Source organism: Oncorhynchus gorbuscha, linkage group LG06, assembly GCF_021184085.1.
Source record: "Oncorhynchus gorbuscha isolate QuinsamMale2020 ecotype Even-year linkage group LG06, OgorEven_v1.0, whole genome shotgun sequence".
In the NCBI taxonomy this organism is placed as follows: domain Eukaryota; kingdom Metazoa; phylum Chordata; class Actinopteri; order Salmoniformes; family Salmonidae; genus Oncorhynchus; species Oncorhynchus gorbuscha.
This window is the reverse complement of record NC_060178.1, coordinates 35,479,819-35,623,997: the sequence shown is the minus strand read 5'-3', so window position 1 is coordinate 35,623,997 and position 144,179 is coordinate 35,479,819. Positions and strand designations below refer to the sequence as shown.

The 144,179-nt window shown below is 42.2% G+C and overlaps 2 protein-coding genes across 6 annotated transcripts; both read right to left on the bottom strand.

The window, feature by feature from the left end:
* Window positions 1-81,815: 81,815 nt before the first annotated feature.
* LOC124037115 (volume-regulated anion channel subunit LRRC8D-like) lies at window positions 81,816-91,788 on the bottom strand. The gene is made up of 2 exons (XM_046351767.1): window positions 91,596-91,788; window positions 81,816-84,862 (listed from the first exon to the last, which is right to left on the bottom strand). Exon 2 carries the CDS (start codon window positions 84,858-84,860, stop codon window positions 82,329-82,331), a length of 2,532 nt encoding a protein of 843 aa, XP_046207723.1. The 5' UTR covers window positions 84,861-84,862; window positions 91,596-91,788; the 3' UTR covers window positions 81,816-82,328.
* Window positions 91,789-103,994: 12,206 nt separating this feature from the next.
* Window positions 103,995-135,969, bottom strand: LOC124037891 (volume-regulated anion channel subunit LRRC8C-like). Of its 5 annotated transcripts, none has more exons than XM_046353091.1 (8): window positions 135,917-135,969; window positions 127,506-127,640; window positions 123,061-123,206; window positions 108,315-108,704; window positions 107,572-108,176; window positions 107,100-107,421; window positions 106,327-106,689; window positions 103,995-106,107 (listed from the first exon to the last, which is right to left on the bottom strand). In XM_046353091.1, the coding sequence occupies exons 3-8, from the start codon at window positions 123,196-123,198 to the stop codon at window positions 105,541-105,543; spliced, it is 2,385 nt and encodes a 794-aa protein (XP_046209047.1). In that variant the 5' UTR covers window positions 123,199-123,206; window positions 127,506-127,640; window positions 135,917-135,969; the 3' UTR covers window positions 103,995-105,540. The 5 variants fall into 5 exon arrangements, with proteins under 5 accessions (XP_046209047.1, XP_046209049.1, XP_046209048.1 ...); XM_046353093.1 differs by having other exon boundaries at window positions 123,061-123,203; XM_046353092.1 differs by having other exon boundaries at window positions 135,922-135,969.
* Between the last annotated feature and the right edge of the window lie 8,210 nt (window positions 135,970-144,179).

Below are 144,179 nucleotides of genomic sequence, written 5' to 3'. Positions count from 1 at the left end.
ACTGCTCATACAGTGGAACTGAGACAAATGGCTTAAAAGTGTTTTAATTGTCCAGCCAAATGAATTGTTGGTAGATCATTGGAGATGTAATGATCTGTTGCCTTACTATGAGTACATTTTTATTCATGTTGACCCTGACCTCTGACTTGACCTTTGACCCTTAAACAGCAGTTACTGCCTTCTTCCTGACACTTTTGAATGAATGAATAAATAAAGAACAGCTTTAAGAATACATTTTAAACATATTTATATGTTCATATTCATAAGAAGACCCAAATGACATTTAGCTACAATTAATAAAATGCTGAATAGTTACATTTCATTTTTAAGTAACATTTCATTTTTAAGTAAAACTTCTTCAGTGTTCTTCCATATCACTCCTCATCCTCAGTAATGCTGTTCACAGCCAAGTCATTCCAGAACTGCCTTCGACTTGCAGGCATCAGAGGACACATCTTGGTGATTATGTCCATCTTCTTAGACTCTTCTATCTCTCTATCCTGGATACGTAGTTTCGAGGGTGTCTCTAGAGTGACTTTCTTCATGATGAAGTCAAGCTCTGTGAAGTCCTTTTCTTCATGGGAAACATTGTACAAGAGGCTCCTGGATCCACTCCTCAACTGGATCTCAGCCATCTCTTCCAGCTTTGGTGCTGCTGCCTTCTTCAGCTTGACGATGGAATGGCCAGCTTTCCATGCCAGGATGTTTTCCTTTTTCATTTCGACCACCTCTTTCTTGCCTGCATTGGAAGTGGCGACCACACGGAGTAAGTCCCCGAGGTTGTACACCACACCTCCAGGTCGAGCTTTCATTTCCTGTTCCACGCCATGGTGGCAACTGTCTGCACTCATGAAGGTGTGTCCTGGCTTGAAGAACTTGAGGGTGATGTCCTCCATCAAAGTTGAGTCAGCAATGACAACACTCACCAGTTAGGTTAGGAGGCACCAGTTTTTGTTTTGAGAAGTGCAGTTATCCACCCACTGCATGCTTGACATCTCTCTCCCTCTCCAGTGCTGTTACGTAAAGATGAAGTAATGTCCTCTGCCTTCCGACCAACTGTTCCTTCATGCCATACCACTGAGATAGTTTTCTTCTTCTTTTGAGACTTCTTTCCAATGGTGGCGAATGTCTCGTGACAGGCCACGATTCTTCTTGTGAACAATGCTGTTTTCACACCTGGCATGCGAGGGAGCATGATGACTTTTTGCATATCAACGCTCCTCACAGACCAGTCCTCAGGCCAATCTTTCTGCGCATCAGCCTGGTAATAACTTCTGCTCTGCCCTGCAGACTTATTATGTTCCTCATATTTCCTACATTGCATGCGGTCAGGGTTGGTGATGGTGAATTCAGGTGCTACATGGCTTGTTGTCTTGGCAGGCTTGGGTTTCCATGGCCTCATTCTCCCTGTGCGCCATCTTCAGATGATGACCCTGCACCAAACAGAGCTCGCACTCCTCCTCTCCAAGCTTCACAAAGCTGATGTTCTTTCCCTCTACCGCCTTGCGATAGGTTTTCGTAACCGCAGCTGGCATCTTTGTTCTTCTCCCTGTAGTCATTATGCATGAACCGAATATTGACGTCACTGGGGAGGTAGAGGCGATGTGGGGCATGCTCTCATCTGTAGTGGCTGATTTGGGGATGGAAGGACTCAATGTGTTGCAGGATTGGATTCATGTTCAAGTTGCTCGCTGAAACTTTCTTTCCCCTCTGATCCTTTGGTGGAATCAGTTTGGTGGTGATTGACTTGCCCATCATCGTGACAATCAACCTGTCATTTTTGGGGGTGGTAGCTCAATCTTGTCAGAAAAAAAACACTTTGCACACCTGTTGTGCAGAAACGCTCTGGTTTGGAAGACGCTACAGAAATGACCTGCTGCGTCGACTGTCAGCGCCAACAGTGATCTTTTTCTTAGATTGCTGTGCCCCCATGTGGAAAATCCATGTCTTCCTCTCCCTTATACTTCATCTCCCAATACTTTTCCCATATTTCCTTGTGCCTACCCTCTGAAATATTCTGAGTACACTGCCCCTTGCATTTGGGACCTCATGGCTTGCCCATTGGGGGATCTTGGATTTCTTGTTTGATAGGTTGTCTGGAGTTGTTTCCACGGGCTCAGCTGCCACTTGTGCTGGAACATCTAACACTGAAGGTGGATGATAATCTTCATCATCGTCGTCATCATGACGGGCAATTGATTTCTCATCTGATAGACTGATGTCTAAGTAGTTAGACACCACCCACTAGTTCTCTATTTCTTCAAATAGTGTTGACACTGTGACTTAAGTTAAAGGGGGTAGATCAGGAATCTTGGTTGGAATGTGGCCCACAAACTTAACTGAAATAAATAGAGCAACTAATCAGGGACATGCATCCTAATGATTCTATTCTGTCATGGATGATAATAATTAATACTGACATTTTGTGGTGTGCAAACAAATGATCATAATCCTTTTCAGTGTCATCACTCAGTTCATCTATTAATTTCATACCTGCTCCCAAAAAGGCTCTTAAATTTGTACCTTTATTTACAAATATAACAACAATTGCATGGATGGACATTGACAGGAATTAAACCTAGTATTGATGTGGGTGTACAGTCCTAATACAGCCTCACATGGCAACTTTGATCCGCATAGATACGGATCATCTAGACCACAGGGATTGGTGGAAGTCATGCAAAACTCTTTTGTTACGCATTCATGTAATGATGGCACTGAAGCAGACACATTGAGCCCACATTTGGCATGTCAAAGCGTGTTGTACTAATTACACATGCCACCAACAAAGGTGATGGATACAATTTGGGTTTTTAACTTTCCTGACCGGGACAGTCACGCAATACTGGAATTTAAAAGAAAACCAGAAACCCTGAACATGTGAGTAGATATATTATGCTGTGTGTGTGTGCTCATCCGGAAAACGAGTGTGCGTGGCTTTTGACAATTCAGTATGGGGTGCACGTCCAACTGACCGTCAGTTAGCTAGAGATCGTGTGTGTGGTGTAACGTTACAGATTCAGATAACCCATGGAATGTCAGAATACAACTATAGGGATTATGTTCATTCTAGGTATAGTAGATTGACTCTAGTATAAACTACTGATCGTCTCTTATGGGAGCATGTAGCACAAATCTATTACTTCATGCTAATGCTATTTAGGTAGGTTTTGACGTTTTGGTAGGGGCACGTCAGTTTTAGCTAGGTGGCTGTCACTGGCTAGAATAATATAATAATAATAATAATAATATATATAATATAATAATAATAATAATAATAATAATATATAATAATATATGCCATTTATCAGACGCTTTTATCCAAAGCGACTTACAGTCATGTGTGCATACATTCTACGTATGGGTGGTCCCGGGGATCGAACCCACTACCCTGGCGCTACAAGAGCCATGCTCTACCAACTGAGCTACAGAAGGACCAATCGTGTGTACGGTGTACTGATTCAAAGAAACCGTCAGATGAAATTTCAGAATATAATTCATTGTATGGCTAATAGATTGAAGTTAGAATCAATTGCAGATCTCCTCCTATGAGAGTAGGTAGCATTGTTAGTCTATGAAAAATGACATTAACTCATTTTCGATCAAATGAGCAGTTACTGCCTTTTTGCTTGGGAGGACAGTGTTGATTTGAGGGTTTTAAGTCGTTGAAATTTGGAGCAGTTGGAAATGTATTGTCATTTACCAATGGTCCCTAAATAGCCCCATAGGGGTATCCAAAGTCAACCCAAAGTGACCACGGTTATCACTATATTACTATATGCAAGTGCACTCCGAATTGATGATTACTTGTGTGCTACCAACTGTGTATATGTGGGCAGGATTGAAACAAACCCAACCTTCATTTACATAGTGGTGCAGTCCACAAGTTTCAAAAACTCTGTTTTGGGTGAGACTGACTTTATTACAAAAATGATCCTATTTACACTTTGTAATCCATTTTGACAGCAGAATAAATGTCTCTGACTCATATCGATGCCACATGTTTTCTAAATGAGAGGTTTTTGGGGAAGTTGCTCTGTAACATGTTAAATGTTTGATAGTGAACAGTATGAATTCTATAAACTCAGATGTGGAGTATTTGATTTGATATCCATGCTGGATTCAGAATAATGGAACCATACTGTATGTGAAGTGATAGATAGTGATTTACATAGAGGTATACAGGTGATATTGGCGCGAGGAAAATTGTTATTAAACACACACACAAACACATGCATGCACGCATGTGTGCGCACACACACACACACACACACACACACACACACACACACACACACACACACACACACACACACACACACACACACACACACACACACACACACACACACACACACACACACACACACACACACACACACACACACACACACACACACACACACACACACACACACATACATACATACACACCATCCCATCTCCCTCCCCAAAAGAGCGCAGAGGGGTGTCCTACGAATCAGGTTTGAAGAGTTGGCAAGGTAAATTTAGTCAACTCCAAGTTCAACAAGAGATAACCAGTCATACAAATGTAGATCACCTTTTTGTCAGGTACATTTCTAGGGCAACGAATCCTTCAGAACTAAACTGTTCTCGGTCAGGCTAACTCAGGAATAACTCCATTTAACCAGAATGAAGTGTCTGAACCGCAAATTGAGGACCAATTCAATCAGATTCCCTCCCTCTCGCAAATATAATTTGAGAAGGAAGAATTATGAAATATTTTATTAATCTAATGTGTGGTAGTTGCCTGGCACCTATTGCCACGCCCCGTTCAAAGGCACTTAAATATTTTGTCTTGCCCATTCACTCTCTGAATGACACACATCTGTGTCTCAATTGTCTCAAGGCTCAAGGTCTCCTCCCTTCATCTACATTGATTGGAGTGGATTTATTAACAGGTAACATCAATAAGGGATCATAGCTTTCACCTGGGATTACCTGGTCAGTCTATGTCATGGAAGAGCAGGTGTTCTTAATGTTTTGTATACTCAGTGTATATTTTGGTAGAGGAATATGACTGTACAAGTCTCTGTGTGTGTTGATACTGTAGAGGAATATGGCAGTACAATAATCTGTGTTTTGGCTGACTTACAAATAGATCATCATGTATTATACATGTGTAGTCTTTCAGCTATGCATAAAAGCCAGATGCTCGTTTTATCAGTGGGGTCCTGTGTGGTAAACATGCTGGAACGAGATGCTGGGGAAAAAACTAACAACAAATGCTTTTTGTTGTTTTGTTATCAATATGAGCCATTTTGGAACAAACAACAAAAGAATTGATTGAGTTTCTTAACAACATGAGCCCCAAAACTGGTGCTTCCTGGTTGTACTGTATTACTTGGCTCCAAAACAAACACACAAAAGACTGCTGTTGTGAGGTCTGTCTCTCTGTCTCGGTCTATCTCTCTTTGTCTCTGTCTGTTTGTCTCTGTATGTCTGTGTGTCTTTCTGTGTGTCTTTCTGTGTGTCTTTCTGTGTGTCTTTCTGTGTGTCTGTCTGTCTGTCTGTCTGTCTGTCTGTCTGTCTGTCTGTCTGTCTGTCTGTCTGTCTGTCTGTCTGTCTGTCTGTCTGTCTGTCTGTCTGTCTGTCTCTCTCTCTCTCTCTCTCTCTCTCTCTCTCTCTCTCTTACTAACTCCCTCACCCCCATTCTTATTCTTTTTGTGTTTATGTGAATGTGCTTTCCAAGTGTCTTTAGTAACAGAGATCTTTCAAACAAAGAGCTATGACATATGGATTGGAGGTACCACCATGTCTCAGCCCATCTCACCATGTGTCACCCGGTCTCATCCCTACATAGTGGTGAGAGAGAGAAAATGTGCAGCCATGTAGACCAACCCCTGGCTTCCAGCACACACGACTCTGCTGTGCTCGGCTGCCACTCGAGAGTTAGAGAGAAACCTGATAAATAAATCAACTGAGAGGCCGGCCAGGCATAGAGTGAGAGAAGAATCTTTCACGCCTCTAAGCCCCAGTTAACATCAAGGACCCAAAGACACCACAACATTAAATATATTCACTTATCTGAGAGAGCTCAATATCCTCATCATTTTCTTTAGCTGTCCAAGATAAGAGTCCCAGGACTTTTCCCCCCATTGGCCTTCAATCTGCACCTATTTGAACCCTCATACTCATTGATTGGAGGGTCTTTTTTTGAACTGGCCCTTTTTATGTGGAGATGGACATCTGAAAACATCAGGGAGCTTAAAATTAGCCCCTCTTTACAGACAGCCAGACAGTTATTAGGGCTTAATTGAACACGACTGACTTTCCTCCAACAGTCTTTTTTAATCCACTCTGAAAAGTTATTTGCATATTTTCTCAAATTTTGTCTGTTTTTCCTTTTTCCATATAGCAACTTTCAAATAGAGGCTTTTGACAACAGGAAATTTAGCAACAAGCAAAGTACTGTACAGTGAAGTGCTGTTGTGTGTTGGGATTTAGAGACAGAGTTGAGGGGATGTAGCTGTGTGTTTACTGTGTGTTTACTTTAGAAAAACATTTCATCCCATTTTCCTATCACTTCTTCCTCATTCCGTTTGTTGATCTCAGCATCTGGCTGTTAAGTTTGCAGCAGTTTGGCAAGACCGTGTTCCAGGTTGCGTCCCATAATGGCACCCTTTACCCTACATGATGCACTACTTTTGACAATAGTAGTGTACTGCATAGGGAATAGGGTGACAATTGGGGTCTCAAACCAGTCTAGTACATAACCTGGGTGGGAGTTGATGTGTCTTTAGGCACATTTTCCCTCCCTGACAGGGGCTGGTATACGGAGGTGACAGCATCTGCTGGGAACTCTTTCTTCCTTTGTGGTTTAGATAAGTAAGTGTTGAGAAACACCCTTGTGATTAGAATTTCCTTCAGATATTTCTATCAAGATTTCATAACAGAGCAGCAGGCAGACAGACAAGACAGGAAAATTCATCTCACCTGACTGAGAGATGAGATCCCTACTGTCCAAAGGAATAGAGAAGCAGGTTATTTAAAATATTTAAACCAAGCTGTTTGGCATTGTTTGTCATAGTGGTGTATTGTTTGGTGATTACATTTGCTGGCATAGTTTGCATCATTATACATTTGCAGGAGAAGGATTCTGCCAAACACTCAGCCACACATGTGTTTCTGTGTGTGTGTGTGTGTGTGTGTGTGTGTGTGTGTGTGTGTGTGTGTGTGTGTGTGTGTGTGTGTGTGTGTGTGTGTGTGTGTGTGTGTGTGTGTGTGTGTGTGTGTGTGTGTGTGTGTGTGTGTGTGTGTGTGTGTGTGTGTGTGTGTGTGTGTGTGTGTGTGTGTGTGTGTGTGTGTGTGCGACACTTCTGGTGTGAAACCGCGGATGTCACTCTGAGGGAACGGAAGGAAGTGACACAGAAGGAACACCCCTGCTACGCTGTCATCGCCATCCATACCAGTGTATAATTTCACTGTGTCTGCATTACACTTCACAGGTAGACGACACACACAACTACAACAATAACCTGCATCGGCCTGTCATCTCCTAAGCATCTGTTAATGTTGTTTCTACCAAACAATTATCTATTCTGAAGATGGAAAGAAGAGCACGATTCTCCTTCCCCCCCAATCCTCTAGCTATTTCATATTTTCACCCATCTGCAACAAAATAATAATTTACATTTCCTTTGGCGGGGGGCGGCTCTCTCCCTCCTTCCCCCTCCCTCTCTCTCTCCCTCCACCCCCATCTCTCTCTACCAGATGCTTATTTAACCCAAGGTTAGCTGACACCAGTGTGGTGGTTGGCTGGCCCTGTTCCAAAGCCCCATTATCACAGAGGTCAGCCACCTAATCTTGAGAAGCTACTCTTCTCTGCTCTTCATTAATGCTTTATTAACAGGCTACAGTGTACTGCAGGGAGATGGCTCTACACTGAGGATAATTGGGATTAATAAAAAGGGCCAGAGAGCCCTGTAGGAGGAGATGAGGAGAGAAAGGGCAGGGATTGGGAGGTAGGGGGGCAGGGGGCACCCCTCATCAACCCCTACATGGTGAACTAGTCTCCTCTTTAACAATTCGTTTATTTGCATATATGGAATGTTAAATGGGATAATTGAGGGACATGCTCAAGTCCCCAGACTAGATTTTAATTGATGTGGACTTTTCTTAGATTATTGGAGGTGAAGAGAGTTGCTGTATTTTAAAGATAATGTGAAAGTAATTTTATAACATATCATACTTTTTCTGTACTTAATACAAATATTGTCTGAAAGTCCAGAAAATACATAATATTAGTATTATTCGTTCAACGATTCGGTCAAGCAGGAAGCAAATTCTCATGGACCTTTACTTTTGGTAATCATCTCTTTTCCAATTTACATTTTCATTCTCAGTAATTCCCATACAAGGTTGTTCCTATTTCCTCACATGACCTCTACTTAAGTATAGTGTCTGGTACATCCTCCCTCATGTACATATGCTCTCTCTCACGCACTCTCTCTCTCTCTTTCTCACTCTCGTTCACGTTTACTCTTTCTCACTCTCATGTTTACTCTCTCTCCCTCACACTCTCTCTATCCCCCCATTCTCTCTCTACTCTTTACACTCCTTCTCTTCTCTCTAATTGACTTCATGCCTGGTCATGTTGAGGAACTGCCTGCCTCTCTCTCTCTCTCTCTCTCTCTCTCTCTCTCTCTCTCTCTCTCTCTCTCTCTCTCTCTCTCTCTCTCTCTCTCTCTCTCTCTCTCTCTCTCTCTCTCTCTCTCTCTCTCTCTCTCTCGCTCTCTCTCTCTCTCTCTCTAACACTGTATTCTCCTGTGTCCTCACTCTATTAACACAGAGTATATCCACATTCTGCTGTCTGTTACTAGACCAGCTCGGGGATGATGCTAGCCTGTTCCACCTCCAGGCAGGAAGAGATGATTCCACCCTCCTCTTTCCCGACCCAACGTTACAATTAAGAACAACATTATGAAAATCTTAGATCAACATCAAAGTTAGGTATAGGCTGTAACCTGTTTACCTACTTACAAAGTCAGCAAGCAAAACAAAGAAAGACTCAATAAAGACTATATTAATTTGTGAATACACCAAAAAGCCCAATTGCATCGTTCCACTTTGTGTTACTTCTGTAGGCCTACATACAAACATCGACGGGTGGGTCCCATGTTGTACAGAGTGTTGTGTTGGAACGTTGGAGTGTTATGGTGGAACAGAAAATATTGGCAGCAGAAAAAACACTCCTTCCTGCTCCACATGAAGCCTCCAATGGTGTAAGTACAGAGGATTTAAATCGTTACTTATTAATAAAGAAATTCTCAATTCTTTGATTCCATCTTTTCAAGTAGGTATCCCAATTATGCGGAATAATTCAGAGCCCTTTAAGCAATTAGTTCAACTGACCTAGATAACTGTGGCTGGAATTCAGCTTTTTTCAAACAACTGCTTTCTTTCTTTTTTTTTAATCCACTTCAGAAAATGGAACAACCCCAATTTCCAGACATTTTTTACCTGGCTTCAGGATAATCCACCGTATTATGCTATTCCCTAATGTGCTCTTCATTATACATTCAATGTTTTGTTGTGGGGGAGCATTTCATACAAAAAAAAGTCGTATATAGTTTGTCCATTTCTCTGCTCATGATAATAACCGTCACTGAAGTGTAGTGGTGTCACATTGAGGGTAAAAACAACAGGATGTTTACACTCAGAAAGAACATGACTGGACTTTGATTTCACCACAACCCAACGTTGTATGTGTCCTAAATGGCAACTGATTATTATACAGTGCACTGCTTTTGACCAGGGCCCATAGGGATCTGGTCAAAACAATGGCACTATATGGAATAGGGTGCCATTTGGGATGCACTTTGGAGTGTAGCCTATGTGATGTAGAATAGCCTCAGTAGATAGCAGCCGTGGCAAAATCTACTCCAAGATCTTTCAAGGTATCACTCTGTTCCCTTTAAACCAGAGTTAAACATGTCATTTACCGAGCCCTCCTTGTGGAGCTTGTCTGTAGCTGTTGCTGTGAGCTTCCCTGAAGCAGATACACAGATCCTTAGCACAGGCACTTTAGCACTGTGGTTAATGGTGCACCCGTACCAGGATCACTCTCCTGCCCAAGCTCCCTGTGTAAGTAAGTGTACAGCTATTGAATAGTGTTACAGGACCATTTGTGTGCCTAAGTGCTCTGGCTGCAGTTACCCACAGCTTTGGTGTGTTACCCTCAGACATAACGATGATCTTAATGATGCCACTGTCAATTAATAATTAACCATGATGTAGCCACTGAAGTAACTTTTATCCAGAGCTATCTGAGGTTACAGAGGGCTGCAGAGTTTACCACTGAGCAAGCTGGAATGTGTTCTCATTCTAAACTATATTTCGATGTTGCCCATTTACTTGATTTTCAGCACTACCAGTAATATTCCAATGCACCAATTCTATATGGAGCATCACACACACATAAATACACACACACACGCACGCACGCACGCACGCACGCACGCACGCACGCAAACGCAAACACACACACACACACACACACACACACACACACACACACACACACACACACACACACACACACACACACACACACACACACACACACACACACACACACACACACACACACACACACACACACACACACACACACACACACACACACACACGTTTAATTTGTATTGATGGTCTCAGATGTTTCTTGGTTTGCTCATTTTCACCTCATTCTCACCTCATTCACACCTAGTGATGTATCTGCCTGCGATTAACACTAGGTCATAACCGTGCTCCATGGTTGACAACCGCAAGCACCTAGAAACACAGTACTGTACTGTATATCGAGCGGACAAACAGCCATACGACCTTACTGTCACCTTAAACAATGAATTTAGTCACTGTTCATTGTTAGGCTGGTGATTTCTGTATTCCTTTTCAAGGCTTAGCAATTAGATCATGATAATCATCATCAAGCATTCATGCATGCTTACAGAATAATCATGTTTACATGACTGCCCTCAGAACATACATTATTTTTGTAATTACAAATAGACTTCTTCAAATACGTATTTTTATGTCAGGAACCTTTGGGTAAGACATGATACTTACTACACACGGGTGTAGTCGGCAGGATGAGCTTTTCTTCTCTTTGACATTCAATCCCCCACATTACTCAAAAATCAATCAGTCTGATTTTTTTGGCCCTAATCTGTGACCTAAACATGTCACCTTCCATGTTTTCTCACGTGTCACCATATTGTGCCCACATATCTTGCCAATGACAGGCCTGCTTTAGAATTCACCAGGAAGTGATGTATTGTATCCCTCTGTTTACAATGGCACTCTTTAAATAAAGCACACATTTAACATTGGGCTCAGCTCAGTGCTTGTAATACTCAGAACGTCAGTTTGGCAGCAGCGACTGCCTGAATTCGTTGAATGCTTTTAGTTGACTGGGTTAAGCAGCTGAGAGCAGCTCTTTCTCCTCCACCCATATTCTACAGTATTCCCCACAGGCCAAACTAACGTCTCCTGGTACTGTTAGCCCTCTTTATCCTCAGACTCCTCTGACAGAACAGACTTCAGCCTACTCAGCTACATTGCTACTTCTCTATGGTCTGCATCCCAAATGGCACCTTATTCCTAAATAGTTCACTACCTTTGACCGGAGCCCATGGGGTTCTGGTAGTGCACTAGGTTGCCATTTGGGGCACACATTATGGCATCACCATTGAGTCAGCGGCGACATAAACACACATGAAAGATGAGGGAGATCTGCACGTTCATCCATTATTTATGAATGTGTTTAGCAGCAAGGATATAAATGCTTCTTCCTTACTTGGCCTTTTGTACCCCATCCTCAGACTGTGGGATCTGTTCAGAGATAGAGATGGAGATGATTGTGGGTATTTCTACTTGTGGTTATTCTTTATGTATCCAGTATGACATGGTTTTTGTATGGGCCTGGGGAACTGGTCCAATATGAAGTCAAAGATTGCAATTATTTATGATTCAAATGATAATTTACATAATATGTATGCAACTATGATTGTATATGCATGCCATGTGTTAAGAAAACATGCACAGCACAACAATTGACTTATAAAGGTTAACTGTCTTGAGGAACTGGTTCAACAGGGGTTAAGCTGTATGTATGTGTATACCATACCACCAATGTATACAGTACATGCAGTCTTTACAGACCATACAGTAACAACAAATTGCCTTGCTTAACATGTAGCTCATGATCATGCCAGAGCCAGATGTGTTTCCAGTGACCACGGTGAAGAACAACCTGAACAGCAGAACAAGAAGTGCAGTCCTCCAGCCTCTTGGGAAGAACCAAATCCATCTCCACACAAACTCCCCCTTAATAAGTTGGCCTGTGTGTTGTAATCAGAGAAGAGAACCGCAGGTTTGGGTGTGAGTGGAGTTTGTGTGTATTTGTGTGTGTGTGTGAGTGCATGTGTGTGTGTGTGTGTGTGTGTGTGTGTGTGTGTGTGTGTGTGTGTGTGTGTGTGTGTGTGTGTGTGTGTGTGTGTGTGTGTGTGTGTGTGTGTGTGTGTGTGTGTGTGTGTGTGTGTGTGTGTGTGTGTGTGTGTGTGTGTGTGTGTGTGTGTGTGTGTGTGTGTGTGTTTGGAAGTTTGAGTGACAAGGTCTCGCTCTTGCCTTTTGTTTGAATTAAGAGAGGATAGACCGCAGAAGGTTTGGTATATTGAAACCTCCATTTGCATATTTGCCGGCGTTATTAAAGGGATCAGTTTTAGCCATGCAAGCCACAACAAACAGAGTGGGAGTACAGAGGAGCAGCATGGTTTAATATTACAGATGACACCCAGGGAACGACCTCACCCACCCCCTGCCCCAGCTCAGAGACTGATTAGAAGCTACTTAATTAGGAAAGCTTCCCATCTCTCACACTTCCCAACTTTCACACATCCCTCCCGCCCTCCTCTCTCTCTCTCTCTCTCTCTCTCTCTCTCTCTCTCTCTCTCTCTCTCTCTCTCTCTCTCTCTCTCTCTCTCTCTCTCTCTCTCTCTCTCTCTCTCTCTCCATCCCAGCATCTCTCCACTAACTTCTCCCCTCTTCTCTCTATGTACGCCTGGAATTTAGTCATAGATTCAATATTTACCCAGCTCTCATCCTGTACTTTTACCAGGGGTTTCTACAAAGAGGATCTGGTGTGTGTGTGTGTGGGGGGGGGTATTAATCATAAAATCTGCTTGTTGCTTGAATGCAGGTGCAAACCAATAACCAACTGGCATTTAGAGGACTTTCATTAATATTTTGTCACAGATAAAATTGGATGTCTGTTGTGTTTAAACACCTGGACCATGATGAGGGTTTTACATCTCCCTCTGTTGACAGCTCATAATCTTTGTATTCAGTGAAAAAGAGGCACTATTGTGTACTTTCCAAAAACGAAATGCCTGTTATAGTTTTCCATTGCAAAACGTTTTGAATAGTTTCACTACTATGTGCCCTAATGTACCTGACCCGCTAGGGTAGGACTTGACTTGAGGGCCTTTTTGTACCTGCTGTTAGTGTTAAAGGTCAGGGGTCAACTGTCAGGGTCTATCCTCTAGAGCAGTGGTTCCCAAACTTTTTATTGCCTCGTTGTAAGGGTTTTCCTGTGGTGAAGGAGAAGCGGACCAAAATGCAGCGTGGTGGTTATTCATGTTCTTTAATAAAGGAACTAGACATGAAATAACTAACAAAACAATAAATGTGCGAAAACCTAAACAGTCCTATCTGGTGCAAACACAGAGACAGGAACAATCACCCACAAACACACAGTGAAACCCAGGCTACCTAAGTATGATTCTCAATCAGAGACAACTAATAACACCTGCCTCTGATTGAGAACCATACTAGGCCAAAACATAGAAATACCCAAAACCTAGAAAAACAAACATAGACTGCCCACCCAACTCACGCCCTGACCATACTAAATAAATACAAAACAAAGGAAATAAAGGTCAGAACGTGACACCCATACCCCTTCAAACATTCAACCCACAGCTGCATACCCCCTCTAGCACCAGGGTCAGCTCACTCTCAAATGTTGTTTTTTGCCATCATTGTAAGCCTGGCACACACACACTATACGATACATTTATTAAACATGATAATTAGTGTGAGTTTTTGTCACAACCTGGCTCATGGGAAATGACAAAGAGCTCTTAGAGGACCAGGGCACAAATAATAATCAATAATTTTGCTCTTTATTTAACGATCTTATATATAAAACCTTATATGTTAATCGAAAATGTTTGAATAACTCACCACAGGTTAATGAGAAGGGTGTGCTTGAAAGGATGCTCATAACTCTGCAATGTTGAGTTGGAGAGAGTCCCAATCTTAAATCATTTTCCACACACAATCTGTGCCTGTATTTAGTTTTCATGCTAGTGAGGTCCGAGAATCCATTCTCACATAGGCACGTGGTTGCAAAAGGCATCAGTGTCTTAACAGCGTAATTTGCCAAGGCAGGATACTCTGAGCACAGCCCAATCCAGAAATCTGGCGGTGGATTCTGATTCAATTACATTTTCACAGAACCGCTTGTTGCAATTTTGATGAGGCTCTCTTGTTCAGATATCAGTAAGTGGACTGGAGGCAGGGCATGAAAGGGATAATGAATCCATTGAATATAGTTGCGGAGAGTCCCTGTAATCCTAGATTCAGATCATTCAGGCGAGAAAAAACATCTCCCAGATAGGCCAGTCGTGTGAGAAACTTGTCATCATGCAAGCGGTCACACAAGTGAAAATGATGGTCAGTAAAGAAAACTTTTAGCTCGTCTCTCTCTCTTTTTTAAAAACGTGTCAATACTTTGCCCCTTGATAACCAGTGAATTTCTGTGTGTTGTAAAAGCGTTACATGGTTGCTGCCCATATCATTGCATAGTGCAGAAAATACACAAGAGTTCAGGGGCCTTGCTTTAACAAAGTTAACCATTTTCACGGTAGTGTCCAAAACATCTTTCAAGTTATCAGGCATTCACTTGGCAGCAAGAGCCTCTTGGTGTATGCTGCAATGTACCCAAGTGGCTTCGGGAGCAACTGCTTGCACGTTACCACTCCATGTCTCCCTGTCATGGCTTTTTTGCCATCAATACAGATACCAACACATCTTGACCACCAAAGTCCATTTGATGTCACAAAGCTGTGCAGTACTTTAAAAAGATCCTATTATCTTGTTCTTGTTTCCAGTGGTTTGCAGAAGAGGATGTCTTCCTTAATTGACCCCCCATAGTTGTAACAAACATATACCAGGAGCTGTGCCAGGCCCACCATGTCTGTTGACTCCAGCTGTAACGCATGGAATTCACTGGCTTGAATGCAAAGCAGTAACTATTTCAAAAAACCTCCTGCCATGTCACTAATGCGTCGTGAAACAGTGCTGTTTGATGGAGCGGTGTCTGTATAGTTTTTCTGGCCTTTTCCCCCAGCATTATCTAAGCCATGCCTGCGGCAGCAGGAAGAATTAAGTCCTCCACAATAGTATGGGGCTTGCCTGTCCTAACCACTCGGTAGCTCACCATATAAGACACTTCTAACCCCTTCTTATTAATGGTCTCTGTTGCTTTTATACATGTCTTACTACTCAAAATTCTTCTTAATTCTCGCTTAAAAGCTCCTGTGGCTTATTTTTCAAATTGGCATGTCTGTTGTTGTTTCCCGGGTAAGGGGGCAGTAGCACTTCGGCGGCATCAGATTCACAACTGTCATTGTCCATGCTAGCTGGGCTAACAACAAATGTAGAATTACTGATGCTAGTATTGGATGTGCTCGTGGAAGCAGAACAACTTGTGTCGTTGACAGGTGCAGGTGTAGTACTGCTGGTAGTAGCAGTACTACCAGTAGAGCTGGTATGTGTCTCTATGGACATGGGCCTTACTAAATGGACTGTTTGAAAATTTGAATATTTTTTTACATTTATTAAAAAATATATATATATATAACTTTATATATATATATATATTCTTCATGTGAATCACATTTATATTTGGTGTACCCCCGGGGGTACACGTACCCAAGTTTGGGAATACATGATCTAGAGTGATGATTCTAGAGACCGCTCTCCTCAGACACCAAGGCCAGGGTTTAGCAGGGTTCTACTGGGTTTCACAGGTCAGACCCCCCAGCTGCCCCTGGGCTAGAACGCAATTACCTGTTTATAGGACACTGTTGTACCTACTGTAGCCGCATATGCTAATGCATTCCCCCTCTAGACTCCTTCTGGTCCTCTCAGTGCAGATGTTTATCAAGGAAGCTGGATAGTCTTAAAGTATATGTTTCACCTCTAAGACCTGAAACCTTATGTTACCTTCCAGAATTAATGCTTATACTAAAAGGGGAAGTTTACCTAAAATCCCAAATTTCCCAAGTGATTCCATACATTGAAACTAGTTACCTGTTCCGGTTCCGGTTGGAGCGAGTGGTCGCATCTGCACGTCGCTCCAACGGGTAGTATAACTTTTTCATTATATTTCATTATATCACAACGGTTTGATTTGTCTTATCTTAGCAATTTCTTCTCAGCTAGCTACATAGCTCTTTGTATCAAAGATAATTGCGTAATTATCGTATTTCGTCCTAACGTAGTCTTCACTAGCCAGCTCTAACGTCCACTGATTAGCTGCACTGGAGAAACTGTTACACTCAACTGAACGACTTGATTAGTTTAGTGTTAGCTAGCTACATAGCTGTCTTTGCTGTCTTCGTATCATCGTATCATCGTATCCAAGATAATTGTGTTGTTTAGGTTTAGAGTGTGTAGTCTTAGAGTGATTATCTTAATTTACCGAGGTTAGCTAGCCAGCTATTTGTCGTCCTTTAGGTGACTCTGCTAGCTAGCCAACAGCTAGCCAACGCTAGCCAACGTCTTCTGTATAGAACTCAACTACCCGGTCGCATTCACAGGTTGTATCACATTTTCACTTCATTTTCATTACAGTACAACGGTTTGATTTGTTTGATCGTAGCTAGCTACTTAGCTAGCTACATAGCCGTCTTTGTATCAAAGATAATTGTGTAGTCTAGAGCGATTTTCTAGGTTCAGCCATCTATTGTCGTTTTTTATGGGCTAGCTAGCCTGCTAGCCCCCGAATAGCAACACTGCAGAAACTATTACACTCAACGGAACGACTTGATTAGTGTAGTGTCAACAACAGCCACTGCCAGCTAGCCTACTTCAGCAGTACTGTATCATTTTAATCATTTTAGTCAATAAGATTCTTGCTACGTAGCTTAACTTTCTGAACATTCGAGACGTGTAGTCCACTTGTCATTCCAATCTCCTTTGCATTAGCGTAGCCTCTTCTGTAGCCTGTCAACTATGTGTCGGTTTATCCCTGTTCTCTCCTCTCTGCACAGACCATACAAACGGGAAGACCCTACTTTGGTGGTCCCAGCGCGCACATTTGACGTGGAGTTCCAGGTCTCCGGTAGCCTCTGGAACTGCCAATCTGCGGTCAACAAGGCAGAGTTCATCTCAGCCTATGCCTCCCTCCAGTCCCTCGACTTCGTGGCCCTGACGGAAACATGGATCACCACAGACAACACTGCTACTCCTACTGCTCTCTCTTCGTCCGCCCACGTGTTCTGCACACCCCAGAGCGTCTGGTCAGCGGGGTGGTGGCACCGGGATCCTCATCTCTCCCAAGTGGTCATTCTCTCTTTCTCCCCTTACCCATCTGTCTATCGCCTCCTTTGAATTCCATGCTGTCACAGTTACTAGCCCTTTCAAGCTTAACATCCTTATCATTTATCGCCCTCCAGGTTCCCTCGGAGAGTTCATCAATGAGCTTGATGCCTTGATAAGCTCCTTTCCTGAGGACGGCTCACCTCTCACAGTTCTGGGCGACTTTAACCTCCCCACGTCTACCTTTGACTCTTTCCTCTCTGCCTCCTTCTTTCCACTCCTCTCCTCTTTTGACCTCACCCTCTCACCTTCCCCCTACTCACAAGGCAGGCAATACGCTCGACCTCATCTTTACTAGATGCTGTTCTTCCACTAACCTCATTGCAACTCCCTCCAAGTCTCCGACCACTGCCTTGTATCCTTTTCCCTCTCGCTCTCATCCAACACCTCCCACACTGCCCCTACTCGGATGGTATCGCGCCGTCCCAACCTTCGCTCTCTCTCCCCCGCTACTCTCTCCTCTTCCATCCTATCATCTCTTCCCTCCGCTCAAACCTTCTCCCACCTATCTCCTGATTCTGCCTCCTCAACCCTCCTCTCCTCCCTCTCTGCATCCCTTGACTCTCTATGTCCCCTATCCTCCAGGCCGGCTCGGTCCTCCCCTCCCGCCGTGGCTCGATGACTCATTGCGAGCTCACAGAACAGGGCTCCGGGCAGCCGAGCGGAAATGGAGGAAAACAAAGCCTCCCTGCGGACCTGGCATCCTTTCACTCCCTCCTCTCTACATTTTCCTCCTCTGTCTCTGCTGCTAAAGCCACTTTCTACCACGCTAAATTCCAAGCTGCTGCCTCTAACCCTAGGAAGCTCTTTGCCACCTTCTCCTCTCTCCTGAATCCTCCGCCCCCTCCCCCCTCCTCCCTCTCTGCAGATGACTTAACAACCATTTTGAAAAGAAGGTCGACGACATCCGATCCTCGTTTGCTAAGTCAAACGACACTGCTGGTTCTGCTCACACTGCCCTACCCTGTGCTCTGACCTCTTTCTCCCCTCTCTCTCCAGATGAAATCTTGCGTCTTGTGACGGCCGGCCGCCCAACAACCTGCCCGCTTGACCCTATCCCCTCCTCTCTTCTCCAGACCATTTCCGGAGACCTTCTCCCTTACCTCACCTCGCTCATCAACTCATCCCTGACTGTTGGCTACGTCCCTTCCGTCTTCAAGAGAGCGAGAGTTGCACCCCTTCTGAAAAACCTACACTCGATCCCTCCGATGTCAACAATTACAGACCAGTATCCCTTCTTTCTTTTCTCTCCAAAACTCTTGAACGTGCTGTCCTTGGCCAGCTCTTCCGCTATCTCTCTCTGAATGACCTTCTTGATCCAAATCAGTCAGGTTTCAAGACTAGTCATTCAACTGAGACTGCTCTCCTCTGTATCACGGAGGCGCTCCGCACTGCTAAAGCTAACTCTCTCTCCTCTGCTCTCATCCTTCTAGATCTATCGGCTGCCTTCGATACTGTGAACCATCAGATCCTCCTCTCCACCCTCTCCGAAACATCTCCGGCGCGGCCCACGCTTGATTGCGTCCCTACCTGACAGGTCGCTCCTACCAGGTGGCGTGGCGAGAATCTGTCTCCTCACCACGCGCTCTCACCACTGGTGTCCCCAGGGCTCTGTTCTTGGCCCTCTCCTATTCTCGCTATACACCAAGTCACTTGGCTCTGTCATAACCTCACATGGTCTCTCTTATCATTGCTATGCAGAACAACAATTAATCTTCTCCTTTCCCCCTTCTGATGACCAGGTGGCGAATCGCATCTCTGCATGTCTGGCAGACATATCAGTGTGGATGACATCACCACCTCAAGCTGAACCTCGGCAAGACGGAGCTGCTCTTCCTCCCGGGGAAGGACTGCCCGTTCCATGATCTCGCCATCACGGTTGACAACTCCATTGTGTCCTCCTCCCAGAGCGCCAAGAACCTTGGCGTGATCCTGGACAACACCCTGTCGTTCTCAACTAACATCAAGGCGGTGGCCCGTTCCTGTAGGTTCATGCTCTACAACATCCGCAGAGTACGACCCTGCCTCACACAGGAAGCGGCGCAGGTCCTAATCCAGGCACTTGTCATCTCCCGTCTGGATTACTGCAACTCGCTGTTGGCTGGGCTCCCTGCCTGTGCCATTAAACCCCTTCAACTCATCCAGAACGCCGCAGCCCGTCTGGTGTTCAACCTTCCCAAGTTCTCTCACGTCACCCCGCTCCTCCGTTCTCTCCACTGGCTTCCAGTTGAAGCTCGCATCCGCTACAAGACCATGGTGCTTGCCTACGGAGCTGTGAGGGGAACGTCAGTACCTCCAGGCTCTGATCAGGCCCTACACCCAAACAAGGGCACTGCGTTCATCCACCTCTGGCCTGCTCCCACTGAGGAAGTACAAACCCGCTCAGCCCAGTCAAAACTGTTCGCTGCCCTGGCCCCCAATGGTGGAACAAACTCCCTCACGACGCCAGGACAGCGGAGTCAATCACCACCTTCCGGAGACACCTGAAACCCCACCTCTTTAAGGAATACCTAGGATAGGTTAAGTAATCCCTCTCACCCCACCCCCCTAAGTTTTAGATGCACTATTGTTAAGTGACTGTCCCACTGGATGTCATAAGGTGAATGCACCAATTTGTAAGTCGCTCTGGATAAGAGCGTCTGCTAAATGACTTAAATGTAATGTAATGTAAATGTAAATGTAGGTGGAGTTTGCCTTCTCCCCTCTCTGTCCCTGCAGTCTAGACCTGGAAAGCTGCAAAAATAGGTCACGTGACTCAGGACTCAGTCAAAGAGAGATTGAGAAATCTGCAAATTCTGGACACTTTCTTTGTTTTATTGAAAGCCTATGGCCAAATGAACCATTTTGTAATCAAAAGTATTATCGCTTTTGAGTCAGGAACTGTGTAGCTTTCCAATTAAAACAATTGCGATTATTGTATATCATTATTTTATGTGTGCGCTCTCACGGGGCAAACTCTGTGACATATTTGGAGCTTGAAGTCACAGATGTGAGTTTTATGGGGGGGGAAGAAGGAGCTGGTGTAAAAGGTGAAAGACATCACAGGTAGCCTAAAGTTAGTTCTGAAAAGTGGAAATCTGAAGCGATGGCGGCAGGTGCAAGCTGGTGTTCGGTCCTAAGCTGCACTTTGTATAAGAAATCTAGGGAAGAAGGTATAACATTTGACTGTATTCCGTTGAAAGATACAGATAGATGCAGAGTCTAGTAACGATTTAAAGAAAAATGGAAATACAATGTAAACACTCCTGCATCCAATCTTGCAAATCCACCCGTGTGTCGTAAGCCCTTCATCGATGATGTCTACGATAAAGTAATAATAGGAACAAAACACAGAAGAAAACTCAGACACAGCTGTTCTTTCTGTATTCCCATCGACTGGACATGGTGCCATGCCAAAATACAGAGGCCTTTTTTGAGAAGTGTCAAAGTGAGGGTACGGAGGAACTATGTAGTCTAAATCATTGCAGTTAGAGTCGATGTTATTGCGTTGTAAGCATTGCACCATGTCATGAACAGTAGACATAGCCTATTCAAAGTTCAGGAATAACAATGTCACATAATAAGTTGAATGGACTCACTCTGTGTGTAAGAATAGTGTTTAACATAATTTTTTTAATTACTACCTCATCTCTGTAACCCACACATAGAAAGATCTGCCAGGTCCCTAAATTGAGCATTGAATTTCAAACACAGGTTCAACCAAAAAGACCAGCAAGGTTTTCCAATGCTTTTTTTATTAAAGCAGACATTGAATATCCCGTTGAGCATGGGGAAGTATTTAATTACACTTTGGATGATGTATAAATACACCCAGTCACTACAAAGATACAGGCATCCTTCCTAACTCAGTTGCCGGAGAGGAAGGAAACCACTCGAGGATTTCACCATGAGGCCTATGGTGACTTTAAAACAGTAACAGAGTGCTTTGATTGCAGAAAACTGAGGATGGATCAACAATATTGCAGTTATTTCATAATACTAACATAAATGATATTGTGAAAAGAAGGAAGCCTGTACAGAATAAAAATATTCAAAAACATGCATCCTGTTTGCAATATGGCACTAAAGTAAAACTACAAAAAAATGTGGCAAAGAAATTTACTTTTTGTCCTGAATACAAAGTGTTATGTTTGGGGCAAATCCAACACAACACATTACTGAGTACCACTCTTCACATTTTCAAGTATGGTGGTGGTGTCACGATCGACGTGGTAATCATACTCGGACTAAGGCGCAGTGTGCGTAGAGTTCCACATGTTTAATTAATGAAACTCACCAAAACAATACAGAACAAACGAAACGTGAAGTCAATGCAGTGCTCACAGGCACTACACAAAAACAAGATCCCACAACAAACAGGTGGGAAAAGGCTGCCTAAATATGATCCCCAATCAGAGACAATGATAGACAGCTCTGATTGGGAACCATACCAGGCCAACATAGAAATAACAAAACTAGAATGTCAACCGTAGTCACACTAGTTCCTGAGTGGTCTAGTTACTGAGTGGTCTAGTTACTGTTACTTTGACTATTCACAATCCTCGCAGTCCTCCACTTCCTGAAAACCAGTGTAGACCCCATAAGCCAATGGATATTTTGCACGGATGGCATTTACCACGTAGCATGGTAGAGGAATCCGGACTCCTGGGTCCAGTGTCTTATCACGGAAGTCCACCTCCAAACTGAACTTTCTGTAATGACAAATATAGATCAAAATGAAAAGTGGATTTGAGAATCTGGAGCAGCAGTCATCTACTTTTGAAAACCGTTTCTTATTTTCTGTTCTTAGATTTTGCTGTTCAATGTGTAGGCCTATATTTCCTATATCCTACTCAAATAAAAGATGCCAAAAACATTGTTATAATGTGAAAACATATCTGGACAGTGTTTAGGCTCATATGAAAACATCAACCCACTAACTATCCAGCTCATAGAGGTTTATGAGTTTTGCTACTAACTTGTTGGATAACGGTCCATTTGGTCCAGCTGGAATTGGGGTTGTGTCTCCAATTTCTTTTTGGGATACAGATTTTTTTCCAGGACACCCGAGTTGATGTGGACAGCAAAATCCCTGTGGTAGTGAAAGCAAACTAACTGCTCCTCATCATCGATAAGTTCCTCCATATGTAATCAAATTGTCTGCAGCATAAGCAGTCTTCATGAGTCGGCATTGGAGCACAGTTACCACAACTGAACCACTAATCTGCGTTGATCCTGGGGTTGGGCGGGTGCTGTGGGCCTGCTATTGCTGCAGCCTCGGTGGCTAGAGTGGTCATGGTCATCTGAAGCTCAATTGACCTAAATTTTTCGTCAGAATAGGTTCAAATAAATACGGTTTGAAGACACCATCCAGTAGTTTTCTTCATCACTCGTGAGAATTTTGTCATCAGATTTGATAGATATATTGTGTTATATTCTCCTACATTCCTTTCACATTTCCATAAACTTCAAAGTGTTTCCTTTCAAATGATACCAAGAATATGCAAATCCTTGCTTCAGGACCTGAGCTAAAGGTAGTTAGATTTGGGTATTTCGTTTTTGGAAAAAATGTTAAATAAAATGTATTTGAGATGCAGAGTAAACCCTGGTTCAAAACCCTGTAAGTCCCATGTGCATAGACTTTGAACACTGTGGCTAAAGGACAGTGACCTATACTGTCTATGAACCAAGTGCACTGACTCTTTATAGAACATATTTGAATAGCCATAATACACTGCTCAAAAAATAAAGGGAACACTAAAATAACACATCCTAGATCTGAATGAATGAAATATTCTTATTAAATACTTTTTTCTTTACATAGTTGAATATGCTGACAACAAAATCACACAAAAATGATCAATGGAAATCAAATTTATCAACCCATGGAGGTCTGGATTTGGAGTCACACTCAAAATTAAAGTGGAAAACCACACTACAGGCTGATCCAACTTTGATGTAATGTCCTTAAAAGAAGTCACAATTAGGCTCTGTAGTGTGTGTGGCCTCCACGTGCCTGTATGACCCCCCTACAACGCCTAGGCATGCTCCTGATGAGGTGGCGGATGGTCTCCTGAGGGATCTCCTCCCAGACCTGGACTAAAGCATCTGCCAACTCCTGGACAGTCTGTGGTGCAACGTGGCGTTGATGGATGGAGCGAGACATGATGTCCCAGATGTGCTCAATTGGATTCAGCAGGAACTGCTGAGGGCACTCCAGCCACATGAGGTCTAGCATTGTCTTGCATTAGGAGGAACCCAGGGCCAACCGCACCAGCATATGGTCTCACAAGGGGTCTGAGGATCTCATCTCGGTACCTAATGGCAGTCAGGCTACCTCTGGCGAGCACATGGAGGGCTGTGCGGCCCCCCAAAGAAATGCCACCCCACACCATGACTGACGCACCGCCAAACCAGTCATTTTGGAGGATGTTGCAGGCAGCAGAACGTTCTCCACGGCGTCTTCAGACTCTGTCACGTCTGTCAGATGTGCTCAGTGTGAACCTGCTTTCATCTGTGAAGAGCACAGGGCGCCGGTGGCGAATTTGCCAATCTTGATGTTCGCTGGCAAATGCCAAACGTCCAGCACGGTGTTGGGCTCTAAGCACAACCCCCACCTGTGAACGTCTGGCCCTCATACCACCCTCATGGAGTCTGTTTCTGACCGTTTGAGCAGACACATGCACATTTGTGGCCTGCTAGAGGTCATTTTGCAGGGCTCTGGCAGTGCTCCTCCTGCTCCTCCTTGCACAAAGGCGGAGGTAGCGGTCCTGCTGCTGGGTTGTTGCCCTCCTACGGCCTCCTCCACGTCTCCTGATGTACTGGCCTGTCTCCTGGTAGCGCCTCCATGCTCTGGACACTACGCTGACAGACACAGCAAACCTTCTTGCCACAGCTCGCATCGATGTCCCATCCTGGATGAGCTGCACTACCTGAGCCACTTGTGTGGGTTGTAGACTCTGTCTTGTGCTACCACTAGAGTGAAAGCACCGCCAGCATTCAAAAGTGACCAAAACATCAGCCAGGAAGCGTAGGAACTGAGAAGTGTTCTGTGGTCACCGCCTGCAGAACCACTCCTTTATTGGGGGTGTCTTGCTAATTGCCTATAATTTCCACCTGTTGTCTATTCCATTTGCAAAACAGCATGTGACATTTATTGTCATTCAGTGTTGCTTCCTAAGTGGACAGTTTTATTTCACAGAAGTGTGATTGACTTGGAGTTACATTGTGTTGTTTAAGTGTTTTTGTTTTTTTGAGCAGTGTATATAGATATGTTGATAAAGGACATCCTTGTCTTAAACCCCTAGATAATGTAATATTCTGTCAACAACACAACTATGCATCCAGCGACATATTAATTTAGTTGCATTTAGATTAGACTGCTCTCAGGCTATGTTTGTAAAGCATACATTAAAGGGATACTGGGAGATTTAGATTAACTCATAGATATGTTTGTGTCTCTGTGTGAAGTTTGAAGAAAATCAATGTTAGCTTATTGCATTTGCTGGAAGTCTCCGGGTACAATAGCCAGCTCCTCTCAAAAGCAGGGAAATAGACCTAATTACTCCAAAGTTAGGTGGTTGGTAATTTACAAAGCTGTACATAGTAATCAATATTTTATAAATTCACACAGCATACACACAAATCATATTGGACAAGTCGTAGACAGCTAGTACTATCTAGCTCAAACCTGAAGCGCTGTCACATTGTCAGAGCTGGCCAGCAGTGTTGACATGAGACGTCGAGCACAATCTATCCTTGCGCCTATGGTAAATTAGGCGCAATTACCCCTTGACTTCTTCAACATTTTCTTTTGTTACGGTTTTATTCTAAAATAGATTTTCTCATCAATCTACACACAATACCACATAATGACAGAGCAAAAACAGGTTTTCAAAGATTTTGGCAAATGTATTAAAAATATAAAAACTGAAATGTCACATCGTATTCAGACCCATTACTCAGTACTTTGTTGAAGCACCTTTGGCAGCAATTACAGCCTTAAGTCTTCTTGGGAATGACTCTACTCACATTCTTCTCTGCAGATCCTCAAGCTATGTCAGGTTGAATGGGGAGCATCACTATTTCAGGTCTCTCCAGAGATGTTAGATCGGGTTCAAGTCCGGGCTCTGGCTGGGTCACTGAAGGACATGCAGAGACTTGCCCTGAAGCCATTTACATTTACATTTACATTTAAGTCATTTAGCAGACGCTCTTATCCAGAGCGACTTACAAATTGGTGCATTCACCTTATGACATCCAGTGGAACAGCCACTTTACAATAGTGCATCTAAATATTTTAAGGGGGGAGGGGGGGTGAGAAGGATTACTTTATCCTATCCTAGGTATTCCTTAAAGAGGTGGGGTTTCAGGTGTCTCCGGAAGGTGGTGATTGACTCCGCTGTCCTGGCGTCGTGAGGGAGTTTGTTCCACCATTGGGGAGCCAGAGCAGCGAACAGTTTTGACTGGGCTGAGCGGGAACTGTACTTCCTCAGTGGTAGGGAGGCTGGATGAACGCAGTACCCTTATTTGGGTGTAGGGCCTGATCAGAGCCTGGAGGTACTGAGGTGCCGTTCCCCTCACAGCTCCGTAGGCAAGCACCATGGTCTTGTAGCGGATGCGTTCAACTGGAAGCCAGTGGAGAGAGCGGAGGAGCGGTGACGTGAGAGAACTTGGGAAGGTTGAACACTAGACGGGCTGCGGCGTTCTGGATGAGTTGTAGGGGTTTAATGGCACAGGCAGGGAGCCCGGCCAACAGCGAGTTGCAGTAATCCAGACGGGAGATGACAAGTGGTCATTTAGGGTCGTTGTCATGTTGGAAGGTGAAGCACTAACTCAGTCTGAGGTCCTGAGTGCTCTGGAGCAGGATTTGATCAAGGATCTTTTTGTACTTTGCTATGTTCATCTTTCCCTGCCGCTGAAAAACATCCCCACAGGATGATGCTGCCACCACCATGCTTCACTGTAGGGATGATGCCAGGTTTTCTCCAGATGTGACACTTGGCATTCAGGCCAAATCTTGGTTTCAGCAGAGCAGAGAATCTTGTTTGGCCAACTCCAAGCTGGCTGTCATGTGCCTATTACTGAGGAGTGGCTTCCATCTGGCTACTCTAGCATAAAGACCTGATTGGTGGAGTGCTGCAGAGATTGTTGTCCTTCTGGAAAGCTCTCCCATCTCTACAGAGAAACTCTGGAGCTCTGTCAGAGTGACCATTGAGTTATTGGTCAACTCCCTGACTAAGGCCCTTCTCCTCCTATTGCTCAGTTTGGCCGGACAGCCAGCTGAAGGGAGAGTATTGGTGGTTGAAAACTTTTTACATTTAAGAATGATGGAGGCCACTGTGTTCTTGGGGACCTTCAATGCTGCATACATTTTTTCATATCCTTCCCCAGACCTGTGCCCGTCTCGAAACTGTACGGACAATTCCTTCGACCTAATGGCTTGTTTTTGCTCTGACATGCACTGTCAACTATGGGACCTTTATATAGATAGGTTTGTGCCTTTCCAAATTATCAGGTATCAAGTTAAGACCCAAGTGCAGACTGTGTGAAGTAACAATGTTTAATGTAACAGGGGCAGGCAAACAGGTCAAGGCAGGCAGGGGTCGATAATCCAGAGTAGGAGCAAAGGTATAGGACAGCAGGCAGGCTCAGGGTCAGGCAGGTGGGCTCAGAGTTAGGACAGGCAAGGGTCAAAACCAGGGGGGGCGACAAAAGAGAAACTGGAAAAGGCAGGAGCTGAGACAAAACGCTGGTTGGCTTGAACAAACAAGACAAACTGGCACAGACAGACAGAAAACACAGGTATAAATACCCAGAGGATAAGTGGGGAAGATGGGCAACACCTGGAGGGGGTGGAGACAAGCACAAAGACAGGTGAAACAGATCAGGGCGTGACAGAAATCATGTTACGTAAGGTTCTTGGTGGAGGGAATGCAACACCCTGCTACAACTCAACTCCCAGTGGAGTGAAAAAGGTATGTGTTTTTGTAGGTGCAGGGGAAGGAAGAGAGGCTGAGAAAACGGTAAACTGGGGAAAGGGGGGTGGACGGAACCAAAGCAAAGGAATTCAAAGTTAAAGAGATCCCTCTCCTACCTTACCTACCTACACACTACTTACCTAATCTTAGCACAACTTGGCGCGCTAAACAAAATACAGGGGGTGGTCCGCCCAGGTCTTACCTAGTGTGCATAGACAGAGTAAATACTACTGGTTATGTATGCCCACAGGCCTCTTGCCTAAACACTCTCAAGGTGCCTTCCCCCCTTGGGAACAAATGAAACAGAATAATTCACCAAACTTAGAGAACAATTTAAATAAACCAAAAAACACTCAATCCTATGGCATACACATGCCTCTGCAGGAGATACTACAAAATACTTTACAACAACACTTTCTAACCAACACAGCACACACAAAGAAGCTCCCTCCTAACAAAGGAACACTGGATTTTCAAGCTACGGAAGGAGTCAGTAATTGACAAGCCAGCTGTTTCCCCTGACGAGAGGGCGGGGTCAGAGCTACAATCTGCAAAGGGACCGACCAATCGGCTGCTTGGAATCCAAGACGTCTTCCGGAAATACACATACAAACCCACAACAACACATAAACTGGGGAAGGTAACACATGTCCAATCAATTCAATTTACCACAGGTGGACTCCAATCAAGTTGTAGAAACATCTCAAGGATTATCAAAGGAAACAGGATGCATTTGAGCTCAATTTCAAGCCTCATGGTAAAGGGTCTGAATATATGGGGTTTGAATACATGTAAATAAGGTATTTCTGTTTTTATTTTACAAATTTGCAAACATTTCTAAAAAACATTTTTTGCTATGTCATTATGGGGTATTGTGTTTAGATTGGTGAGGAATAAAATGTATTTAAAACATTTTAAAATGAGGATGTAATGTAACAAAATGTGGAAAAACTCAGAATACTTTCCAAATGTACTGTATGCTTAGAATACAATAAATAGAGTACAAGGTCCTAACCACCAAAGTTTATTTCCCTGCTTTTGAGAGGAGACTTACAGCTATTGAGCTAAGCTAAGAATAAGCTTATGTCAATTATTTTCAAACTGCATGCAAAGACATAAAAATTATATCTGTTAGTTAATTTGACTCTGGGTAAGTAACAAAAAGGCCTAATCCCAAAATCTTGCAGCATCCCTTTAAGGACTGATTGGGAAGCCACTCAGAACTAAATTGTGTTTGCTCAATCCACATACAGTCCAAAAAAAAAAACGAATAGCAAAGATAAATGTGTATGGGTTGTAAGAGAGTATAATTATGTGTGTCTCCGGCAAATTATTGGTAATGAGTCAAGAGACTGCACTCGTTCACATACATTAAATCAGCTATCATTAAATACATTAAAAACCATCATTACCAAATTAGGGCTTTGATTAATCCCGTTAATGACACGGTGGAGCTCGTGGGAAAAGACACGGCCTCAGATGTCTGTTCGCCTCGCTGTGATGAAACATTGCCTGCATAAGATCTCTTTTTTTCTCTCTCTCTCCTTGCTCTCTTCTGCGCTCTCTCCCATCTCTGTTTCTCCCCCTGTATTTCCTCTCTGTACCTTTCTCTCTCTCTCTCCTCTGTTTATCTCTCTTTCTCTCTACCTCTTTCACCTCGGTCTCTCTTTCACTCTCCCCACTCTCTCTCTCTCTTCCTCTCTCTCTCTCCCTCCCTCTTTCCCCTTATGGTAAAACAGGGTTGCTCTTGCACAGCACTGCCACTTGAAATGCAAACGAGGAGAATGCAAGCAGCCGACTGCTAATGAGAACAGATCCCCATGATAAGGAGAGGGAGAGAGAGAAGGGAAGTGGGTGAGAGAGAGAGAGAGAGAGAGAGAGAGAGAGAGAGAAGGGAAGTGGGTGAGAGAGAGAGAGAGAGAGAGAGAGAGAGAGAGAGAGAGAGAGAGAGAGAGAGAGAAGGGAAGTGGGTGAGAGAGAGAGAGAGAGAGAGAGAGAGAGAGAGAGAGAGAGAGAGAGAGGAGAGAGAGAGAGAGAGAGAGAGGGAAGAGAGAGAGAGAAGGGAAGTGGGTGAGAGAGAGAGAGAGAGAGAGAGAGAGAGAGAGAGAGAGAGAGAGAGAGAGAGAGAGAGAGAGAGAGAGAGAGAGAGAAGAGGAGGGAGAGAGAGAGAGGGGGCGGACGGAGAGAAAGAGACAGATCGGAAAAAGCAAGAGAGTGAGCAATAGAGAGAAAGCGAGGGATCGGGCGAGAAAAGGAAAGCGAAAGAGGGAGAGACGGTTAATAAATGGGTGAATACATTAAAAAGGTGAGGGAGAGAGGAGATCTGAACGGAGGATAAGAAGCGGCAGAAGGAACTGTGATGTCCCCAATTAGGAGTGGTGTCACCCCCTGTCTGGGCCTCAGTAATAAAGCCCTCACTCTGTATTCTCCCTCACATGGGTCCCTCCCTTACACTCTGTTAACATTTTAATGTCCTGGCCGTGAAGCCCCACATTAATTACCTGGCCGTTTCAATGAACCCCTCAATCTCCTTCATGTTTGCCTTAAAATGGAAGTCTGAGCTCTGGATTAAGACCGTTACATTAAAAACATAATACGTACTATTTACCCAACTAGCAAGCATCTGTAGCCTATTAATACCGTGCGATGCAGCTGGTGCTGTCTTTCCTTCTTTCCTTGTTGACTGTTTGGATATAGCCCCAAAAAATGTTACTATGATGTGATCCCTGTGATATTTCATGTTCTTGTTGGCCCTCTAATAGACAGCCTACTGTTTGAGAGAGGTCGTGCTATGTTTCACTTCTATTTACAGGTGTTTTAAATGTACGCACATCCCCTCCAATGAATTCTTAACAGGCAGATCCAGTGATTTTAAGGCAATGTCCCAAAACAATTTCTGCTAACATGGTCACTTAGATTAAGAATAATAACCGTATCGAAAGGCATGTCTGTGTATGAAAAGTCTATATTTCTTGGCTTTTACTTCTGTCTCTCTACTTGTCTCTTTCTGGCATTTCTCTGTGGAGAACAATTGTCTTGTTCTGTGGTCTCTTACGTATCATAGTAGATAGGAAATTGCAGCGGAATGGACATTCTTCAGATACACTGACTCCAAATTGACAACTTTCATCTGGTCGAAACCACGGTTGCTGTATTGTTTTCAGAATGTAGTGAACCCAAAAAGAAAGGGTAACCCATTTTGGTGTGTGCATGTGTGTGTGTGTGTATGTGGCTCTGTGTGTGTTCATTCGTTCGTGCACGAGCGTGTGTCACCAGAGACGTGTTCTTTGGGTGGTAATATACAAGAGAGGACCCTAGATAAAGGAGAAAGATTACATTTGTCCCCCTGTGCAGCGGTGCAGAGCTGCCTGTGAGAGGAGGCTGAGAGAGGAGAGAGTCAGAGAGAATGTAATGGTTGTATTACTGCATTCCACCATGCATTATTAATGTTAACGTGATCAGGACAGGTGGACAAACCCAGGAGAGATATCACTGCTTAATGAAAAGAGCTCGTTCTTTTCTCTCTCTCTTTCTTTCTTTCTTTCTTTCTTTCTTTCTTTCTTTCTTTCTTTCTCTCTCGGTCTCTTTTTCTTTCGCTCCCCTGCTCTCTCTCTCTCTTTCTCTCTGTATATCTCTTGTCATATCTCTCACTTTATATCTCCCTCTCTCTCTCTTGCTCCCCCCTCTCTCCCTCTGGAACAGGCCGTAGCAGCTGTTATTGTTGCATCGAGAGGTGTTAGCTCCTGTGCCACAGTGGGTAAGGTAGCCCCTCTATTTAATTTACAAATAACATAGCCTCTCCTAATTGACTCTGTTCATAGACCAGCGCTGTGGTTGCGCCTGTCTACATTTTAAATGAGGAGGTAAATAGGTTTTAGTGCTACATGGATAATTTGTGTTTCCAGTCAGTCGGAGCATATCAAAATTGTCAGTCGATAAATTACCCCGATAACTGTTTTTTTGATATATAAAAATGTACATATCCTTTCCAGGAATTGAAATGATGAAATGAAAATTATTGGACTTTGCATGGTGAGTCTTCGACATCTTTCTGGGCAATAAGATGAATACCCATTAGTTAAAGGATACCGGCATAGACATAAATTAAAACATCATGTTGACACACAAGCCCCTGCCACACACACACACGCACACACGCACACGCACACACACAAGCCCCCCCCCCCACACACACACACAAAAGTACAATACAGCCACTTAAAATGGAATGATTTGGTTGAATGCCAGAGGGGGGCAGTTGGGAAAATGTGTCTCTTTCGGAAAAGCGTAGGAACTAGCAAAACAGTATTTAACACATGGCCAGCAGAATGCTCTCCGACTATTAGAGCTGTATTTTATAATGCAGTGTATAACGTTATGCATTTTGTATAGAGTGTGCACTAAGAAGTTATCGCTGCTCACATTCCGGTAGACTGCGACCTGAGTTTTCCTCCATCTCGGCAAGAACTGGCTAGATGAGGAAACTTTGAGCTGCTCTTTCATAAATATAACATCTAATCAGAGATGATTTGTTTTAGTTGCACTATTATCACCAATATAATGTACCAAATGTACACTATTCAGAACATACACAATTCAGACACATCAAACTATGTCCAAATGTACACTATTCATACACATCGAACTCAATCCAAATGACTTAAACTATAAAAAAGAAAACATCCTTTTCACCCACGCAAAGGCCCTATCTATGCTCTTTTTGAACCGATTCTATGTTGAGCTGAGGTAGCATACAGTCTTTTCAGTCTAACACACTCTACACTCTACAGTGCATCTGTTATATTTTCTGGTGTTTTAGAGGAGATCCAAATATACAAGGTAACACACTAAAAACCTACTTGACTTCTTTATGAATCAGTGTAAACAATGATTTTACTTAGGAGAACATTGAGTCAGTCTGGTGTCCTTCTTCATGTCTAGAACGGTTCTGAGGCCTTCCAAGTCCACTATAATATGCTATAATACGTTTTAAGTCCTTTACTGCCCCCTGCTGTGTTGCGGTGGTATTACAGGGATACATCAGAGCAGCTGACAGTGGTTGTATGGCAGGCAGGTGGCTCCTGTGGGAAATGCACACCTCAGTGAATACAGATCCATTGTAGCTCTAAGAGCACTGATCTAAAGAAGGAATGAAATATATGCTTGTCGGTAATCAAAAAGCAATTTTACTGGCTTAGAGATGGACACAGATGGGTTTTGTCAGTTTCCATTATTTCATTGGAAGCATAAAGCATAGGTATGATTGTGCTACACAACAGTTCTTCTGTCCCTGCATGCACACCCATGTGAATTATTTGAGGGAGTAGGCCTTTACACAAATGTGTTAGTTTAGGTACCAGTAAAATATTTGACAAAATAATTGAGAACACTAACATGCACACTAACATGCGCATGTACGCACACACGTACGTACACAGACAGACAGACAGACAGACAGACAGACAGACAGACAGACAGACAGACAGACAGACAGACAGACAGACAGACAGACAGACAGACAGACAGACAGACAGACAGACAGACAGACAGACAGACAGACAGACAGACAGACAGACAGACAGACAGACAGACAGACAGACAGACAGACAGACAGACAGACAGACAGACAGACAGATATATATATATATATACAGTTGAAGCCGGAAGTTTACATACACCTTAGCTAAGTACATTTAAACTCAGTTTTTCACAATTCCTGACATTTGATCCTAGTAAAAATTCCGTCTTAGGTCAGATAGGATCCCCACTTTAGTTTAAGAATTTGAAATGTCAGAATAATAGTAGAGATAATTATTTATTTCAGTTTTTTTTTATTTCATCACATTCCCAGTGGGTCAGAAGTTTACATACAGTTCATTAGTATTTGGTAGCATTGCCTTTAAATTGTTTACCTTGGGTGAACAGTTTCGGGTAGCCTTCCATAAGCTTCCCACAATAAGTTGGGTGAATTTTGGCCCTTTGTTCCTGACAGAGCTGGTGTAACTGAGTCAGGTTTGTAGGCCTCCTTGCTCGCACACGCTTTTTCAGTTCTGCCCACACAAATGTTCTATAGGATTGAGGTCAGGGCTTTGTGATGGCCACTCCAATACCTTGACTTTGTTGTCCTTAAGCCATTTTGTCACAACTTTGGAAGTGTGCTTGGGGTCATTGTCCATTTGGAAGACCCATTTGCGACCAAGCTTTAACTTCCAGACTGATGTCTTGAGATGTTGCTTCAGTATATCCACATAAATTTCCTTCTTCGTGAATCCATATATTATGTGAAGTGCACCAGTCCCTCCTACAGCAAAGCAACCCCAAAACATGATGCTGCCACCCTCGTATTTCACGGTTGGGATGGTGTTCTCCGGCTTGCAAGCCTCCCCTTTTTTCCTCCAAACATAACGATGGTCATTATGGCCAAACAGTTCTATCTTTGTTTCATCAGACCAGAGGACATTACTCCAAAAAGTATGATCTTTGTCCCCATGTGCAGTTGTAAACTGTAGCCCGTGTTGGAGCAGGGGCTTCTTCCTTGCTGAGCGGCCTTTCATGTTATGTCGATATACAGGACATGGTTTACTGTCGATATAGGTACTTTTGTACCTGTTTCCTCCAGCATCTTCACAAGATACTTTGCTGTTGTTCTGGGATTGATTTGCACTTTTCGCACCAAAGTACGTTAATCTCTAGGAGACAGAACGCGTCTCCTTCCTGAGCAGTATGATGGCTGCGTGGTCCCATGGTGTTTATACTTGCGCACTATTATTTGTACAGATGAACGTGGTACCTTCAGGCATTTGGAAATTGCTCCCAAGGATGAACCTGACTTGTGGAGGTCTACGATTACTTTCCTGAAGTCTTGGCTGATTTCTTTTGATTTTTCCCATGATGTCAAGCAAAGAGCCACTGAGTTTGAAGGTAGGCCTTGAAATACATCCACAGGTACACCTCCAATCGACTCAAATGATGTCAGTTAGCCTATCAGGAGCTTCTGAAGACATGACATATTTTCTGGATTTTTTTCAAGCCGTTTAGAGGCACAGTCAACTTAGTCTATGTAAACTTCTGACCCACTGGAATTGTGATACAGTGAATTCTAAGTGAAATAATCTGTCTGTAAACAATTGTTGGAAAAATTACTGGAGTCATGCACAAATTAAGTCATGAGTCATGAGTCATGAGTCAAATTGAGTCATGCACAAACGACTTGCCAAAACGATAGTTTGTTGACAAGAAATTCATGGAGTGGTTGAAAACGAGTTTTAATGACTCCAACCTAAGTGTATGTAAACTTCCATACTTCAACTGTATATATATATATATACATATATATATATACATATATATATATATATATATATATATATATATATATATATATATATATATATATATATATATATATATATATATATATATATATATATATATACATATATATATATATATATATATATATATATATATATATATATATATATATATATATATATATATATATATATATATATATATATATATATATATATATATATATATATATATATATATATATATATATATATATATATACATATATATATATATATATATATATATATATATATATATATATATATATATATATATATATATATATATATATATATATATATATATATATATATATATATATATACATATATATATATATATATATATATATATATATATATACATATATATATACATATATATATATACATATATATATATATATATACATATATATACATATATATACATATATATATACATATATATATATATACATATATATATATATATATATATATATATATATATATATATATATATATATACATATACATATATATATACATATATATATATATATATATATATATATATATATATATACATATATATATATATATATATATATACTGAGTGTACAAAACATTAGGAACACAATCCTAATATTGAGTTGCACCCCCTTTTGCTCTCAGAACAGCCTCAATTCGTCAGGGAATGGTTTTGAAGCGTTTCACAGGAAGGCTGGCCCATGTTGATTCCAATGCTTCCCACAATTGTGTTAAGTTGGCTGGATGTCCTATGGGTGGTGGAACATTCTTGATACACACAGGAAACTGTAGAGCATAAAAAAATCCAGCAGTGTTACAGTTCTTGACACACTCAAACCGGTGCGCCAGCCACCTACTACCATATCCTGTTCAAAGGCACTTAAATATTTTGTCTTGCCCATTCACCCTCTGAATGGCACACACACACCATCCCTGTCTCAATTGTCTCAAGGCTTAAAAATCCTTATTTAACCTGTCTCCTCCCCTTCATCTACACTGATTGAAATGGATTTAACAGGTGACATAAACAAGGGATCACAGCTTTTACCTGGATTCCCCTGGTTCGTCTTTGTCATGGTATGCTGTATACAGTGCCTCCAGAGTGTACTCACACCCCTTGACTTTTTACACCTTGTGTTGTGTTAGAGCCTGATTTTCAAGTGGATTAAATTGAGATGTGGTGTCACTGGCCTACACACAATACCCCATCATTTCAAAATGGAATTATGTCTTAAGAAATGTTTACTAATTTATTAAACATGAAAAGGTGAAATGTCTTGAGTCAATTAAGTATTCAACCACTTGTTTATGGCAAGCTTTAATAAGTTCAGGAGTGAATATGTCCATAAGCTGCATGGTGCAATAATACCATTTAAGATGATATTTAATGACTACCTCATCTCTGTACCCCACACATACAATTATCTGTAAGGTCCCTCAGTCAAGCAGTGCATTTCAAACACAGATTCAACTACAAAGACAAGGAAAGTCTTCCAAAGTCTCCAAAGTCATCTATCTATTGGTAGATGGGTAAAAATAAAAAAGCAGACATTGAATATTCCTTTGAGCCTGGTGACGTTATTAATTACACTTGGGGTGGTGTATCAATACACCCAGTCACTACACAGATACAGGCATCCTTTCTAACTCAGCTGCCGGAGAGGAAGGAAACCGTTCAGGGATTTCACCTTGAGGCCAATGGTGACTTTAAAACAGTTACAGTGTTTAATGGCTATGATAGGAGAAAACTGAGGACGGATCAACAACATTGCAGTTCTCCACAATACTAACCTAAATGACAGAGTGAAAAGAAGAAAGCCTGTACAGAATACAAAAATTCCAAAACATTCATCCTGTGTCAGACCCTGATCTGATTCAACTGTCTTTGTGCTTGTCTCCACCCCCCTCCAGGTGTCGCCCATCTTCCCCATTAACACCTTCACAATTGTACCTGTGTTCTCTGTTGCCAGTTCAACTTGTCTCATCAAGTCTACCAGCTTGTTCTTCGTACTCATGTTTTCTTGAGCCGGTTTTCTAGTTATTTCCGTTTTTTGATCATTCTGCCTGTACTGACCCTGAGCCTGCCTGCCGATCTGTACTTTTTGACACTGCCCTGTATTACTGACCTCTGGCTGCCCTGACCCTGAGACTGCCTTCTGCTCTGTACATTATGGACTCTGCCTGGACTACTGTCTCTGCCTGCCCTTGACCTGTCATTTGCCTGCCCCCTGTTTTCATAAATAAATGTCTGTTATTCAAACTGTCTGCATCTGGGTCTTATCTTGAGCTGTGATATACTGTTTCCATTAAGGTACTAAAGTAAAACTGCAAAAAATGTGGCTAAGTAATAAACTTTTCATCCTGAATAGAAAGCATTATGTTTGGGGCAAATCCAGCAAAACACTGAGTACCCCTCTCCATATTTTCATGCATGGTGGTGGCTGCTCCATGTTATGGGTATGATTTGAATTGGCCAAGTCTAGGGACATTTTAGGGATAGAAATAAATGGTTTAGAGGCAAATTCCTAGAGGAAAACCTAGTTCAGACTGCTTTCCAACAGACACTGGGAGACAAATTCACCTTTCAGCAGGACAATAACCTAAAACACAAGGCCAAATATATACTGGAGTTGCTTATCAAGATAACATTGATTTGTGCCTGAGTGCACTAGTTACAGTTACTTAAATCAGCTTGAAAAGGGCTGTCTAGCAATGATCAATAACCAACTTCGCAGATCTTGAATAATATTTTAAAGAATAATGTGCAAATATTGTACAATCCAGGTGTGAAAAGCTCTGAGACTTACCCAGAAAGATTCTAAGCTGTAATAGCTGCCAGTGTGATTCTAACATGTATTGACTCAGGGGTGTGAATACTTATGTAAGGGATGGATTGACATTTAAAGAGTGGTTACCTGGAGGGAAATGGCAGAAGGTCATGCTTTTTCAATTTCCGTCAAGGGGAGGTTTAAGTAAAAATAAAAAACTATATAGTCCAGGGGAGGGTCATGTAATTTGTAATTGAAATGTTTCAAAATTCCATTTTCAATATTTCACAGTGTTTTAGAATGAGTTGCTTATTAGGCTATATATCGACGTGTGCCCAAAGGCATCTCTCATCTCTGATTCTCTGCTCTGCTCCCAATATCAAGTGGGCATAAGCTATTTAGTGTGGTTTCAATCAAATGATCCATAGCCTATATGCTACTGTATATGGCATGCGATGTGCATGCTCGAAGAATCACAGACCAAAGTTATATTTCTAAGATAGCTGCTGGGATGTTCTAAATATAGGCTGCATTACACACTGCAATGGCTGTTCCAACCCTGAACCTTGGCCTGCTCTGCTCTTGCTGGTCAAACACATTTTGTGTGCTGCGTAACCAATGGCTGTGCTGTGTTGGCCTACGGTGGCAGTTCAGAAGGAGAGTCAAAGGCTTCTTCTGAATATTTTTATTTATTAGGTCTAATCCAAAAAAATGCATTAAAAAAAATATTGTGCACAGACTAGCCTATAGACTATAGCCTATGTTCTGTTTGAGAAGGAGAGCGCGAAGATGAGGAGGACCGGAGGTCAACTTTGATAGCTTGCTACTACAATAATTTTATGTAATTAAAAACAATATGTTTCTTGCCAATGATGTATTTATCAGAGTTATTGACCTCACACTAAGCCAGATTCGAGTGACTTACATTGTGGTACTAAAACTTCAAGCAGCAGTCATGGCATGTACAATTGGAAATGGACAGCTTATGGTGCTGAAAGTAGGCACATTTAATTAGACTTTACTAACAACAAGAGGGCTTTGTGTTTGGAGCCTATTTCTTCCTATTTAAATTAAGAGGTAGGCCTACCTGTTTGACAACCCAAATAAGGCTATAGGCTGCTATATCCATAGATGTGTCGGACAATTCCTCCATCCACCATGTACTATTTAAAAAGCCCACCTCTGTGTTAGTGAAGAGCTGTTAAGACCAATACTTGAATATGAGATGGTATAAAATAGGTCTACCATTTATCAAAGCAAATGACAAAAAGTAAAGGCCATGTTAGCTTAAGATTTTGAGGAAAATAAAACGGGTCCATTTATATAAAGTGATGTACTGTATAACAACATTTTGGTCCTCTATGCTTTATGCTAGAAATGAGCTGTGTTTTTGTGAATATGTGTGTGAATATCATTGTTACGTTTCTTTGACAATCTGAAATACGACCTTCTATAGCCGAGTAGACAAAACATAGACTGTGCTTGGAAAGTAATTTAATTCTGTCACTAAGCTATTCACGGTCTGTACAATAGAATATGTTTAAACCCAGGCAGCTTTTAGGGAAACACCTTCTCTCGCTGGGTTAAGCCACGGAAGAAGAGTAGCCAACAGTTAAACTTAAATGTTTCTGCGTCGTCAGGGGTGGAAAGGTAGGCCTAACTTTTGAAAGTACCATGCTCAGATTCCTAATGACGTCTCATATTTAATTACTTGCAAACAGGGACAGTTTCGTTGCAAACAAGACACACTGATTTGGCATTGGAGAAATATGAACACATAGGCCTATCTCTCTGTCCTTTGTTAGCTTGTAATTTAGGTAATTTGTGTTGTATTAAAAAAAGATTCTGCTAATATGTCAAATTATATAGAAGGCTTTTCTTTTCTCGGACCTGCAAATACAATATTAGATTCAAGCAATGCTTTTACTATAAAGGCAATATTTCCACCTCTACTCTTGTCCCCGGTGGTCTGCGAACCCACAACCTTCTGGCCCGCAGCCTTGTGCACGATCAAAATTAATACAATACCATACAATGGTTTTATAATGAAGAACAGTATGTATAACTGCATATCTAAGGTTCGTTCTGGTCTGTCCAAGAAGTGAGGGTGAAAGGTCGACATGTTCTCTGCTATCCACTTTGTTTTAATCATTATTTTGGGTGTAGGGGAGGGTCACATGTTTGTTTTTTTCAAGCGTTCAGGGAGGGTTTAGGTCAAATATATTTGCTGGAGGGAGGGCCTTCCATTTTAATTTCAGAGAGGTCTGATTTCTCCACGTAACCCTTGTTATAAATAATGTTCACTCCCAATATGAGATGTCAGTATTTCATATTCAATACATTTTCAAAAAAAAATCCCAAAAGATGATTTGCCTTTTCCATTATGGGTGGGAGAATTCTTTTGTTTTAAAACATTTTGAAATCAGGCTTTAATACAAAAACATGTGCAATAAGTGAAAAGGTATAAATACTTTCTGAAAACACTGTTTGCAAATTGGTTGATAATGAAATACAGAAATAATTCAACACATGTTACAATCACTTCTAGCAGCTATTACAGCTGTGATGATTTCTGGGTAAGTCTCTAAGAGCATAGCACACCTTGATTGGACAATATTAGCACATGATTATTTTTGATTTATTCTTAAAGCTCTGTCAAGTTGGTTGTTGATCATTTCTAGACAGCCGTTTTCAATTGAAGTCAAACCTGTAAATAGGCCACTCTAGAACAGTCAATGTTATCTTGGTAAGCAACTTCAGTGTATATTTGGCCTTGTGTTTTAGGTTATTGTCCTGCTGAAAGGTGAATTTGTCTCCCAGTGTCTGTTGGAATGCAGACTGATATTACTGAACAACGTCTATTTGCTCCCCTACTGGATGGAAATTACAAGTGTAATGGCTGTGTTCAATGCAATGGCACTTATAAATGTAGATCCTTCAAAAACCCACAAACAGGGAAATTGATCCCTATCAAAGGTGTTATTACGTGCTCCACTAAGGCAGTTATTTATCTTATAACTTGTCCTTGTGGTAAAAATGATGTGGGTAAAACAAAGCACAAATTAAAAGTACGTATCTCAGAGCATCGTAGCACCATTAGGTGTAAAAACTTTACGTACCCAGTTGCAGCCCACTTCTTGGAGGCAGGCCACTCGATTTCGTCTCTGCGTTGTATTGGCATCGTACATGTCACCCTCCCTAGGAAATTGGGTGACCTTGATAATTTATTGTTAAAAGGTCAATCAGATTTGTGAACATGGTCCCTAGCTGTGTGTTGCCGCTTTCCATGTTGTCTGTTGTCTGTAGCTTGTGAGGTGTGGAAACACTTTGTTGCTTTTATGAATTTTGTTTTGCTGCTTTTTGTTCTATGTTGCTCTGTCTGTATGCTATGTCTTGCTTGTCCTATGTTGCTATGTCTTGCTTGTTCTATGGTGCTATTGTCTATATTGTAATTGTTTTTAATAACCTGCCCAGGGACTGCGGTTGAAAATTAGCCGGCTGGCTAAAACCGGCACTTTTACTGAAACGTTGATTAATGTGCACTGTCCCTGTAAAAATAAAATAAACTAAACTAAACTACAACTAAAACGAGAGGCTGACTGGATCTTTAACTTAAAGACCCTTGCTCCCTTCGGTCTCAACGTAGACTTTGATCTGAAGCCATTCTTGTGATTATTGTGACTTTGACATTGTAATTGTTTGTAAGCTTGTGTAGTCAAAAATTAATTTATGATCGTATACTATCCATTTGTTGTTTGTATGCTGTTCTTTGTATGCCATTTTAATATTTGAGAATTAACCAATGATATTAGGCCACTCTTGGCCATGATTACAGACACCTGTGTCTTTTGACACTATATAAACAAGTGTTTGTGATTATACCCTGTTGATGACAGCTTAGCTGTCGAAACGTTGGTAATTAAACTTTTGCATCTGAGCTCCTAGAGTGTGCAGCTGTCTTTTATTTTCAAGGAATGCAGACTGAACCACGTTTTCCTCTAGGACGTTGCCTCTGCTTAGCTCTATTCTGTTTATTTTTTATCCTAAAAAAAACTCCTTAGTCCTTGCCGATGACAGGCATACCCATAACCCATTTCCCCAAGTGGCGCAGTGGTCTAAATTGAGCAGCTGCTGAAAAATGAGCTCCTGTATTTATTGAGATTTAAATGTTTTTTTAGAGTGAAGTACATCGAAAAAATCAAGAGAAAACTGCAAGACTCAATAGAAGACAAAACAAGGAACAAACTAAACAAGACAGGCTTTTGAAAAATTAACTATTTTTTTCATAAAATTGTACAGTTATCTTAGCTAGGTGAATTGCTAGCAGAATTGTTTACTTGTTGCTAAGCAGTTGCTAGGGACTCTCCTGGAAGAAGCTAGCTAGCTTACAAAGAATAACAACAAAAAATATCTAGTTAACAGAAGAAAGGAAGACAAAATAAGGACAAAAGAAGGACAGAAGAAAAAGGAAAAGAAAGAGGAGAACAAAGTGAAACAGTCAGCACTTCTATTGCAACTTCGTATTTCGTCGTCCTAACGTAGTCTACACTGCTATCTGCCCAGCAGCTAGCCAGCTAGCAAACGTCCACCGTCTACCGAATAGCAGCACTGTAGAAACTATTACACTCAACTGAACGACTTGATTAGTGTAGTGTTAGCTAGCTACATAGTTGTCTTTGCTGTCTTCGTATCCAAAATAATTGTGTAGTTTAGAGCGTGTAGTCTTAGAGTGATTATCTTAATTTACCGAGGTTAGCTAGCCAGCTATTTGTCGTCCTTAACGTAGGAGACACTGCTAGCTAGCCAACAGCTAGCCAACGTCTACTGAATAGAACTTCCGCACTCAACAACCCGGTCGCATTCCGCTTCGCTCAACAGGTAGTATCACATTTTTCATTTCATTTCATTACAGCACAACGGTTTGATTTGTTTGATCGTAGCTAGCTACATAGCTAGCTACATAGCCGTCTGTGTATCAAAGATAATTGTGTAGTCTAGAGCGATTTTCTAGGTTAGCTAGCCAGCTATTGTCGTTCTTTTAACGCAACGTAACGTAATCAACACTGCTAGCTAGCCAGCTAGCCCCCGAATAGCAGCACTGTAGAAACTACTACACTCAACGGAACGACTTGATTAGTGTAGTGTCAACAACGCAGCCACTGTCAGCTAGCCTACAAAGTCAACAACGCAGCCACTGCCAGCTAGCCTACTTCAGCAGTACTGTATCATTTTTAATAATTTTAGTCAATAAGATTCTTGCTACGTAAGCTTAACTTTCTGAACATTCGAGACGTGTAGTCCACTTGTCATCCCAATCTCCTTGCATTAGCGTAGCCTCTTCTGTAGCCTGTCAACTATGTGTCTGTCTATCCCTGTTCTCTCCTCTCTGCACAGACCATACAAACGCTCCACACCGCGTGGCCGCTGCCACCCTAATCTGGTGGTCCCAGCACGCACGACCCACGTGGAGTTCCAGGTCTCCGGTAGCCTCTGGAACTGCCGATCTGCAGCCAACAAGGCAGAGTTCATCTCAGCCTATGCCTCCCTCCAGTCCCTCGACTTCTTGGCACTGACAGAAACATGGATCACCACAGATAACACTGCTACTCCTACTGCTCTCTCTTCGTCCGCCCACGTGTTCTCGCACACCCCGAGAGCTTCTGGTCAGCGGGGTGGTGGCATAGGGATCCTTATCTCTCCCATGTGGTCATTCTCTCTTTCTCCCTTACCCATCTGTCTATCGCCTCCTTTGAATTTCATGCTGTCACAGTTACCAGCCCTTTCAAGCTTAACATCCTTATCATTTATCGCCCTCCAGGTCCCCTCGGAGAGTTCATCAATGAGCTTGATGCCTTGATAAGCTCCTTTCCTGAGGACGGCTCACCTCTCACAGTTCTGGGCGACTTTAACCTCCCCACGTCTACCTTTGACTCATTCCTCTCTGCCTCCTTCTTTCCACTCCTCTCCTCTTTTGACCTCACCCTCTCACCTTCCCCCTACTCACAAGGCAGGCAATACGCTCGACCTCATCTTTACTAGATGCTGTTCTTCCACTAACCTCATTGCAACTCCCCTCCAAGTCTCCGACCACTACCTTGTATCCTTTTCCCTCTCGCTCTCATCCAACACTTCCCACACTGCCCCTACTCGGATGGTATCGCGCCGTCCCAACCTTCGCTCTCTCTCCCCGCTACTCTCTCCTCTTCCATCCTATCATCTCTTCCCTCTGCTCAAACCTTCTCCAACCTATCTCCTGATTCTGCCTCCTCAACCCTCCTCTCCTCCCTTTCTGCATCCTTTGACTCTCTATGTCCCCTATCTTCCAGGCCGGCTCGGTCCTCCCTCCCGCTCCGTGGCTTGACGACTCAATGCGAGCTCACAGAACAGGGCTCCGGAAGGCCGAGCGGAAATGGAGGAAAACTCGCCTCCCTGCGGACCTGGCATCCTTTCACTCCCTCCTCTCTACATTTTCCTCCTCTGTCTCTGCTGCTAAAGCCACTTTCTACCACTCTAAATTCCAAGCATCTGCCTCTAACCCTAGGAAGCTCTTTGCCACATTCTCCTCCCTCCTGAATCCTCCTCCCCCTCCCCCTCCTCCCTCTCTGCAGATGACTTCGTCAACCATTTTGAAAAGAAGATCGACGACATCCGATCCTCGTTTGCTAAGTCAAACAACACCGCTGGTTCTGCTCACACTGCCCTACCCTGTTCTCTGACCTCTTTCTCCCTCTCTCTCCAGATGAAATCTCGCGTCTTGTGACGGCCGGCCGCCCAACAACCTGCCCGCTCGACCCTATCCCCTCCTCTCTTCTCCAGACCATTTCCGGAGACCTTCTCCCTTACCTCACCTCGCTCATCAACTTATCCCTGACCGCTGGCTACGTCCCTTCCGTCTTCAAGAGAGCGAGAGTTGCACCCCTTCTGAAAAAACCTACACTCGATCCCTCCGATGTCAACAACTACAGACCAGTATCCCTTCTTTCTTTTCTCTCCAAAACTCTTGAACGTGCCGTCCTTGGTCAGCTCTCCCGCTATCTCTCTCAGAATGACCTTCTTGATCCAAATCAGTCAGGTTTCAAGACTAGTCATTCAACTGAGACTGCTCTTCTCTGTATCACGGAGGCGCTCCGCACCGCTAAAGCTAACTCTCTCTCCTCTGCTCTCATCCTTCTAGACCTATCGGCTGCCTTCGATACTGTGAACCATCAGATCCTCCTCTCCACCCTCTCCGAGTTGGGCATCTCCGGCGCGGCCCACGCTTGGATTGCGTCCTACCTGACAGGTCGCTCCTACCAGGTGGCGTGGCGAGAATCTGTCTCCTCACCACGCGCTCTCACCACTGGTGTCCCCCAGGGCTCTGTTCTAGGCCCTCTCCTATTCTCGCTATACACCAAGTCACTTGGCTCTGTCATAACCTCACATGGTCTCTCCTATCATTGCTATGCAGACGACACACAATTAATCTTCTCCTTTCCCCCTTCTGATGACCAGGTGGCGAATCGCATCTCTGCATGTCTGGCAGACATATCAGTGTGGATGACGGATCACCACCTCATGCTGAACTTCGGCAAGACGGAGCTGCTCTTCCTCCCGGGGAAGGACTGCCCGTTCCATGATCTCGCCATCACGGTTGACAACTCCATTGTGTCCTCCTCCCAGAGCGCTAAGAACCTTGGCGTGATCCTGGACAACAAACTGTCGTTCTCAACTAACATCAAGGCGGTGGCCCGTTCCTGTAGGTTCATGCTCTACAACATCCGCAGAGTACGACCCTGCCTCACACAGGAAGCGGCGCAGGTCCTAATCCAGGCACTTGTCATCTCCCGTCTGGATTACTGCAACTCGCTGTTGGCTGGGCTCCCTGCCTGTGCCATTAAACCCCTACAACTCATCCAGAACGCCGCAGCCCGACTAGTGTTCAACCTTCCCAAGTTCTCTCACGTCACCCCGCTCCTCCGCTCTCTCCACTGGCTTCCAGTTGAAGCTCGCATCCGCTACAAGACCATGGTGCTTGCCTACGGAGCTGTGAGGGGAACGGCACCTCAGTACCTCCAGGCTCTGATCAGGCCCTACACCCAAATAAGGGCACTGCGTTCATCCACCTCTGGCCTGCTCGCCTCCCTACCACTGAGGAAGTACAGTTCCCGCTCAGCTCAGTCAAAACTGTTCGCTGCTCTGGCTCCCCAATGGTGGAACAAACTCCCTCATGACGCCAGGACAGCGGAGTCAATCACCACCTTCCGGAGACACCTGAAACCCCACCTCTTTAAGGAATACCTAGGATAGGATAAAGTAATCCTTCTCACCCCCCTCCCCCCTTAAAATATTTAGATGCACTATTGTAAAGTGGTTGTTCCACTGGATGTCATAAGGTGAATGCACCAATTTGTAAGTCGCTCTGGATAAGAGCGTCTGCTAAATGACTTAAATGTAATGTAAATGTAAATGTCTAAGGCACTGCATCTCAGTGCTAGAGGTGTCACTACAGAACCTGCTTCGATTTCAGGCTGATTGAGCGGCACACAGTTGACCCAGCATCGTCTGGGTTAAGGTTTAGCTGGGGTAGGTCGTCATTGTAAAAAAATAATTTGTTCTTAACTGACTTGTCTAGTTAAATGGAGGTTAAATAAACACACAAAACAAAATATTAAGAGTGGCACTCAGTGATGTGTTGTGTTGGATTTGCCCCAAACATAATGCTTTGTACTCAGGACATAAAGTTCATTTATTTGCCACTTCTTTTTTTCGTTTTTTTACTTTAGTGCTTTATTGCAAACAGAATGCATGTTTTATCCAAATTTCTTCTGTACAGGCTTTCTTCTTTTCACTCTGTCAATTAGGTTAGTATTGTGGAGTAACTACAATGTTGTTGATCCATCCTCAGTTTTCTCCCATCACAGCCATTTAACTTTGTAACTGTTTTAAAGTCACCATTGACCTCATAGTGAAATCCCTGAATGGTTTCCTTCCTCTGCGGCAACTGAGTTAGGAAGGATGCCTGTATCTCTGTAGTGACTGGGTGTATTGATACACCATCCAAAGTGGAATTAATAACATCACCATGCTCATAGGGATATTCATTGTCTGCATTTTTTATTTTCACCCATCTACCATCGCCCTTCTTTGAGAAGCCTTGGAAAATCTCTCTGGTCTTTGTGGTTGAATCTGTGTTTAAAATCTACTGCTCGACTGAGTGACCTTACAGATAACTGTATGTGTGGGGTACAGAGATGTGGTAATCATTCAAAAATGATGTTAAACACTATTGTTGCTCACAGAGTGAGTCCATGCAACTTATTATATGACTTGTTAAGCACATTTTTACTATTGATCTTATTTAGGCTTGCAATAACAAAGGGGTTGAATACTAATTGACAATTTAGCTTTTCATTTTTATTCATATGTAAAAGTATTCTATGGCGTTTAGGCCAGTGACATAACATCTCAATTTAATCCATTTTAAATTGATTGTAACACAACTAAATGTGGATAAAGTATAGGGGTATGGGAACTTTCAGAATGCTCTGTATACATTAACCTTAAAATATTAAATGAATTGTTCTGTTCTGGTATGTTACCTGTCAGTATTTCTTTGGTTGACAGTAAAGATATAAACATGAACACAGATTAAACCAATGTATGTCAATTGTATTATATTGCTATATTGTTGCGAATAAATTAGGAATAGAATGTTAGTGAGCAGCCCAATAGTAATACTTCCTCTAAATAGGCGAGGGTTGCCCCCGTGCATGTCCTGCCTGTTTGGTTGGGGAGGAGGACAGGTTTGCCTGTGTAGAAGGGCCCAGGGTAGACTGGGCCAGGTAGGAAGATGCAGAGGGGGGTGAAGTGCAGACACCCAGCCACCCAACACTTTGACAGGCAGCTCAGGCTTTGTTTACCAGCAGTATCCCCATCCATGCTGATGAGGACCGAAGACGGCAGAAATAATGCATAAGGAAGGCTACACACACACACACACTTAGCTTTGCACACACACAGCTCCTCAGACAGGTATGACTGGGGTTAATGTAATACTTATGGAGGTGTTATGGGGGGGATGGGTACATATGGGGGGATGATTTGGGGGTGTGTGGAGGGAGGGATGGTGAATAGGGGGGGAAGGATTTGGGTCTGGGCTGCTGCCTCCTGCCTAGCGAGGTCCCTGCTAACCGACTGAGCGCAGCTCCTCATCAGCCTGGATTAGCTGCATGTCAGGATGGAGGAGACATGAGAGTGGCACTGGGTTGATAAGACACTGCACCACCACTGGCAGCCAGACACACACAAACACTCACCTCCTATATATCCTCCTCCTCCTCTTCCTCCTCTTCCACCATCACCTCCTCCTCCTCTCCCTGTTACGGGCATTAGTCATGGGACTGCGTTAGGGGATTCCAGGAACGAGGAGACGCTAGGAAAAATAATGATGGGATTAGATATCCTGGATGAGCTGTTGGAAGCTGTCATGTTATGAATGTGAATGATGTGATGTTACTGTCTGTGTCCCGAATGTTCCCATATTCCCTATAGTGTACTACTTTCAACCGGAGCCTTGTTGTCCATGGTCAAAACTAGTGCACTTAATAGGGAATCAGTTTTAACCTGGGACAAAGCCTATGTGTGTGTGTTAATATCATGTCACCTTAGATGAAGAGCAGGTTATGTTGTCGCCGCTGGGTCACACTTATCCATTGTCCATTATGTACAAATCCTTATCTTGGATATCAAATTAGGAGAATTGTATTTCCATGTGGCAACAAGCCAGGTTTGTTTTGCTGGGTACTGTAGGTTGTTAGTAACACGTATGAGAGGTCTACAGTAAGAGCACTGAGAGTTTTGGCCAGGATATCCTCTCTGAACAACTTGGTCCAGTGAAAGCTGTCATTATTTTTCAATAGAGCAAAAAAAATAAAAAATAAACACAATAGTAAAACCTAGAATTTATTGTGGCTTTTCGTAGCTAGAACATTGTAGCTACGCCCGAGGCTAAAGCTTACCTGTGCTTTTATACATACTTTATTCTTACCTGTTCTCTTGCTATGCCTTGGACCCTGTATGATAGCTTTCTGCTTCAATTCCCCAGCCACAGCAAGCTGTTTGAATTCACAAGGTTGTGAATAAAACAAGCCTGGCCTATTTCTTCTGCCCGAGTAGCTTAGTGTATAATTCAGGATCTTGCCATTGGTTATAAATTGACAATGCCCACATAGAGAGCAACAATATCCCACCTCTCAGGTCTGGTATGATGGCTGAAACAACACAAGCAACAGACAACTAACTATCCGTCAGGCAAACACATCATAGAAACAGAATGAAAGAAAAGATAGGAAAAGTGGTAGTTATCCAATAAAGTGGAAGCATTTTGGTGTGGTGATAACCAGATAATGAAGGTTGGTGTGAATGGTGGTGTGGGTGAGTTTGGAGTGGACTGACACAATGGCACAGCTTAGCAATAGTCAATGGTTTGTGGTGCTAAGGAGAGGTCTGAGGAAGCTTGATGTGGACAGCAGTATGCAGCTAGCTGGCTTTTTCTGTAGCGAACAAAGGTTAGTGTGTATGGTGGTGTGGGTGTGTTGGGAGTGAACACCACACCGCAGTGTGTCAGTAATCGGTGGTTCGTAGTTCAAAGGAGCACTGAGGACTCCTAGCATGGACAGCAGTATGCAGATAGACTAGCTGTGTCTCACCACAGCGAGCTATCTAGCTGCGTACTGTTGTCCCCACCGCGCATCCTCTCTACCAATACCACAACTACTCACAAACACCTGATTATTGCCAAGGTGTGCTGTTATGGAGAATGTAGCATGGACAGCAGCAGTGAAGCTACCCTTCCCATATCGAGATAGAGCTGAGAGAGCAGCCTGGCTAACAAAGCCACCGCCACCAGCCTGTTCTGAGGGAAACATGGAGCCTGAATATTTTATGACCCCTCCGAGCACAGAGAGGCTACAGAACTGGACCGGCTATGATTGGAGAGGTGTTGCTCAGTGCTCACCAAAGGTCAACCAACATAGAGAAACAGAAGCAAAAGACTTGTTTGAGGAAGACCAAAACAATACATCTTCCTGATAAGTACTGTATACAATGCTGTAAAGCGCCACATATGTCGTTTTTCTATACATCATTACAACCAAACACATACCGGTAACTGCCAAAATAAAGGGAACACTCGATTAAATGAGGGAGACATAGTATATTGACAGCAGGTGCTTCCACACAGGTGTGGTTCCTGAGTTAATTAAGCTGCGTACTGTTGTCCACACCGCGCATCCTCTCTACCAATACCACAACTACTCACAAACCCCTGATTATTGCCAAGGTGTGCTGTTATGGAGAATGTAGCATTGACAGCAGCAAACAGTAAAGCTACCCTTCCCAGAGCGAGATAGAGCTGAGAGAGCAGCCTGGCTAACAAAGCCACCGCCACCATTACAATGTAATTTGAATATTGAAACAACGTTGCAAATGTCAGGAAGACAGACAGCAAGGTTTATACAGATCTCCGATGTTGAAAACTAAATGTTAGTCTAAAAGAAATGTGAGATAATGACTAAACGCTTTTTATAGTGGAGATCATGTTTATAAATTGCTTGGTTGGGCTGATGAGACAGTGGATTGTGCAGTCAGATTGAATAGAGTAAATAGGCATTTTAACGTCATAGATTTTGCCAGTGGTAACTTGTGGAATAGACACCGGCTGGAAAGCAGTCTTTAAAAAAAAAACATTTTTAACCTTTATTTTACTAGGCAAGTCAGATTCTTATTTTCAATGGCGGCCTAGGAACAATGGGTTAACTGCCTGTTCAGGGGCAGAACGAGAGATTTGTACCTTGTCAGCTCGGGGGTTTGAACTTGCAACCTTCCAGTTACTAGTCCAACGCTCTAACCACTAGGCAATCAGCATTCAGGATTAGACCTACCCGTTGTATAATTGTTCAATATGTAATGACATGCTCTGACTATGAGTATATGTTCTTGATATGCGTTGCTTTTAGACTTTGTGTCCCAAAATAGCAATGTGAATGCAATGGCATTCCTCACTGAGACCTCTTGCAATGTGAGCAGAAGGACATCGAGTCCTTTTCCAATTCAGTTCTCTAAAAGTGAACTAAATGTACACCAACCTGCATCCATTACTGTCCGTCTCACAATTCTTCCTGCTCCGTATAGTTTAGAATAGATGGAGAAGACTATGGAGCTCCTGCAGAAATTTGATTTATTTTGTTGTAATCCCATCCAGTAAAACCACCGGATTGATGGAGATTTGGTCAGTTTTGCACACTCAAAGAAACCACTAGCCACAGACCCATGCCAGACAATTAGCTAGACTACTCCTCTCAAACCCATGCCCGGCTACCAGTTTGCCTGTATGCTATCCAGCAGTGTTTCAGAGCAGCCTGCTGCCTATATGCCTGGCTGCCGACTGAGACTTGGTACTGGTCCAGTCCTGACCAGATGTAAGCCTGAGGGGAGATCTGTCCATGGTCATGCTATAGGTCAGGGTTAATGGTTGTTCCGAGGATCCATGTTAAGCACTGTTGAAGTCCAGCCTCTACAGTATGTCACCCTGCGAGAGCCCTGCCAGGTCCTAGTTCCCATCCCCGGGAGAGGTCAGAGGGCAGAGGGACCATTAGTCTCAGTCCTGCACTTCATTAGCCCTGGTTAAATACGGGTTTCCTCTACAGGGATGGCAGCAGCGTAATGGCTGAAACCTGCATTGGCTCTGTCTAGCTTTTCTCTAGTGCCATGGTCTGTCTCTGTGCTGTATGTGACCGTAATAACTGCCATATGTTCCATGTGGCCTGAGCATCTCTCCTGTGAGAGGAGGCTATATCAGGTCACATACGGTAGCTTTGAAAGTGGCCGATGTTTTGTCAAGTCAACGTATCCACAGTTACTTACAGATCCAGTGACGCACGTATACAGCTTTCCTATCAAACCCTGGATGCACGTCCGTGTGTGAACTTTCACCCCTGATATGTTTGTCAGTTATAGACCGACATGGAGGCCTAGAGTGTTACACATCGACAGGCCCTATTTTTCTGCTTTGAGAAAACACTCTTATGGGTCTTTTACACTGTCATCGATGGAACAGTGGCCTGCCACTGTCCTTTTGGCCTTTCTCTCCACTGGAGAAGAGCATCTCTCCAAAGTGCTACCAACCACTGATGGGCGACGCTGGCCGCTACCTGCTGGGCTAGCTGTCTGCTAGGTGTCAGAGCTGTGATTGCTTTCTGACCTAGGCTGCCTCTATTATGTCCATAATAAAACCTCCTCTTCCTCTGCAGCTGAACTTTAAGTGGGAGAAGCCGCCTGCCTCGCCGCACGTCTTTCCCTTTGATTTCACACGGCCGCTGGCATTTGATCCCTAACGTGTGTCTTCTTCTGCGACCATGCGTCGTGATACCTCCGGGACCCCCCGGGGAACTGCCGTCATGGTACAGCAGCCTTGCTTGAAGGCTTTGGTCTCACCAACACTCATCCCTGGCCTTTACTACAACTCTTTGATGAAGGGCCTTTTGACCAGATACAGGAGGCCATCTTAAGGACCTTTAAGGAGAATCTCATCTCTCTTGACAGAAGAACATGACCTTGATGATGGAAAACTAGCCTAACTACCGTTCAAAGGTCCCGTTCCGTTTCACAAGGAGCGACAAGGTATTTGATATGACAAAAATGTCAGATGGCAAAAATGTCAGATGACAAAAATGTCAGTTTATCAAAGTAATTACCAGAAGTTAGAGAGAAACAAATCACTGTCTTCAAATGAACATAACGTCCCTGGTGGAGGAATATTCCTGTGGATGGGCAGTCTTCTGTACCACTGTTATCTCCTTATTGTTCTGACGGTCTTTGATCCTGATGTTAGCTCAGCAGCACGTCTATCAGAAAATGCAGCTGGCTGGTGCAGTGCTGTAGGAGACGAACTAGACGGCAGGCCGATATCTCTCTTTACTGGGGGTATGGATTTGTCATCTAATGCTTTTGGAGGTGGAAGAAAGAGTGAAAGAGAAAGGGATGGTCACAGTGAGAGATGGGGGGGTCGCGGGGTAGGAGAAGGGGAGAGGGGTGAGAAAGGAGAGTTGGGGGGGGGTCTTTTTGAAGAGCATGGATGCATCATCCTATAACTTGGCGAGTTGGCTGCACAAAGCCTGTCTGTCTGAAAGGACCCATTGATCAGCCCTGAGTCTCCTCGTGTTCAACTCTAACCACCATCCTTCATCCCAACTGTCACTAAGCCATCAACATCAAATCTAGCCGCTTTCACATTAATTCGGCAGGCCTAAGAGCAGAGCAGAGCAGAGCGGAACTAGCTTTCTCTCAGATTCTCCTACAACCCGAATAGGCATGGGAGCGATAGAAAAAGAGCCCACTAGACTAGAAACACCCTGAACTGCTGCCTGCTGCCACGTCTCTGGCAGCCATTACTGCCTTTCTTGTGATTTTGTGACAGTTTTGGATATGTCACCTTCTGATCTGATGCGGTCGAGGGCTCGAGGGTGTGGGCTGGAGTAGAGAAGACGGAGTAGAAAGAGAGCATTTTGCATTCAATTACTCCCTTTTTGGTCGTTGTTCCTCTGCCATGTGAAGAACAAAGACACACAAACAGACATCCAGAGGTGCTTTCTCCCATTTTTCATCCCTGTTGTCAAATTAATTTGGGTCTGTACAGTGTTTTCCTGGTTACTGGATGGATGGCATGTGATTTATTGATTTATTTTTTCCTCTCTTCCATCTCTCCCTCCTTCCATTTGGAGGCTTGATGGAACAACAGGGAGGGTTTGTGTCCCAGAGGAGGGCTGTGTAGTGTACAACTCTGTACACGCCACTTTACACCAGCAGTCACTGTCGGGAACATACAGGAGAATTCAATTTACACTGCTTTTAGACAAATGTAAACATACCGCATGCAGCTGCAAATCTCCAGAGCACAGGGTCGTCAACCCCAAGCACACTGGAATGTGATTTTGTGAATATGATTCCACAAAGGAAGTGTAAATTAGACCAGGTATATATTATATGAAAAATATTGCATTATCTCTCCAAAGCCCCTTTGCTGTGAAAACACTTTATTTCACTGGTCGCCTTTAAAGTTCAAATTATTCCCGCGGAAAGTAATGTCAAACTCCTTTTGAAAACCCAACCTAATTATACATATATATAACTGAAGAGAAAAGAAATGGTCACACATTCTGGGTTTGAAAATGTATGGATGTAAGGATGTTTCCGGTCCTACTGACGTTACTGATATTTCCGTGGCTGATGGTGTCTTCAATTAAAACGGTAGTTGTTTGAATTAATTTCTCTTCCCATGGAGAGAGACAGAGGGGGACTGGGCGGGGGGGTCGTCAGACTGCGGCAGGCAGACAGACTCAAGGTTTCTGGAGGAAAGTGATGTCTTGAAGACGAGTGATGCCTGGCGCAGGGCAGTGTCAGAAAACCTCCCTGACGCCACTAATCCAGCTCACAGACGGGAAAAATAGTAGAAGCCTCTCCTGTGATTAGCTTCCTAATGAACATGCCCAAAATGGAGGGAGAGCAGGAAATAGGTCAGAGGAACCGCTCGTTAGCCAGTCTGAATATGTATCCTAAATGGCACCCTATTCCCTATATAGTGCACTACTTTTGACCATGGCCCATTGGGCTCTGGTCAAAATTAGTGCACTATATGTGGAATAGGGTGTCATTTGGGATGCAGTCACTTTTGTCCTCTAATGTTATGCAGATTCTAAATTATTTGGCAAGCAACTCCCCGAAGAAGATTAGGCCCAATAAAACAACATGGCCACCCAGCCCTAACTGGTGTAATAATCACTCCAATGTGTATCTCTGCCTTTTTTTACAGGCTTGACAACACTTCAGTGTGCTTTAGATTGCTTAATTAACAGATGAATAAATCTCAACAGGACATCAGAAGAGAGGGGTAGAAATCAAGCTTCACTACAACAACACAGGCATAGACAACATTATCATTTCTTAATGGGAATTTGTAGAACCCACGGATACAATGTATATACCGAAGTATGTGGACACCCCTTCAAATTAGTGGATTCGGCTGTTTCAGCCACATCCGTTGCTGACAGGTGTATAAAATCGAGCACACTGCCATGCAATCACCATAGACAAACATTGGCAGTAGAATGGCCTTACTGAAGAGCTCAGTGACTTTCAATGTGGCACCATCATAGGACGCCAACTTTTCAACAAGTCAGTTAGAAATGTCTGCCTTGCTAGAGATGTCCCGGCCAACTCTAAGTGCTGTTATTGTGAAGTGGACATGTCTAGGAGCAACAACGACACAGCCACGAAGTGGTAGGCCACACAAGCTCACAGAACGGGACCGCCGGCTGGAGTGGTGTAAAGCTCATTACCATTGGACTCTGGAGCAGTGGAAACACGTTCTCTGGAGTGATGAATCATGCTTCACCATCTGGCAGTCCGACGGACTAATCTGGGTTTAGCAGATGCCAAGAGAACGCTACCTAACCGAATGCGTAGTGCCAACTGTGAAGTTTGGTGGAGGAGGAATAATGGTCTGGGGATGTTTTTCATGGTTCGGGCCCCTTAGTTCTAGTGAAGGAAAATCTTAACACTACAGCATACAATTACATTCTAGACGATTCTGTTCTTCCAACTTTGTGGCAATAGTTTAGGGAAGGCCCTTTCCTGTTTCAGGATGACAATGCCCCGTGCACAAAGCGAGGTCCTTACACAAATTATTTGTCGATATCGTGTGGAATAACTTGACTGGCCTGCACAGAGCCCTGACCTCAAACCCATCGAACACCGTTGGGATGAATTGGAACATTGACCTCACTACTTAAAATGCCCGACCTCACTAATGCTCTTGCGGCTGAATGGAAGCAAGTCCCCACAGCAATGTTCCAACATCTAGTGGAAAGCCTTCCCAGAAGAGTGGAGGCTGTTCTAGCAGCAAAGGGGGGAGCAATTCCATATCAATGACCATGATTTTGGAATGAGATAATCGACGAGCGGGTGTCCTCGTACTTTCGGTCATGTAGTGTATGTGATTTTGTTGTTTTTAATGTGCACATCATTTCATGGAAACATATTTTATACAAATGATATTTATTGGCTTATATTGATTTTTGCTCATCTTTGTGTTGCTTAAGTTGTTTGTATCAACAGACTTTCCCAATTGAAGCCCAATTGCAGTTAAGACACATTTTTTTCTGGTTGCTTTTCTTAATCCTTTCCCTACAGCTTTCTTCCTCTTATCTACCAAGCTCTGTGTTTGCCGACAATTGGCAGATCTGTTTTTATACTCTGTGTCATCAATAGAACATTAAACAGTGGGGCTGTTGCTCTTGATGTGAACAACTTAAACCATCAAAGATATTAATTGTTGCTAAAACGCTTTCAGATCTTTGCTATTCCCTTTGCTGAGACTGGCTTCCATCTGTCTCCCAAACACTGCACCAGGAAAGGAATATGGCACACACACACACACACACACACACACACACACACACACACACACACACACACACACACACACACACACACACACACACACACACACACACACACACACACACACACACACACACACACACACACACACACACACACACACACACACAGGCAAGGGGGTTTGAACATACTCTCAGATTGACTCAATGATGAAAAAACAGACAAGCAGTATTCAGTTGTGAGTTATAGAAGCAGAGGAATGAGAGGACTTCTGTGTATCTGTGAGGGTCATGCTGTTACTGATTGACTAATTGAAGATGTATCTACTCTTTGCCTAAAGCCTGGATATGTGAATAGTTTACCTTACCCTAAAGAGTCTGTAGTAGCAGAGGGAGGCGAAAAGTGAGCTTCCCATGAGGTGTCAGGCTCCACTATCTCTCTCTCTCTCTCCTACTACTACTACTACCACCCCTTCTACCTCCTTCTAAAATGAAAGTCAAAGTAGGATTTAAAATGGCAAAAGTTGCAGGTTAGAAATACCACAACTTCTCTTCTTCTCTCTCTGCCCCAGTCAGCCTTGGCCCCGGCCTCAACCTCACAGCTTTTATATTTCCTTTGTTGGAGTGGCTGCACTGAGACAGTGGTTCTCCTACCCTCCATCCACCCTCTTCCACAATCCTCACCCCTCCTTAACCATTCTTTACCCCTCCTCCTTTGTGGCTCTGAAAAAGATGACTGCCTATTAACAACCTGCCTCCCCCCTTCACCAACTCACCCTTTCCTTCCTTCCTCCCTCCATGCCTCCCTCTCTTTCTCTTTTTCTATCAGTCTTTCTCTCATACCCTGGCTTTATGCTTAGCAAACATCAAAGGGACCTATCATACCCCAATGTTTTAAATCTTTTAACAGGGAATAACAGCCAAAGAACATCCAGATCCCTGGCGTCCCACAGCCATGTCACTGTGTCGTCTTCCACCTACTCCCCCTGCTTCCCCCTCCACAACGCCCCCATCTCCAGGGGAGGGCCTCCCACTCCCACCGACCAGGTGGAGATCTCTCCTCTCTCTAGTTGCTGCATGTATCTCTACTCCAGCTCTGCAGGACCATGAGGGGCCCAGGCTCTCTATGTGCTTCACTGTGATCAGTGGCTGGGCCAAATTCTGTTTGAAATGAGAATGGGCTAATTTTGATCAGCCTCCCTACTTGTCCTCCGTGGCTCCGTGGCGGCTGGGGGAAGTCCCAGGTGTCTCAGCATGCCAAGGGTCATCATTAGAAAACGCATGACGCCTTCAAAGAAAATGAAGAGAACAAGAGAAAAGCAAAGCAGACAGGCAGGCGCGCCGCCATTGCGTCTTGTGGCAATGTTTCTCTTTTATTTATTTTTTCCTTCAACTCCTCTCTCTTTGTTAAATGTATAAAAATTAATGAAGAAAATTTACACAACCCACGCAGGCTCTTTCCTTTCTCCCATGTCTCTAATTTTCTCTTTCTGTATCTCATGTTTTTTTGCCTTTCCTTCTCTTCTTTCGGTTTAATTTCGCCCCCTTCTTCCTGGCTTCGGTTGGTGTGTATATAGTAAACAAACCAGAGAGTTGCAGAAAAGGAGGAGACGACCCAGCAGAGGTACTTTGAGGGGGCTCATTTCTGAATTTGGAATTCTGAAGGATATGCCTGATCAAAGGGGGCTCAATATCTTTCAGCTGTTCAAAGGGACTGGTATAAAACAAATGTGATGTGACCAAGAATAGAGGAGCTATCATTAAGAGAACTGAAGCAGATAACGACAGGTAAGCAGAGGAAGACATAGCCACGTTCTAATTCTCTACCCTCACTGAACAGATGCACATTCCTTTGCTTTCGCCTAGATGTCTTGTATGTCTTCCCATGTTTTTGATAGCGATTAAGGAGGGAATGTGTTATGTCGGAATCTCAGACAGAGACACCGCTATGCTATAGCCTGTCAGAGCCAACCGTTGAGTTGATTGTTATTCTGTGCGGTGCGGTGTAGTGTGTGAGCAGCACAGGAAATGGGGAAGGAAGGAGACTTCTGCACACAGGAGTCGCTAGGAGCTAAACGTCTCTTATGGGCTTGTTGAGTTCTATGTCATCTCCGTGTTGTTCTATAATGAGGATGACAGTATCCATGTGAACTTAACAATCTCTTATCCTGTGTGTGTGCATGTGTGTTTGCGTATGCTTGTGCGTGTGTATACGTCATTATGTGAAGTCTAGGATATCACGATCCCAGAGCAGAAGAAGTTAACGTTATCAACCCCTCCATAAACCTTCACCCGGCCTGAGCCATGCAATGCCTTATACAGTACATAATAACAATACATAATTGACTGTGTGCACGGTTCAGTGGAGGCTGCTGAGGGGAGGACGGCTCATAATAATGTCTGGAGTGGAGTTATGGGAATGGTATCAAACACATGGAAACCACGTCGTTGATACCATTCCATTGATTCCATCCTTGACATTATTATGAGCCGTCCTCCCCTCAGCAGCCTCCAGTGGCATGGTCACACTCTGAAGATAATCCAGCCCCATACTCACATGTAAAGCATAATAAAAAGTGATACATCAGTATGGTGTATAAAAACACATGCTAGTCTGTGTATGGTCACACTCATAATCACATGTAAAGCTTGAAAATATGCCAGTAATGTATCAAATCCATGGTAGTCTTTTGTGAGAAATTATTTGTATGATAAAGGACGCCTCTAGACTAACAGCAATTGTCCCACAGGGGAGAGCTGTATCTACTTCTGCATGTAAAATAATGAATGAATGTACTGTATAATGCAACCAATGAAATTAATTAAGGGGTCCACAGCTGTTGTAGGTCAACGGAGGACATACATTTTCCAGTGCCACGAGTTCTCCCCGCTAAGATTGCCCGATAAATATTTCTGAAGGTCTTGGATGAATCTTTCATGTCTGAGTTGTGAAGATGAAAGGAGGGTGTTGGGTGGAGGGATTCAGGGGACGGGTAGAGCCCTTCCTCCGCTGCTCCACTCGGCTGCTTAACCTGACACACACCACGAGATCTGCCTAGCTACCAATCTTTATCAATGACATCAACGACATCCACTGTCACATTATTGCTTTAATTACCCAGTGCTTTGTTTGCATCCCATATGGCACCCTATTCTCTACAGTATATCGTGCATTACTGTTGACCAGAGGAACTCTGGTCAAAGGTAGTAGTGCACTATAGAGAAAAGTAGTGCACTATTGTCACGGGCCTCCACAGTGTCATTAGAGGCGGTGCAAGTAGGTAGCCTAGTGGTTTGAGCGTTGGGCCAGAAACCGAAAGGTTGCTAGATTGAATCCCTGAGCTGACAAGGTAAAACATCTGTTGTTCTTCCTCTGAACAAGTTCCTGGGCTGTCGTTGTAAATAAGAATTTGTTCTTAACTGACTTGCCTAGTTAAATAAAGGTAAAATTTAAAAAATATATAAGTATTCAACCCCATATTTTTTAAAAACGGAGAAGAAAGAAGCCATCCAGTTAGGTGCTTAAGGTGCTTAGGCGGGGATCTTGTAAATTAGAAGCATTCACCTCCCATGTGATTTCCTGTCCACATCCGTTAAAAAATAAAATGATGTAATAGTGATCAAATAGAGCAGTGATCTATGGTACTGCTATTGGGCCCATGAAGTCACAGCGGCCAATAATACTGGAAGCTCTGAGACGATGATGTCATTCAGCATGAGGCTGGAAAAATTCTATACTATTTTGTGCCTTCAAAAAGTATTCACGTCCCTTGACTTTTTCCACATGTTGATGTGTTACAAATTGGGATTAAAGTGGATTTAATTTCAGTTGTTTGTCAAAGATCTACAAGCTAAATTATAACATTTGTAAAACATAATGAAAATAAAACACTAATATATATATATATATATATATTGTTGGGCGGCAGGTAGCCTAGTGGTTAGAGCATTGGACTAGTAAACGAAAGGTTGCAAGATCAAATCCCTGAGCTGACAAGGTAAATATCTGTCCTTCTGTCTCTGAACAAGGCAGTTTACCCACTGTTCCTAGGCCATCATTGAAAATGAGAATTTGTTCTCAACTGACTTGCCTAGTTAAATAAAGGTACAATTTGTAAAAAGATAAGTATTCAACCCCATGGGTCAATACATGTTAGACCATTCAGACTGTACACAACAAAATGTGGAAAAAGTCAATAGGTCTGAATACTTTCTGAAGGCATTGTACATTCGGACTTTTCCACACTGCCTTTCAAACACCTTGGTACATACAATTTACAGTATAACAGCACATTTATTTTCTTCTCTAACTGTGATCCATCAACTAGATTGATAGTGATCGATGGTCAAAACTGATCTATGTCAACATTATGATACCGCCATCTTTTATCTGCTCACAGATTGCACTCTAGTTCTGTATCAGGAAATTTCGTTCCCTCCCCCACCCCATCCAGGGAAGAAGCAAAGCTGGCTAATTCAGGAGAAAACATCTGGCACAAGGACAAGATAACAACAATATCCCACCTTGGATACATACATCCACTGTACAATCTTCATAGAGCTGTAACCATCTCAAACAGCTATTCACATGTCGAGGTTTGAAAACACCAACAATTAGCTTCACTTTGAATCATTTTTCTCTCTTCCCCTGTTATTTTCAGTGGCACAACGTTCATGTTCTTCTTATGAATCCACTCCACAAGGCCAAACACTCTTACTAATTGAGATCAATCTGTGTGTAAATTGCAGGGTGTCCCAGTGTCCCACTCCCCGCATCTACACACAGACTCCCTGGAGAAGCAACATATCAATTAACACTGAGTTCATGTTAATTGAATCCTCCTAAATAAGAAGTAGAACAATATTTGACCTGCTTAAATGGAAGTCTGGCCTCGAGAGAGAGAGAGAGAGAGAGAGAGAGAGAGAGAGAGAGAGAGAGAGAGAGAGAGAGAGAGAGAGAGAGAGAGAGAGAGAGAGAGAGAGAGAGAGAGAGAGAGTCACGTGTAGCCCCCCCTGTCACTTCAAGACAAACTAGGTTGAAACCAATTTGTTTAATCTTAATGGTGCTATTCTTCAAGGGTGTTCTGCCCTAAATTTACGTGATGATTTGTAGGTTTATTTGCTTGATCGTTTGTTTCGTGTGTTGGTTCTTTGTGTTTGTGTTTTCTTTTTTTTACTTCCGTAGTCACATGGAAAAGCAGCTTAACTTCACCAATGGCTCCAAACACTCAACACTTTGTTGGACCAATTGCTTAATTCCCTTGTATTCTGGCTGATCAATGCATTCACTTCAAAGAGATGGGAAGTGTCTGCATCCACAATGGATTGATCAGTTCTAATACAAGTTATTAACATACAACTTGTTTAACAAGTCAGGCCTCTGTACTGTATCTGTGAATCAAGTGATGCATTGATGAAACCAGTCCAGGATTGTCAATGTTCTTAAACATTGAACAAACACTCCTTCTCTACTGCAGAATGGATGGGATTAACCACCATCCACCATATAAAAAGCTCTCTCGCTGGCTCTCTTCTTCCCTTTATATTCTATTCACTTGTCTGACTCTCTCTCTCTCTCTCTCTCTCTCTCTCTCTCTCTCTCTCTCTCTCTCTCTCTCTCTCTCTCTCTCTCTCTCTCTCTCTCTCTCTCTCTCTCTCTCTCTCTCTCACTCTCTCACTCACTCACTCACTCACTCACTCACTCACTCACTCACTCACTCACTCACTCACTCTCTCCATAGCTCTGTGTCTCTTTCTCCCACCCCCTCTTTGTCTCTCTGCCCCACTCTCTCTTCATCACTAGTATACTTTACTGAGGGGAAAGGTATTAAACAACCTCATGAATAGCCGGGGGTTCCTACCAAGGCTGCATTTCTTTTTCATCAACAAAAATAACTCTTCAGGTGCAGTAAAAGCATGCTTAGAAACTAAAAGGCCATTTTTACAGATGAGTCTAAACACACACGCAGGCGCACACACATACACACGCTCATGAATGCACACACCCACACACCACACAAAACACACACACACACAAAGAGCTGGCATGTGGAAGCAGTGCCAGGGAAACTAGACTAGGGCATGGATTGCTGTTATGCCTTGGTCTATGGACTGCTTACAGGTTAGGGAAACTAATATGTGTTTCTGTAATTTACATGAACTATCCCTTTACACAGTGGACCGTGTCTTTTATACTGTTTTTCACACTGTGTATTCATATACTGTATTCTACATATAGCTAATGGTAATATATCTACTACTGTACATTACATTTTAGTTTCACTGTTTATACACAGCATATATTTATATACTGGATTCTTATGTACTGTATATACTGGATTCTGAAGAAGAAATCGTTTTTTAACCTTTATTTAACTAGGCAAGTCAGTTAAGAACAAATTCTTATTTTCAATGACAGCCTAGGAACAGTGGGTTAACTGCCTTGTTCGGGGGCAGAACAAAATATTTTTACCTTGTCAGCTCGGTGATTTGAGCTTGCAACCTTTCGGTTACTTGTCCAATGCTCTAACCACTAGGCCACCTGCCATGTGAGGCAAGACACAGATTTTTTAAAACATCATTTGAAGCTCCAATTACAATTTTGAAAGACACCTTTGTGGAATTGTTGTATAATTTTGTGTAAAAAAAGATGGAATTTAAAAACAAAGAACAACATTTTAAGTGAGAAGAAGGGATTGGTCTGAAGCCAAAAAAAATAAAGGAAAGTCTCATGAGCACCACAAAGCCTACTCCACCAATGCTCTACCAAGGTTGTCCAGCACACACCTTTGACCTACGCTACTACAGTAGCTACTGTATGTTGGTATTGTACTTGGGTATGCAAACAATGGGTATGCAGGTTTCTTAGGATTCAAACCTTCTCAAACAGCCATATATCATGTTTCCCAACATGCTTTATTGCAGGGTGATTTTCTAAATTGTTTTAATATCTGTGTTTTTGCATGTACATTAATTGGTTGATTATTTGATGCTACACAAGGATAAACTAATCCAATCTGTTAATAGTCTGACTTATTGCACCCATTTCTGAGATGGTTGTTCCAGTTTAGATGATTGAGGTAGTCTCAATATTCCATTTTTTTCTACCCTGGCAGTCATTCTGAATGCAGGTTGCAGGTGATAAAAAAATTCCACTTGTTGGATATCTTAACTCTGTCTGGATTCCAATAGGAATTAAACATCACTTTTCAAGCCAGAATAATGTTAGTTGAAGGCCTGATGTGGCCTGTAAACCAGTAGATTCCTAACACCACTGTGTTAGGGTATAACTAGGCCCACAAAGAAAGGCCTTATGGTATATGTCATGTATTGGGATAAATCATTTAATTTTAAAGGCTAATAAGGCTGGTGGAACCTCCAAAGACAAAAGGGTTCTCAGTATAATCCTTCATAGAGGGTCTACATAGAGGAGATCTAGGTAGAACTATTTGCAGGGGGTTCTATTAGAGGGTTCTAGGTAGAGCACTGCAAAGAGTTCTAAGCACCAAAAAGGGTTTCCCAATGAGTACAAACCGAAGAACAGTATATGGTTCTTCTTAGAACGTATCTTTCTAAGAGTGCAGTGTTATTTGGGTTGTTTAACTGGATTTGTTCTCACATTCGTGATTTCTAGTTTTTTCATTATTATTTGTGTACTTGTCTGACATTTTTACTGCATTGTCAGGAGCTAGTAACACAAACATTTCACTGCACCCGCTACAACGTTTTCGAAAATGCGTACGCAACCAATAAACTTTTTGAAAGCTAAATTAAGCTTTGGAAAAAAAATACAGGGCTCTATTTGAACAAACCTTACGCAATAGTAAATCTTAGAGCTGGCAGTAGAGGTATAGGTTCAGGGGTGTGTCAGAAATATTTTTGCTGCAACCAAAATGATGGGTGCAGTAGCTGGTGGTGGCGGGAAATGGCAGGGATTTGATGAACATATAAGTTGTAGCCAATCATCACTGGCCAATCAGAACGTGCTCAATGGCTAAATATGTGGTTGCTTCAAGTTGTGTATTTACAGTCTTTTATGTATTGCGTTGTCATCAACTCCAATTCGAATGTTAGCCCGTTATAGCCTAGTTCATTCAATATCCCGCTCCATATTTGCTAAATATGTTCCAAAACATGTTTGCAGTCCACAGTCTTCCAATTGCATTGCTTCAATATGGAAATACATTGTTAAACATAGACTATAGCAGAGAGGAAGAGGTGAAGCGAAAGGTTTTACTCCACCCAAAATCTGTCCATGAAAATAATAATATTTGTATGGAGGTTATTGAGTGTCGAATTCGGTCAACAACAAAAATTGTATTACTAATTTGCAACGTGAGGCTTATTTGTTCGAATGGAAGTTCCGTAATGGTTAGGAAGTTACAAATACACTGATATGAGTGGACGCATGTGGCGTTTTGGCAACTTTAAAAAAAAAAAACTTGTGCCTGTTGTCAGGAAGTTGTGCCTGTTGTCATGAAGATAGTCAGAGGACTCATCATGGATTTAACCCGTTTTCACATGGGCATTGCCATTGACGCCTCCACCATTTTAAAGTAGACAACTGGGTGGAGATTCCTATGAGTTGGGAGCAATCAGCCAATGAAGAATAAGAAAATGTACTACTTTAAAATGGAGATAGCCTCAATGGCGCTGCCCATGTAGTCACAGACGATATAATGGCACAGATACAAAGATGAGTCCTTTATCTATCTCTATTGCCACTTGTTCATGCGTGTATCTGCCCTCTCATTTGCTAGAAAGGTCCCACGTGATCTAGCCTCCTCCATAGCCACGGGAAGTAGTTTGGAGGTTGGGGTGCTGCAATTTGCAGGAGAAGAATTGCTCACACTGAAGACGTCTATATTGGTCCGCTACTTGAAATAGTTTGCACACAAAAAGGGGTTGTTTTCCATGTTATTTGATCAATATTTTATTTTAATTTGATGTGGATGTTTTGTGTCTTTGTCCATAACGTTGCACCTTTTAATGTAAATGTTTGAAGACAGGGTTTGGTTCTTTCTGGATTCCATAAGAATGACAATGGCAGAGAAAGGGACAGGGCAACAACTCTTACAATTCCAAACTATTGATTCCTGCAAGATAATTAAGAACAGTATCCAACTACCTTTTATTGCCAAAGTTGAGATGCTAAAAAAAAACTGTCCCTCGTTAGAGACATCTATATCGGTCCGCGAATACTAGTAAAGGCCCAGGGTACTGCTTTTGTGAAGAAGGGGGAAAAAATCATACAAATGTTTTGCCAGGGGGTGCTGCAGAATCATCAGCACCCCTACTTCCCGCTGCTATGGGTAAATTGACAAACCTTGTGTTAGGGCTGGAGAATGCCAGTGTGACAGTTTTTACATGACAAACTTGCAAACTAACATGCGTTTGACACTTATGCCTACGCCTCCTTAGCACCAGACACGGAAATAGAGCCCGCAGTGTCTTAATTAATTCAGACTTTAGTGGGTTTGAATAGCTTCTTTAGCGTAGAAATATGCAATCTCCTGATACAGGATCAGTCCCCAAGGGGTTTCCTCTCCTCTTTATGGCCTGGACTGGTGTACATTTCCCGTTACATCAACAACCTGGGTTGTTCTTTTAGATTCACATACAGTACCTGCTGCCATATTACATCAAACTGATCTGGGCATCGTTCATTTGCATAGTTTAGTACTTTGAAATATATCTAAATTGTTCTGGCTAAAACTTCTGTGTACACTGCAAACTACAAATCTATCAAATCAGTGCAAAGTTTTGCAGCAAAGCAATTATTGCAGTTGACTAGCAGCTTTACTGGGGGTTTTAGACTAACACAGAGTGGTTAATATTTAAATATCTATGCACCCTACACACATTTATATTTCATCGGGTTTCCAATGCAGTTTATACTCAAAGCAAAGTGTTGGACTGCGTAATTATTTCAGTTTAGAACTTTTTCCAATCCATTACTTCCATAAATACAAGAATCTGCGTTACAGCTCCTCAGAGGGCTAATTTAAGAAAGGCATGTATTAATTAAAACAACCCTAGATGGAAAGCCGGAGAAATCCCTAAATAAGCTGTTGGTTGAATAAGATGATTTCTCTCCTTCAAAAGAAACAGGGACAATTATTGGAGGAAGCAGTGGTTATTTTTCTCCCTCTCGGCTGATTTAGTCTGCTACAAGCAGGTCTCTCTCTCTTTATTTCTCTCTGGACACCTCCAAAAAATAAAGCTTCCATCAATCAGTGTGAACCCAGGCTGCCCATTCTCCTAGCTCAAAGCAGAGGGAGAGTAAGGAGACACACACACGCAGACATGCACACACGCACACAAACACACACACACTGGACAACTACACAGATGAGACCCCAATGTCATCTGTGGTCATTCGATGGAATTAATAGTAGTAATAGTCTATCAGATTAGATGAACAATATTAGATCAATAGAATGTTGCATGTAGATATTATAAAAGAGATTACTATTTGAATATTAATTTGTCTCTCTGTGTCTGTTATTAAATAATATGGTTTATAAGATTTTCAGTTTGTCATTTTTTGTAGTGTTGTGTCAATTATTTTGTTGTGTTGTGTGTGCCCATTGTTGATCTCTGAATCCAGAGTCTGGAATAATGAAATAAATATTGAGCTGTTTAATATTTTACAGCCAACTAGGAGTAAAGTGGTAGTGTTTTTCTGCCAGACCTTGTCCGTCCCCCCCTCCCCTCCTCCCTTCACAAATGCATTGTGTGCTGTGGCCAGGCTGATCCATCACTCTGTGTCTGGTGGGAAAAAAAGCACTTTCCCAGGGTGTGTTTTTTATTTTTGCCAGCGCTGCTGTTTCCGTGGCACCCATGAGACCACGCTGATGGACACTGGTCATCACAGGAGGAGAGCTGGGGGACTCCTCACAACCTTCTATACACCCCTTTACCTCATCCCTATCCACATACAGAAACATGCACTTACACACACACACACACACACACACACACACACACACACACACACACACACACACACACACACACACACACACACACACACACACACACACACACACACACACACACGTATATATGCACATGTAAGCAGGCACACACGTATATATGCACATGTAAGCAGGCACACACCCACACAAATACACACATTGATATACACACACATTCCACACCTTTCCACCCAAGCCTCCAACATCACCCCTCCCTATCCCACCACTCACCTCATGTGTCCTGCCATCACCTCTCACATGTCCACCCTCTCCAGTCAAATCAAATCTTATTGGTTGCATACACATATTTAGCAGATGGTATTGTGGGTGTAATGAAATTCCTGTGTTCCTAGCTCCAACGGTGCAGTAATATCCTACAATACACACAAATCTAAAAAGTACAATTATTTAATTATAGATATACATACATATATATATATAGACAATATGGACAGTATATGGATAGAATATGTAGTATATCTGAAGAATAGTATATGTACAGAAATAGTTAAATAGGACACGCCTTGACAAGAATACAGTATATACAGGTACATATGAAGTGGGTAAAACAGTATGTAAACATTATTTAAGTGACCGGTGTCCATAACTATGTAAATAGGGCAGTAGCCTCTAAGGTAGAGTAACCGGATAGTAGCCGGCTAGTGACAGTGACTAAAGTTCAGGGCAGGGTACTGGGTGGAGGCTGGCCAGTTGTGACTATTTAACAGTCTGATGGATTTTCACCTTCTCTACTGCGGCCCCGTCGGTGTGGATGGGGGCGTGCTCCGTCTGCTGTCTCTTGAAGTCCACGATCAGCTCCTTCGTTTGGTTGAAGTTTGAGGGAGAGGTTATTTTCATGTCCTCTCTAGTCCTACCTAGTCCTCTCTTGTAGCTAACGTGACAAGGTCATCAGAGAAAGAACATGTCATGATTAGCATGTCATCAAAGCGTGACAGTAAGGATCATAATTAACATGATTATTAACAGGTCATTAAGGCTGGAAGGTCACTGCAATTCCAGATAAAAGCAACAGTGAGGGTGAAATTGTAGTGAGGTAAGTAGACAAGCTAGTAATCATAGACAAGCTACTAAGGTGATTGTTTTTCCATTCTGCAGTTATTCACATATTGGTCTGACATGGAGGAGGTGCATTGCAGGAGACACTACAGAAATTCATACAGTGTTTCATTTACCAACTGTGATGTCTGGTTTGCATTGTCGTTGGAGAGAAAGCTAGGTAGCTAGGGGAGGAAGGGGGTTGTGTGTGTGTGTATATGTGCTTAGAACAATTATGTTGCAGTAAATATATTCAAATTGAAGTCTGCTCCAGTTTTACTCAGACAAACTGAGATTTGATTTCCAAAATGCTTGCTCGTCTCGTTCTACACAAAGAAGCCAGCGGGGAGAGAGGGAGAGAGAGCGAAAGAGAGAGAGAGAGAGAGAGAGAGAGAGAGAGAGAGAGAGAGAGAGAGAGAGAGAGAGAGAGAGAGAGAGAGAGAGAGGGGGCGAGAGAGAATGAGAAAGTGAGAGCGAGTGAAAGCGAGAGCGAGAGAGAGAGAGAGAGAGAGAGAGAGAGAGAGAGAGAGAGAGAGAGAGAGAGAGAGAGAGAGAGAGAGAGAGAGAGAGAGAGAAAGAGGGAGCAATCACTGGAGAGAAGTGAAGAGAGCTGCAAGGCAAATCTAGGTGATGTGTATGTTCTCTGAGCGCCCCTGGGTCTATCCTGGGTAGGTAGGATCTGACAAAGAGATCTGTACGGGGGGAGAAATCCTCCACTCTGCTAGAGCATGGGAAATTAAGCTCAGATAAAGATTCACTCTTAAACATATTCCCTTCCCTCTTTCTTTTTTCTTCCCGTTCTTTATTCTCTCCTCCGCACTAGCAGGAGAAATGACTAATTGTACTACTTGATAAACCAAAACAGTCCTGGTTGATAAGACCTTGTCTGCATCCCAGATGGCACCCTATTCCCTTTATAGTGCAATACTTTTGACCAGGTCCCCATAGGACTCTGGTCAAAAGTAGTAATATATACAGGGAATAGGGTGCCATTTTGAACACATACGTGTCGTTGGTGTAGCAGTCCCAGCACTGGTTGTTAAGACCTCTAGGTGCTGGTTCAGTCCCAGTTTAGTCTCCCTGAGGTGTTTGTTGAAAGGGAACCTCTACTAAGCCTCCTGGGGATATTTAACTCATTGCTAACTCATTGCTATGATAAGTATTTAGAGAGAAACTCCACAAGTTTGGTCCTGTCTGCCAGATCCACAACTCAACTGTCACATTAGGTCCCAAATAATTCTGATTGGAAGGAATTACAATCTGACCAATCACATCATTTTGACAAACCCTGGCCACCACCAATGACAAGTGGGACAAGGGGCTACTGTTTTTTTTGGGCGCAGACATTTAATTAGAATATTAAACAACAGGACACTAAGTGCATTAAATTAGATGATTAACTAAGATTATAGCTGCGATGGCTGTCTGTCTGGTTCCCTGTTTTGATATCAAACAGATTTAGGCAGAGCAAACAGTGTTTTTTTTTGAGGGGTTGATTTATGAATAATTTAATAAAGTCAGTGGAGGATACATCAATAAACTGGTACCGAATTGTGTGGAATTTCTAATTCAGAAATTGACACTCAGCAAACATCTTAGCAGGTCTTGTGAGTAATAAGGCTCTCGGGTTCAAAATGCATATTATTATAATTTTCCGGGGACAATAATAGCAGTGAAACCCTTCTGACTAAGTGCAATATATTGTGATGAATGTTACTATTTTTTGGTAAAAGAACTCAATGCATACATTGCAGATATAGCAATGAGTGTTATCAAATATGATAAGAATATGACTTTGAATTATTGTAATGAAATGTCAAAATACTTTTGATTCAATCCGCATTATATATTCACTACAAGCAATATAGAAGATACAATTTGATGAAGCTCAAGTTGACTGTAGGCTGTATGTTGATTGTTCAGTCAGGTCACTCTAATGTTAAGGTTTGAGCGCCCTCTAGCTGTAGATTTAGAACATAACAAAAACACGGTTCACAAGTATTGTGAAAGGCCGGCTGACGGTTGACAAGGGAGTTGTGTACGTTGGTCGCATGAGGCTCAAATCAAATCAAATGTATTTATACAGCCCTTCTTACATCAGCTGATATATCAAAGTGCTGTACAGAAACCCAGCCTAAAAACCCCAAAACAGCAAGCAATGCAGGTGTAGAAGCACGGTGGCTAGGAAAAACTCCCAAGAAAGGCCAAAACCTAGGAAGAAACCTAGAGAGGAACCAGGCTTTGAGGGGTGGCCAGTCCTCTTCTGGCTGTGCCGGGTAGAGATAACAGAACTGTATTACCATTTCCATGGTAATACAGAATTGGTCAGATCATGATTGATCGTACATTCCAGCACAGTAGGTGGAGGCATGCACTTAAACGACTGTTTGAAGACCGCCAGGATATCATAGAAGAAGAAGAAGAAGATTGTGAAAGGCCTGCTATCCACGCTAGAGAGCACCAGATTATTGTGATGATCTTAAGTAGGAAATTATTTCCCTTATTGTAAAATGTATGACTTGACTACCAAATATTTATCTCAGATTTAACACAGCAACAAGACAGATTGGACTATGGAAAGGTGTTCGAGCAACAAGATGACCAGATTTAATACCAGGCCCTATGACTCAATAACGCTGTGTGAATAATTCATTTTGAAAGTGTGAACGTTTAAGAAGCAGCAGAGCACGTTTCAGGTTATTTTTGAAAAATAAACAAGTGTCTACAGGTCGCTCTATTACTGTTTCTTGTTGTTCTCTCCGTTTCCCTCAGATGTTGCAGCTGATGTTGTGAGTGTCCATCCAGGCCTTTTCTGACCTTCTGTGAGGCAGCAGGCATGTGGATAAGCTAAAGTACATTTTCAAGACCCGTAGCTCAAATCAAAAACTCATCATAGATTTTACCTCCAAGGGAACCCAGGTCTCACAAGGTCCTTGGCAATTTTACCTGTAGAGGAAGCTAAAAGGGTTAGAGTCTCCGAGGATGGGTGAAGGGGGAGGGTGTGAAAAGAGGGAGGACAGGGGTGGGAGACATAGCCTAGCCCAGGACCCCAACCCTCATCTATCCTGTGCCAAGCAGGGGGGCAACACAGGTCCAAAATTGAGATTTATAAACGTTTCAACGTCAGTGATCCCCGAACATCGGGGCCAGCACCACAGGGGAGAGAAGAGAGGAGAAAGCAGAGGAGAGGAGTGGAGAGGGGGATACATCTTCCAATCTAGGGGTATAGGTTGCGTCACAAATGACGTACATTGTGCACTACTTATGGGCCCTGTCCAATAGGGGATAGGGTGCCATTTGGAACATAGAGATAGAGATTAAGTGCTCTGAGTCTTTCACTATGTAAGGGGATCACCAGGGGAGTTATAGCTTCCTTCAACTTACCTTGCCACCCTGCCCTCCAAATAATATATTTAACAGTTATTAGAGAACCCTGGTCTCTCTGTGAGTCCCCACACCCTCCTAAACCATGAGTTCCCACACCCTCAGTAACCGTGTGTACTAACAAGAAAGACGGAGGCCAATGAGGCAGCCAGATCACATCAGGACATCTGTCACTTTACAGCCACGGTCTCCTTAATGAGGGACAAGGCTACCCATGATGCCCTGGGCACACGATCGGAAGAAGGGGAGGAGGAGAGGGTGGTTAGCAGTGGCTGGGGGCGTTAACGGGGCAACACAGCCGTCAAAGTCATCCGATGCCCTTTTTCTAAAACAAGTTGTTCCAATTATAGCAAATCAGGGTGATCTGTGGCACTGAACTATCAGGCCGCTGTGGCCAGTATGCGGCAGACTGCTGACATCAAAGCTGCCAACCAACCAACTGTGGTTGCCATGGTGGACTTCATAGAGCTTTCAATCAGTATACTTCATAGGTTTAGTGTTCCAAATGCCACCCTATTCCCTTTTTAGTGCACAAAGTTGACTAGGGGCCATAGGGTTCTGGTAAAAGTAGTGCACTACAAGGGGGGATAAAGTGCCATTTGGGATGCACATAGAGCGTGTCAACACCAAATGTTTTCAAAATACTCTGTCTTAATTTGTAAGAGAGAGGGGTGGATGCCCTACAGAAATCATTAAAACATAATTACAGCTCATCAGCTCTGCAAGTGCTTTACAAGAGGCCATCACCGGAGATCTGTTCCTTATACCTCCGGGCAGAGAGGGAGCATCAGGCCACACACTCATCCAAATTCCCCTTCAAAACCAAGCCATGTCTCCATCCTAAATGGCACCCTAGCTATTCCCTTTATAGTGCACTAGTAATGACTGCAGCCCATAGTACAATACAATATCATATGGAGTTATTTGGGATGCATGCAGCACTGCAGCCATACTTCCACAATTCCTGTGAAAGGCCTAGTTGAAAAAAAAGCATGCTCAATGGAGATTCTCCATAGAAATCTCAAGCATTTTAGTCCAGGACTAAGTTCAGGCCTAGATTCAATAATATCAAGCATTAACCAGCGATAACAGACACCCACATAAGTGGTGTTGGAGGTGGAATTGTGTTGCAGCTGCTCTTGCAATCATTGTCACACCCGTCCCACTCAAGTTAGAAGTTTAGTTATAAATAATTATGTTTATATTGGATTTGACAGCTCTAACCCAGTTCTACCTTCAACACCGCCAAAACGGATCTAAGTGAATAGAGCCCTTAATCTAGGCCCGGGACACTGTCCCCATATATTTGACATAAAACCTCTACATGTGGTATCGCTCAAGTTAGGGGCAAACAGGTGTGCAACCACAGACCCGGTCTTCCTATCCAATCACATCTAGAGCTAGTAGTCAGGGTTTTCTCCATGGTCAAAAGTAGTGCACTATAAACGGTTTAGGGTGCCATTTGGGACATAGGATAAATGCACTACTATACTACCACACAGTGGCGCCCCACTTGTGATTGGTCCCAAAAAATAAGTAAATGTTGTTGTTTTTTGGGAGGGGGGTTATACAAATTTATAGCTTATGATTTAAATGCTCATAAAAGTACAGTAAATGTGTATATTTTCCTGTTTCAAAAATATATTGTTCATAACAAGCTGTTCAGATACTTACTACTCTGCCCCACAGCTCTGCCTCTGTGGGCGCATAGGCCATGCGAACATTGTTTGGATTGTTTTGCCAGCTATTTGCTATGAAGGGGAACTGCCCTAATGAAATTGCAGGATTTCATAAAATATATTATAACAGCACAAGGTAAATGGACTGTCCTGAGGCTCTCAAATGTGCGTCAGAACTTCTGAGTCTCTCGCGCCAGAAGGCTTACTTCCGCACGTGAGACTAGATCTACTCTATCAGGTACAGATAGGGCAAAAACAAAAATACAATTGCAATTAACTCGCAAATAAATAATCATGGGATCCTGGGACCTGACAAACCAGACAACTACTTCCAACAAGAGTTGAAGGACAGAGGGATACACTAGGTAAAACCTTCTAGTCGCAGATCTGGTAGGACAAGAGAGCATGGTCAATTTTATTGCTTAATCCCATGTTGTTCATCAGGTTCTACTGTAGGTGACAGGGTGGCATGTTGTGTGAACTAAAACAGCATAAAGCTGGGTGTATCAAAAAGCATTATTAAATTAATTAGCCAGCTGCAGTCAATTTGAGAAACATTGAGAAATACTATAGTTTGGTCAATTACATTTTTTGGTAAATATTTTTCACTCATATTGTAAGTAATTATAGGTTATATTTCATAAAAATCTGGAAACACTGGACAGTTACTTGAACGTCCACTACTTTGACTGCATTATTTGCTAACTATATCTGGAATATGACTTATTATACCCGGGGAAAAAAGTATCTACATAATGGTTCGCAGTAGTGCCAGTGTGAAGTAAGATCCATTGAATTATTAGAAAGTAAGTGGTTTTGCTATGTATGCAGGCTTATCTATGAGGAAATAAGCTATAGTAACACTATGTTCCCACACAATGGCACTCCAAGACCGTTCACCACTAGACCTACCATCTGGTCCTAAGGCTGTCGGGTGACATCACAGCCTCCAATAGGATATTAATACGTTGCATCTCCATTCCCAAGAGAAAGCAGGGGGGGCGTTCAGCAAGACTCAATGTTTTGGAATGTTTAGATAGAAATATGCTATGTAGAACAAACATGGATCTCTTACATGTAGAATAAGGACTCACGTCAGCTCTATTTGTAGTATTTCTATCTGCAACATTTAAGAACATTTTGTGTACTGAACACGGCCCAGAAGAGCACATCTGAGAACCACATTTAAACAGATACTGAAATAATACAAAGTCATGTTGGTAAATGTCAAAGATAAAACAAGTACAACATGGATACCATTGTTTTTATTGTTCATCAAAAAAAGATAACTTGCCTGTAATATATGATTTGACCATATGATTTGAACATTTTATTTACAGGTAACCGAGGAATTTGATCAGGAGTTGTTTGAAAGTGCTGCAGGGATCACTCTTATCAACCATCCTAATGGCATAAATCATTGTTAAGTAAACAGTGTGGTTTGTATAATAACAATATTCCACAACACAAATAGGATCTGTTAATGCATAATCTGGGATGGTCTGTCAGGAAGGAAGTACTGTGCCTATAGATAGTCTACACCGCCTTGAACTTATCACATTTTGTTGTTAAAAAGTGGGACTGAAATATATTTAATTGTACATTTTTGCCATTGATCTATACAAAATACTCCATAATATCAAAGTGACAAAGAAATTCTAAAATGTTTACAAAATAATAATTTATCAACTGAAATATAGTTGTTTGCAAAAGTATTCATTACTTTTTTTAGGCAAGCCTAAATAAGTTCAGAAGTCAAATTTGGCTTAACAAATCACAAATTACATGAACTCACTGTGTGAAATGTTAGGGGTTGACAATTTTTAAATGACTACCCCTTCCTTTGTCTCCTATACATACAACATATGTAAGGTCCCTCAGTAAAGTATTGAATTTCAAGCGCAGATTAAACTGCAAAGACCAGGGAGCTTTTCTAAAGCCTCATAAAGAAGAGCAGTGATTGGTAGATGGCTAACAATAAACCATCTAATGTACATCTTTAACCATGGTCAAGTTAATAAATATGCTGTGGATGATAAACCACCCAGACACGTCGTCCTTCTGAACTGAGCTGCAGGACAGGAAGGACACTGCTTAGGGAATGTCACCATGAGGCCATTGTTGATTTAGAAAAACCTACAGAGTAAAATGGCTGTGATGGGAGAACTGAGGATGGATCAACAACATTGTAGTGACTCCTCAATAATGACCTAAATGACAGCGTGAAAAGAAGAATCCAAATATAAAGAATAAAAAATATTCCAAAACATGCATATGTATGCAAAAAGGCACTAAATTCATAATGCAAAGAAAAAGTCATATGTCAAAGGCAAAGCCTTAAGTTTGGAGCAAATCCAACATCACATCACTGAGTAACTGCCTCCTTATATTCAAGCATGGTGGCTGGATCATGTTATGGGTATTCTTGACATCGGCAAGGACTTTTTCAGGATGAAAATAAATAGGATGGAACTAAGCACAGGCAAAATCCTAAAGGAAAACCTGATTCAGTCTGCTTTACACCACACACTGGGGGAGGAATTCACCTTCCAGCAGGACAATAACCTACAACACAAAGCCAGATCTACACTGGAGTATTTAGTTCAATCTGCTTGAACACATAGGATAAGATTTGAAAATTGCTGTCTAGACTTGATAATAATAATAGAGAAAATAAATTGCACAATCCAGGTGTGCAAAGCTCTGATGAGACTTAGCCAATAATGTTTATAGCTGTAATTGCGGCCAAAGGTGTTTCTAACATCTATTGACTCGTTTATGTTTTATTTTTCATTCATCTTAAAAATGTTATAATTTCTCTTCCCCTTTGACATTAGACATAGACTCTTTATTGCCTCTGTATGTAGTGTACCTAAATGTATTTTTGGTGGTAATGTAAGTCGACTCAAATTTAGCTTGTGTAAGTTTAGTAGATATAGAAGAGAAACATTAGAATATCAGATGGTTAAAATACAAAATATTCTATTGAAACGTTAAAAAGAATAACAAAAAAGATGAAAATCATGTTCTTGTTATTTAGAAACTGTGGAAATACAAGTACGGTATAACGTTACTTTTAAAAATGTAACGGCTTTCTTTAGGTGAAGTAGAGGCGGACCAAAACGCAGCGTGGTTGTTATTCATTGTACTTTAATAAAGAAACTGTACACGAATAAACTAACAAAACAACAAACGTGCGAAAACCTAAAACAGTCCTATCTGGTGCAAAACAAGGAGACAGGAACAATCACCCACAAACACACAGTGAAACCCAGGCTACCTAAATATGGTTCCCAATCAGAGACAATGACTAACACCTGCCTCTGATTGAGAACCATATCAGGCCAGACATTGAAATAGACAAACAAGACATCCAACATAGAATGCCCACTCAGATCACACCCTGACCAACCAGAACATAGAAACATAGAAACATACAAAGCAAACTATGGTCAGGGTGTGACAGTACTAAACAAAAACAAAAGGACAACGGCTTCATATGAGACCCCCTTATTATTTGTTGTTTACAAAACAATGTATATTTTATAACTTACATAATAATGCCCTGCCACACACGCACACAAACAGCATTATCAGTCAGAAATCATGCTTTGACTAGAAATGGTGTTGAGGGCGCATTACAACAGTAAATCACACATATCCCTCGTAGAAATCTTTTGGTTAGACAGTCTTTCTACACACTATTCTCACGACTTTTACAATGCTAAAAACATGTTCTTCTAACATGCTAAAAACTAAATTATATAAAAATGAATATAAAATAAGAAACACACATTTCTCCCCCCCCCAAAAAAATATTTTTTTATAATTTGGAAATGGGAATAATTTAATCCGTTTGCGATATATTAACACTCTTAACATGTATTGCAGACTATCAATATTTGATCATTGTGCATGCTTTTATTTGATCATTCTAATATTTTGATGGTCCACATTGTGATAGTTTCTGAGACCAAAGTGATACACTTTAATTTTGGGGTTCAAATAATTAAAATCTATACCTTGCAAGTGCAATCTACAACTGATGATCCCATGAGCTTGTCATCACATCCATGCAACACGGGCAACAATTGGTTTACTGTGCAAGTCAATGCAAGTCCTTTATTGAGTTACAATTGTCATACCTTAACATTCATATTCTTTTAACAAGTCGAGACTGAACACTGTAGCATTTCAGATGGTAGCATTTTTTTCCCCATTGGTTGAACGAAATTTCAACATAAATAAAGTTTACCGCAAATCTAAGTTTGTCAGATAATTCCATGCAACACAAAAGTGGTGTCAGGTTGAGGTGAATCCATATTCAACAGCAACTGCTGTGAAAATCAGCCTATAAGCATGAGGAGATATCTGCAGGTCTGAATCCTAAATGAATGGAAAAGATAGGCACTATATGACTAAATTAATTAGATGTGAGCCACCGATGGAAGGCAGGAATAGGATACTTCTGACTGATTGAAAGATGCAAAACCATTCAAACTGACCTGGCATGGCCTGCATCACATGCTCTGGTAGCCTACAACCATACAAGTGAAGTTGAAAATGCTTCAAACGTATTGTGAAATTGCTAGACATAGGGGGAAATCAGATAACAGAGGAACCTCTGGTATATTTCATTCTGAATGCATCACAGTGGAACGGACATGTTGAAAATGTCTATTGAAAGAGTGAAATACTTTACTGACACATTTATGTGTAAAAGGATAGGATAGTAAACATACACATGCACAATGTCATTAAGTGAGGAGCCAAGACCATATTGTAGATGCACATCAATGATGCAGAGCGGATGTCACATACAATAGTGTTTTATAATTATCCTTGTTGATAAAACTGTTCCTTGCTTTAGTCTGAGTATAACATGTGGTTCTTACCACAGCAGATATAGTATGGGCATAGGCATGCTTGTTGACTGGGTTGTCACACTTGTCGGTAAGTTTGGAGGTTCCTTTCAAACAACCACGGGTATTTATAATCTAAATAATGACAACAAAATAATTATGTAAAAATCATGAGAGGAACACCATAAACTGCTACATCCTGGATTCAGGTAAAAAGTAGAGACATGTTGCTATAAAAAAACAGTAAATAAAAGAAAATAACAAAAGATGAGCTTTTATCAGTTCATATACAGTCCAGGGTTGGGCCCAATTCAGAATTTTGGAATTGACTCCCATTCAACTCATGAGTTGACATCTTAATTGAATTTAGCCACACTCCACAGGATGTAGAATTAGAGTTTGAGTGACAGGAAGTATAATTTAATTCAGTGCAATTCAAATAAATTCAACTCAGTCATAGAACATGAGTTTCATTGAAGTAACACTTCCAGATACACTACCGTTCAAAAGTTTGTGGTCACTTAGAAATGTCCTTGCTTTTTAAAGAAAAGCAAAAAAAAATTTGTCCATTAAAATAACATCAAATTGATCCGTAATATAGTGTCAACATGGTTAATGTTGTAAATGACTATTGTAGCTGAAAACGGCTGATTTTTAACAGAATATCTAAATAGGCGTACAGAGGCCCATTATCAGCAACCATCACTCTTGTGTTCCAATGACACGTTGAGTTAGCTAATCCAAGTTTATCATTTTAAAAGGATACTTGATCATTAGAAAACCCTTTTGCAAATATGTTAGCACAACTGAAAACTGTTGTTCTAATTAAAGAAGCAATACAACTGGCCTTCTTTAGACTAGTTGAGTATCTGGAGAATCAGGATTTGTGGGTTTGATTACAGGCTCAAAAGGTCCAGAAACAAAGACCTTTCTTCTGAAACTCGTCAGTGTATTCTTGTTCTGAGAAATGAAGGTTACTCCATGCAACTGAAGATCTCATACAACGCTGTATACTCCCCTCACAGAACAGAGAAAACGGTCTCTAACCAGAATAGAAAGAGGAGTGGGAGGCCCCAGTGCACAACTGAGCAAGAGGACAAGTACATTAGAGTGTCTAGTTTGAGAAACAAACACCTCACAAGTCCTCAACTGGAAGCTTCATTAAATAGTACCCGCAAATGACCAGTCTCAACGTCAACAGTGAAGAGGCAACTCCGGGATGATGGCCTTCTAGGCAGAGTTCCTCTGTGCCTGTTCTTTTGCCCGTCTTAATCTTTTCTTTTTATTGGCCAGTCTGAGATATGTCTTTTTCTTTGCAACTCTGCCTTTTGAATTTCTTTGAATTTCACTTAATTCAAATGTATTTCCTGTAATTCAAATTGCAATTCTTATCCTGTTTGCTGCTTCAATTCATATTCAATTCAAGAATAGAAATGTATAAAGTATTCTCAATTAAATTCTGAATTGAGCCCAACACTGATATACAGTCACCACCAAAATTGTTGACACCCTTAATAAAGATGAGCAAAAATAACAGTATCACATAAATAATACAAATACTGAACAATATTGTATGGCCTATTTGAAACAATTGGAAAATTATATTTTATAATAATACAATTGCTCAGAGAAAAATATAATAATTTTGTTTAACAAGTTAAAAGAATATATATATTAAGATACGTAAAAATGATTGCCACCCATTTCCAATACGTTGTGCACCCTTTGCAAGGATAAGGGCACTTATCCTTTTTCTATAATGTTTTATGAGATTTGAGAACACATTGGGAAGGATCTTAGACCCTTCCTCCACACAGAACCTTTCCAGATCTTTGAAATCCTTTGGTCTGTGCTGGGATTCAAGTCCAGGGACTGAGATGGCCGTTACAAAATGTGGATTTTGTTATCAATTAACCATTTCTTTGTGGATTTGTTTTTTCTTTGTGGCCAAGTTTCAGCCTCCTGGCAGAGACAACCAGGGTTTTGGCTAAATGTCCTGGTACTTGGTAGAGTTCATGATGCAGTTGACCTTAACAAGGGCCTCAGGACGAGTGGAAGCGAAACAGCCATATAAAAAAATATTTTGTGGTCCTTCTGTAGCTCAGTTGGTAGAGCATTACAGGGTAGTGGGTTCAATTCCGGGACCACCCATACGTAAATGTATGCACACATGAAAATAAACGTCTCATATTTTTATTATTATATATTATTTTACAGCAGGTAAACTCAAAAAAATAAACGTCTCCTTTTCAGGACCCTGTCTTTCAAAGATAATTTGTAAAAATCAAAATAACTTCACAGATCTTCCTTGTAAAGGGTTTAAACACTGTTTCCCATGCCTGTTCAATGAACCATAAACAATTCATGAACATGCACCCATGCAAAACGGTCGGTAAGACACTAACAGCTTACAGACGGTAGGAAATTAAGGTCACAGTTATGAAAACTTAGGACACTAAAGAGGCCTTTCTACTAACTCTGAAAAACACCAAAAGAAAAATGCCCAGGGTCCCTGCTCATCTGCATGAAAGTACCTTAGGCATGCTGCAAGGAGACATGAGGACTGTAGATGTGGCCAGGGCAATAAATTGCAATGTCCGTACTGTGATACGTCTAAGACCACGCTACATGGAGACAGGACGGACAGCTGATCGTCTTCACAGTGGCAGACCATGTGTAACAACACCTGCACAGGATCGGCGCATCCGAACATCACACCTGCAGGACAGGTACAGGATGGCAACGACTGCCCGAGTTACACCAGGAACGCACAATCTCTCCATCAGTGCTCAGACTGTCCGCAATAGGCTGAGAGAGGCTGGACTGAGGGCTTGTAGGCCTGTTGTAAGGCAGGTCCTCAGCAGACATCCCCGGCAACAACGTCGCCTATGGGCACAAACCGTTGCTGGACCAGATAGGACTGGCAAAAAAGTATCTTCACTGACGAGTCGCGGTTTTGTCTCACCAGTGGTGAAGGTCGGATTCACATTTATCGCCAAAGGAATGAGCGTTACATCGAGGCCTGTACTCTGGAACGGGATCGATTTGGAGGTGGACGTTCCGTCATGGTCTGGGGCGGTGTGTCACAGCATCATTGGACTAAGCTTGTTGTCATTGCAGGCAATCTCAACACTGTGCGTTACAGGGAAGACATCCTCCTCCCTCATGTGGTACCCCTCCTGCAGATTCATCCTGACATAACAAATTCTTATTTACAATGACGGCCTACCTCGGCCCAAACCATAACCCGGATGATGCTGGGCCAATTTTCCACCCTATGGGAATGCCAATCACAGCCGGTTGTGATACAGCTTGGACTCAAACCAGGGTCTATAGTGATGCCTCTAGCACTGAGCTGCAATGCCTTAGACCGCTGCGCCAGTCGGGGGCCCGGTGATGGATGACAAATGGATTTTACATGTGTGTTATTTCATTTTTACACAGGAAGCCATGGAAAGCCACAATATAGTTCCTTAAACTGAGACTCATTTTAAAAAGTAAAATAAGAATCTTTGGGGGTGCCAATAGTTTTGACACCTATATTTTTGAGATTTGTTTTGTTTTACTTGTTAAACCAAATCTACTTCTCTGAGCGATTGTATTAGTATAAAATTAAAATTATAATTGCATACAATATAGTTCAGAATTTATATTCTTTATTTTATACATTCTTTTTTGCTCATCTTTATCAAGGGTGCCAATAATCTGAGGCTACTGTATCCCTGGTATCTATGAATTCTACACCACCATTCTGTTTCATTAAGAGGAGCATCCCTTTTCCTCAGAACATTGACTAATCATTTAGTGGTCTAACACAAACATTGCTGTCATTCTACAACTAACTCACTCTGGAACCAGCTCCTTATTCTGGAATCAGCACATCACTATGGAACTAACCTATCATTCTGGATCTAGACCATCATTCTAGCATTTTCCACAGTACCTGGAATCAACTCACCTGACTAGTTAGCACAGTGCCATTTTCTAGGAGTTTAAACATCATCTGTTCGACGAGTCAGCCCTGAGCAAAAACCTTTATTCCAGTTCACATGCTGTAATTAAAAGAGTTGACTAGCTGGCTGTGTATGGACAGTTATTTCCACATTTTTGTAATCTCCTTCCTGTATGGGTAAAGTGACTGTCCTTCCACATTCACACCCCATTAGCAAATGGAACGTTGGCTTCCTGATTGATACTCTCCTTGACGTCTAGGGGGAGTGAGTCAAAGAGGTGGTCCTCCACCACCAGGCAGTTCCTGTGGAGGAGATGACACTGGCCAAGCTGGGCTGGCAGGCGGTCCAGACAGTTTCCCTTAAGCTCCAGGTTTGTTAGCTGCACCAGATTGCTTATCTTCTCTGGAAGGACAGAGATACAGTTGTGTCCCAGACATAGTGTCTTCAATTTGGTGCACTTGAACAGCTGCTTGGGTACCACCTCCACCTTGTTTCCTGTAATGGCAAAGTGCTGGAGGTTCTGCATGAAGCCGATCTCCAGAGGGATCACCACTATGGAGTTGTGGCTAACGTCCAGATACCTCAGCTTCAGCAGGTTAAACAAAGGTACGGGCAGAGATTCAAGTTTGTTGTGCGAAAGGTAGAGGGACTCAAGGTTTTTGACGTGGCTTATGGACAATGGAATGGTGATGATTTTATTGTGCCACAGTTTAAGGCAGATCAGCCTATTGAGGTGCTGGAAGCTGATGACCTCCTCAATGGTGCGAATGTTGTTGGATTTCAGGTCCAGCTCCTGCAGGTTGGTCAAACTGAAAATAGCATGGGGAATCCTCTCCAGTTCACAGTTGTGAAGCTCCAGTTCAGCTAGGTTCATCATTTTTTTCAAACTGTTCAGTACCAGGAGTTTAGTACCGTCATTATGTACAACCAGCTTGATCAGGTGTGGAGAGAGATCTGTTATGTTGGTTGGGACCTTCGTCAAGTTGCTTTTTAGATGCAGAATCTTCAGATGTCTCAGGTCTCTGAGAGATTCTAAACCAATCATCTTGTTGTTTTCAGAATTCAGATTGCCGACCAAGTATAGCTCCCTCAGACTTTTCAACAGGTACACCCAGGTGGGGATCTCAGCTACATCTGTAAACTTGACATGAAGGCACCGGAGGTGGTCACGAAGGAAACTGAACGCGGTCTGCTCAACTTTGGCAGGGCAGTGATAAAAGTGAAGCTCCTGAAGGTTGATCATCTGGGAGATCTTGGCTGTTATCCTGGCCTCTGGGATCAGCTCCAGCTTTAGGATCTCCAAATCGGTCAGATCGAAGACAGCATCTGGCAGACCTGACAGCATGAAGAGATGGAGCTCCAGTTTGTCCTGAGCGTTGCGGGTTACATGCTGTCTCAGTTTCTCAAAGGTCCACTCGTGATTCAAGCTGATCTCTCGCAGTTTATTCTCGCTGACTTCAGAGAGGAAGACGCCAAAACGCTTCGAGTACAGCTGGTCATACTGATCGACCATGTGCAAGAGAAAGGCAAAGTCGTTCTTCACGTCAGGAATGTCACTGAAACTACTCTCCTCTCTGACTTTCTCGAAAGAGTACTCCTTGAGAGGTCGTCGAAACAGCCAAAAGAGAGTGTATATACAGATTAGGCCATATATACAGACGAGGGAAATATAGCTGACAAGCAGCTTCCTTAACATGAATGCCATGTTATGTGTGCATTGGAATTTAGAGTATCCGGTTAAATGTTTTATGTCAGGCTCACACACATGGTCAAAGTCAATTGAAGCAACAAATGTCATTGTGTAACACAAGATCAAAATGAACTTCACGGTTTTGATCACAGTTTGAGCAACATAGAGCTTGTAGATCAAATCACTGTCTTCCACATGGGCACGGAACTTCCTAACCTTTTCAAACAAGGCCTTGGCCTGTTCTCCATCTTTCTTGTCCAGTATGGTCATGCATGGGACTTCAATAACAGGCTTATCAGCAGTAAACTTGACACCAGATTTAGCCAGCATCGGGGTGGACTGGTTAGGACTTCCCTCTTCACTGCTGGTTGAGAAATGTTTTGGTAGGGAATGGGCACCAGTGAGCCTTTGCTTATTCTCCTCCGAGTCCTCACATGCAGTCTCGGACAATGCCTTGGTCGTCCAAGGAGACTCAAAACACTTCCCCAGAATCCCCACAAAATGCTCTATTTTTGAACTAGTCTTTGGATATTTGAACCAAAAGTTACTGCTGACCATGAGGACGATGGTGTGTATGAGAGCAAGGTATGGGAAGTATTTTGAGTACCACGGGAGGGCAACGTGGTAGCACATCTGATTGACAAAAACATACTGCTGAAAGTCCAGGTTTGTCCTGACGCCTGTTGGCGGAGGCTGCTGTCCAACACCACCAAACTGTGCGAAGTGGATGACACTATCTGGTAGATCATTAATCATTAGAGGCGCTGCCGCTAGAGTCGCACCGCTTCCTCCGTTCCCTGACCCTGACCCAGACCCCTCCTCTGGCTGCGGTGTCGTGAAGCTGCTGGGGTCCTCTGGAGCTGGTTCCAGAACGGGAAGGCAAACCACCTGGTCTTTGGTTAATTGCATGGTTCCAGAAAATATGGCCAGCATCAGCATGACGACGCCCAGGTAGTCCATAAAGACGTCCCACCATGGTTTCAGGATCCGATAGGTCGGCTGGATGTCATTCAGGGCGGCTACCTCTGTGAGAGTAAACATCACTGCAACAGAAAACAGACATATTAATTAAACAGTGAATTGAAGATGAAGGGGAACAAATGGCAGTGTCTACCCCAGTACCTTTGTTATTATTTTTGCTTTGTGGACGAAAGGTTAGGTTCATCAAGCAGCGTGGTAAAAAAAAAAGCAGGATTCCAGCACTCAACTTACGAAGACCATTGCCGAATAAGGCACACTGTCACCTGCTTTTATCGTAAACCCTGAAGTCGTACCACCCAGCACATCAAGAAGGGAGTGTATTTCATACCGAACCTCTCCCTTGGGATAACTACATCATGATTTCAATGGTAGAGTTGAACTGCTAGGGGCAAAAAAAGTTAGATTTACTACAAAAATACCTAAATATATCACTTTGTGGTCAAAATGAACACCAGAATAGACATCTTTCACTATAACTAAGCCTTCAACTTTTGATTTCAATGAGAAAAAATATTTTTTTATTAAATTTACTCTTAAAAGCTATGGCCCATATTATACAAAGAAATTGGCATAGTAGGCAATGTAACCAATCACATCCCTCATTTCAGTTGTATTATAGCACATCCTACAAATTACCAGCAGAGGGCAACCATTTTGAATCCATTTCACATTCACTCTGTTGGTAATACTTACAAATTGGATCCTAACTCTAAAAGTAGCAGAGATCCCACTCTGGAACTTTAATATGATAATGATTTACTTTGTTTTACCTATTTTCTATTGATATTGTTTTGTATATACAGTGCCTTCGGAAAGTATTCAGACCCCTTGACTTTTCCCACATTTTGTTACATTACAGCCTTGTTCCAAAATTTATTTAATTAAAAATCCTGAGCAATGTACACACAAAGCATAAACCGTTTATTAGACATTTTTAGAAATGTATAAAAAAATCAAATCAGAAACACCTTATTTGCATAAATATTCAGACCCTTTGCTATGAGCCTCGAAATTGAACTCCAGTGCATCCTGTTTCCATTGCTCATCCTTGAGATGTTTTCAAAACTTGATTGTAGTCCACCTGTGGTAAATTCAATTGATTTAACATTATTTGGAAAGGCACACACCTGTGTATATAAGGTCCCACAGTTCAAAAACCAAGCCATGAGGACAAATGAATTGGCCATAGAGCTCAAGAGACAGGATTGTGTCGGGGCACAGATCTGTGGAAGTGTACCAAAAAAATTCTGACCATTGTAGGTCTGCAAGAACACAGTGCCATACATATTTCTTAAATGGAAGAAGTTTGGAACCACCAAGACTCTTCCTAGAGCTGGCCGCCCGGCAATCTGGGGAGAAGGGCATTGGTCAAGGATGTGAATAAGAGTTCCAGAGATCCTCTGTGGAGATGAGAGAACCTTCCAGAAGAACAACCATCTCTGCAGCACTCCACCAATCAGGCCATTAAGGTAGAGTGACCAGATGGAAGCCACTCTTCAGTGAAAGTCACAACAGCCAACTTGGAGTTTGCCAAAAGCAACCTTAACAATCTCAGACCATTTGAAACAAGATTCTCTAGTCTGATGAAACCAAGATTGAACTCTTTGGCCTGAAGCATGGTGGTGGCAGCAGCATCATGTTGTGGGGATGTTTTTCAGCGGCAGGAACTGGGTGACTAGCCAGGATCGAGGCAAAGATGAACGGAGCAAAGTACAGAGAGATCCTTGATGAAAACCTGCTCCAGATCGCTCAGGACCTCAGATTGGGTATGAAGGTTCATCTTCCAACAGGACAACGCAGGAGTGGCTTCAGGAAAAGTCTCTGAATGTCCTTGAGTGGGCCAGACAGAGCCCGGCATTGAACCCGAATGAACATCTCTGGAGAGACCTAAAAATAGATGTGCAGCAACGCTCCCCATCCAACCTGACAGAGCTTGAAAGGATCTGCAGAGAATGGGAGAAAGACCACAAATACAGGTGAGCCAACTGTTAGCATCATACCCAAGAAGACTCGAGGATGTAATCACTGCCAAATGTGCTACAACAAAGTACTGAGTAAAGGGTCGGAATACTTGAATGAAAAATGAAATATAATTTTTAAATTAGCAAAAATGTCTAAAACCTGTAATAATAATAATTAATAATAAATAATTTAAACAATAAAGCTGTAACCTAACAAAATGTGGAAAAAGTCAAAGGGTCTGAATACTTTCCGAAGGCACTGTTCCATTAAAATTATGCTGATTCATGACTTTGACAGGTTGATAAAAACTGCCTGCCTGTCTGTCTCATCCCGACACGTTCATTACTATGTGACAGCTGTTGATCGAATCTGAAAATTGAAACAACGTTTATACAAATCTCCGCTGTTGAAAACTAAATGTTAGTCGAAAAGAAATGTGAGATAATGTCTAGATGCTTTTTAGAGTGGAGATCGAGTTCTTAAATTGCCTTGCTGGGCTGATGAGACAGTGGATTGCGCAGTCAGATGGACCAGAGTAAATAGGTATTTTTACCTCATAAATTTAACCGGTGGTAACTTGTGGAATAGACACAGGCTGGAATGAAGTTTTAACCAATCAGCATTCAGGAATAGACCGAACCGTTGTATAAAAGGGAACTATTGCACAATCCAGGTGTGCAAAGCTCTTAGAGACTTACCCAAGAAGACTCACAGCTGTAATTGCTGTCAGAGGTAAATGTAAATTCAGCAAAAAAAGAAACACCTCTCACTGTCAACTGCGTTTATTTTCAGCCAACATAACATGTGTAAATATTTTTATGAACATAACATTAAACAACTGAGACATAAACTGAACAAGTTTCACAGACATGTGACTAACAGAAATTGAATCATGTGTCCCTGAACAAAGGGGGGGTCAAAATAAAAAGTAACAGTCAGTATCTGGTGTGGCCACCAGCTGCATTAAGTACTGCAGTGCATCTCCTCCTCAAGGACTGCACCAGATTTGCCAGTTCTTGCTGTGAGATGTTACCCCACTCTTCCACCAAGGCACCTGCAAGTTCCCGGAAATTTCTGGGGGGAATGGCCCTAACCCTCATCCTCCAATTCAACAGGTCCCAGATGTGCTCAATGGGATTGAAATCTGGGCTATTCACTGGCCATGGCAGAACATTGACATTACTGTCTTACAGGAAATCACGCACAGAACAAGCAGTATGGTTGGTGGCATTGTCATGCTGGAGGGTCATTTCAGGACGAGCCTACAGGAAGGGTACCACATGAGGGAGGAGGATGTCTTACCTGTAACGCACAGCGTTGAGATTGCCTGCAATGACAACAAGCTCAGTCCGATGATGCTGTGACACACCGCCTCAGACCATGACGGACCCTCCACCTCCAAATCGATCCCGCTCCAGAGTACAGACTCGGTGTAACACTCGACGATAAACGTGAATCCGACCTTCACCCCTGGTGAGACAAAACCGCGACTCGTCAGTGAAGGGCACTTTTTGCCAGTCCTATCTGGTCCAGCGATGGTGGGTTTGTGCCCATAGGCGACGTTGTTGCCGGTGATGTCTGGTGAGGACCTGCCTTACAACAGGCCTACAAGCCCTCAGTCCAGCCTCAGCCTATTGCAGACAGTCTGAGCACTAATTGAGGGATTGTGCATCCCTGGTGTAACTCGAGCAGTTGTTGTTGTTGCCATCCTGTACCCGTTATGCAGGTGTGATGTTTGGATGTACCGATCCTGTGCAGGTGTTGTTACACATGGTCTGTCACTGCGAGGACGATCAGCTGTCCGACCTGTCTCCCTGTAGCGCTGTCTTAGGCGTCTCGCAGTACGGACATATGGCCACATCTGCAGTCCTCGTGCCTCCTTGAAGCATGCCTAAAGTACGTTCACGCAGATGAGCAGGGACCCTGGGCATCTTTCTTTTGGTGTTTTTTTAGAGTTGATAGAAAGGCCTCTTTAGTGTCCTAAGTTTTCATAACTGTGACCTTAATTGCCTACCTACCGTATGTATGGTTAATGTCTTAACCTCTCTGGGATATTCGGGACATTTCAAATGTTGCTACATAAGACCGAATCCAAGTGCTGAGTCACATATGAAATCATGTAGTCACTTTTCCATATGTGTTATTTCATAATTCTGATGTATTCACTATTATTCTACAAATGTAGAAAATAGTAAAAATAAAGAAAAATACTGGAATGAGTATGTGTCCAAACGTTTGACTGGTACTGTATATATTTAACTATAACCTGCTGCTGACTATCAGGTAGTGAGCAGGGTGTTACTGAGTGACTGAGTGAGTGACTGAGTGGTGGGAAAGGCCAGAGCAGTGTGTGTGCATTGAAAGAACTGGTTGAGAGTGCTGCAGCAGAGGCAGCTTGTGTCAAGGAGAAAGAGTAGCACACTCACACATTGTAACAACTTTTTACCATTTGTGGGTAGGCTATTTAGGAGACACCCTTTTCCATAAAAAAAAAATGAATGAGCTAGAACTGATATAACAGTGACAAAGCATTGGAAAAGAACTTAAGGCACACTAGAGCTCTTTAGATCAAACCACCTCTGAGTGAATTTAAGTAAACTGCATTCAAAATGTCAACTTTTCTTATGGATAACCGTATCAAGCGAAGGGTTTTACTCATGCTCAGTTCTAGGGTCTGGAGCGCTGTGTAAGTGGAAATTTGAAATGGAAGTTATGGAACTCCCTCGTGTGCTTCTCTTAAATGGGAAAAAGTCCCCAATTAAAATGTATTTAAAATGTGGAGAATGATAGGCTACATTTGCATTTGTTGGCCATCAAAGGCTATTCATTTCTATGCCATTTGTAAGCTACTGTTGCCTACCATATGATAAAGTACAATAAATATGTTGAAATGTTGACATCGCTGGAGTCATTGCAAATCAATTTGTGCCACTCGTGTTGCCTACCTGGAGCTGGAAAACAGATGTAATAAATAGCCTTTAACTCAGTTTTTAGTTGTAGTCTTGTGATATTATGTAATTGTTAATGGCCATGTTTAGTTAATTAAATTGGAAGTTATCAATTGTGATCATGGTCACAGCTCTATCGCAAATGTATCATTCTCCACATTTAAATGACAGTTTCGTTGTGTACTTTTCCCTGAAATTAGATGTTGGCCTTTCAGGGGCTATAGCCTACATGCATCTAGCTCAGCAAACCTTGGCAAAGTTGAATTGCAATTATAAACCCAGATTTTTGCCAATAGCCTATGCCTATTATACTAACAAGTACATTTCGTAAACAGGCCATTTATAACGGTTTGTGGTCTTAACATCTGCCACACAATGAAGGCACAATTGCCAGAAAATAGCCTAACATTTGTTTTTTGAAGTTCGTCCAAGTGTTTCTTGCAGAGATTGAGATCCTCTGTCCAACGTTCCTCATTCTAACTCTCCTGTCTGAATTATCTATAGTTATGCACATGCACAAACAGGATTTATTTACAATTATAAACTGGGTGGTTTGATCCCTGAATGCTAATTGGTTGAAAGCCATGGTATATGGTAACATGGGAATGACAAAAAAACAACACTTTTAACCATTTTAATTACACTGTTAACCAGTTTATAATAGCAATAAGGCTCCTCAGGTTTTTGTGGTATATTGGCCATATATCACACCTCCTATTGTTTAATCATAGCAGTCAAAACAAGTTAAATCGACATCCATTGATGGAAAATGATCTGGAGTTTAATAAGGGCAATTTATCTTTTCACTTGAAACATATTCTTAAACTTGCAAGAATTATTATTTTGATGGAAAACCAAATTTTTCTTCCTAGCCTTAATCGTTAAATATGAAGTAGACATTCCTTAATTCCCTCGTTAATGGTATGGAAAAAAAAGGTATACAAGGATAAATGTTGCAACTCTGCGCTGAAAACATTTTTGGGGACTGGTTTTCAGAGGTCATTGGCTAGAGATTTTAGCTAGACCTGGCAACACTGCCCACAATCAAAAGAAACCATGTTTGTGGTACCTAGATGCCCTTGTAGGCTTCTGTATTCAAATTGATAGACCACATGCAAATGCTGTAGGCTCGTCAGAGATTAAAAATATACCTGGTTTACATTGTCATATCACAGTCAAGGCTAAAAACTGCGTAATCTACACATCAGCTATGCTATAGTTTATATGGACCTTATATTATGAACAGTTTCGGATACTACTGTGTTCCAAAAATGATTAAGTAGCCTACACGTCATATGAAATTGCATAGGCTACCCACCACCTCCTAGATTGAACATAGGCTAGTGTCATATTAAAAAGATGAGAACACAGCGTGATAAAGAACTCCCTGTTTTATATAGTAGGTCAAACTGGATATAGCTATCCCACAACATCATCGGCTGCGCACTGGCACGGGATGCACATGAATGGGCTCCAAATGTGACACAGCATTTCTGCTCGGAAAAATCTCAACTGGATCCTCCAGACGTCTAACTCTGACGTCACCCAATTGACGTTGCAATTTAACACCGTAAGGGTTATGGTTAGGATATGAGTTCAGGCCTGGATTTAGTAGGCTATACAAAACCAAAAAATTTATAGGCTACAGTAGGCCTAGCCTACTCTTGATTTCTGGACAGCGTGTTAACGTTACATATTGAAATGTAACACGGCATAGCCTTCTCTATAGCAGCCTTATTGTAGCCTCTTCCAGTACGAGTTCTTAATGAGTGGGTACACATTATTTTGTGACAACATATATACATATGGTGCCGCTATATATACAGAAAGGCATTGCATAACATTCTTGACGGTTTCTGAGACGAGATAGGTTAAGCATACGCACCTTCAATTAATTTATGGGTCCCGTTGCCTCGATACTTCAGCCGGAAAATTATAATTATTGGTACGTCCCATGATTCGATAAGGTAAACAAAGACGAAATGCTTACGTTCTAGTCAACCGTACTGCAAAACAGACACTAAGCTGATTAGAAAATTGCTTTGGTTCTGTTTCCTCCATAGCGACATGCTGCGGCCATGAAGGTTGGTTGCAGCATGGGACACAGAGTGCACAGGAAATAAATATTTAATGTATCCTAGGCTAGTCCAATAGCTTTACCGAACCATCTTTGGTATTACTGTATCAACCAATCATGTCTCAAAAACAAGACAAGTCTCAACTCTGCTGCCAGTCAGGCAAAGGTGTGAAGTGTAAACTAAAGCCTGTAGGGCACACACACATTTACATTTAAGTCATTTAGCAGACGCTCTTATCCAGAGCGACTTACACACACAATATATACAATATCCTTATACAAAACCACCCATAGACTGTAAACCAATTATAAAAGCTTGGTTGTATTACATTGTCATAACTAACATATAATCTATGAGATTTTTTTTTTTTTTACAGAAAAGCTATTGCTGCATTATTTGTTTTGGTTTGATTAGGATATTTCGTTAACTATTTATTTTAGTCCTATATAGGGAAAGTCATTTACTCCACTGGATTATTTTGGTACACCACTCAAAATAAAAATAAAAGTGCATTTCTGGCACCCTCCACAGATCCACAGATCCAGCAGCCTAATCAGCTATGATCAGTCCATGACAAGCAGTGACATTTCAAAGCATTCTTTTCTTACATCAGTTTCATGTTATAATGAATGACGGTGACCTCTGAAACAGCTCTCTAAAAGTGGAAACAGCATACATACTGTAACAGATCACAGCAGCTGTGCTTTACTTGCTGTGTAATCTCATGACCTCATGACAGACTAAACATTTGATTTCTGGAGCCAATACAGGCTGTATATTCTTAGGTACTGTCAGACATTGCACCAACAACACATCATGTTGGTGTCAATATTCAACTTGTCATTTCGAAAAAACATATTCAAAAGAGGGCTTTGACATTAAGATATATATGTTAGGGGACTGGAATTCTGTGCTTCTCAAAATTTGCAATGGGTGGTTCTTAAGAAGACATTTCCATGTCTCATAAAATTGATAAAGTACATTAGCTATCTATTCTGTGGATGATGATCCTAAATACTGTGTCTATGTGCCATTCAGAATGCCATTGTGTTCTCTGTAAAATGCCCTTCATAGAACAAGCCCTGTATTTGTGGGCCAAACAAATGCAACATAATACAAAATATAGCCGTCGTCTTGGACTGGGCAGCTTGCCAGGAACATGGAACAGAGATGTTGGAGCACTTCTGTTGAATAAACAAAGGCCGAAGTTACAAATTATTTTATTTTGGATGATCATTAAAACTATTCAGTATAATGATGGTCCTATTTATTTCTGTTAGTTGCGGTAGCCCTGTAGCCACTGCACCTCCGATCAGTTCTTTGTCTGCTCCATCATGCCCCTCTGACTTAAAATAGTCAGTCTTGTCAATGATATGTCTATGGTCTTGTCAGATGAGGCTGATCAAATAGCCCTAGATAGTGACTACACAGGAACACAGCGGTAGAAATAGAATCTAGTAATTCTATACGTATGACCACATCTCCTCCAGTGAATTACAGCCACATCTTTCACCTGCCCTAACTAAGGTCACCTTGACTTATCTCCAGTATCAGGCACAAGGGCACACCAACATGCCTATCGCCAAGGAGAGGAGGCATGAGAGATTGGGAAGATCTCAATTGCATACTCCTCGTGTCCTCACTCTTCTCAAAACCATTGAAGGAGAAGGTCAGAGGGGCGGGACCTCTGACTTTCTCATCCAATGAGTTTTGAGAAGGCAGCAAGGAGATAGGCTGTCTGGAGAATGCAATTGAGATCTTCCCATGGAGTGTGGGTGATATACAGGTAACTGGAAACATTTGATTAAATGAGGGATACATAGTCTATTGAAAGCAAGTGTTTCCACACAAGTGTGGTTCCGGAGTTAATTAAGCAATTTCCAATGTAAATCCCAACAAGTAAGCTACCATTGTCAGATCGTGCAATGCACGTTCAAATGCATTTTTACCTGGCCAAATTATTAGATCACCTGCAAAAAATATATACAGTACCAGTCATAAGTTTGGACACACCTACTCATTCAAGGGCTTTTCTTATTTTTTAAAACTATTTTCTACATTGTAGAATAATAGTGAAGACATCAAAACTTTTTTTTAAAAACACATGGAGCCATGTAGCAACCAAAACAGCGTTAAATCCAAATATATTGTATATTTGAGATTCTTCAAAGTAGCCACCCTTCACACCCTCTTGGCATTCTCTCAACCAGCTTCACCTGGAATGCTTTTCCAACAGTCTTGAAGTAGTTCCCACATATGCTGAGCACTTGTTGGCTGCTTTTCCATCACTCGGTCCAACTCATTCCAATTAAGTTGAGGTTGGGTGATTGTGGAGGCAAGGCCATCTGATGCAGCACTCCATCACTCTCCTTCTTGGTCAAATAGCCCTTACACAGCCTGGAGGTGGGTATTGGATCATTATCCTGTTGAAAATTAAATGATAGTGGGACTAAGCAGCGCAAACAAGATGGGATAGCATATCGCTGCAGAATGCTCTGCTAGCCATGCTGGTTACGTGTGCATTGAATTCTAAATAAATCAGTGTCACCAGCAAAGCACCCCCACACCTCCTTCATGATTCACGGTGGGAACCACACATGCGGAGAACATCCATTCACCTACTCCGTGTCTCACAAAAGACACAGCGGTTGGAACCAAAAATCTCAAATTTGGACTCATCAGACCAAAGGACAGATTTCCACCGGTCTAATGTCCATTGCTCGTGTTTTTTGGCCCAAGCAAGTCTCTTCTTATCATTGGTGTCCTTTGGTGGTTACTGTGCAGCAATTCGACCATGAAGGCCTGATTCATGCAGTCTCCTTCGTACAGTTGATATTGAGATGCGTCTGTGAAGCATTTATTTGGGCTGGTAACTAATGACCGTATCCTCTTGCAGCAGAGGTAACCCTAGGTCTTCCTTTCATGTGGCGCTCCTCATGAGCCAGTTTTATCATAGCGCTTGATGTTTTTGCGACTGCATTTGAAGAAACTCTCAAATTCTTGAAATGTTCCAGAATGAATGACCTTCAGGTCTTAAAGTAATGATGGACTATCATTTATCTTTACTGATTTGAGCTGTTCTTGCCATAATATGGACTTGGTCTTTTACCAAATAGGGCCATCTTCTTTATACCACCCCTACCTTGTCACAACACAACATTTGGCTCAAACACATTAAGGAAATAAATTCCACAAATTAACAAGGCACACCTGTTAATTTAAATTGCATTCCAGGTAACTTCCTCATGAATCTGGTTGAGAGAATGGTAAGAGTGTCCAAAGCTGTCATCAAGGCAAAGGGTGGCTACTTTGAAGAATCTCAAATATAAAATATATTTTGATTTAACACTTTTTTGGTTGCTACATGACTCCTTGTATGGTATTTTTTTAGTTTTGATGTCTTCACTATTATTCTACAATGTAGAAAATAGTTAAAAATTAAGAAAAAATTATGAATAAGTAAGTGTCCAAACTTTTGACTGGTACTGCATATTTTTAAGTCACTGCAAAAAGGAGAATGGACCAGAATTTACGCGCTCTCCCCACTTTTTGTTTCTGTAGTGAGGATTCACTCTCAGAGAATTATTTAGTAACTTATCTGCATATTTATTTATTTTATTTATTTCACCAGGTAGGCTAGTTGAGAACAAGTTCTCATTTGCAACTGCGACATGGCCAAGATAACGCAAAGCAGTTTGACATGTACAACACAGTTACACATGGAATAAACAAACATACAATCATTAATGCAGTTGAAAAATCTATATACAGCATGTGCAAATGAGGTAGGATAAGAGAAGTAAAGGCAATAAATAGGCCATGGTAGCAAAGTAATTACAATATAGCAATTAAACAATGGAATGGTAGGATGTGCAGAAGATGAATGTGCTAATTGAGATACTGGGGTGCAAAGGCGCAAGATAAATAAATAAATACACTATGGGGATGAGAAATATTGGATGGGCTAATTACAGATGAGCTATATACAGGTGCAGTGATCTGTGAGCTGCTCTGGACAGCTGGTGCTTAAAGCTAGTGAGGGAGGTAAGAGTCTCCAGATTCAGAGATTTTTGCAGTTTGTTCCAGTCATTGGCAGCAGAGAACTGTAAGGAGAGGCAGCCAAAAGAAGAATTGGCTTTGGGGGTGACCAGTGAGATATACCTACTGGAGCGCGGGCTACGGGTGGGTGCTGCCATGGTGACCAGTAAGCTGAGATAAGGCGGGGCTTTACCTAGCATAGACTTGTCGATGAGCTGGAGCCAGTTGGTTTGGCGACGAGTATGAAGTGAGGGCCAACCAACGAGATCATACAGGTCGCAGTGGTGGGTAGTTTATGGGGCTTGGTGACAAAACGGATGGCACTGTAATAGACTGCCTCCAATTTGTTGAATAGAGTGTTGGAGGCTATTTTGTAAATGACATCGCCGAAGTCGAGGATCGGTAGGATGGTAAGTTTTACGAGGGTATGTTTGGCAGCATGAGTGAAGGATGCTTTGTTGCGAAATAGGAAGCAGATTCTAGATTTCATTTTGGATTGGAGATGTTTAATGTGAGCCTGGAAGGAGAGTTTACAGTCTAACCAGACACCTAGGTATTTTTAGTTGTCCACATATTCTAATTCAGAACCGTCCAGAGTAGTGATGCTGGACGGGCGGCCAGGTGCAGGCATCGATCGGTTGAAGAGCATGCATTTAGTTTTACTTGCATTTAAGAGCAGTTGGAGGCCACGGAAGGAGAGTTGTATGGCATTGAAGCTCATCTGGAGGTTAGTTAACACAGTGTCCAAAGAAGGGCCAGAGGTATACAGAATGGTGTTGTCTGCGTAGAGATGGATCAAAGAATCACCAGCAGCGAGAACGACATCATTGATGTACACAGAGAAGATACTCAGCCTGAGAATTGAACCCTGTGGCACCCCCATAGAGACTGCCAGAGGTCCGGATAACAGGCCCTCCGATTTGGCATAATTTACTCTATCGGAGAAGTAGTTGGTGAACCAAGCAAGGCAATCATTTGAGAAACCAAGGCTGTTGAGTCTGCCAATAAGAATGTTGTGATTGACAGAGTCGAAAGCCTTAGGCAGGTCAATGAATACGGCTGCACAGTACTGTCTCTTATCGATGGCGGTTATGATATCTTTTAGGACTGAGCATGGCTGAGGTGCACCCATGACCAGCTCTAAAACCAGATTGCATAGCGAAGAAGGTACGGTGACATTCAAAATGGTCATTAATCTGTTTGTTAACTTTGCTTTCAAAGACCTTTGAAAGGCAGGGTAGAATAGATATAAGTCTGTAGCAGTTTGGGCCTAGAGTGTCTCCCCCTTTGAAGAGGGGGATGACTGCGGCAGCTTTCCAATCTATGGGAATTTCAGATGATAAGAAAGAGAGGTTGAACAGGCTAGTAATAGGGGTTGCAATAATTTCGGCAGATATTTTTAGAAAGAGAGGGTCCAGATTGCATATGTGGGAGGTGGAACAACATGTTTGGTTAAGGCATATTGAGCAGGGCTATAGGCTCTACAGTGAAATAAGACTAATCACTAACCAGGACAGTAATGGACAAGGCATGTTGATATTATGGAGAGGCATGCATAGCCAAGTGATTGTATGGGTCCAGTGAGTGGTTGGGCTGGCTGGGGACACAGTGATTCAGACAGTTAGCAGGCCGGGGCTAGCAAGCTATCAGTTAGCAGGCCGGGGCTAGCAAGCTAGCATAAGGGCCTTAGAGGGACGTCGCGATGGGGGAAAAGTCTGTTTTTGCCTTCTCGTGCGGTGACGTCAATAGACCAGTCGTGGAATTAGTAATGTTCCAAGAAGCAGAGAGGTCCAAGTCCAATTGGCAAAATGGGTATCGTGGTCCAAGAAACTGGCTGGTGGATCAGCTAACAGTCCAATATGCTATAGAACGCTAGCAGGCCGCGGTTAGCAGAAGGGGCCTTCGGGGGACGTCGTGCCAGAGGGGCCTGTTGGGATCCTCGGGCAGATTATGTCGGTATTCCAGTCGTGAAGGATTGGCGGGGTTCCATGCCCCGTACCGGCAGTAGAAGGGGTCTGGATATTGTAGCCGAGGAGTGGGCTTCAGGAGTAGCCCAGGAGCCCTAGCCGGGAGATGGGTCTAGCATGGGCTAGCCCCAGGCCAGTTGGTGCTTGCTCCGGGATGGAAACGTTAGCCAGGACTAGTCAACCTGGGTTGCTGTTCGCTAGCTGCTATGATCCAGATGAAAGGGTTCAGAGTTTGCGGTAGGAATCTGGGGATATGGAGAGAAAAATAGGTCCGGTATGCTCTGAATTGAAACGCGTTATATGAACTGGCGAGAGCTTTCCGAGCTAAAGGTGAGCTGACTGATAGCTAACTAGCAATCAGCCATCTTCAGTTCAGATATTCCAGTTCGGAGTTAAACAGAAATACTTTATTAAAAAAAACAGATCCACACCAAATTGAGTGAGGCAGGTTGCAGGAGAGAATTTTGAAGTTGAGGTTTAGGAAAATAATTTTTAAAAATGCTAATAAAAAGATATATACATGGGACGAGACAAGACGTCTGACTGCTACGCCATCTTGGATATAATCAATGCTTTGAGCTCAAAAAGCAATAGTAACCGTATGCAAATCAGGAAGCCAAATGAAGGGCTCTTTCACCAATTAGATTCCCTACATTTGCCCCCCAAAACTCCATTCTAAAACAGACTTTTTGTTGCAAACGACCGTTACCTACAAAACACCAAATTATGGAATTTCTTGGAAAACTGTAAATCACATGTAAATCAAATAAAAATGTATTTGTCACATACACATGGTTAGCAGATGTTAATGCGAGTGTAGCGAAATGCTTGTGCTTCTAGTTCTGACAATGCAGTAATAACCAACGAGTAATCTAACCTAACAATTCCACTACTAACTACTACCTTACAAAACAAGTGTAAAGGGATGAAGAATATGTACATAAAGATATGAATGAGTGCTGGTACAGAACGGCATAGGCAAGATGCAGTAGATGGTATCGAGTACAGTATATAGATATGAGATGAGTAATGTAGGGTATGTAAACATAAGTGGCATTGTTTGAAGTGGCTAGTGATATTTTTTTAACGTTAATTTCCATTATTAAAGTGAGCTGGAGTTGAGTCAGTATGTTGGCAGCAGCCACTCATTGTTAGTGGTGGCTGTTTAACAGTCTCATGGCCTTGAGATAGAAGCTGTTTTTCAGTCTCTCGGTCCCTGCTTTGTTGCACCTGTACTGACCTCGCCTTCTGGATGGTAGCGGGGTGAGCAGGCAGAGGCTCGGGTGGTTGTTGTCCTTGATGATCTTTATGGCCTTCCTGTAACATTGGGTGGTGTAGGTGTCCTGGAAGGTAGGTAGTTTTCCTCCAGTGATGCGTTGTGCAGACCTCACTACCCTCTGGAGAGCCTTACGGTTGTGGGAGGAGCAGTTGCCGTACCAGGCGGTGACACAACCCGACAGGATGCTCTTGATTGTGCATCTGTAGAAGATTGTGAGTGCTTTTGGTGACAAGCCGAATTTCTTCAGCCTCGAGGTTGAAGGCTGCTGCGCCTTCTTCACAACGCTGTTCGTCTGTGATGTGTACACCGAGGGACTTAAAACTTACTACCCTCTCCACTACTGTCCCGTCGATGTGGATAGGGGGTGCTCCCTCTGCTGTTTCCTGAAGTCCACAATCATCTCCTTTGTTTTGTTGACGTTGAGTGTGAGGTTATTTTCCTGACACCACACTCCGAGGGCCCTCACCTCCTCCCTGTATGACGTCTCGTCATTGTTGGTAATCAAGCCTACCACTGTAGTGTCGTCCACAAACTTGATGATTGGGTGAACAGGGAGTACAGGAGAGAGCTCAGAACACACCCTTGTGGGGCCCCAGTGTTGAGGATCAACGGGGTGGAGATGTTACCTACCCTCACCACCTGGGAGCGGCCCGTCAGGAAGTCTAGTACCCAGTTGCACAGGGCGGGGTCGAGACCCAGGGTCTCGAGCTTGATGACGAGTCGAGGGTACTATGGTGTTAAATGCTGAGCTGTAGTCGATGAACAGCATTCTCACATAGGTTTTCCTCTTGTCCAGATGGGTTAGTGCAGTGTGCAGTGTGGTTGAGATTGCGTCGTCTGTGGACCTATTGGGGCGGTAAGCAAATTGGAGTGGGTCTAGGGTGTAAGGTAGGGTGGAGGTGATATGGTCCTTGACTAGTCTCTCAAAGAACTTCATGATGACGGAAGTGAGTGTTACGGGGCAGTAGTCGTTTAGCTCAGTTACCTTGAATTTCTTGGGAACAGGAACAATGGTGGCCCTCTTGAAGCATGTGGGAACAGCAGACTGGGATAAGGAGTGATTGAATATATCCGTAAACACACCAGCCAGCTGGTCTGCGCATGCTCTGAGGACGTGGCTGGGGATGCCGTCTGGGCCTGCAGCCTTGCGAGGGTTAACACGTTTAAATGTTTTACTCACAATTGCTGCAGTGAAGGAGAGTCCACAGGTTTTGGTAGCGGGCCGTGTCAGTGGCACTGTATTGTCCTCAAAGCGAGCAAATAAGTTATTTAGTTTGTCTTGGAGCAAGACATCCTAGTCCGCGACGGGGGCTGTTTTTCTTCATGTAATCCGTGATTGACTGTAGACCCTGCCACATACATAGTCTCTGAGCCATTGAATTGCAACTTTACTTTGTCTCTATACTGACGCTTCTTAGATTGCCATGCGGAGGGAATAGCTACACTGTTTGTATTCGGTCATGTTTCCGGTCACCTTGCCCTGGTTAAAAGCAGTGGTTCACACTTTCAGTTTTGTGCGAATGGTGCCATGAATCCACAGTTTCTGGTTTGGGAATGTTTTAATCGTTGCTCTGGGTACGACATTGCCGATTAAACTTTCTAATGAACTCGCTCACCGAATCAGCGTATTCGCCAATGTTGTTGTTGGACACAATGCAGAAGCTATCCCAATCCACGTGATCGAAGCAGTCTTGAAGCGTGGAATCAGATTGGTCGGACCAGCGTTGAACAAACCTGAGCGCGGGAGCTTCTTGTTTTAGTTTCTGTCTGTAGGCCCGGGGGAGGGCCTTATATGCATTGCGGAAGTTAGAACAACAATGATCAAGGGTTTTACCAGCCCTGGTTGCGCAATCGATATGCTGATAGAATTTAGGGAGTCTTGTTTTCAGATTATCTTTGTTAAAATCCCCATCTACAATGAATGCAGCCTCAGGATATGTGGTTTCCAGTTTACATAGAGTCAAATGAAGTTTGTTCAGGACCATCGATGTGTCTGCATGGGGGGGGGATATATATGGCTGTGATTATAATCGAAGAGAATTCCCTTGGTAGATAATGCAGTCGACATTTGATTGTGAGGAATTCAGGTGAACAGAAGGACTTGAGTTCCTGTATGTTGTTATGATCACACCACGTCTCGTTAATCATAAGGCAATACCCCCCGCCCCTCTTCTTACCAGAAAGATGCTGGTTTCTGTCGGTGCAATGCGTGAAGAAATGAGCTGGCTGCACCGACTCGGATAGCGTCTCGAGTGAGCCATGTTTCTGTGAAGCAAAGAACATTAGTTTCTGATGTCTCTCTGGAATGCTACCCTTGCTCTGATTTCATCAACCTTGTTGTCAAGAGACTGGACATTGGCCAGTAGTATGCTAGGGAGTGGTGCGCGATGTGCCCATCTCCGAAGCCTGACCAGAAGACAGCTTCATTTGCCCCTTTTACGGCGACGTTGTTTTGGTTCGCCGGCTGGGATACGATCCATTGTCCTGGATGGAAGGCAGAACACAGGACCCGCCTCAGGAAAGTCATATTCCTGGTCGTAATGATGGTGAGTTGACATTGCTCTTATATTCAGTAGTTCCTCCCGACTGTATGTAATGAAACCTAAGATTACCTGGGGTACCAATGTAAGAAATAACACGTAAAAAATATATATATATATATGCCAAGGTGCATTGAAGCAGTTCTGGCTCAAGGTGGCCCAACTCCCTATAAAGACACTATGTTGGTGTTTATTTGGCCAGTTACCTGTATATGGTTAGCATCCCAAATGGAACACTATTCCCTACATAGTGCTCTGGTCAAAAATAGTGCACTATGGGCCCAGGTAAAACTGGTGCACAATATAGGAAATTTGCGACACACAGTGGTTCAGACAGCTCAATTCACAAGCTGTTACAAGGTGAGGAGAACTTATACCCTGACAGACAGGTTGCTGAGAAGTGAGAGACATTGACTGTACAGTATTAGCCTCTGTCACAAGCTTTAACCTCACAGAAAAGCTTGGGCGTCCAAGGCTTGTAAAAGCATAGACCAAAGTCTGCCCCGTTGATCTAAACAAGTAGGATGGGGTGACAGACCATAGTTTCCATTTATCACTTGAACATGGCTTTATTCAAAGCACATCACTGCCACCTAGGGTGCAACTTTGATTCCACATACCATAACAGTTTATTTTCTCTGAGGTAAACAGAACTGCAACTGTACATGAAATGGGATGCAACACACTGTACAGGTATAGGATAAGACAGACTACAAAATGTCTCTTTTAAAGCAGCTGGTTGTTTTTATTCATCAAGAATCAAACACAGCAAATAGAATCTGTTAAAAGAACTGTTAAAAAAAGAATTGTTAAAAAATAACAATATATACCTTTTCATTATCTTTCCTCACCAGATGTATTCATTTGGGGCGGGGGGTACTATTTCGCATTAGACTATAAAGCCCTACATAAATGTAGATACATTACTGTTTTTATACATTAAGATAGCAGCTGACCCTGGCACCTTTGCAGTGATCTACAGCTCTGATAGACATTGCAGTGTAAGGCGTGGACTTTTTTTTACCTCTCTGAGGACCAAAAAGTTTAAATCTGTCTATAAGGCATGTGCAAAGTGTTTTGTGGATTGTAATAAAGATACATTACTTACAACTTGGCTGGTATTTTTTTTAGCTTGTGTAAGCTGTTGACTAACTGAAACAAGCTAGCCTTCCTGATAAATATAGTATTGCCACAGGCTATTGACAGAACAGCTACAGCTGAGTGAGTCCACATTTTACTTGTAGACTACACTGTTCTATAAATAACTTTCAACATAATATAGAGACTACCTGAGTAGAGAACAGCGGATCAGATGAAATTTCTTTTTTAGTGTTTCTATAATGTAAAAAGGTAACAGTCATGGGTTGAAATGGTTAAACGTGACCTGATCAAATGTTGTTTGAGCTTAAAAGGAGCAATCTGCAGTTCAAACCAAGTGGCCAGCCACCACTGATTTGGTAAACAGCAGAGGGATGGAGAATGCAAACACTCAAACTCAAGGACCGAGGATTAGCCCATTCAAATAAATAGTAAATGTTAAACATTATACTGTCTTTCACAAAGCGGTCTGCCACTTGAGGGGATTTTGCCCAAATGCTCCGTCTAAACGCAAATACACCTCGCACATGATAACATTTTGAAAACATTTGTAAGTTAACTCTCATCGAAGCGAGAAATTATTTTTCAAATACAAAAAAAACAACACGTACTGTACGCGGTTTAGAAAAGCTGCACCCGGCTGTATTTTGTGAAACAGGATATGTGGAACGGAATGGAAATGAAAGCAAAAGGTGAGAGGATGTGTCGTACCCAAGGCGACATGTGAAAACAGCCAGGTGTAACTTAGCCAAACTGCTCACACTAAGATCTTTTGAATTTGAAAGATTCTATCTTGCTTAAATTAAAGTTATATTCCAAAATCATTTAGACAGGCGCTTAAGGATGAGGCGCTTCTGGATAAAACATTCAATATCTCTGTAAAGAATAGAGATGTAGGACTGGTGAATGGATAATGGTCAACTACTGTGGGGCTGTGGTGAAGGAGCAGACAGAGGTAGAGATAAAGTCTATGTGTATTCAGATGGATGGTACATGGCATGGAACAGGTTCAGATTAGTTGAATTACAGCACATGGTTGAGTTAGGTGAACAGTTGTTGCGTAAGTCTCAACAATTATTGGTACACTACATGACCAAAAGTATGTGGACACCTGCTTGTCAAACATCTCGTTCCAAAATCATGCACATTAATATGGAGTTGGTCCCATTTGCTACAACAGCCTCCATTCTTCTGTGAAGGCTTTCCACTAGATGTTGGAACATTGCTGTGGGGAATTGCTTCCATTCAGCCACAAGAACATTAGTGATGTTGGCACTGATGTTGGGCGATTAGGCCTGGCTCAGTCGGAGTTCCAATTCATCCCAAAAGTGTTCGATGGGGTTGAGGTCAGGGCTCTACGCAGGCCAGTAAAGTTCTTCCACACCGATCTCAACAAACCATTTCTGTAAGGACCTCGCTCAACATTGTCATGTTTAAAGTGGAAAGGGCCTTCCCTAAACTGTTGCCACAAATTTAGAAGCACAGAATCCTCTAGAATGTCATTATATGCTGTAGCGTTCAGATTTCCCTTCACTAGAACTAAGGGGCATAGTCCGGACCATTAAGAACATCGAAGACAATTATTCCTCCTCTACCAAAAACTTTACAGTTGGCACTATGCGGAGCAGTTGTTGCTCCTAGACGTTTCCACTTCACAATAACAGCACTTACAATTGATCGGGGTAGCCCTAGCAGAGCAGAAATTTGACTGAATTGTTCGAAAGCTCTTCATTAAGGCCACCTGCCAATGTTGTTTGTCTCTGGAGATTGCATGGCTGTGTGCTCAATTTTATACACCTGTCAGCAGATGTGGTTGAAATAGCAGAATCCACTCATTTGAAGGGGTGTCCACATACATACAGTATATACATATAGATACAGTATATACATATATATATATAAAAGCTGTGTATGTATGCATGCATAGTTTATCTACAAAGGAGACAAAGGTACAAATAAGAACAGGTAATAATGTGCATGACTCATGGATGTAATTTGTATGAATTTCAAATGACAATATACAAATGCAATGTAAATTAGTAAAGCTTGTACATAAATATAGCAGCAATACAACAAATTGAATGGAAAAGAGGGTGCAATAGCATGTGGCACAAAAGGCCAAAGCTAGAGCAGGCTAGGCTAGCAGGGGCTACATAGCATAGCACATGGCAGGCAAACAATATAAGAATAAAAATGAAATGAAAAGTATTCAAGCAGCAATGCAATAGCCATAAAAAGCAGGTCTTAATGAGCATAACATAAGCAAAATGCAGAAAAGGTGCAACGAGTGATTAACATATGTCAACTAGCAACTACATGTAACAGAAGAAAACAGATATGTTTGTGCTATCCTTCCATTCCTTGCCACGCCATGCCAAACATTGTGTGGCATATGACAGAGAATAAGGAGTCAAATATTAGCCTGGGTACAAGTACACCTTGCCTGTGACTAACCCTATTGTTAAGAACCATTTAATTACAACACAATGCCATGTTCCCTTCTGTCATGAAGTAAAACTTCGACATAATACTAAAAACATTCACCCATGATTATCACATCTGCCCCCTATAAACAAACTTAGGGTACAATGCTTAGATTTTGATCGCGATGTGTAATACAGTAAAATCGACCATTTTGGTTGACTAGGATTGCCAGACAAACTGGCTTTTTCTTTTTGAACAGTCAAGTAAGTTGGCTTGTCCGAGCCATAATAACCCATTGGCTCCTGTTCTATCACTTTTTTATATAGTTTAGTGCAGCTTGAAGTATACCCCCTGGGCGGGACGCTAGTCTATCGCAGGGCCTTTTGCACAGATACTGTAAGACATTTCACTCAGTCTTCATTTTGTCTCGGATTTCCGATGGCAAGGTTTCAAACAGAGCGTCTTCCACCATTAGGCCACCGCGCTTCAATGCCCGGCAGAACCCAAGCTCTGGAGGCAGGAGTTCAAAATGGTTGCCCTTCAGTTCCAGGTGTGTCAATAGAACCAGGTATGAGATCTTTGGTGAGAGCAATGACAGCGTATTCTTGCCCAGCTTGAGGGTTGTGAGCTTCTTGCAAAAGAACAGCTCATCTGGGAGGTTCTCAATCTTGTTGCATGTGACGGAGAAGTACTGAAGACTCTGTAGGACACCAATCTCTGGCGGAATAAACCGGATGTCGTTGTTGGACAGGTCCAGGTAACGAAGCTTGTTGCATAAGAACAGGTGCGAGGGCAAGATCTCGATCTTGTTGTGACTGAAGTAGAGGCGCTCTAAGCTGCCAAGCTTCTTGATGTGTTCTGGGATGTAGCAGATACTGTTGTGCCAGAGTTTCAGGCACGTCAGCTTGCGGAGGTGCTGGCAGCTGACTATCTCCTCGATGGAGTGCAGGTTGTTTTCTTTCAGGTCCAACTCCTGTGGAGTTAGAACATTTTGTTTTAAGTATAACACCACAATATTACAGGAATTGGCATATTTGAGGTCAAGAAAACCACCCAGAACAGGGGTCGCTGGAATTTCACCATTGAAGCCCTTTTCTCCACTAGGAGCTGACAGGAATAACTCCTTACATATTTAAAAAAACACATTGTAGACCACTCAGATAGCAGGCAGTCAAAGTAATGCATATCATACCTGTAGGTTCGTGAGGCTGAAGACAGCATGTGGGATGCGTTCCAGGTCACAGTGCACCAGCTCCAGTTCAGTCAGGTTCACCATCTTCTTCAGATTGTTGAGCATCACCAGCTTAGTGCCGTCGTTGTAGACATACAGCCTCTGCAGGTGGCTGGACACATCCACAATGGACTGGGGGATCTTTGTAAAGTTACTTTTGAGTGACAGGGTCTTCAGATTCTTCAGCTCCCTCAGGGACTCCAGAACCACATTTTTAGATGCGTCAGGACTCAGTGAGCCAATGAGGTAGAGCTCCTCTAGATTACGCAGGTGGTACAGCCAATGAGGCAGCTCTCTGCTGTCATCAAACTTCACCCTGAGTACCTTAGATAAACAAAAATATAAAATGCAACAATTTCAAATATTTTACTTAGTTACAGTTCATAGAAGGAAATCAGTCAATTTAAATAAATTGGCCCTAATTTATGGATTTCACATGACTGGGCAAGGGCCAGCCATGAGTGGGCCTGGGAGGTCAATTTACTTTGTCTCCGCCCACTGGGGAGCCAGGCCCAGCCAATCAGAATTTGTTTTCCCACAAAAGGGTTTTATTACATACAGAACTACTCCACCTATTAATCCCGTAGGAGGAAATGCAATGTCAATAACAAATACGTACAAAATACATACTGTACGAGACAAAAACCCAAGACAACGCCAGGAGGAATATATATTTTTTTAAATATATCCTATACGAAAATACTACGAGAAAAGCACATGGTAGAATAGCATACCTTGAGGTTCTCTTTGAGGAAGGAGGTGGCTGTGGCGTGGATCTTTAAATAACACTGATACAGAGAAAGCTCCTGAAGGTCTTCAAGCTGGGCGATGGAGGCTGGGATGGTTACGTTGTTGATAATTTCAAGCTTCAGGGACTGGAGCTCTGTCACCTCAAAGATGGTGTCTGGAAGCCCAGACAGCATGAAGAGCTGCAGCTCCAGTCTGTTGTTGTGGTTGGTCATCAGTCTCTGACGCAGCTTCTCTGGCGTCCACTCATGGTTCAGGTTCAGCTGTTTCAGTTTGTTTTCACTGACCTCTGATAGGAACACTGCGAATCTGAGAACAAGAGAGTGAAAGAGAGAAGAAGTCAAAGATTACTTTATTGTCCAAGGATGGGCAAAGGAAACTTTTACAATTGGAGGCATTGCATACTTATCAATAGCAATGAAGAGCTAAATTACTTGTACAATTACAAAGACAACGCACCTCTTGGAGTATAGTGGGTCATACTGGTCGATCATGTGCAGCATGAAGGCAAAGTCATTCTTCACGTCTGGGATGTCATCGATTCCCGTTTCCTGTCGTACGTATTCAAAGGAGTATTCCTTCAGCGAGCGGTAGAAGAGCCAGTAGGAAGTGTAGAGGCAGGTGAATCCATACACAGCCACAAAGCATAGGTAACAGTATGACAGCTTGGAGAACAGGTGGGCCATGGTGTGATTACAGGAGAAATGCTTATATCCTGTCATGTCCTGCATGTCCACATTGCACTTCACTGTGATCTGCACCTCCGAGACTAACGCACTGTTATACCCGATGATGAGGAGGAACTTCATCACTTTGAGAACAGTTTGGCGAACATACATAATATAGAGGATGTCCCCCTCCTCAACATGCAGGCGGAACTTCTTCACCTTCTCAAACAGAGCTTTGGCTTGCTCTCCTTCCTTCTTTTCCAGGGCACTAGCCGTGGGCTTGTCCACGACAATCTTCTCTGGGATGGATTTGAGGGACTGGGTCTTCTCCAGGTCGTCCAGGTTCCCCTCTACAGACACATTGAGGATTGCTCTACTGGCACTGCACTTCTTATCCTTGAATGAATGAATGCACTTTATTTGACATATTAAAATGTATACAGTTCGATATAGGTTAGGTTTTCAGACAAAGATTGAGCTTAGTCCTGGACAAAAATTATTCCAGGCATGTACACACACATATACAAACAATACCTTCTCCTCTGGGTTCTCTCCAGAAACTTCCGACAGAGCTCTGGTAGTCCAGGGGGAGTCAAAGCACTTTCCCAAGATGGAGATGAAATGCTCGATCTTAGAGCTGGAGCCTGGGAACTTGAACCAGAAGTTGCTACACACCATGAAGATCAGGGTGTGTATGAGGACCAGGTAAGGGAAGTACTTGGCGTACCAGTGCAGAGCCTTCTCGTAGCACATCTGGTTGATGAAGCTGTACTGCTGGAGGTCCAGGTTAGTTTTCAGGCCCATCATCTCGTGCATTTCCTGTGGCACAGCGGGTGAGACCAGCTCGGTTGTATTTGGTAAGAGTATTGTTTGGTTCGGCATGGACATTCTTTGGGGAAGGCAGATGATTTTGTCCTGCATCACCTGAAATAAAATAAGGAACAAATAAGCAAGCAAGCAAGCACGCAAGATCGAAACTAGTCTGTTGCAGTGATAATAGAAAGAGGGGAATATCTGTCTCATTTCCTGCACCGACTTCCCTGGTAGAGATGCGACTCAGAAAGAAAATAAACAGTTCATGTTTTAACTACCACAACCTGAAGAGTGAGACAGACTTCTTAATGCAATACTTAACCACCAAATTATTTGTTATGCTTTAACTCACTATTGCACCTTGTAAAACAATATTTGTTTTACTATTCATATAGTACTTACAACATTACAAGTATTTTACTTTATTGAAAACAGATGAATCATGGATCCAAACAAAAACGATTATTTTTCCTTCAGCTTCGTAAAGGTGTACTTGTCATGCTATGATGCAGACTAGTGACTTAGCCTAAATATCATGTGGTATAACACCACATGAAATTACACAGGAAATTACTCTTGGGGTTGTGCAGCAGCAGTACGGGGCAGAACAGATATGCAAAGTCAAACCTGCTAAGGGAGAGATTGCTAAGGGAGAGATACCATAGTACCCTCAAAGCTCATTACCAAGCTAAGGATCCTGGGACTAAATACCTCCCTCTGCAACTGGATCCTGGACTTCCTGACATGACGCCCCCAGGTGGTGAGGGTAGGTAGCAACACATCTGCCATGCTGATCCTCAACACTGGAGCTCCACAGGGGTGCGTGCTCAGTCCCCTCCTGTACTCCCTGTTCACCCACGACTGCATGACCACGCATGACTCCAACACCATCATTAAGTTTGCTGACGACACAACAGTCACCGACAACGACGAGACAGCCAATAGGCCGGATGGTGCCAGAATAACAACCTATCCCTCAACGTAACCAAGACTAAGGAGATGATTGTGGACTACAGGAAAAGGAGCACCAAGCACGTCCTCATTCTCATCGACGGGGCTGTGGTGGAACAGGTTGAGAGCTTCTAATTCCTTGGTGTCCACATCAACAACAAATTAGAATGGTCCAAACACAGCAAGACAGTCGTGAAGAGGGCACGACAAAGCCTAATCCCCCTCAGGAACCTAAAAAGATTTGGCATGGGTCCTGAGATCCTCAAAAGGTTCTACAGCTGCAACATCGAGAGCATCCTGACTGGTTGCATCACTGCCTGGTAGGGCAATTGCTCGGCCTCCGACCGCAAGGCACTTCAGAGGGTAGTGCGTATATCACTGGGGCAAAACTGCCTGCCATCCTAGACCTCGACACCAGGCAGCGTCAGAGGAAGGCCCTAAAAATTGTCAAAGTATAAGTATTTTTTAGAACAAGTCTGGGGAAGGGTCATGTAATTTGTATTTTATTACATTGAAATATTTCAGTTTAGACTTAGTTGCTTATTTGTAGACCCGCATGGAATCCACTCACGCAGAATTCTGCCGAAAAGCCGTGGAATTCCGAATAGAATGCATAGGATTCTAAAATGTAAAAATAAGCTGCCAGCTGAAAGCAAAGTTAAATAAAATTGACTTGAATAAAATTGTTTTTCACTGATGTGTTTCAATCACCGAAAAATATAGCCAGAGGTGTAGCCCACTCTCGCCCCTCCCCTGTGTGAGTGAGAAGTGCAGGATGCAAACAACTCCGTGAATGAATGACAGCTGTCTGAGGAGAGAAATATTTAACAAAAATAGGAGGGTTAGTGTGCCAGGTAAACATTGATGCTTTAGCAAGCTACAGATAGCTAGTTAATATAAGAGGTTTGTTCTAGTTAGCTAATATCTGTTCTTGACCATTACATTTGTCTGTATCTTCAGTGGCAAGTTAGCTAGCTAGTTAACGTTAGCCTGGCAAGCTTCCCAAGTTACTCCAGCTACATCATTTTATTTAGGCTAGCTAGCTCCACCACATCACTTTGGCTATCAAAAACAAGAGAAGTTAGAGGGGAAAAAGAAAGAGAAAATACATTTACTCCACACACAGAAACACGTTAAAAAAAAAGCTCCCCTCCCATTTGGCAAATCTGACCATAGTTATATCCTCCCGATTCCTGTTTACAAGCAAAAACTAAAGCAGGAAGTACCAATGACTCAGTCAATAAAATTAGTCAGAAGATGCAGATGCTACAGGACTGTTTTGCTAGCACAGACTGGAATATATGTTCCAGGATTCATCCAATGGCATTGAGGAGTATACCACCTCAGTCACCGGGTTCATCAATAAGTGCATCAACGATGTCATCCCCACATTGACAGTGTGTACAATTCCCAACCAGAAGCCAAGGATTTACAGGCAACATCTGCACGGGAATAAAGCTGTCGCTTTCAAGGAGCGGACGCTTTTTAGAAATCTCACTATGCCCTCAGATGAACCATCATAGGCAAAGCATCAATAACAGGACTAAGATGGAATCCTACTACACCGGCTCTGGTGCTCCTCAAATGTGGCAGGGCTTGCAAACGATTACGGACTACTAAGGGAAATCCAGCCACGAGCTGCCAGTAATGCGAGCCTACCAGACGAGCTAAATGCCTTTTACGCTCGCTTCAATGGGGCCGAACAGGCCCCCCATTTAAATCGACTGAGATGTTGTGGAGCGGGTCGAGAGTTTCAAATTCCTTGGTGTCCACATCAACAAACTATCATGGTCCAAACTCCTAAAAATTGCCAACAAGACTATTGACATTGATACCCCCCGCTTTGTTTTTACACTGCTGCTGCCCACTGTTTATGATCTATACATAGTCACTTCACCTCTACCTACATGTACAAATTACCTCAACTAACATGTACCCCACACAGACTCAGTAGCGATAGCCCCTGTATATAGCCGCGTTTTTGTTTTGTTTCTTCTTTATTTAGTAAATATTTTCTTAACCAACAATGCAGGTCAAGAAATAGCGTTACGGGCTTGTATAAGTAAGCACTTCACAGTAAGGTCGACATCTGTTGAATTCAGCGCATGTGACGAATAATATTAGATTAAAAAATTGTTACCGCACTGGATGCAAAAAAATAAAAAAAGATTCCATTTGAGTTTGCTTATTAGCAGATACACTACCATTCAAAAGTTGGTCACTTGGAAATTGTTTTTTTAAAGAAGAATTTGCTTTTTGTCCTTTTAAAATAACATCAAATTGATCAGAAATACAGTGTAGACATTGTTAATGTTGTAAATGACTATTGTAGCTGGGAAAGGCTGATATTTTAAGGAGGCCCATTATCAGCAACCACTGTGTTCCAATGGCAAGTTGCGTTAGCTAATCCAAGTTGAGCATTTTTAAAAGGATCAATAGAAAACCCTTTTGCAATTATGTTAGCATGGCTGAAAAACTAATATTCTGATTAAAGAAGCAATACAACTGGCCTTCTTTAGACTAGTTGAGTATCTGGAGCATCAGCATTTGTGGGTTCAATTACAAGCTCAAAATGGCCAGAAACAAAGCACTTTTTTCTGAAACTCGTCCGTCTATTCTTGATCTGGGAAATTAAGGCTATTCCATGCGATAAATTGCCAGGAAACTGAAGATCTCGTATAATGCTATGTACTACTCCCTTCACAGAACAGAGCAAACTGGCTGTAACCAGAATAGAAAGAGGAGTGGAAGGCCCTGGGGCACAACTGAGCATGGCAAAGAGGGACTTTGCAATTAATCTCTTCATGACATTCTGGAGTATATGCAAATTGCCATCATACAAACTGAGGCAGCAGACTTTGTGAAAATTAATGTGTCATTCTCAACTTTTGGCCACGACTGTAGACACTAATGTACTTGTCCCTTTGCTCAGTTGTGCTGCGGGGTCTCCCACTCCTTTCCATTCTGGTTAGGGCCAGTTTGCTCTGTTCTGTGAAGGGAGTAGTACACAGCGTTGTATGAGATCTTCAGTTTCTCGCATGGAATAGCCTTAATTTCTCAGCCTCTGTACGCCTACGTAGATATTCATTTTTTTTTAAGTCAGCCGTTTCCAGCTACAATAGTAATTTTCAACATGAATAATGTCTACACTATGTGATCAATGATGTTATTTTAATGGACGAAAAAAAGGTGTTTTTCTTTCAAAAACAAGGACATTTCTAATTGACCCCAAACTTTTGAATGGTAGTGTACATAGTTCCAGTCAAAAGTTGACACTCATTCCAGGGTTTTCCTTAATGTTTTACTATTTTCTAAATTGTAGAATAATAGTAGGCATCAAAACTATGAAAACACATATGGAATCGTGTATTAACCAAAAAAAGATAAATTATAAAACATATTTTGATGTAAGATTAGTCAAAGTAGCCACCCTTTGCCTTGATGACAGCTTTGCACTCTTGGCATTCTCTCAATGAGCTTCATGGGGTAGCCCCCTGGAATGCTTTTCAGTTAACATGTGTGCCTTGTTAAAAGTTCATTTGTGGAATTTCTTACCTTCTTAATGCTTTTGAGCCAATCAGTTGTGTTGTGACAAGGTAGGTGTGGTATACAGAAAACAGCTTTACTTCGTAAAAGACCAAGTCCATTTAATGGCAAGAACAGCTCAAATAAGAAAAGAGAAATGACAGTCCATCATTACATTAAGACATGAAGGTCAGTCAATCCGGAAAATGTAGAGAACTTTAAATGTTTCTTCAAGTTCAGTCACAAAAACAATCAAGCTTTATGATGAAACTGGCTCTCATGAGGATGGCCACAGGAAAGGAAGACCCAGAGTTAACTTGCTGCAGAGGATGAATTATTTCGAGTTGCCAGCCTCATACATTGGACCTCAAGTAAATGCTTAGAGTTCAAGTAACAAACACATCAACATCAACTGTTCAGAGACTGCATGATTCAGGCCTTCATGGTCTAATTGCTGCAAAGAAACCACTAGTAAAAGGACACCAATAATAAGTGACTCCCTCGGCCAAGAAACATGAGCAATGTTTGGACTTATGAATCCAAATTGAGATGTTTTTGTTCCAACCGCTGTGTCTTTGTGAGACGCAGAGCAGGTGAATTGATGACCTCCGCATGTGTGGATCCCACCGTGAAGCATGGAGGAGGAAGTGTGATGGTGTGGGGATGCTTTGCTGGTGACACCGTCTAATTTATTTAGAATTCAATGCACACTTAACCAGCATGACTACCACAGCATTACGCAGTGATACACAATCCCATCTGGTTCACGCTAATTTGTTTTTCAACATAACAATGACCCAAAACACACCTCCAGGCTGTGTAAGGCCTATTTGACCAAGAAAGAGAGTGATGAGTGCTGTATCAGATGACCTGGCCTCCACAATCACCCGACCTCAACCGCAATGCTTTATGCTAGAAACAAGCTGTAAAATACCCAGGAAAGACGTGACTCCGATGCATATGGGGGATATCATGGTTTCATTTCTTTGACGTACAGAGGCCGTCTTTGCTTGGGAAGTAATCTAATTCTGTCACTATGAATTGATTAAGCTCGTCAGTTTCTGTAGGCCTACAATAGAAGATGTTTAAACCCAGACAGCCTTTTAAGGAAACACTGCTCTCATTTGGTTAAACCACGGAAGACAACTAGCAGTTAAAGCTAACATTTTTTATGTCGGTAAGCCTACTCTGTCTGGGGTGGAAAGGTAGGCCTAACCTTTGAAAGCACCATGCTCAGAGTCCTAATGAAGTCTCAGATTTTATTATTTGCAAACATGGACAGTTTCATTGCAAACAAGATTTGGCATTGGAGAAATATGATAAGATTAACACATAGGCCTATCCATTCTTTGCCTGTCATTTTGGTAATTTGTGTGGTATTTAAATAAATAAAAATCTGCTAATATGCAAAATTACAAAGGCAATTTTGACCTGCAAATACTTCTGATCGATTCATGCAAAGCTTTAGCTATAAAGGAGGTCTTTATACCCTTACTTTTGTCAGACCACGGTGCTCTGCAAACCTTCTGACCCGTAGCCCTGTACATCAAAATTCCTTTGTCGTCATCTAATGCTTACAGGATGAAGAACAGTTTCTAAAACTGCATATATAAGGCTCTGGTCTGTCCAAGTAGTGAGGGTAAACATGTTCTGCTATCCACTGTTTTAATAATTTTGGGTATAGGGGAGGGTCACTTGTTTTTTTTAGCGTTAAGGGAGAATTTAGGCCAAATATACTTTGCTGAAGGGAGGGCCATCCGTTTACATTTCAGAGAGGTCAAATTTTCTCCACGAATCCCTTATTATAAATAACATTCACTCCCTAAGTACAGTCTCTAGAGAGGATTAGGAGAATTCTACACCCTCCTTTCTGTCCCCCTCTTACTCCCTCATGTACTCTGTTTCACACTCCTCCCTTTCTCCGTTGCCCCTCAGCTCTCTTTCTCTTCCGCTTCGCTTGTCTTGTTCGCCCTCGCTCTCTCTATATATCCCCCCTTTCAGCTTTCTCCCGTTCCCTATATGTGGCAGCTGGTATATAGAGCTATACATGGGCTACTCTCGGTTTAAAAAAATAATGTTTCCCCTTTGGCAGGGCCAGTGTTTCCCCCACAATTCTAAACTGAGACAGGAAATGTATTAATTAGGGCTAGTAAAAAAAAAAGAAGTCTGCTTTGACAAGGCTGCAGTTCTCAGAAGTCATCGGATGGGTGTTGTTTTGTCAACCTTGTCTCAGGGAAATTCTTAGCATTTGGTAAGTAAATATGTTCCCTCCATTTAGTATGATAGATTACATTATGAATGGAATAGTGATCGTACAATGTCATACAAACTACAGGACGTAGAGTATTATACATCTTAGCCGGTCATACAATAGCATCCAAATTGGATGACTTAACTGATCATATGTTATTTGTCACAAATACAGTACCAGTAAAAAGTTGACACCTACTCATTCAAGGGTTTTTCTTTCATTTTTACTAGTTTCTACATTGTAGAATAATAGTGAAGACAAAACTATGAAATTGCTACATGATTCCATTTGTGTTATCAAAAAAAAGTGTTAAATTCAAATATATTTAGAATTTGAGATTCAAAGTAGCCACCCTTTACCTTGATGACAGCTTTGCACACTCTTGGCATTCTCTCAACCAGCTTCATGAGGTAGTCACCTGGAATGCATTTCAATTAACAGGTGTTGTTAATATGTGGAATTTATTTTCATCTTGATGCGTTTGAGCCAATTAGTTGTGTTATGACAAGGCAGGGTTGGTATACAGAAGATAGCCCTATTTGGTAAAAGACCAAGTTCAAATAATGGCAAGAACAGCTCAAATAAGCAAAGAGAAACAACAGTTCATCATTACTTTAAGACGTGAAGGTCAGTCAACGCAGAACACTAAGAACTTTGAACTTTTCTTCAAGTGCAGTTACATAAACCATCAAGCGCTACGATGAAACTGGCTCTCATGAGGATCACCAAGGGAAAGGAAGACCTAGAGTTACCTCTGCTGCAGAGGATAAGTTCATTAGAGTTACCAGCCTCAGAAATCATCAATTAACTGCACCTCAGATTGCAGCCCAAATAAATTATTCAGGGTTCAAGTAACAGACAAAGTCAACTGTTCAGGACATCTTGGTCAAATTGCTGAAAAGAAACCACTACTAAAGGACACCAATAAGAAGAAGACTTCTTGGGCCAACAAATATGAGCAATGGACATGACACCGGTGGAAATCTGTCCTATGGTCTGATGAATCCAAATGTGATTTTTGGTTCCAACCACCAAGTCTTTGTGAGACTTCGAGTAGGTGAACGGATGATCTCCGCATGTGTGTTTCCCACCATGAAGGAGGAGATATTATGGTGCTTTCCTGGTGACACTGTCAGTAATTTATTTAGAATTCAAAGCACACTTAACCAGCATGGCTACCACAGCATTCTGCAGCGATAGTCCAAACCAGATGGGATGGCGTATCATTTGTTTTTCACGAGAACAATGACCCAAAACACACCTCCAGGCTGTGAAGGAGCGTGGTGAGTACTGCATCAGATGACCTGGCCTCCACAATCACCCGAACTCAACGCAATTGGGATGCAGAGTGTAAGAAAAGCAGCAAACCAGTGCTCAGCATATGTGGGAACTCCTTTAAGGCTGTTGGAAAAGCATTCCTCATGAAGCTGGTTGAGATAATGCCAAGAGTGTGTAAAGCTGTCATCAAGACAAAGGGTTCCTACTTTGAAGAATCTAAAATATATTTTGATTTGTTAAACACATTTTTGGTTACTATATGATTCCATGTGTTACTTAAGAGTTGATGTCTTCACTATTATTCTACAATGTAGAAAATAGTCAAAATAAAGAAAAAGTTTTGAATGAGAAGGTGTCCAAACTTGACTACTACTGTACATATTTGGCAGATCACAGGTGTAGGGAAATGCTTATGTTCCTGGCTCCAAAAGTGCAGTAATACCCAACAATAAAAAAAAACATGCAATTCCCCCAAAATAAAAGGAATTAAGTAATATAAGAATGAGATAATATGGCTTGGAGGACGTACAATATTATACATCTTTCTCTGAGACCTGGTTGCTTGTTGCATCTTAACAACAAAAGGAGAGCTACGGAGAGAATTGCATTAGTGGTTTGGAGAATTAATGACAAAGGTTAGGATAATTCACGTAAAAGGTTAGGATAACAAAAATGACCAAAGGTAGGATCATTTGAATAGCAGGTTAGCTGAATCCAGTTAAAGTTAGAATAAGGGTTAGCTAAAAATCCTAGTGAATCCAACCCGCAACCTTTGGTTTGTTAGACGGTCGTGGTATACGCCCACCCATGATCCCCGACCAACCTCCCTACTGTAGTTTGTCTAAAGTACAGTAGCTAGATCATTGGTAGATATCATACATCTTGGCGGTTCTCACTAATACACTATAAACAAAAGTATGTGGACACCCCTTCAAATGAGCAGATTCAGCTACTTCAGCCACATGCCTGGTGACGGGTATATAAAACCAAGCACACTGCCATGCTATCTCCATAGACAAACATTGGCAGTAGAATGGACTTACTGAAGAGCTCCGTGACGTTGAACATGGCATCGTCATAGGATGCCACCTTTCCAACAAGTCAGTACGTTAGATTTCTGCCCTGATCCAGATGCAGCTCTAAGTGCTGTTATTGTGAAATGAATATGTCTAGGAGCAACGACGGATCAGCCGCAAAGTGGTTGACCACACAAGCTCACAGAATGGGACAGCCAAGTGCTGAAGAGCGTAGCGCACAAAAATAGTTTCACACCTGCTTCCAAACTGTCTCGCGAAGCAACGTAAGCACAATAACTATTCATTAGGAGATTCATGAAATGGGTTTCCATGGCCGAGCAGCGGCACACAAGCTTAAGATCACCATGTGCAATGCCAAGCGTTGTCTGCAGTGGTTTAAAGCTAATTGCCCAACATCAGTTCCAACCTCAATAATGCTTGTGGCTGAATGGAGGCAAATCCCAGTACCAATGTTCCAACATCTAGAGGAAAGCCTTCCCAGAAGAGTGGGGGCTGTTATAGAAACAAACGGGGACCAAGTCCATATTAATGCTCATGATTTTGGAATGAGATGTTCGACGAGCAGGTGTCCACATACTATACATAGACTACATGACCAAAAGTATGTTTCGTATTTCTGAGGCCAGGCTGGTTTTTACCATTTGTGAAAGCAACCATTTCTAAACACTCATTCTGTCTTTCGTAGAGACCCCTCCCTCGGCTCAAGGGACAACAGGGGATATTCCCACCCTAATAAATAGTTCCCGTCAGTGGTGTTTGGGGTTTCAAAAAATGATTAGTCATAATCTACACAGGTTTATACAGAGATGTAGCCCCTATGGGCCCTGGTCCAAATTAGTGCACAATGTAGGGAATAGGGTTAATTTGGGACGCAGCCCAAGAATAAGCAAATCGAGCTCCACCTTCTCCAGCTGGTCTGAGTGGTGAAGAACATTGAAGTGACAGGCCATGGGCCACATGAATCATGACTATATCCCAAATGGCATCCAATTCCCTATTTAGTGCACTATTTTTGATCAATGCACTATAGGAAATAGGGTGCCATTTGGGACAAATCCCATGTGTTTATAAAGAGTGGGTGGGGAAGGCAGGAGGACATTTTTGGTGTGGTGCAGTGTGTGTGTTTTGCAGGAATTTCTTTCCTTTCCGTTTGTATACTCCCGCCAGACTGCAACTTACTTGAACCAAACACTGGGCTGTTTGTCACTGCAGGATAGGACACAAAGTTCTAGAGCTTGGTGTCCCTAATTACTTACTGCATCTTATTTATTTGTAAACAGCTGGTGCACAATATCTAAGGAAGTCAAGGTTTTGCTCGCCTGAGCTAGAGTATCGCATGATAAGCTGTAGACCACACCATCTACCTAGAGAGTTTATCTGTATTTTTGTAGCCGTCTACATACCACCACAGACCGATACTGGCACAACGACCACACTCAATGAGCTCTATTCCGCCTTAAGCACTCAGGAAACGCTCATCCAGAGGCGGCGCTCCTAGTGACCAAGGACTTTAATGCAGGGAAACTTAAATCAGTCTTACCTAATTTCTATCAGCATGTTAAACCAGAGGGGGAAAAAAATAACATATATTAAAACATTTTGTTTTTGTTTTTTTACTCCGGACCACCTTTACACAATGCCCCCCATTTGGTAAATCTGACAATAATTATATTCTCCTGATTACAAGTAAAAATGAAAGCAGGAAGCACCAGTGACTCAGTCTATAAAAAAGTGGTCAGATGAAGCATATGCTAAACTACATGACTGCTTTGCTAGCACAGACTAGAAAATGTTCCGGGATTCTTCCGATGGCATTGCGGAGTTCACCACATCAGTCACTGGTGCATAGATGACGTTGTTCCCATAGTGATTGTATGTACATACCCCAACCAGAAGCCATGGATTACAGGCAACATTCACACTGAGCTAAAAGGTAGAGCTGCCACTTTCAAGGAGCAGGACTCTAACCCGGAGGCTTATAGGAAATCCTGCGATGCCTTCCGACGAACCATCAAACAGGCAAAGCGTCAATACAGGACTAAGATCAAATCATACTAAACCGGCTCTACAAGCCCTGCCAAACCCGACGAGCATCAAACTATTACAGATGACAAAGGGAACCACAGCCGAGAGTTGCCCAGTGACACAAGCCTACCAGTCACATAAATAACTTATATGCTCTCTTTGAGGCAAGTAACACTGAAACATGCATGAGAGCTTCAGCTGTTCCAGATGACTGATCACGCTCTCCGCAGCCGATGTGAGTAAGACCTTTAAAACAGGTCAACATTCACAAGGATCAGGGCCGGACGGATTACCAGGACGTGTACTCAGAGCATGTGCTGACCAACTGGCAAGTGTCTTCACTGACATTTTCAACCTCTCCCTGACTGACTCTGTAATACCAACATGTTTCAAGCAGACCACCATAGTCCGTGCCCAAGAACATGAAGGTAACCTGCCTAAATGACTTCCGAAACATAGCACTCACGTCTAACAATGAAATGCTTTGAAAGGCTGGTTATGGCTCACATCAACAACATTATCCCAGCAACCCTAGACACACTCCAATTTGCATACCACCCACACAGATCCACAGATGATGCAATCTCTATTGTACTCCACACTGCCCTTTCACTCCTGGACAAAAGGAACACCTATGTGGGAATACTATTCATTGACTACAGCTCAGCGGGTAGGTAACAACACATCCGCCACACTGACCCTCAACACAGGGGCCCCTCAGGGGTACATGCTCAGTCCCCTCCTGTAGTCCCTGTTCACTCATGACTGTACGTTCAGGCACGACTCCAACACCATTATTAAGTTTGCAGACAACAATAAGACAGCCTATAGGGAGGAGCTCAGAGTCCTGACCGTGTGGTGCAAGGACAACAATCTCTCCCTCAACTTGATCAAGACAAAGGAGACGATTGTGGACTATAGGAAAAGGAGGACCGAGCATGCCCCCATTCTCATCGACGGGGCTGTAGTGGAGCAGGTTAAGTTCCTTGGCATCCACATCACCAACAAACTAACATGGTCCAAGCACATCAAGACAGTCATGAAGAGGGCACGACAAAACCCATTCTCCCTCAGGAACTGAAAAGATTTGTCATGGGTCCTCAGATCCTCAAAAGGTTTTATAGCTGAGACATCGAGACTTAAGCCACCCTAGCCATAGACTTCTGTCTGCTTACGCACGGCAAGTGGTACTGGAGCACCAAGTCTAGGTCCAAGAGTCTAACCAGCTTCTACCCCCAAGCCATAAGACTCCTGAACAGCTAAACAAATGGCTACCCAGACTATATGCATTTGCCCCCCCCCCCCCCCCCGCTGCTAATCTGTTATCATCTATACATAGTCACATTAATAACTCTACCTACATGTACATATTACCTTAATTGCCTCATTCCCCAACTCTGAGGATTGTTTTTTTTTGGCAAATAAATCCTCTAAATGACAATACTTTTATTTGGGAGAAATGTTGCCAATAGTTTATAGAATAAACACATAACTATAAATAGTAAAATCAGAGAAACTGATAATTTTGCAGTGCTCTCTTAAATTCTTTCCAGAGCCGTATATATTTTTTATTATTATATATCGTTTTTGGAATAGGACTACAATGAGAGTTAAAAAACACGAGAATGCAAGTATATACAGGTCAGTACCAGTACCTCATTAAATGTACAGGGGTACTGGAGTGGTTGAGGTGAGTTGATACATAAAGTACCAGTCAAAAGTTAGGACACACCTACTCATTCCAGGGTTTCTTTACTTGAACTATTTTCTACATTGTAGAATAATAATGATGGCATCAGAACTATGAAATAACACATATGAACCAAAAAATATTTGATATATTTGAGATTCTTCAAAGTAGCCACCCTTTGCCTTGACGGCTTTGCACTTTCAACCAGCTTCATGAGGTAGTCACCTGGAATGCATTTCAATAACAGGTGTGCCTTGTTAAAAGTTAATTTGTGGAATTTCTTACCTTCTTAATGTTTTAGCCAATCAGTTGTGTTGTGACAAGGTAGGAGGTGGTATACAGAAGATAGCCCTATTTGGTAAACAATCAAGTCCATATTATGGCAAGGACACCTCAAATAAGCAAAGAGAAACAACAGTCAAGACATGAAGGTCAGTCAAACCATCAAGCTCTATGATGAAACTGGCTCTCATGAGGACCGCCACAGGAATGGAAGACCCAGAGTTACCTCTGCTGCAGAGGATAAGTTCATTAGAGTTACCAGCCTCAGAAATCATCAATTAACTGCACCTCAGAAATTGTAGCCCAAATAAATTCTTTATAGTTCAAGATTAGTAACAGACACATCTCAACATCGACTGTTCAGGTGAGACTGTATCAGGCCTTAATTGTACAATTGCTGCAAAGAAACCACTACTAAAGGACATCAATAGAAGAAGAGACTTGCGTGGGCCAAGAAACACAAGCAATGCACATTTGACTGATGGAAATCTGTCCTTTGGTCTTATGAATACAAATTTGAGATTTTTGGTTCCAACCGCTGTGTCTTTGTGAGACGCAGTGTAGGTGAATAGATGAGTTCTACGTGTGTGGTTCCTACTGTGAAGCATGGAGGTGGTGTGATGGTGTGGGGGTGCTTTGCTGGTGACACGGATTTATTTAGAATTCAAGGCACACTTAACCAGCATGGCTACCACAACATTCTGCAGCGATATGCCATCCCATCTGGTTTGCACTTAGTGGGACTATAATTTGTTATTCAACAGGACAATGACCCAACACTGCCAGGCGGTGTAAGGGCTATTGACCAAGAAGGAGCATGATGGAGTGCTGCAGATGACCTGGCATCTACAATCACTCAACAATCACGCGACTCAACACAATTCAGATGGTTTGGGATCAGTTGGACCGCGGAGTAAAAGAATAGCAGTCAACAGTTGCTCAGCATATGTGGTAACTCTTTCAAGACTGGAAAAGCATTCCAGGTGAAGCTGGTTGAGAGAATGCCAAGCATGTGCAAGGCTGTCAAGGCAAAAGGTGGCTACTTTGAAATATCTCAAATAGAAAATATATTTTCATTTGTTTACACTTGTTTTGTTACTACATGATTCCATGTGTTATTTCATAGTTTTGAAGTCTTCACTATTATTCTACAATGTAGAAAATAGTACAAATAAAAACCCTTGAATGAGTAGGCGTGTGCAAACTTTTGACTGGTATTATAGTTTAAAAGAAACAAAATATAAAATAAAATATGACTGTTCTGCACACAGAACTACAATAGTAAAACTTACTCAGTTTTGCCGCCTGGGTATAGGCTTATGCTTTAAAATGTTTAGAACATGTATGCACCCCTTAGGAACAATAGTTTGTTCATAGATAGTCAGGCTTTTTATGGAAGAGCTTTTGAAGCTGTTGGATGTTACTGACCTGTAAGGTGCATCCGAAAACTCCGATCATTAGCATGACCACAGAGAGGTAGTCTGTGAACACATCCCACCAGGGCTTCAGAACCCGGAACTGTGGCTGCTGTTCCGAAAACTGTCGAAACTCCGTCACAGGAATCATGGCTCCTGCTGGGACAGAGATGAAATGTAGGGGTTGTTTATAAACAATGTATAGCTTCAAAATATGTTTAATCCTTATATGTGCCCGTTGTTACAAACATAACTGCATTTATGAATTTGTGGTGTGGTGACATTTCTCCATCCCCATCCCTTAGCTTTAGAGCAAGTGGCATGCCTGCCTTTTGGTTGAAAAACAAATAAACGATTGTGCCCTTAAGCCTCCATTTAAATCCCCTTGTCACATTCCTGGAGGATACCCACCATATAGGTTCAATATGTCCAGCTTCCAGACTAGTTGACAATGCAGGGGGAAATCCTTCACAAGACGACACTAGGATCGAAGTTGACGTTAAAAGCATTGCCTTCCGTACAACCACTCCGTCCATTGTTTGTCAAACAAACCAGCCCTGCCAAAATACAGCAGGCCCCAATATGGCCATGTTTGTTTTACATTCAATTAGGATCACACGACAGGCCTTCCACTGGAACTATGAATCAAAGTTTCCTTTCGGTGTGAGGTTTGATGGATTTCAACTCTGCTTCCTATCATGCTGTCAAACATGACAAAAAAAACTATTGTAACTAATGGTGTATAATTCCCTTTGTGATACGGTTAGAGATTTGAATGTACAACAACAACAAAAACTCACTGGTTTGATGTACCAATAAACAGAGGAAAGCCTCACTTCTGGCAGTTGGTTAAGATCAATTTCGTGGCTGGCATAAACCAAACAAATCTGCCTGTTAGGATGGAACTGAGTCAGTCTAAAGCAGCATAATATATGGAGTAATCTCAGTTAACCCAGATTTAAGTCTCACATGATTGGTCTTCTGCTTGATTAAGTTCTAGATCCATACGTGAGAGAAGAGATGAAGAGATGCTAGAACGAGGAGCGGAACCGGCACGAGGAGCTTCATCCATCCTCTCTATTTGCAAGTTAACGACCGAAATGTACCCTCCCCTTCCGAAATTTGAAAGACGCCAACACCTGTAATATCGTGATTTCTCCACATAACCAGTGACGAAAAACCCAACACAATTACTGCTGCTTGTTATCCCACAGTACCAATTATGTTAATGGAGATCTGGCCACGAGAGAATGTAAATGGAGCAATGCTTTAGCATCATCAAGGTCTTATAAACATATGCCTATCATGTCTACAATGACTTTACTATTCCGGATTGAAAAAAAGCACCACCAGCTGGTGGTGGTCTCTGAAAGAGGTGCCAGTTAAATATAGGTAGAATCGTACTGGCGCCTCTTAGGTGTGGCAATGACTAATAGGAGACAGAGGTACAGAAAACTCTATTGCAAACACTTAAAGATGCACTATGCAGAAGAATCGCTCCACCACTTCCTGGTTGCTAAAATTCTAATAGCCTCATTTCAGTGTGTGACTAAAGCAAGAAGTGTCTAAACCGCAGTGGTTTTTATTTTCCATAATCAAAAATAAAGTATTTTCAGCTGTTTGATGCGAAACTTAAGAACAGAAATAACTCACATACAACTATTAGAATATTAGCTACATCTTCTTAGACTTGCTTTCAATGAGAATGACATATCTATAACTCAAATTTATATGTGAATTTGGTCAGGTCACCCAAAATCTTACATATTGCCGCTTTAAGACACACCAACATAGCAAGAGGGGACTAGTAGAAGTGATAGTGGTTTCTCTAATAAAAACAAACAATAGAGAGTATGTAGAATAGGCTAAAGATAGCACTCAATATAAACATAGCAGTGGGCTAGCACGCTATAGGCTAGGCCAGAGTTTTGTAGGCTAGGCACAATACAAGGCATTCAGGTAAACTATAATTTGCAAGGCTAACAGTGATGGCCAGCAGGGCAATGTACAGTGACCAAAAGGGCTTTCACTGCACACAGTACACAATAATAAGGCCATGGGAACAGGCACAGATCAGGCACTACCTTTGTAGACTGGAAGGGGCATGTGCTCTGCAAAATGCCCTGATAGTACAATTTCCCCCAAAATGTTTTTTTTTGTTGTATACAATTGTCATTGTCATTCTGAACCCGCTGCCAGCAAGTAGTCAAATTCTCATCTACACTTCAGGACCAAATACTTGTACATCTTGATTGTTAACCAATGACCAATCAGCATTGGCAAGCAAAGGCAGACCAGATTACAATCCAGATCACTGACCAAAAATAACTGGGGGGTTTTTCCCTCCAGTTTTGCCTGGCAAAAACAGAGTAGGCCTACATTGATCATCCATACAAAATAAAGTTTAGCATTTACTACTGACTCATATTTGCCAGAACAATGAGTGAACATTTTCATTTTTTCAGTTTGGCCTTTAACACAAGTAAAATAGTCATTGCATAAGTATTCAGCTCCCTGACTCAATACATGTTAGAAACACCTTTGGCATTGATTACAGTTGTGGGTCTTCTTGGGTAAGACTATAAGAGCTTTGCAAATCTGAATGGTACAATATTTGTCCATTATTATTTTGAAAATTCTTCTATATGTTGGAACATGGCTAGACAGACATTTAAGTCTTGCCATATATTTTCAAGCAGACTTAAGTCAAAATGTTTACTTTTCCACTCAGGAACATACACACTGTCTTCTTGGTAAGCAAGTCCAGTGTAGATCTGACCTTGTTGTAGGTTATTGTCCTGCCGAAAGGTGAACTCCTCTCCCAGTCTCTGGTGTAAAGCGAAATGAAGGAGGCTTTCTTCCAAGATTTTGCCTCTGCTTAGTGCCATAATTTATTTTTATCCTGAAAAACTCCAGTACTTACAGATGTCAAGCATACCCTTACCATAATGCAGAATCCACCATGCTTGAAAATAAAGAGGCAGTTAATCAAAGATCTGTTGGATTTGTCCCCAAAATGCATGTTATGGAATAGAATTGTATTCTTTTCGCTCTGTCATTTAGGTCATTATTGCGGAGTCACCACAATGTTGTTGAGCCATCCTCAGTTCTCCCATTACGGCCAATAAACCTTGTAGCCATTTTAAAATCAGTGACCACATAGTAACATCCCTGAGCAGTTTCCTTCCTGTCCTGCAGCTCAGTTCAGAAGGACAACCATCTTTGATGTGTCGGTGTTGTTTAATACATAATCCACAGCATAATTATACTTGACCATGCTTAGAGATAGTCAATGTCTGATTTGTTATTACCCATCTACCAATCACTGCCCTTTTTTATGAGGTTTTCAAAAAGCTCCCTGGTCTTTGTACACTGAACAAAAATATAAACACAACATGTAGTGTTGGTCCCATGTTTCATGAGCTGAAATAAAACATCCCAGGAATGTTGAACATGCACAAAAATATTCTCTAAATTGCACATATTTACATTCTTTGTTAGTGAGCATTCCGCTTTTGCCAATCCATCCAGCTGACAGGTGTGGCATATCAAGAGGCTGATTAAACAGCATGATCATTACACAGGTGCACCTTGTGCTGCGGACAATAAAAGGCAACTAAAATATGCAGTTGTGTCACAATGCCACAGATGTGCCAAGTTGCGAGAGCATGAAATTGGCATGCTGACTGCAGGAATGCCCACCAAAGCGGTTTCCAGAAAATTTAATGTTCATTTCTCTACCACAAGTCGCCTCCAAACCGGCCTCACAACCGCCGACAACATGCTTGGCGTTGTGTGGGCGAGTGGTTTGCTGAAACATTGTGAAGAGACTCCCCCATGCTGGCTGTGGGGTTATGGTATGGGCAGCTTTAAGCTACAGACAATGAACAGAGTTGCATTTTATCGAATGCAATTTGAATGCCCAAAAATACAGTGATGAGATAATAAGTAACATTTGGCTTAACAAATCACAATAAGTTACATGGACTCACTCTGTGGGGTGTCACATGTTTTGTACCACTCCTTTTTGGGAGTCATCCACTGGTAAACATGATGGCAGTAACAAATGGAGTTGGGTTGGATATAGTAATGGTAGGCTGCAGTATTTCTTTAACTGGAGTTGTGTTGTCATTGTTAATAAGTGCAGCATTTATTCTAGTTGAAAATAATTTGCTCAATACTTTACTCAGATTGTGCTGCTTTACCCTCCTGTAATAATTGCCCAATGAGTCTGACCGTGGTTGCGGGGAGAATACATTTTGGGTGTACTTTTTTTGTTTCAGCACATGCCCCCCAAAATGTCTGTGCACAGCACTGCACAGGAGCAGCCATCTTAGGTTACATAACAACACAGTGGCCATCTTGAGGCATATAGTAGCAATGACCGAGCCTGTACTGGCTGGTCTAAACATAAACAAGCAGGTTTCAATACACCCAAACCCAGTGAAGTCCACTTACTATATCATGGATGCACTAACACTAGAGTGTGTTGTCAGAGTCCAGGGCTTCAAGAGAAAGGTCCATTCGTTGTGGCCCCGCTGTTGGTGTGCAGGGCAGAAGTTACCAGCGAGTTCCTTACTCTGCCACTGCTTTCTGAAGATGAAAGAGGCAGGAATTGGGTATCTGTGATCCCAGATGACTGCCTGTGGTTGGCTGACCCCATGGTCTGATACGGCAACCCTAGCAACCTGGCCTAGCAACAGAGGTGTGAAGTGCAAGTTTATGGCCCTTTAGGCTCCAGCGGGGATTGGGCGCCTACTTGGTGCAGTTGGACACATCTTGGGGATTTCTCAGGGCCACAGAGAGAGGGTTTTCTCCACTGATGTTACACGTCTCAGTCTTTCAGTCTCTCTCCCTCTGGTTAGCTTTAAGCAATCTGCTTACTACGGGTATCACTCTGAATTCTATACAAATGATGAACTATAACAGCCATGTTTTTGTAAACACATATAGACCTACCATATAATGTGTAATTTACTGTATACAGCCCATTACGTCAGAGTGTACTGAGTTTCAGCTTAACTGCGGGAAATGCCATATACAACTGACTGATGTTCTAGACAGGATAACATAGAAATATAATCACTATTTCTGATCACTATTGTCATTCTATTTCTCTTACAGTGTGAGCATGATTCTATTCTGTATGCACTTTTGTGCAAATGTAAAAATAATAATAATAATAATAAAACTTAGAATGGTAACCCAGATACCAAAAACTTTTCCCACGCTTGCCATTTCCCGCTGTCGCTATGCCCATGGCTATAAATTCCTACCGCCAGCGAGCGGAGTTTTCCGCTCAAGACATGATTTGCATATCCGGCTGGTAGCCTCCATTCAGAAGACCGCTAAGCCGTCGGCAGGCCACTTTTGAATCACTGGCGTTTAACATCCACTCTGAGGACAGCTATATGCCCTAGGCAAACCATCTAGCCATGAAGTAATTCAAAAGACAATAGCCAGGAATTCCTCGACTCTCAAATTAGGCCTGCCACCATCCAGCTAACCACAGCCAGCCAGAGGCTACAAACTGTTTTTGTTGTGATCTATAAACCTTCCCCTACAATGTGATTTAAAGTTGATATGCCAATTTAAAATAAACAGACAACGCATTGAAAATAATTGAGGATGACAAAAGTGATACAACTAATCAATCATTTACAGTTTATAGCCATTAATAACATTCATTTTATGTACTAAGCTATATTTAAAGGCAATACAAACTGTTCCAGTTGCTTTGTAAGAGATTGCCACTCCCTAAACCACTTCACACAGTATCGATCACTAACATTAAGGGTGAAGTTGTATATAGTCATGCAGCCAATTCAAGTCTATTGTATTGAGGCCATTAATACATAGCCTACATTCGTGTCAGAGGAAGGCCCTAAAAATTGTCAAAGACCCCCCCCCCCCATCATATATGCATAGTCACTTTATCTATACATTCATGTACATACTACCTCAATTGAGCCGACCAACCAATGCTCCCGCACATTGGCAACGTTAGGCTTTTGTAAATAAAGAACAGATGAATTGTTTGTATTTATCACCACCGAACGTTTTGAAATACCGAATGTATACTCGTGGCATCATGTTCGCGGGCCTGGATTTTGAGTCAGTGAGAGCTTCATGTTGTCTTTGTAAAAACTTGCTGGAGATATACCTATATTTTTATCTTTCTGTATAATTGTTTGGTACATTTTATTTATTTTTTTACCATCCAGAGCATTGGAAAATGTTTCTAGTTTACTAATTTGTTCATGCACCAGATTGGAACGCAAAGCCTTTAAAATTGTATTGTAGTGTTAAATTAGCTGGTTTACCATCTGCTTGTGACCATGCTAGCTGAGTTACTTACCTAGGTAGCTTGCTAATGTTAGATGCTAGCTTAACAAAATATTTCTTCTTCTTAGAACTAGTCATCTCCCTATAACACAGACGCCACTTCAAGGGGCAAAGAGTCTGAATAAAAGAGAAGCATTATTATTTTCAGATGTGCTCGGTCCTGCTAAATACTGATGGAATTTCAGAAGAGAAACAAGACCCTTTATTCATGTAATCTGTCTATCAAAAAGGGCACTGGACACCCACAGTATAATATTCACGACAGCAGCATGTGGATGACAGCTATGAGGTATGTAGTACATTCACTTAGCTGAAATGACACTATGATTATCTGTCCAGTTTTGAACAATATGTTATTGGATTGAAAAGTAAACTAATTTTCCACGAGGGTAACTTTTAAACCTTGGTTTTATTTTTCAGGGCAGAAATCCAAGGACTGCATTTCTGCCCTGTTTTCCTTCCAAAGACTCCAGCAAGTTATTCAGGTGCTAAGGAGTGAGCAAGCACGTGAGAACAAAACTTGCACATCTATTTTTGGTGTATATTTGTTTTCAGGAGTGTGAGTGATTAACTGTCGTCACACACATTTCTTTATTTTTACTATTTTCTACATTATAGAATAACAGGGAAGACATCAAAACCATGAAATCATGTAGTAACCCCAAAAAATACATTTAAAAAAGTTAAAACAAATATATATTTTATATTTGAGAATCTTCAAAGTAGTCACCCTTTGCATTGATGAGAGCTTTGCACACTCTTGGAATTCTCTCAACCAGCTTCATGAGGCAGTCACCTGTAATGCATTTCAATTAACAGGCGTGCCTTGTTAATTTGTGGAATTTATTTCCTTCTTAATGCATTTAAGCCAATCAGTTGTGTTGTGACAAGGAGAGGTGGTATACAGAAGATAGCCCTATTTGGTAAAAGACCAAGTCCATATTATGGCAAGAACAGCTGCATAAAAGAAGTTCATTAAAGTTACCAGCCTAAGAAATTGCAGCCCAAATAAATGCTGCAGAGTTCAAGTAACAAACTAATCTCAAAATCAACTGTTCAGAGGAGACTGCATGATTCAGGCCTTCATGGTCTAATTGCTGCAAAGGAACCCAATAACAAGAGACTTGCTTGGGCCAAGAAACACGAGCAATGGACATTAGACCAGAGGAAATCAGTCCTTTGGTCTGATAAATCTAAATTTTAGATTTTCGGTTTCCAACGGTCGTGACTTTGTGAGACGCAGAGTAGGTGAACGGATGTTCTCCACCTGTGTGGATCCCACCATGAAGCATGAAGGAGGTGGTGTGATGGTGAGGGGATGCATTGCTGGTGACACTGTGATTTAATTAGTATTCAAGGCATACTTGACAAGCATGGCTACCACAGCATTCTGCAGCGATACGCCATCCCATCTCGTTTGCACAGGAATATCATTTGTTTTTCAACAGGACAATGACCCAAAACACACCTCCAGGCTGTGAAAGGGCTATTTGACCAAGAAGCAGAGTGATGGAGTGCTGCATCAGATGACCTGGCATCTATAATCACTTGACCTCAACCCAATTGAGATGGTTTGGGATGAGTTGGACCGCAGGGTGAAGCAAAAGCAGCCAGCAAGTGCTCAGCATACAAGGGAACTCCTTCAAGACTGTTGGAAAAGCATTCCTCATGAAGCTGGTGGAGAGAATGCCAAGAGTGTGCAAAGCTGTCAAGGCAACGGGTGGTTACTTTGAAAAATCTAAAATGTATTTTGATTTGTTAAACACTTTAAGGATTTCCTAATTCATTATTTCACAGTGTTGATGTCTTTACTATTATTCTATTATTATTATGTAGAAAATAGTACAAATAAAGAAAAACCCTTGAATGAGTAGGCATGTCGAAACTTTTGACTGGTACGGGTGGTATCGGACGCTTGAGATGGATAACATGAATACCTTGTTAGCCTATCAACAACAGGCCAATGGAGACCAGGCTGAACCAGGACACCAAGCTCCAGGAGAGACTTGTGAGTGTGCTCAGAATTGTATATAGTCATTGTTTTGTCCCGGGAAGAAGCAAGAGACGTTGAACTTTGACATTGTTGTTGCGAGCATAATAAACTGACGTGACAGCAGCATTTTCTAAATTCCTCCACTCAGAATTATAACACAAGGCATTTATATTACATTGAAATAAACTTAGCAAACAAAAGAAACATCCCTTTTTCAGGACCCTGTCTTTCAAAGATCATTTGCAAAAATCCAAGTAACTTCACATGCTTGTTCAATGAACCATAAACAATTAATGAACATACACCCGTGGAATGGTTGTTAAGACAAAACAGCTTACAGACGGTAGTAAATTAAAGTCACAGTTATTAAAACTTAGGACACTAAAAAGGCCTTTCTACTGACTCTGAAAAACACCAAAAGGAAAATGCCCAGGGTCTCTGCTCATCTGAGTGAGCACGCCTTAGGCATGCTGCAAGGAGGCATGAGGACTGCAGATGTGGCCAGGGCAATAAATTGCAATGAAACACCTAAGACAGAGCTACAGGGAAACAGCATGGACAGCTGATCATCCTCGCAGTGGCAGACCATGTGTAACAACACCTGCACAGGATCGATACATACGAACATCACACCTGAGGGACAGGTACAGGATGGCAGAAACAACTGCCCGAGTTACACCAGGAATGCACAATCCCTCCATCAGTGCTCAAACTGTCCGCAATAGGCTGAGAGAGGCTGGACTGAGGGCTTGTAACCCTGTTGTAAGGCAGGTCCTCACCGGCAACAACGTCACCCATGGGCACAAACCCTCCGTCGCTGAACCAGACAGGAATGGCAAAAAGTGCTCTTAACTGACGAGTTGCGGGTTTGTCTCACCAGGGGTGATGCGGGTGGCCTGTGAGTGAGGCGATGGTCAAAAAACCTGTGGCATGTCACGTGACCACTGTGGAGGGTTGCCGGGCTCCCAATTGCTCATTGTTAACTGGGAACCCACTGGGCACAAACTGGTTGAATCAATGTCCTTTCGACAATAGAATGCAATGTGATGATGTTGAACTAATGTGGAATACTGATTGGATTATAAAAAAGCCAGCAATGTAAAGGCATTTCGTGATAGTCTTTTTTTCTACCCTAAATCCAATGAGATGTTTAACATATAGTCAGTCAGGTCCATAATTATTGGCACCTTTGATAAAGATGAGTAATAAAAAAATCTGTATAAAGAAAAATACAAATACTAAGCTATTGTATAAAGAAAAAAATGGGAAATTATATTTTATACTAATACAATTGCCCAGAGAAAGAGACTTTATTTAACAAGTAATAAAACATAATTTTGACCTATGGCCACCTCTGTTTTCAATAATCTATAGCACCCTCTCCCCTTGAGAGGATAATGACACAGCCTTTTTCCTAAAATATTTTATGAGATTAGAAAACATGTTGGGAGGGATCTTAGACCATTCCTCAATACAGTATCTTTCCAGATCCTTGACATCCTTTGTCTGCTCTTATGGACTAAACTCTTCAATTCAAACCACAGGTTTTCAATGGGGTTCATGTCCAGAGACTGAGATGGCCAATGAAAAATGTAGATTGTGGTCAATTAACCATTTCTTTATGGATTGAGTTATTTTGTTGATGGAAGGTTCACTTTCGGCAAAGTGTCAGTCTCTTAGCAGAGGCAACCAGGCTTTTGGCTAAAATGTCCACATACTTGGTAAAGTTAATGATTCTGTTGACAAGGGCCCCAGGATCAGTGGAAGCAAAATAGCCCCATAACATCAAAGATCCACCACAGGTATGAGTTACTTTTCTGCATATGCTTCTGTTTTCCAACACCAAACCTACCACTTGTATGCATGACCAAAGAGCTCAATTTTCATGTCATCTGACCATAGCACTGGTTCCAACCCAAGTGCCAATGCCATATATCAATGGTCAGATGACATGAGAATGGAGCTCTTCATATAACACATATTTTTGCTTTGTAGCACCTACATATGAAACATCATGGAGTCTTAAAGGAGGCGTGGGTAAAGTCAAAATGTCTTAAATATGCCAACTTGTATTAATTATTTCTCAATTATTCTTTTAGATACAGATGTTTGTATGGAATCACTTAATGTGTGTACACAGTCTTCGGCACTAAACAACCTCTATCAAAACATGTCTCAAGGGAGCTACAGCTAAATATTTTTGTACTTACAAAAACAGCTGCACTGTTTTACGTCACTGGGGCCAAGTATACTGCCATCCAGGACCTCTATACTGCCATCCAGGACCTCTATACTGCCATCCAGGACCTCTATACTGCCATCCAGGACCTCTATACTGCCATCCAGGACCTCTATTCCAGGCGGTGTCAGACGAAGGCTCACAATATTGTCAAGGATTCCAGCCACCGAACTCCTAGACTGTTCTCTCTGCTACCACACTGCAAGTGGTACCGGAGCGACAAGTCTAGGTCCAAAAGGCTCCTTAACATATTCTACCTACAAGCCATTAGACTGCTAAACAGTTAATCAAATGGCTACCCGGACAATTTGGACTGACCCCCCCTCCCTTTTTTTTTACACTGCTTCTACTAGCGGTTTATCATCTACGCAGTCACTTTAACTCTACCTACAGGTACATATTACCTCAACAAACCTGTACCCCTGCACATTGACTCGGTACCAGTACCCTCTGTATATAGTCACGTTATTGTTATTTTAGTGTGTTACTTTTTTCTTACTTGAGTTAATTGTATTTTTATTTAGCAAATGTTTTCTTACTTGAAAAAAAGTCAACATTGGGCTTGTTAGTAAGCATTTCACGGTAAGTCTACACCTGTTGTATTCAGTGCACTTGACAAATACAATTAGATTTTTACTTTTTGATTTAATCTTAAATTAGACCGTGCCAGTAACAAACCTCCATCTTTAACCAGGGTTGGTCAGCATACAACTTTGTCTGAAAGTCAGACAGAATCTCATAATTTCCCTGTGGAGACTATACAGTACTAATAAAATCTCTAATTGTCAATCACAACATTGTTTCCTTGAGGAGTTCCTGAGTCTCATGGAAATATTGAATGTACCTCTGCAAGAAGGATGGAAGATGTAAACATTCACCTATTGAACCTGAAGTGTCTATATTAATCATAACTTCAACTCTATATGAAGTCTCAACGGGTGGTTAATTAATGCAACTGTACCAAACAGTATACTCTATCAAAGAAAATAACTGTATGAGGGTTTAATTTAACTACAGGCGGGGCTTTAGATCATTTTTAGAAAATGGTTCCTCCCTTGCCTAGATTAGTTGTTTGCCTTGTCACCACAGTGAGCTGGCCTGGCTGTCCGGGCAGCCCGGGTCTTATCCTATGTCTGGCTCTTCCTGACAGGAAACTCTGCAGATATCTAACACACACTGGAGTCACTTGGACTGCCCAAAACAGACTACGATTGCATTCAAAATGGAACCGAATATCTTACATATAGCACTACTTTTGAGCAGAGCCATGTTGTGCCCTGGTGAAGAAGAAATAAAAAAATAGTACAATATATAGAGAATAGGGTGCCATTTGGGAGACATGCATGTCTGGATAGTTCACACCCAGTCCCCAGGATAACACATCCTGTCCAAGATGGGTGCATTAGTTATCCATAAGGACCACAGAAAAACACTGCAGAAACTATTAGACTCCAGGGTCACTTTGAGAGTATCAGGGGGTTAACTTGTAACAACAGTTCCTAAAATATTAACAAAAACACATTAACGTCAGACATCTTTTAACAATAACTTGTACAATGAAAATCCCAAATATTTTAGGCTACTACTAGTACTACTACTAAACTGCATAATGCAAACTGCTGAGCCTATTGGCTGACCTTAGAGCCGAATTTTCTCCTTGTTCAACTTCAAACCACATAATAGGTTACAAAACTTTCCCCCAAAACCATAAACCACCCCCTCTAGACAGGATAGACAAACTCAAAGCCATTAGTAAATTCGGCTATACAGTATAAATCGGATCAATGGTGTAAATTCTCGCCTTGCATAAATAGGCCCTCATAGGCTACTGCTAACCAATTATTCATATGGCCTGTGAAGCCATGGTGTGGAGAAGAATACTTTACAACTCATTTTCTATTATTTTCTTTTTAGGAAGAGGGGGAAGAGGTGGGGGTATATGTGATATCATTATCCAAACTCGAGAAATCGCCACGACTTTTCCTATTTCTAGCCTTTGAACAAAATAATAAAACATAGGCTGTGCATGTGTGTAAAAAAACGAACTGAGATATGTGGCGTATGCTAAAACTCAATATTAGCACCCTTCAGTAACGGTGCCAGTGATGCAGGAGGCTCGGCTTACATGGGCTATATACAGGCGAAAGTTATCTGTATCGCTTACCGGCAACAATGTGTGAGCTAATTTACAGTAAACCCCAAATACAGTCCTTGACAATGTAACGAAATGCATATCGTAAACAACATGGACCGTTACAACCAATCATAAATGTATACAATAACAACATTTACCTTACCCCTAGTGATGTCCGTCCGAAAGCCTAGGTTCTATAGAAGACGTCGATCATCATGTCCTTGTGGATCTGTGCACCGTGTTCAGTAGGCCTACGAAAAAACAGTGTGGAACGTTAAACTAAACTGTGTAGTTCTGAACGATCAGTTTAAAAAAACGTGAGGAGTGGGAGAACGCTATAAGCATGGCAGCTGCCTTTGAATACGTCACATTCCTTCAAGCCACACCCCGCCACACCCACCAAACGGTTAGCTATCCTTTGGCCGTCCCTGTCCTAAACCTAACCTTAATCCCTATCCTAACCTAAACCTAATCATAAACCTTACCTAACCATAACCATTGTACATTTCGACTTCAGTTGGGTAGAGATGTCCCAAGGATCCCAAATAGCAGGGACCCCCACCAAATGGAGAAAACGTACGTAAAAAGCATGTTCAAGAACGTTGAAGAACGTTTTTGGGAAACGTGTCAGTGCAAAACGTAACTCAACGTAGCAAACGTTTAATGGAGCTGAACACACCCCAAGTGTGGTCCTCCGCTTTCCATTATTCCTGACTGCGAGTCGCTGTAGTTAGTTCAAGGTTACTGTTTGTGATGCACGAAGACTACTGACTGACGCGGTTTGGCTGAAACGGAGTTATTCCGCTGCTCTATCGTTCGCTACGTACTTCAGTCAGACTGCCATCAATGAAGTCGTTGTTGGTGATGTAAAAATAAGGGACGTTGTCCAAAACATAGACCTGGATTTTGTGGATTTGAATAATACCTTTAAGATGAAGTAGTTGAACAAATGCATATAATCTTCTGAATCGTTATGGTTCTTTAGTCCTCATTTTAAGGACATTTGGGGTTTACAATTATCAACATTTTATCAGCAAGCACTTATGGCATGGAAATTATGTTTTGTGCTTGACTTTTCTCCTCATAAAGCTATTATGTGGGGAAAAAATTATATCACTGTTAAAAACAAAAGGGTTTTTATGAAACATTGGATAAAGAAAAATATAATATTTGTAAGTGTCATCTTCAATAGAGGTGGCCAAATGTTAAGTTATGAGGTTTTCTCAAGAGTCAAATCCTTTCCTGTTCAATACAAATAATATCGCTCTGGTTAATGCTATTACCTCAGATATTTCCCAGCTGATGAGTAGAGTAGAGTCTGTGTATTATTATGGTGTTGATATCAAAAGTCACAAGTGTACAAATAAACATATAAGATAATAGTTTTATAGCAAAATAAATATATCACCAAGAGGGAAATCCTTTTGTAATTCACAGCTACCAGACATTCAATGGCGAATGGCTTAGCTTTGTCCTTTTACATTTTGTATTTCTAATAAGATAAGAGAGGTGCACCCAAAGATTTTGCACAAAATGTACTCCTCCAACACAATGGTGCGAAGATTTACAGACATTGATGACAAGTGTAGCTTCTGCAATGATTATCCTGAAACGCTGACACTTTTTTTACAGTTGTTTGAACACTAAGATTTTTGAGAGATATGGCAGCCAAACCTCACATTCAATTAGTGTATTTTGGATATGGAGGAATACATACTGAGTAAAAATCCAATTCTTTGACATTTTTAAATAATGTAATGATTTTGGTTGGTACATTTTATATCCACAAAACTAAATGTTTTTAAATCAACCACCTGCTTTAAAGTGTTTTTGATAGACTTGTTTTATTTAAGTCTCTGAAATTTCTACAGTCCAATATTATAACAAATTCATTTCTGAATCACTGTCATTGTCACATTTTCTTTTATTCTGTCATGTTAGTATTTTATGTTCTTGTTAATTCTTGAACTCAATGATGTCTGATTGCAATATTTGATTTCATTTAAATAAAAAAGACGTCAGCGATTGGATCATGTCTAAGCAATCAGAGTATCAATGACAATGACGAATTTTCATTATGCCACTTTACCCACGTGTATTCCTGCTCTGGCTCAGCCCATCGGTTTCTGGGACCAATCAGACGGTCTAGAATGGATTTCGGGAGGTACTCAGATACAGAGTCATTGCGGAGAAGAAACTAACGTCTGTGGGCGTGGCATATTATTTGGCCTGAGCAAGGAGTCTGGGTAGCGAGGCAATGACATGGTAGGGCGGGGACTACATTTTGGGCTTGTGAAGGAAAATATTGTAAACGATTGGTTGGAACCAAAATAATTTTTCTATCGTTTGGTTCTGAACAGAAGCAGTTTTTTTGTTCCGTTCTCATGTTCCGACCAGCATAATAAAGTTCTGAACTGTTTCGAATCCCCCAAAAATAAAGGTTTTATCGTTCCTATTTTTTCTTTCCTTAACCTGCGAAATCAACATAGTGTAGTGAATTCAGGGGGTAGCCCTGACCGGGACTCCAACCCAGCGACTGTCAAGCCAGCAACTTAATTCGCTATATTGGCTTCTGTGAGGCCATCGGAGAAGCACGTTGGCCTACACGTGAGCGACTTGGTATAGAGAAGCGGAAGTGGGATGGGCTCACGGTAGCCATCCCGCTTCCGACATCAATGTAACGGCAAGACATCTGAATCTCCCAATGGTGGAACAAACTCCCTCACGACGCCAGGACAGCGGAGTCAATCACCACCTTCCGGAGACACCTGAAACCCCACCTCTTTAAGGAATACCTAGGATAGGTTAAGTAATCCCTCTCACCCCACCCCCTAAGTTTTAGATGCTCTATTGTTAAGTGACTGTCCCACTGGATGTCATAAGGTGAATGCACCAATTTGTAAGTCGCTCTGGATAAGAGCGTCTGCTAAATGACTTAAATGTAATGTAAATGTCTTGACGTGGTCGCTAGCTTTTGGGTTATTGTCGCTCCTTTACCCTTTGTGAGAGCATGTCCACACACTTCTCTATACCAAGTCCCTCACGTGTAGGTCTAAACAACTCTCTGATGGATGCCATCCCACTTCCGACACCAATGTAGCAAATTCAGAGGGTAGCCCCGACTGAGACTTGAACCCGGGTCCAGCAACTGTTAAGCCAACACCTTAACCGTTACGCCAAGATGGTCAAACTTCTTGATGAGGTCACTAGCTCATTAAATGAACCCACCAATTAGCGTGGATTGAGAACCTTGCTCCAAAGCAGGTTTAGTGTTTTGTGTTGGACAGACAAATGTATGGTGCAAGATTCGACTGGTAGGGAGAGAGCGAGAGGTGTATATGGAGGGATCTAGGAAAGGAGGAAATGGGGCTAGGAAAGGAGGAAAGGAAAATAGTAAAAGAAAGGTGGAAATTGAGATAGTGAAGGAAGGTATCTCGGAAAGGAAGCTAGGAAAGAAAGGAAATAAAGGGAGCCAGGAAAGGAGGAAAGGAACTTAAGCTCAGAAAGGATAGTAGGAAAGAAAAGGACATGAAAGAGAGCTAGTAAACGAGTAGAGGATAGGAAGCTATGTAAGGAAAGAGAGCATAGAAAGGAAGCTCAGGAAGAATATGAGGAATGAGGCTAGGAAAGGAAAGGAAGCTAAGAAAGGAGGAAAGGAAAGGATCTAGGAATGGAAAGGAGATAAGAAAAGGTACTTGGAAAGGAAAGGGAGAACGGAAAGGAGGAAAGAGAGCTAGGTAAGGAAAGAAAGAAAGAAGGGAATATAGGAAAGGAAGCTAGGGAAGGAAATGGTGCTATTATAGGAGGACAGGATAGGAGGAAGGGGAGCTAGGAAAGCAAAGGAGGGAAGTAAAGTAGGAAAGGAAAAGGAGCTATCGTGATGAAAGAAAGGGATCAAGTAAAATGGGAGGAAAGGGAGCTATAAAAGGAGGAAATTAAGGGGAACATAGATAGGAGGAAAGGGATTTAGGAAAGAAAAGGAGTTCATCTGTGTGTTAGGTAGGCTATCGTAGGCTGTTGGTTTTAGTGAGAGGACACTTTTATCTGCTACAGGGATGCAGCTGGGGCTTGAAGCGCTGGGCATCGCAACATTTAGACTATTACCACAGACAAAAGGGGAAACCTTATCAGTATCTTTGCTTTTATTAGTATATCATAACTTCACCGAATTACATAATTAAAAGACCTACGGAGGAGCGGCTACTATGGAGGAACATACCTGAGTAGGACCAGATCTAGCTCATAGAAATGGATGAGCTAGGTAATAAGCTTGTGTGTGCAGAGCGGCACCAAAATTAAAAACGTCTTAACCTTTTTTTAGTTAATAAATCCAATGTGAAACGGGGTAACTATAGTATTGTAGCGACCCATGTGTTTATATATATATTTTAAATCCATTCTTCTCTAATAAAAAAAATCACTCTCTCTCATAATCACACTTGTAATGTTAGGTTACAAAACATACACAGACATTCCATGGTCATGTCGCAACACTGTGTTGGAGGGAGATTCCAAGATGTAGGAAGTGTGCAGGAGGGCATGGGACAGGATTATGTAGTTTTGGTGGAAAAAGTTGTGTGTGTCAATTGTAAGGGTGCACATGTTACTGTGGATCGGAAGTGTCCAGTGTGAGAGGAATCAGGTTGAGGTAGCTAGAGTCAGAGTATTACAGAAGATGACACATGCTGAGGCAGTGAAGAAAGTAGAGGAGGATGGGTCAAGGTTGAGGGATTGTGAGAGGACCCCTGTGAATAGTAGATCTGTGCCAGCACAGAGGGATAGGTCAATAATTGATGTGTATACAGTGCCTTGCAAAAGTATTCATCCCCCTTGGCGTTTTTCCTATTTTGTTGCATTACAACCTGTAAATTAAATGGATTTTTATTTAGATTTCATGTAATGGACATAAACAAAATAGTCCAAATTGGTGAAGTGAAATAAAAAAAACAATTACCTTCAGAAGTCACATAATTAGTTAAATAAAGTCAACCTGTGTGCAATCTAAGTGTCACATGATCTGTCACATGATTTCAGTATATATACACCTGTTCTGAAAGGCCTCAGAGTCTGCAACACCACCAAGCAAGGGCACCACCAAGCAAGCAAGGGCACCACCAAGCAAGCAAGGGCACCACCAAGCAAGCAAGGGCACCACCAAGCAAGCAAGGGCACCACCAAGCAAGGGGCACCACCAAGCAAGGGCACCACCAAGCAAGCGCACCACCAAGCAAGCGCACCACCAAGCAAGCGCGGCACCATGAAGACCAAGGAGCTCCCCAAACAGGTCAGGGACAAAGTTGTGGAGAAGTGCAGATCAGGGCTGGGTTATAAAAAAAAATATCAGGAACTTTGAACATCCCACGGAGCATTATTTAAATCCATTATTTAAAAAAATTTGAAAGAATATGACACCACAACAAACCTGCCAAGAGAGGGCCACCCACCAAAACTCACAGACCAGGCAAGGAGGGCATTAATCAGAGAGGCAACAAAAGAGATCAAAGATAGCTTATTCTTAATGTTTTTCCAGAGGCTACCAGAGTGAGGACAGACATTTTTCAGAATAAACGTGGATGAGTGAAACTCAACAAAATTTCCCACTCACCTACTTGGTATCTTATTCTGCCGCTACACAACTTTGTTTAAGTTGTTTGTTGGCAACACTGTTATTTAAAGTTTTTGGAACAGATTCCTGTTGGAACATTACACAAATTATTCTCACCCCCTTACATTTTAGTAGATTTTTGTGGGGGGTTGATTTGATTTTGAATACCATCTGTTTTATTTGACAAATACACACAATTGCATTTTACTGGGCTGATGGTGCCTGCATATGATGATTAGTCTTAGTTGAGGGAGAGAGCAGCAGACTGAGGGTCCGCCTCTCAACATTACTCTGCTCTCCCTTTCCTCCGCTGACACTGACCAAAAAGGAAAGTATTCCAGCTGATAGAGAAACTCTCGTTGCACTGCATTATTTCTCCATCAAACACAAATTCATGTTTTACTCCTATGAACAGAGTGAAATATTCCTTGATATGAAAAAAGACCCAAGGCGCTAATAATAACGACAACGCAAGCCTATCGACACTTTCCTACTCTTTCATTACAACTGCAGTGCTGGTTATAGAACCAGTGGAAGTAGGAAGAACGCACGTTTTATGGCTTATGAAAGTGTTGAATAAAAAGTGTTGACAGTGCTGAGTAATAACCTAAACATGAACTCACTTTATAAAAACAGGTCGTTGCTATATTTCTTGACAGTCTCTCTCTGGTCATGGTTTTGAAATTTCACAGTATCAACTTTGCTTTAACTTTCTTTTAGGTCCGTTATATTACTGCAGACACGGTAATCTGACACGGCCAACCGATTGGCCTGCGATAGGCCTATAGTGCACTTGATTTGCTCTCCTGGACCGCTGGGTAGGCAGACTTTGTACCTTCAGATACATGACATGGAAACACTTTGCCTACCCGGTGCCTAGGGGAGCTGAACCGAGTGCACCAATCGGCAACAGCACAAGACAAATAAATAAAAATAGAAATGCAAGGCTTTATCATAGTTTAAAACAATTATAATTGTTTGGTGATCAACTAGGAATGCCTTGGAGATCACTGGTGATCACTGCTGTAGACCATCTAGGAAAAAATCAAACTAAAATGTGGCCTAATATCATTACATCTATTTGAATCAATTAAAGCTCTTGATAACAACAGAATGGACACAGACGATCTTGTCTGTCTATTATTATCTTACCCTCTCGGGAGGGTTTGTGTACACACACCATGTACTGAAACATTTACGGAGGCAAGTAAGTACTCCTGCTTGGTCTGTCATTCGGCGGCTGCAGCTGGTCCTGGTCTCCAAAGCCACTTTCTCAGATTCCTGAGGCGTTCCTCAAGGAAACCAGTAGAAGGACGGTGGTGTCATCCTTGGGTGTACCAAGCATCCTTGAAGACAAGTCTGTCATTAAGTAACTAGAACACTCACTTTCTTCAAACCTCTCGGAAGCTTGCCACAATGGCTTTTCCCTCCGGTGTTGTGCTGAGTATTTCTCTAATATTATGAATATTCACTCACGCATAGAGATCAACAAAAACCTTACATTTAGCTATATTCTGTGACATGTAGCTATATTCTGTGACATGTAAAGAATCAACGTTAAAGTGTAGGTAGCATAAACGCAACCATGTGACATGTTTATTTGCATTAGAATACACATTAAAAGTCAATTTGCAAATTTACACCTCACTTTTTTCTAATTTCCGAGTTATGACATAAAACTGATCAGAATGCTTAAGTCATGCCAGAATTATTTTTTTTGTGGGGTGATTCCAAGAACACAGGATGAGATGTTACTATCCTTTGTGCAAGCACTTCCAAGAGTTAATGAACAGTGAGCGTGGTGAAATTTGGGGAGCGCATCGTCAGTAGTGTACCTTTGGTTCCTAGGGTGTTTCGGCCTTTCACACTATACACCCTCCTCAAAGGCGGCCAGCGACAGGGTGATCAATCCTACGCTTGCGTCCCATTCCCAATTAGTCATAGGAGTTGCCTTGTTGTTGATAGCAAACATCCCATGGGACTATGCATGGCAGGGGCGTCCTCCTCCCTGAGTCAATCATTGTTGACCGCATACCTCCTGGCCCTCTCACTTCGGGGCCCAGCTGGGGTCTTTCCTCTTCATCCAGAGCCACTGACTGCTGCCTTCTGCCGCCTCTGATACAGCTTTGATTGCCGAACGCTGGCTCTGGCCCTTAATTCCCAGGTCTCTAAGCAGTCTGGTTGTAGATGTTGCCACAAAACCTCTGCAGCCCACCTCCACTGGTCGGACTTCTGTGTTCCAGCCATGATGCCGTGCTTCGGCAGCTAGATCAGCATAGCGCAGATGTTTTCGCTCATAAGCCTCATCTACTGAGTTTTCCCAGGGTACTGTGATCTCAATGATGAAGACCTTATTGAGTGAACGGGACCAGAGCACCATGTCAGGTCTTAGGGTGGTGGTTGCGATCTCCGGAGGAAACACAAGTTGCCGGCCAATGTCAGCTAGCATTTTCCAGTCGCGGGCCAAGCGCAGCTGGTCTCGCTCTAATGGTGTAGAGCCGCTCTTCGGTGGTTTAGCCCCTTCGCGGACAAAGTTTGTCCGTAAGGAGTGTGATGCTGCTGTGGGTGGTAGGGAGTTGGTGGCAGCTCGCTTGTCCTCCAGGGCAGACGCAAGGTTTTTAAGGACTTGGTTGTGACGCCAAGTGTAGCGTCCTTGGGCGAGGCTTGTTTTACAGCCTGTGAGAATGTGCCTGAGGTTGGCTGGCATGGAACAGAGGGCACAGTCCGGATCTTCACCATACCATTGGTGAAGATTAACTGGTGTTGGAAGGACGTCATATGTTGCTCTGATGGAAAAGCTCAACCGCCTCGCTTCC

What these genes read in the sequence shown, in the direction of transcription:
- LOC124037115 (XM_046351767.1), bottom strand. Translation starts at nt 84,860, where the DNA reads ATGTTTACTCTCACAGAGGTAGCCGCCCTGAATGACATCCAGCCGACC.
- LOC124037891 (XM_046353091.1), bottom strand. Translation starts at nt 123,198, where the DNA reads ATGATTCCTGTGACGGAGTTTCGACAGTTTTCGGAACAGCAGCCACAG. An exon ending in TCCTCAAAGAGAACCTCAAG is followed by an intron (nt 106,690 to 107,099) that starts GTATGCTATTCT and finishes TGTTTATCTAAG; the next exon opens with GTACTCAGGGTGAAGTTTGA. An exon ending in TCAGCCTCACGAACCTACAG is followed by an intron (nt 106,108 to 106,326) that starts GTATGATATGCA and finishes CTAACTCCACAG; the next exon opens with GAGTTGGACCTGAAAGAAAA.